The sequence below is a fragment of the Lepisma saccharinum genome, chromosome 6 (genome assembly GCF_977018435.1).
Source record: "Lepisma saccharinum chromosome 6, izLepSacc3.1, whole genome shotgun sequence".
Lineage (NCBI taxonomy): Eukaryota > Metazoa > Arthropoda > Insecta > Zygentoma > Lepismatidae > Lepisma > Lepisma saccharinum.
The window spans coordinates 64,183,951-64,328,129 of NC_139234.1; the positions used below are offsets into that span (position 1 = coordinate 64,183,951).

Genomic DNA, 144,179 nt, shown 5'->3' on the forward strand with positions numbered 1-144,179 from the left:
CTATCTCTTAGTTCAGGACAATAGTACAGAGCTTCTGAATACAATCTCTTTTGGATGTCCATAGAATGGGTTTCCAAATCTTTGATTGTTGCGAATGTCCTATTGTACAAGTGTGTTCTGAATTTAGGATGGGAAAATTTCAAAACATGCTGGATAATCTCGTCTTCTGTCCCCCGTTTCTCCCTCATTGCAAAAAGCTTCCTGGTGTGTCGAATAAATGCAAGAAGAGACTGGTCTGGTGACTGGTAATTGTTCTGAATGATCCTTGCTATTTCCGAATCATAATCGACACTAAAGAATTCCTCAAGAAAAGCCTTCTCGAATTCCCTAAAAGTGCCGAAAGGTCTCGAAAATCTGAACCAATCTGCAGCGATTTCCTTCAACGAAAGCGGCAAGATTCTATCTAAGAGAAAAGTATCCCCAATTTCCATGATTTCCTGATAACTGCGTAATTCATACAAATAATCGTCTGGACTTACATCGCCGACGTTTCCCTTAAAGATCGGAATGTTTATGTTGCTTTTTTCCAAGATTTTGCTCATTTTTTCCTCGCCGGTCCTTATCGAAGTTCCTTGTGTAACATTTAGAGAATGTCTCTCAAGTTCCCCCACAATATCTTCCTTAGGCCTTCCTTCCAAGTTCGCATTGCCTAGCAACTTGCTAATGAGCTCCCTGTCTATTTGAATTGCCATTTTGTCTTCTATTATTTTCTTTCCACTTCACAATAACTAATTCCTTCAGTACTTTTCACAAAAAAATATCCCGACTCTGAGCCCCCAGTATGTAACGGTATATTTTGTGCTTTTAAGCTGATTGTCAGCAACATACACAATATACACAACCATACATTTTTTGAATCCTTGTCCCGAGGTTCAAAACTTGCAGTACCTGAAGTTCTGTGGATGCTAGTTTAGGCAATAGACACGTACCTCTTCAAATTACAACTTAACGCCCATTTCCTTTTAGATATATATAGGTTTATTCATATTATATTTACAGAAGTTAATTCTTGGCCGTTATTCGCACAATTACATTTCGGTGTACCCTGTCGCCCCCTCCCGAAGAGAGTGTGTAGACTCGCGTAGCCACTGGCTCCACGAGTAAAAAAAAATATAGATAACCCTCAGTACCAAAAAAGGTGGCTGAAGGTATGTATGTTGTGTACCCGGTTTCCCACATGAAATAAACTATTGTAATAATGTGAAAAGAGCAAGTGTGTGTATTAAAAGAAAGAAAGTTAACATCCCCGCCGTCGGTTCACATAATAAGGAAAGAAAGCTCGCCCAGCCGCTCCCCTCAGAGAAAAAGATACCTCTTACATTGCTGTACTCCGCCAATCATCTGAGACCCACTGCTCCGCTGCCCTTCCTATTTATCGGCCTCGCTAATGACCTAAACCGTTACTGGAAACTTACCGCTCCCCAACGGCCAAGAACCCAAACGTACAGAAATACATAGACATACACAATTTATAACATAAAAAGGATCCAGTAATGATCGCATCATTACACCACCCATGCGCCACCGCGAGTATAAAGCCAGCGCAGCGAGGCCCAAAGCTCGACCATCACACACAGCATCCGCACACAGTGGAGTCCCTGGTGTGGTGGATACCAAGCCACGCCAGGGGGTTACAGAAGACGTCGCCTAGTTGTGGAACCTGTGCCTAGATGTCGGGCAAGCAGAAGATTTCATTAGACGACCGCATTCCTTCCGGTGTGTTGTTCATCTCTTCAGCCATGGTACCGAAGGAGGACGCGACTGGTCAGACGAGGTCGAGATGGAAGAGAACCTATCTACAGAGACTGCCAACCAGGATGGCATGCAAGCAGCCCAGGTGACTCCACATTTCCAAGATCTGAAATCCAGAAATATCGGTGCCATCCCTCGGCATCATCCCTACCCAAAAGGTGGTTTTCGTGGTGGCCTGAACTCCAGGCCGGTGAGTAGGCTAGATTTTAAAGAATCTCGCAAGAGAGAACGTCAACAGTTGATTTCCAGTGCACACCAAGATATCAACTCCGATGGTTTTAAGTTAGTGAATCCAAGGAAGGCTACGAAGCCTAGTCAATCTGTGCCGCTTGCTGCCTCAGTGCCAGAGTCCAACGCACTTCAGCTTCTTCAGACTTATACCAAGGACCAGTGGCGTAGCGTGATTCTATGAAAGGTGTAAGGCTTCCTTAGATAAACCTGACCTGAATATTGGATAAAGAAAACCCAAAAACATTTTAACTAAATAGAATCTATTTGAATCTAAGTCATGTATGGGCATACTCAATTTGAAACACAAAATGCACACACTCTATGTTAACAATAATAGCATATGTATTACTTAATGAAAATTCTGAACACCTCAATCACGTCGTCGTAGAATCTGGAGTTTCTGGTCAATGTCTTTGGCAGCTCCTTTTCAATGGATATCAGTCCCAAGTCAGATTTCCTTGCCTGAGTCTGTGTGCTGCGTTGAATGTATGAATCCCCTTCAGTGCAGAAAACGACTTTTCCACCGACGAGCTTGAGGCAGGATCAGTGAGGAACAATTCTGTTAGTTTGTACACTTGTTCAACAGCTTCATTGAAATGGGTAGTACGCAAGTACTCCTGAAGTTCAAACATACTGTTTACTCGATATTCGGCTTCAGAACAAATTACCTGTAGCTGAACTTTCAACTGGTAGCAATTGAAAAATTTTGCATACAGTTTAGTTAAGGACACAAACTCTTCTTCTGGAAAGGTCATGTCATATTTTTGTTCTTATTATTCTTTTTCTTTAACAAAAAAAGGCATTCGTGGGACATATTACGCGCATGCTTTAACATTACGGGCAACTGGGATGCACGCGCCAAACTTTGCGGGCGCTGCCGGATCTAGGATTGCCAGACATTCCTCTTTTATCGTTAACTTCGCTGCTTCTAATGGAGGTAATATCCAACATTAAACCATCTCGTTTGTGAACTTAATAGTTAGTTTACACATTAAAAATGACACCCGTTCTGTTACACCTCCCGTCAAGCATTGTTGAAACAACACGGGAGTAGAATTTCTTTCTGCTCTTCCGACCGTGGCAAGCTTATGAGTCATACGCAGCGGCAACCATGCCAGCGTAAGCTTCGCCTCCTTGGGGACAGAAATTCTCGCCAGTTTAGCACCCACTGGTATTGCGCCTTACATCTGGCTCAGAATCGGGGTGCCTGTCATTGGTTGAGAAGATACTACGTAAGCAAACACAGCCGCCATGGGCGAGTCCAAATCATTTCTTCCATTCACCTACACGTAAGTCCTCTGAAGAAGCCTTACAGAGAAACAACTCGAATCAAAACAAGTCCTCAATTGTTTCGTTAAAAGTTCTACTTGCAGTCTGATATTTCTGTGTGCGTTCAAGCGATAAATACGGGAATGAAAAAAGTTTTCTTCAATAATTTCAACTTGTAAGGTAGACTTACAAGCCTTACGTGGGCACTACGCCGCTGCCAAGAACTCTGATTCCATGGCAGGAACATCTGCCACCAACGGACATCAAGATGGAATTAAATTCGCGGGTGAAACAACTTCGTCCAATCGCAAGATATTTCCGATATTTATTTACAATGTATCGTCCCCGCACACATTTGTGGCTGCGCTGCACAATATTCTGAAATCCGAACCGCGAATTCGATATTCAGCTAGCAGTATCAGAGTTCACTGTCAAACAATTGCTGACTTCGAATTTCTCGAACGCAACCTCACCACCAAGAAGATTGAATTTGCAAGTGCACGGTTCGACAAGATCGTCCTCTGAAGGTCGTAATCAGGCAACTGCCTATCGACGTGCCCTATGATACTTTGTTTGCGGAGTTTGCAAAGAAAGGTTACGATGTGCAAAATGTACAACGCATTACGCAGAGGGACCGAAAAACTCACTTCTGGAAACAAATGCCTCTGTATCTGGTCACACTTCGCAGGAACGAAAAGTCTGCTGACATCTGTACAGAAGAGTTTCTTTCCTATTATCGGAACAAGATTCTGGCATATCAACCACCCAGTATCCTACAATGCCACCGATGTCAGCGCCTGGGCCACACCCAAAGTACCTGTGTAGATCGACCACGTTGTGTGAAATGTGGAAATGACCACCTTACCGCAGATTGTCCAAAGAAGGACAGAGAAACACCTGCAGTCTGCTGTAATTGTAAGGAAAATCACCCGGCCAATTACCGTGGTTGCCGATACTTCACCGCCATGGCGAAACGGCAAACAGTACAACCGACACAGTCTACACCTGCGTCTAATGCGAACATAGAGTCCTTGACCACTCCAGTCGTAACCTCCTCCCAGGATGCCACCAGCTATGCAAATACCATGAGTAGTGTTGCAGATAACAGACGACGACAACGTCCTAAGGCTAATAAAGAAAACGAAGAAGATGTGGGTTCCATACTCAAATCTCTACTGGATATGATTAATAAAATGCACTTCGAGAAGATATTGAAGCACATTAATAGAGGACTCCAGCGAATGTCACGCGCTACAACCAGCATGAACTATGTCACGATTGTTCTGCAAACACTCATTGAAATGCAAAGTGATGGTTGCTTTTAATCGCACCGGACTTCTACGTCAGATAAATCTGCTTGTCTTTAATGCAAATGGCATCGAAAAACAGACCTTATTGCTTCAACATTATTTATACTCACGGAATATAGATGTCGCTCTTATCACTGAGTCTCATCTTAAACCTCATATCACATGGACAGTTCCCAACTAGAAAATATTCCGAGAAGATCCAATTGGTCGTCGTAAGGGAGGTATGTTAATACTTGTTAAACGTGGCCTCACTTCTATCCAGATACCAGTTCCATCTTTAGCTTCGTTGGAAGCCTTGGCGGTGAAGCTCCATGCACCAAATGAAGACCTAGTTGTCATTTCAGCATATAAGCCTCCACAAGAAGTTCTGGCCACCAACGATTTCCTTGTACTAGAAACACTTGGCGATAGATTTGTACTGGGGGGCGATTTGAACACCAAACTCGGTGACTGGCATTCTATCACCTCCAACACAGTCGGAAACGCTTTGGCTGGTATAATGAATCAGCTGGCTTTTTCCATCTCTGCTCCTCACGAACCGACGCATTATCCACGCAATGGTAGTCGCTCCGATGTGCTAGATGTCATCCTGACCAAAGATGTCGGCCTCAGCACTATGCCATTTGTAACTTGGGACCTCGATTCCGATCATCTCCCTGTCTCTGCTTCCATCGGATACGGTTTATATCAACATCAGTTCCGCACATTACGAGAAGCTATTACTGATTGGACTCTCTTTACCGCTCGTCTCCACAATTCCGTTGACCTAACCACTCCGTTGTCATCATCTGCAGACATCGACAGGGGTGTTACTATCTTCACCAACGTCATCGCAGATTCCTGGCGCCAATCCACGACATTCACCAGAGATCTACTCTCTACTCAGGCTACTCCAGTTTTGTACATTCTAACACGACTTGTGCGTTGGGCTCGGCGACGATGGCATCGCTCCAGATCGTCCATTCACCGGGAAGACTGGATGCTCCTTCAGCGTCACCTTCATCAATACTTACACCGTGAACGAATCCACCAATGGGATCGCAAACTTGGCCAACTGACAGAGCTCGATCCTACATTTTGGAAGATTGCTCGTAACTTAAATCAACGACAACAGCCTATTATGACGGCCATTAATAGCCCTGCAGGCCCAATTATGGATCCCCAGAGACAGGCTGAGCTTCTTGCCGATCATTTTACGATCAGTTTCAACCAAACAATGATCTCCATGACGCTGTTACAGAACAGATCGTCGATTCTCCTTTCCAACGTTTTCAACGCTAGCCTTCGTCGTTGGATGTTCCACCTGTCTCGCCTCGCGAGGTGGCAAATGCAACACGGGAACTGAAAAACAACTCTGCTGCCGGCTTAGACGGGATACCGCCAGCTGCACTGAAGCTTCTGTCCCTTAAGGGTTACGTCTTTTTGGCGAAGTTATTTACAAACATCCTGAAGCTTGGTTACTCCCACTTCAGTGGAAATTGGCGAAACTCATCGTACTACCAAAGCCTGGCAAGGATCCACAAAATGCCAACAATTACCGTCTCATCAGTTTGCTTTCTCATCTTAGCAAGCTTTTTGAACGAGTTATGCAACGACGACTTCATGAGATCATAGAAGCTAACCATCTGCTTCCAGATCACCAATTTTGTTTTCGCCGTTCCCAAGGGACGAACGAACAATTTGTTCGCGTCGTTGACTATGTAGCGATTCGCCTTGATTGGAAGCGCCGAGCATTAGGATTATTTATCGATGTACAAAAGGCGTTCGATCGAGTTTGGCATGCTCGACTCCTGTATAAACTGCGACGAATGAGGCTTCCACTCAGCTATAGAAAGGTCATAGCCAGCTTTCTGTCTAACCGAAGTTTCATTACGTCAAAAAATGGGCAGAAATCGACGCCAAGACTGGTGCGTGCTGGGGTACCTCAAGGATCGGTGATTTCTCCGATACTTAATCTTTGTATACTGCAGATGTACCAACCCCAGATAAAGGGATAATTGCCACATACGCAGACGATACTGCACTATTCGCTACCGACAAATGTGTACTTCAGTGTCAGAAACAGATGCAAACCTTCCTGCCGATCTTTGAACATTGGGCTCAACGGTGGAATATCAAGATAAATCCAGAAAACAGTACTTCAGTCGTTTTAGTCTATCCAATGCTAAAGAAGGGGCCAGCTTGCAACAATTTCAGCGAGATGTACCCAGCGCTGAACAAGTTAAATACTACTTTTGAGGGTATTGATTGATAAACGCCTTACCTTCGGACCACACATCAATGCCCAGACTAAGAAGGCCAAACAGAGTATAGGATACATATACGCAATGTTCCGGTCCATGGCACTCGCACTCGAGCCACGCCTGCATTTATATAAAATGATGGTGCGGCCGACATTACTACACGCCAGTCCCGCCTGGCAACATGCAGCGAAGTCTCATTTAATTAAACTGCAAAGAGTCCAAAATCGAGCTGCCAGAGCAATTGCAAGGTATCCTCCTCTTACTCGCATAATCCAGATACATGAAGATCTGAATTTAGAGCTTCTTGATGTAGCACTACAAGAAGCCAAAGTCTCCTTTTGGAATAAAATAAGAGGACACACAAATTCATTAATTAGCTTGCTGGGGACGGAGAGGCCTCGTCATTTCCGCATTAAACTCCCGAGATTGGAGTAAATTTTTGATTGTTGTGTTATGTATGTGGTGATTGTAATTGTTTCGGTCACTTTGGGAACACAATATTTTAAACTTCGAGCGACAGTTGCCGAAGCTTGATATTGTTATTATGTATATAAAGTTAATTGTTAAAGATGTCTACAGAATATAACAGATTGGAGTCAAATATAAGTATGACACTCCATATCGATTATGATATATTACCGCACCGCACCCGGAGCTCAGTTGGCTCCCTGAGGAAGAAGAAAGAAGAAGAAGAGCCTAGCAGCAACCTACCTACCTGGTCCGATCGCTTCGGCTGATAGGTGCTCTTGTCTGGGAGCACCCGGACCTTCCTTTCTAACCTGTCGTCCCTGCATAGGAGACACCGGTTGGCTCGCCAATTCCCCGCTAACGCAGGGGGGTGTCGCGGCATCCTCTAATCCTTTTACCCAGCGCCCGCTATTCGGGGCACCGATTCGTTTCGGCCAATTCCCGGCTGTGGTTGGGGGTACTACTCTCTTTTACAGGGGAACCCGTGACGTCAGCGGCGACCAAGGCCCTAAATAAAATTAGGTCCCCATACTCCCCCTGGCGCCTCACAGCGAGGAATGAATTGAATGATCCCTGCCCCCCTTTATCTCTTAGAGACCAAAAGTGGTGCACGTAAATACAGGTGCGTGGTACCGGTAAATGCACGTAAGGGTAAGAGGTGAAGACACGTGTGTAAGTGTGCTAACGGACATCCTTGTGTTACGATTGTAATAAACATTATATATATATATAAACACCTGGTTTAACCTTTACACCCAGCAAGCCCTGAGATAATTCTGAGTCCTTGTTCTACGGCTGATATGGGTAAACTTTGCCACCCACCTAATTGCAGGGTTTAGTGTGTTGTTAGTTGTTCTTACAGTGCCTGTACTCCTGTGCTGTGTTGTTGTGGGCGTGGGTGAACTTTGAAATCTTATAACTTAAATATTTATATCAGTAGTTTTTTCATCTAAAGAAAGACGATGAATTATAAAATTAGTCTTCCAATACTGAAATAGGCCACTAGAGACAACGCAATTTACGAATAAAAAAGAATTAATGCCTTTATTAAAATGAATCATATTGAGATAAACTCGTAATCTAGAAATACATTTAGGCAGTAAACGTCCACTCTAAATAAAGGATAAACACAAAACACCATGTAGTGTTTTCGGGCGTTTTAATATGACTGCCCCCAACAATATTTTGTTGCCCCCCCCCCCCCCCCAGTCACATTTCCCTGGCGCCGTCACCGCTTGGAAGTAAATTTATTAGGACGAGGAAAGTAGCATTAGTTGTTGACAGTGTTACACCAAAGGACGTCATATGTCCTACTGTTTGTATAAATGATAGGAAATTTAAACATAAATTTATAATTGTTGAGACTTCAGAGTTGTTTCCGCCATTTGATCGTAGGAAGAGGTTTTTTGAGACAGAGTGGGATTATTTTACACATACACGAGAAAGGGTGGTTGTTTAAAAATAGAGACGTATTTTGCACATTTTTTAAAAGTTCAGATAAAACGAGAATTTAGCCTTACTTATATGAAATGAAATAACGCTGTACAGGGAAAGAATAACTCTTCGCATTTCTCGCACCTGGTCGGATGCAACACACATGCACAAGAGTATTGCAGGAAGTCTATGAACGAGGATGTAGAGGGATATGTGGAATTTGACTTACCTGCGGGTGAATTAGTGGATTCTAATATTCTTAAGGTTGATATATATTTTTTAAGTCCACTTGATTCACAAATAGGCTAAATCGCGAACCGGCCTATAGTTTAAAGTGCGATCCGATCCACTTTGTGCCTCCATTGGGTATCGAAAGCGAGGATCCTTAATTACAACACTTCGACGTTATTACTACGCCATCGCGGAGGCACCGAATTTACACAAATATGTTGATTTCAATAACACGTTATATGCAAAATCTGATAATGATGCACTTTTGGTGCATCTAAACATATTTTCTTCAACTATAGCATGTCTAAAGGAATCATTGAAGTTGAGATTTTTATAACTTTAGGAGGCACGGCTCTGTAAATGTGCGATATAAAATAAATGCAGGTTTGCCTTCCATACGTGGTGGTTTTGTCACGTTTCTTCGCTTCGCGAAACATACACTTTTGCAGGAATGGCTTCTTGTATCCGCCTGGGGCCTGCCTAAACAAAAAATATATTTGTTTAGTATAATCGAGGGTTACTTATTCCCGCCGAACTTACTAGAAAACAAGGATTCTATTGGGATCATACCGCTATGAATGACAGTATCAATGAAGATTTATGTACACTACTACTTATAACAATGAGTATAAAATATTAATCAGGAACTTTATTTTTCGTCAACTGAATTTAACATCCTTTTTCTTTTGTTATTCAGCAAATATTCAATTCATCACCATTTTCGACATTAATTTCCTTGCCAGGACAGCTGTTTTAAGCAAATTTTGGCGATATTAAGTACACGTAAGCTAGATATTAGCTAATATTCCTGCTGTTATATTACAAATACTATTCTTGTACCGTCTTTGTAATATTTCATGATGTAATAATAATAGAATTAATTAATTTACATATTCAAGTGAATAGACCTATGAATTATATTAATGTATTAATTTAAACATTTGCTTAATTGTTGTCGTTAATGTTATTATTATCATTTTTTCTGAAACACTTGGCTCGGACACCCTCCCCCGACATATATTTCTAGATGCGTGCCTGCCGAAGGATACATTTTATCAAGCTGTGGTGGGTGGTACCGGACTTAGAGTCTAAAGGGAAAACAAACAAGTATATGCGTCATAAGCTGAACATAAGAAAGAGCACAATATCACAAAGAAACACTTTATGAAACTTATGTCATAGAAGGAGATGTTTAACAATATTAAGAACAATAAATGCTTTCTATTATTAATATACTAAGTATTGCAATTGTGAATAGTCTTTTGTGTTCGTACTATACATTTTAAAACTTTTTTTGTTGTTCCTCAGCGCCAAGCTTAGAATTTGAAGGAAAAATGTCAATTTTCATAGTGCACGGAAGTTCGACATTCAGAAAAAAAGAAGGTTTAGGGGAAAACATTTCAAAACTTCCAAACGGTATAGCAGTAATGAAAAAGAACACTCACTTAAATGTACGATGGATAGACAGTTGTATGGAAGAGAGAAAAACACAAGGTAGATTTCATAAGATAGCTAGCAATCTGTAACCAACAAACTGCATTTTTAATATTAATGTCCTCATGATTAACGAACCTTATTTATTCTCACCACGCAATGGGTACAATATTTGGAGCTTTATCCCACTTTCCGGAAAAATATTTTGTGTTTCTGCTACTTTTGACTTTTGTTGGCATGATATCCCGGATCACTTTTACGAGACGGGACGGGACAGAACCTTTCGAGACGAGACACGAGACGAAACAGCATTTTCGCGAGACGGGACGAGACAGACCAAAGTAACACTACTTTCACTTCTCGACATTCATAACATTTTCAGCTGTTTCTTTATGGTAGTTAAGTGTTTGAGTGTGTGTAGAACCCAGTAGGCAAACAAAAGTATTTTCTTATGCCATGAAATTCTCGGACTGCATACACGAAATTTGGTCCGGGCACAACAACATCACTCAAAACTTTGATTTTCAGTTGATTGTGTAGTTTATTTCTTTTTTAATAAACCGATCCATACCCGGTACTGCTGAAATATTCACTTTAGAGAGAGAGACCTTCGATCTCTTCGGCCATTGACACTGAGACAACTCCGGAAGTTCCGCTGTCGTGAATGTCTTCAGCTTTGGACCCGAACTAGAACTAGTTGTACACTTCACGTCGAATCACTAGATCTTATAAAGCTACCAACCAATGGACACTGACTGATCAGTGAACATTAATCGGCTGTTTGAAGTGTCACACTTACCTTTGAAGTCTCATTAACTGATTCTGTTGTACAGATCGACCAGGAAATTGAAGCCGTGTATTTATATCCTCATTATATTCTAGAATGTTCCGCAGATAAAAGGATTCGTTAATATTGCCAGTAGTTCGACTCCTCCTATTCAAGAACGTTCCCTCTCGCGCTTTCCAGAGATTAAAAAATTGCAATGAATCGCCCTACGTGTGGCGCTACGTTTGCAGCTTCCAAATGCAGACAGGCCTTTACTTAGTGCTGCGACAACACCGAATGCGCAAGAAAAGTTTTCGTGCAGTATTATCAACAACAGGGTTATAGAACATATTCCGTCTTGCCTTGGTAAGTATTTCTCTTCTTAAATTATCACTATAAATTCAAGAAGACAAAAACCTAATTTTACGTAGTGTAAACTGAAATTTTTCATGGGGGGGGTGCCTCCAGCCCCTGATCCCCACCTTGGATACGTGCTATTAACAATAACAGGGATATAGATCAAGCCAGTCTCTCACGGCAGTTAGGAACGCCTCACTATGTTCGTTACCCTTATGATTTTATGAACAAAAGTAGTGCAGAAACATTGGGAACATCCTACGAAAGAATCTTTACAGTTAAAATGTCTAAAAACCAAGAGCTGGTGGGCCTGGCATCCAGTGATGTGTCGTAGACTATAAGTTTACGTCTACATGCGTTATCTGCGCGTAATCTACACGAAGATTACATTGGCTTATAGTTTACATAGTCTACTGTAGACAATGCAAACAACAGGGAAGAAAGACATCCCAATGCTCTTTGAAAGAGAAAGTATTTTTTCTTCAAACATGTCGATAATCTGGGTCTATAACCAACTTAAGATCATCTGACGTAATCAAAGTTATCGAAAAAGGGGGAAAAGGACTACAAATGACAAATGACGCCCAAATGGAGCTCGATGGGATGGCTATTAAAACCTTATTTTCAATGAAGGTAAGGATTCTCGTGTAAATCGATAATAAAAATGGGTTTAGCAAAGCTTTAAGATAATGTAGCCAGTCATAAGCTTCCGAAAATTACATTCTCCTGAACCTAAGAATTAATATATTAAAGCGCAACGGAATGGTTGCGAAAACGAGCTAAATATAGTACGTTTATGCACAAAGAACACTAAACCTGACGTCATTTGAGTCGTCTCTAGCTGCCATGGGTGTGGATAATACACAAATTTAGAGTTTTACACTTTGCATTTTTTCTGGTCTCGAGCATGTAATTCAGCGGCGGGTAGGAATCGAAGAAACTCCCAACATTATAAAGAAAAATGTATTAAGTGCGTAAATGCATGATATATATTATTATACAATATGACTAACATTATGCCCTATCCGACAATTTAATATTAACGTATGTTTTAATTGTATTAAGCAGATACTCTCCCCTCGTATTTTCGTCCTTCTTTTTCTTGGTAACAACAATTTTAAAATTATAATACCTGTAAATAAGATAGCCATAGAGGTTGCGAGACATGAAACAGAAGAAAATATATTTCATGTAATAACTATTCTTGACGATAAATGTGTGTATATAAAACAAAGGACCATATTTAGGGGAAAGTGGGGCAAAGCGAAATAAGGGGCAAAGTGAAATGATTGAATTGCCAAGCACACGCGCAGCGCCATCTTTTGGTTTGCCGATGTATTTGCAGTGGCGAAGCGTGCTGTCTCTGGAAGAGTAGGCACAGGACGGAGCAGGGTTTGGGGGGAGGGGAAGATGTGATTTTTTTAAACAGTAGTATGTTAAAATATAGCCCCTAGAAAATAAAAGATAACATATTGCCTGAATCTCGTCTACTTAAGTCGGGATAGTGATTGTAAAGGATAATGTAGTGATTAACGCTCTCGCCTTATAATCAAGAAGTAGAAGGTTCGATTCCTCCTGGAGGCATTGGTTCAGATTCTACTTTAATCTAGTCTCGATTAGATATCTGAGAATAAAGGCGCTTCTGTCTCGAAGGTCAGAAAACAGTGACAATGAGACTCGATGTTCTGACCACGCGTCACCCAATGAAAAAGCCGTTCTGTCAGGTCCTAGCTATCTTACATTTGTTAGATTAAAGCTGCTCGTAAAAATTATTTGCTACTTCAATAACAGTATTGTAAATGTTTCTCGCATTACAGAAATGGTTGGTTCATTTGATCGTCACTTAGCGTTTATTTCTTTTTAATGCTGACCTCCGTGGCAGATTGGTTATAACAGCGTGCTACGACAAGGGCCTCAGGTTCGAATCCCCACCTGGGAATAGGTGTTCTTTGTGAGTGTCCCTTCGTCAATGTCGACATATTATCGCTCATTCTCATCTTCCCAATTAGCCAAAAATGGCAGAAAGCCAAGTAAAATAAACTAAATCTATCAATCAATTATTTCTTTTTAACTTTTTTTTATGCATATAATTCTTCTTCAACAGGCGACTTTTTTTAAAAAAATTATAATATGATTTAGAAAATGATGAAATGCTAAATGAGAACACGGACTGTGTAACACACCGACCAGAAAATTTCAGTAACATGGATTTTCTCTATAGGCCTACGTTTGCATTGTACGTACTTTGCCCCATTTTAAAATTAGCGTGTTTTCAGTTATATCACTAATCATGAAAGGAAATTTCGTCTCAATATACCTTTCCTCAAAGAAATAAAATACTTTCCCTCTCTGAATCGAGATTGGTGTGGGGCACATCCAGCAGCTAACACTTCGCGAAAAGCAGTTCCTCAAAAGAGCTGAAAGCACCAAACTTAACACTGGTAACCAACTTGCATGCATTATTTGCAGTTAGAATTCTAATAATGCCTACTTTGATAGGTTAGGAGGCCAGGCTTAGAGGTGTTAGCAACACATTTTCGCTACATGTTAGCAGCTGGGTGTGCTCCACTCCCGGCACAGCTCTGAATCTTCCATGTACGTCCACTCCCTGCTTCGTCACGCGCTCGTACACGATCGGCACTCTTCGGAAGTCAGGGAGAGAGGGTGAGAGAGAGAAAAGAGGCCGGCCTCTCAGGTTACATTACAGGCGAACGCACCCCTGAAATTATGCTTTCCCGCACGAATCACATAGGTTGTTATGGGACCAGCTGAGGCACTCTCGGGCGGGCCTCGCTGAATGCTCAGATACGGTTCCAGGCAGGGTTGCAAACTTGCGGTAATTATCGGAAGACCAAGAATTTCAGTTTTCTTTTATTAAGCGTCGTTTAATGAAATTTATAAGTAATAAAATAATCCGTTATAGACAAATATATTAGGGTAGGCCCGGCCTCCGGGCCTCATAGGACGCTTCGCCACGGTGTATTTGTCACCATCACGTACAGGTGCATCTCCCTCATAGGTGGCACCACGCGACAGCTTTTCCTCCGGCTTCAGTAACAAAGAAAGTGTTTGGAGCACATGGTCTTGTAATATTGGTGCCCTGCTTCGTTGCACACTGAGAGGTATGTATTTTGTTAACATTATTCTTTTGATATTTTTATCATTACTTATAAAGTCATGCATCATGTGGCAATGGCAAAAAGTGTAAAGACGAAATAAATTAAATACAAATAATTTATAAACCTGTACTGTATGCCAGGGGCAAAGAGAAATGTTATTCCACTTTGCCCCGGGCTACAGTTTCTCGAAATATCTAAATAGTAATGGTTAGATTTTAATACAACTCCAATAAAATTGTATATTATTTATGTTACATCTTCTTGTTTCAGGCAAGATGGTACGTAATTACAAACGCACAACTAATCAGCAATCCTGGACAGAGGAGTCTATGGCTGTAGCTGTAACAGCTGTAAAGGATAATATTATGAGTTTCCAGAAGGCTGCTGACTCATTCGCCGTTCCTGTTGCCACGCTGTACCGTCGAGTAAAACGAGATGCTAAGAGTTTTGTAACGACCGCCATGTTAGGTATATTTCAGTTATATATTGGCATTTATCTTATTCGTATACTTTCAAGTTAAGAACTTGGATTAAATTATTTATACTTAATTGTTTTTATAATTTATGTATATATTTACGTTTTATCTTATGTTATAATATTATTCGCGTATTTTTGCAACATTTATTCAGAATTTATAGGCTAATAATTATCCCAAATAATATATGCAACGTTTTCATTGTTTTTCAAGCACAAGTTAATCTTTATTTAATCATTTTTATGTACAAGGGCAAATATGATTTATTTGATAAAATCAGTTTAGTTATTTCTATATAGTTTAACATTGTAATATTATAGCAAAGTATTTCTCCCTCGTTTTCAATAAAATATCGTTTTCCTATTGGCTGTTTATGTTAGGAGTGGGGGAACCACGCTTCGTGTTCTTGGCGATGTAAAAACTTCCACGTTGGCATTTTTAATTGTTGCCAACCTGAACTTTAGCTTCCTATCGCTAATTAACATTGATGTGTTATGTAAATTATCAGTTTTTCTTGTGTATTTTAAGTTAGAACAATCTGTTATGCTGCGCCTCGCGCTTGAGGTAGCAGTTGAGGTCTTGCTATTAACTGTGAAGGCGGTGCGCGGACTCTCGTGTTAAATAAATTGGTTATCACTGCCTGCGAGCGTGCATGACCCAACAAATTATAACTTTTAACTTGTGCGAAACAGTATGTACGCGCGCGATTCGTGAGTAAAGATTTTGGACATTTTAATTATAAAGTATTTGGAATTTTATTTACTGTCACGTGTCGCAATTCGGTGGTTTCCTTCTTGAAGGAAGGATGGATCGTCTTAATCCCGATCCCAGGATGAGAACTGGTGTTCCCAACTGACCAGCCGGAGCAAGGAGCGGTGTGTTGGCAATTCGGATCTCCATACCCTGGAGTTACGAGTGGTGGCACGTTGCAGTTTCAATTTGTATTATTTAATACATTTTATTTTTGTAGAACTGCAGCTTATGGATATAGCCTAGTGCATTTTAGTGTGTAGGCTAATTAGTTTCTCATTGTTTAATTTAAATCAAATCGTATTGTGAATGAGCAGAAGGCCTAAGTAGGCTTAAGCAATTATGAAGACATTTATTCTCACTGTGACACCAACTTGAAAACATTAAAGGCGTGACTTAATTTGAAACAGTATTGGATTAAAAAAGAAATAATTAATATATTAACTTTATTTTTATTACTTTATCTGCTATTAATTAACATTATTATACAAATTATTGATAAAAGGCCTACATCTGATGAGTAATGTAGCTAATAAAACTTATATTCCCCCCCCCCATTTTTGACATCAGAAACCCACGGTGTGGACCGCACCCAAGACCGTCGGATTTAGAGACTAGTTTCCTAACCACTGTGTCATGAAGCCTGCTGTGCAGCTCATAAATCCCAGCTGATTGGGCTGTTAGTTTTTGATTAAAAATTAGCTCTTAACATTGTATAAATTGATTCATGAATGGTCAGTAGGCTATAAACATTCCATCCGTATTTGAAAGGACCTAGACGTGTGGACCTACACTGTAACACAGGATAATGTTTGGAAACTTTTCAGTCTTGTTGTGAAAATTGAATTGTTATGAGTATAAAGAGAAATAAAGTAAACCAAAATAGACATATTTGAAGGTTCGAGTGACAAACGTAATTACCTACAATAGGCTGATACTAATTGTATTAACACTTTTTTCTTTATTGCAGTGGACGTTGACCAGTCATGTGAGAAACGACTAGGAAGATTCAGGACGATTTTCACAGAATCTCAGAAGGCAGAATTAGAGGAACATGTCATTCTTATGGAATCACGACTATTCGGACTCACGACGAAGGATCTTCGCTGCCTGGCGTTTCAGTATGCTGAGTGTAATAATATTACACATCCATTCTCTAAGCAGTCTGGAATGGCTGGTGTAGACTGGCTGTATGGATTTTTGAAACGTCATCCTGCTTTAACACTTCGAACTCCAGAGTCTACTTCTCAAGCTAGAGCCTCATCTTTCGACAAGGTAACTGTAGCTAAATTTTTCGATCTCCTTACAGCACTGATGGACACCCACAAGTTTTCTCCTTGTCGCATTTATAATGTCGACGAGACAGGTATGAGCACTGTTCCCAATAAAACTTCCAAGGTTATCAGTTTAAAGGGTACGAGACAAGTTGGACAAATTTCATCAGCAGAAAGAGGAAGAAGAACAACAACTGCTGTGATCTGCTTTAGTGCAGCAAGACACTACATTCCACCTCTTCTTATTTTTCCACGTGTTAGAAATAATCCAGCCTTTTCCCATGGAACACCTCCAGATACGATTGTTCATTGCCACCCTCAGGCTGGATACAGACAGATATTTTTACAAAGTGGTTTGATCATTTCATCCATTGTACCAAACCTTCCGTTCAAGATCCTGCACTCCTCATTCTCGATGGCCACGCGACCCACACAAAGAACCTTCAATTGATCCTAAAGGCATGCGACAACCACGTGCATATCCTGTGCATCCCTCCTCACACGAGTCATAAGCTCCAACCTCTAGATGTTGCCTTCATGGGCCCATTAAGCACATTTTATTCTCAGGAATGTGCAACGTGGTTACGTAATCACCCAGGAAAGGTAGTCTCTATAACTGAAGTTGGTGAACTGTTTGGGAAAGCGTACAAGAAGGCAGCCACCACAGTGACCGCAGTAAATGGATTCAGGTCAACTGGAATCTGTCCTTGTGACCCCAACATCTTTCCGGAAGAGGCTTTTGTAGCTGCAGAAACGACGAACAGACCACCCCCAGGTGAGGACGATGTAATTCCAAACCAATCGGCAGTTCCAGGAGAGGCATCAGCTGGTCCATCAGGAGTGCAAATAGTTCGCGATGAGCCAACAGTTCGTCCATTTGACGTCCTAACGGTACAGCCACAACCTAGCACTTCATCAAAAGTGGGTAAACAGGTGAGCCCTATGGACATCTTGCCTTTGCCTGCAATGATAAGAGACAACAGTATCCGAAAAACATCGAGAGAGACAGGAGTGACAGCAGTTTTTTTACTTCTAGTTCTTACTTTACAGAGCTGAAGGTTTATAACTCTTCAGCTACAGGAAACAGCAAAGATTCATCATGTAAGAACAGGACAGCGCGTAAACAATTGTTTGGGGGTCGAGCTCTAAGCAAGGGTAAGAACAAAAAAAAAAAAAAAAAAAAAAACTACCAGTAGGCCGAGATGATGAATCTTCCGATGAGAGTGACGAAGAAGTGTGCATGTTTTGTAGTGAGCCCTTTTCAAGATCGAAGCCAGGTGAGGGATGGATCACGTGCTCCAAGTGCAAGAAATGGGCTCATGAGGAATGCACAACATTTGATAATGAGATTGATGATGAAAACCATTACATTTGTGACAATTGTAACACATAATTAATTGTAATGTTTCACAATTGGTGTATTTCACTTTGCCCCATATATGGGGCAAAGTGAAATTTTTGCAGTGTTTAAAAATATTGTATGTCTTTCCTAAAGCCGCTCCGGCTAGAGTTTGGACTTGAGGAAACCCTGACTTTTCGTCTTCAGTTGTGCTAGTGTGAAGGGGGGGAAAAGCGGTGTTGCCAAACGTCTGAGACTCTGATTTTTTTGTCCAGTCGTGCAGGACATCTTTTCCTGTCAACATGCACCCTTCGCTCGCTCGCATTTCAGGCAGAGGCAGGGAGGCGGAGACCGACGTATCCGCTTGCTACACGGCCGCAACCGGCTTCGCCGTACTTGGCCTTTTTGGGGCTGCACTCTCTCGTGGAAAGTGGGGGGGGGGGGGGGAGAGCTGAAAACTCGAAATTATTGCGGAAGGTCAGAATTCTTTCTAGGGTATTGTGGATACTGTTCGTATGAATTATATCTCACTGCAATCAGTGGCGTAGCGTTATACGCCCGTACGCCCGGCGTTCCCAGATTTAAAATTTCAAAAATGCTTAAATGCTGTGATTATAAAGTAAAACGTGACTAATTTCATATATGTTTGACCTTCATGGCATTATAATGGCTATTTTTACGCGATCCGCTTGCAACGCTCCACTCTCAACACTCGTTCTAGCATCTCTTTTCAATGCCTTTCCCGACCGGACGCCGAGCAGGTTCGGCGTACAGGATCCCTATATTCCTTGCTGCCTTTATGGAGGGAAAGCTTCCATTTCTACAGCACGCGCGTAAATGGGCTCTCTTACGCCAGCGTACGAGAGGTCTACCGTGATTGGTTCATGTGACCCTTCCTGCCTTCTGAAGCAGACGACAGCGGCAGAATTCCTACCCGGTTCTTCGCTCTAAGCGCTCATGCAACTCGTGCTATGTGATGCTACAATACGCAATATTGACTGACGTAACTTTACCAATCTCAAATATACTGCTTCTTAATGGCCACTGCATTGTATAATTTATCGCACGAACAGCGATGTGTATTAGAAACTAAAAGATCAACACAGTTTTTGTCAAATAAGTTGGTGAAGTCCTCGTGATAGAAATTCAGCCTGTGGCTGCTCTACCACTTAACCCGCAAAACTATTATTTTTTTATTGTAATTTTTCGTTATTATCTAACTACTTAATATTGTGTGAATGGAAATGTTTAGCATTCATTTGAAAACTCTTAACATCGAATGGTCTCTGGACAAAATTATTTTAAAATGTTTATCAACATTCTCAAGACGTAATAAACAGTGGTCTGAATTACTAATTGGCACTGTTACGTTAGTAGAGTGTACGATATTTGGATCATCCACTCTGCTTTTCACAGTGCGCCAAGACGACAGAGGTCCCTGGTTCGAATCCCGGCGTGAGCACGGGTGTTCTTTGTCAGTGTCCCTTCATCAATATCATCACTCATATTCATATTCGCAATTAACCAAAAGTGGTAGAAAAGCGAAATAAAATAAACCAAATCAATCAGTAGTTGGATCGCCCACAACAACGACGTCTACTGTTGTGCAGAGGCGCTTGTGATTCAGGTAGGTTTTTAATGACTTGCGTCATGCAGAAAGATATAAAAAAAGGTATAGAACACCAGAGTTCAAAACATCTGTGACATAGTGAGGCATCTAATTTTCTAGCTAAAACATGCAATGATGATGTTTTATTGAAAACCCAGCTTACTTCAGGCAAATAATACCTGTGGCGACTAATACCATAAGTAAATTATTAAGCAAGAAAGGGCCGACTCTTCCTTCGGACTTGGCGTTCCCACCCGAAATGTCCATGCTACGCCACTGACTGCAATCAAGGTTTAGGGTCCAGTTACTTGTTGTGGCATATTTCGTTTCGCTCCCCAGTTAAAATTGCACGTCGAGTTCTGATTACTCAACATTATCCATCCTTTATAGTTTATATTAATTTCATTGTTGTCTACACAGCGATATCAAATAGTGAATTGTAAATTGATTGCACGTGAACGAACATTGTGTTTTACTGATATCCCCACAAGAGTAACTACAGCATGTTTAGAAACATCCTTAAATTTAGGTTGAATTCAGAATTTACGGAATATAGAATGGGTGGTCGGGTCGGGGTTCTCATGGGGCTGCAGTTCCCTCCCGAAATTTTGAGAAATTCAAAAGTTTCAACTAAAAGCATAAAAAATACGTTATAACACTCGAGATATTAAACGTTCTTCATAATCGAATATTTCATTTATGTAGTATTATTTAACAAAAGTAGTAAAGAATGTAAATTTTGCTCAAAATCCTTTTCCAAAGGAGAAGGCGTTAATAGCTTCATATTTCTTATAAATCGAACAAAAACACACAAATACAAATATGAAACGTACCTTATTTGTTCTCAAGGGGAAATACTCCACAGTCTTCCATCATTTCGACGAAATTGTATTGATCAGATTCCTCATATTCATCTTCGTCTCCGCCAAGACTTATTATAAGTTTGTCCACATTTTCCTCAAGAAGTCCTTCCTTTAACCACGCGTCATTTATTACTTTTCTGGTATGTTGGACGGCTTTCTTCCAGTCATCTGCGGACACATTGACAAGAGCTTCCTGTGTGAGAATTGTCACCTCATTGATTTTAAAAGTTTTGTTTTTTCTGGCCACATGTCCCTTCACTTGCGCCCAAATGAGTTCGATGGCATTAAAGTGGCAATGATAGGGTGGCAGTCTTAGCACTTGGTGACCACTTCTTTTCGCAAGTTCATCCACGTAATATTGCGGGAACCGTGGCTTGTTTATGTTAATAAGCTCGATCAGTTCCCCTTTCTTCAATTCGTGGGAAGCCGGGATGTCATGGCGCAAAAGCCACTGAATAATTTCATCTTTTTTTGTGGCCATTGTTGGTGGTTTATCTATTTGCACCGTATGGTACGGAGCATTATCCATCACGATGACACACGGCCTTGCTAAGTTAGGGATGAGCGATTCCTCAAACCACTTGAAAAACCGAGCGTGGTCCATGTCTTCGTGATAATCGCCCGATTTCTTAGATCTAAACAATAATGTAGAATTTGGAATGAACCCCTCGCAAGTGCCAGCATGACACAAAATCAGACTTTCACCTTTTCCTGTAGGAGCTGGTATCTTGCCTTTCGTGGTGTCGTCAGTCCACCCTCGCTGGGTCGAATGACCTGCGTTAACCCAGGTTTCATCCACCCACACAATGTCTTCGAAATTTATCTTTCGCACTGCCCTCAAGAAACGACATCGGGAGGCAACGATGTCTTCCCTCTCCAATAAAATAGTTCGTCCGGTGTACTTCCCCCAGCGAAACCCTAAGTTATCCATCTATAATCGAATTGTCTGATCGATTATTTTTTGTTTGCTCAGGAATTCGCGATTAAAATTACCACCTGAGCGCTAGTATCGCTTCCAATATGGCCGCTCTAAGTAGGATAAATCTTTGTTTACATTCATCAGTAGTACAAAGTATCAGCGTGTTGTCATGACTGGTATGGTAGAAAACGTTTAAATTACGCATTAATTGTATTTATTGCGAATGCGATGTGAATTCCAGGTACTCTAACAAACGTGAAGCTGTACTGAGAACGAAGCATTTAATTATGATAGGCAAAAATAACACGGAAAATGCAGACGAAACTATGTATACGCACTGGTTATCCAAAGCAGTGCTGTATCATCTGCACGTCATGTTGTAACTGGGGTTCTCGGAAATTATTTGAAAATAAAGGAATTGAAATTAGCCTGTACTTGAAAAGCTGGGACAGGAGAAAATTGCGAACATATCGTTGCAGTTCTTTCTCAAAAGAGAAAGACTGGTTTAATAATAATATTCACGATTTCATGACCAGGCTATACTCACTGAAAAAGGACATCGTACTGAATGAAATAGTAACATTAGCAGGTCCTCTTTTCTTTCTGGTTACATTTGACATTAATTCATTCTCAAACTATTTTCATCATCTCTCTTAATCGACTTGCACCTGTTCCAAATTTCGCACATACGTAATACCGGTAATACATGGACGCATTGGGTAAGACGCTTCATGATTTTTCGAAAAAAAAAAGCTTTATTTATAAAGTACAATTTAAAACTTTACTTTCATGGTAATATATATTTATCTCTCGAAAAATAAAGTAAGCAAACTCGTGCATTCTTCGTAATTTCCTTGCCGGATTACAGTGTTATATCCCCCATACCAATCTTCTGTCAATTACGTTTTCGCTGATTTATTAACAAATTTCATTTTCTTGATTCCACGGGGTGGAAACGCATGAAAACTTTTAATTTCTTCTGACCCATAAAACGATTTAGAGCAAAAAAACCTGAACAGTAGACCTTACTCTCTCGCATATTCCCCATGCTTTAAACGACTTCAACACAACGTATCCTACTTAGAGTACTTCCTGGAAATCCCACCAGATGGCATATCGGTTAATTTTAATCGCGAATAACCCCCATATTTAATTTACATTTGCATGTCAGTATTATGCAGTAAGCTCTCCTGTATTTAATTGGTGTAATCATTATAGATGGTTATTATGAATATTTTATAAATATTGTAATACCGAATTTCAGTAATTATTATTATTAATTATTTGTTCCCAAGCTTGTATTGAGGATGTGCTGAGAATATACATTCTAAATCAAAATTATAAAAATAAGTAAATTACTAATTAGGGTTAGTAGGGTAAACGGTGCGTTTTAGGCCACCCCCGAAATTTTGGTTTACTTTTATTGTGTACACCTATACAGTAATATACTCAAAATCGAACTTTGACTGTTACAAAAAGTGATACAATACAAGCGCAAAAAAAAAAGAAGTCAAAGCTCAAATTCCAATTTTCATAGTGCAAAATTGCTAATTTTCGAAAATCCCTCTATAACTTTTGCTAAAATTTTATTTTTCAATAATTAAAGTGAAGTGCTAAGTTAAAAATAAGTGCTAAGTTACTTCCGGTCCACTTCCGGTTTACTTCCGGTCTACTTCCGGTCCACTTCCGGTTTACTTCCTGTCTACTTCCGGTCCACTTCCGGTTTACTTCCGGTCTACTTCCGGTCCACTTCCGGTTTACTTCCGGTCCACTTCCGGTCTACTTCTGTTCTAGGCCAACCCCGAAATTTTGGTTTACTTTTATTGTGTACACCTATACAGTAATATACTCAAAATTATAGTGCAAAATTGCTAATTTTCGAAAATCCCTCTATAACTTTTGCTAAAATTTTATTTTTCAATAATTAAAGCGAAGTGCTAAGTTAAAAATATTATAAATTATTACAAATTTTAGTAAAATACCCCAGCATCTATTCGGTTCAGATCTGAACCGAAAATCCTGTATTTGTATATCTCTATATCACCATATGTGTACTAATTTTTATTTCTTATATTATTAGGAAGTTGAGAGAAGAGGTTTGTTAAAATAATTAATTATCTAAAATTTTATAGTTTTGAGAAGAATCCTAAACCTCAACATATTTCATGCAAATATATTAATAAAATAACCATATAAATATTTCTAATTATGCCAATGAATGTGTTTGGGTTTAAGGAACAACATATTCAACAAATAGAGAAAATTCCAGTCAACATGGATATTATAAAAAATATTCTTAGTAAACTGAGAAGTTTGGTCATCATTCATCTAAATAGTATCTGGTACCAAATTGATGAAGATACAGGGAAACAATTACATGTATTCAATAATAACAAACCATCATATAAAATTCCTGTCAGTGGGAAAATGCAAATAAGTATCTCTCCATCCAATGCAGCACTTGTACACATAGGTCGGAATTTGTATAGAATTAAGCATAATGCAATTAGTTCCGACACAACATACGAAGTGCAAGCAGGTGAATTCCTGTATGCTGAAACAATTGAGGAGTATAATAAATTAATTCCTCTCTTCATCGAAATAAGAATAATCTATGAATCTATGAATTTATGAAATATATAAAATACCGAAAACAAAATAATAATAAATAAATAAAATAACAAATATATTATGGACATATTTGGGAACAGGAGAAGACAGGAAATACCGGATAATTCCAATGATATTGCTAGATTAGATGAACGTCTAAAAAAACTTAAATCAGATTTATTAATTTTACAAAATTCATTAAATGTGAATATACAAGCAGAAATCACAAATCTTCAAACTCAACTGATTGACCCCATAGTAAAAATTGATGGAGAACTCAAATCTCTACTGGAAAAATATACCAATTTAGCCTCAATAGACAATCTTCAAAACTTGGAGGAAAGTGTAGCCAAATTAAAAAATGAACTCGATAAATTTCGACAAATGCAGATAACCAATACCGAACAATTGAAACAGCAATTAAACAAGCAAGCGAATAGTATTCGCACCGAACTGCAAACCATTGTTCAGGTTATCAAAACTCAAGAGGAATTTGAACAAGTAAATGCGAGTATTACCAAATTACGAGAACAGTTTCAATCTTTCGAGATTCCTACACTGGAAAATATTAAAATAGAACTGCAGACAGATGAACTGCATTCAGTCCATAACCGAAGTTCAAACCAAACTTCAAACATTGGAAGATTTTATTCATAGTTTGCCTTCATCTACTGAACTCAATGCCATTGCTCGTAGTGTAACAAACATTAAATTGCAGCTGGAAACTTTTGAGGATTTTGGTAAGATACAAGCAACCATAGCTCACATCGAAGATACTCTTAAAACTATGAAAAATGAATTAATTACTGTACAGGAAACTCTGGAATCAAAATTGCCAGGTATCACCGAAACTTTAGCTCTAGTACAACAACAAGTTGCTAAATTAGAAAATCTCAATACCGAATCTGAATTATCTCATTTCCACCATCTCATAGATGACATACAGAATAAGTTAGAAACACTGCAGCAATCTACGCCTACTCAAGATGACATAACCCAACTGCAAGAAATTTTGAAAACTGTTGCAGATGCAACCGAACTGGATGCTGTAAAATTAACTCTGACCACACTTCAGAATACTGTAGCAGGGTTGCCTACTTCACAGGAAATAAGAGCCATGAAGAGAGCGGTAAATCGAATACTCAAATCTGAAGATATTAAAAATATTCAGGGGGAAATTGCACAAATCGAAGAAACTGTTGCTAATCTTCCCACCAACCAAATAATCAATGAACTAAACTTATTATTTATGGACATCAGAAATCAAGTACACGATCTCGCTAGCCAGAGTTCGAAATTGAAACTAGTAGAAAGTTTACAGCAGATTATCTCGAACATTAAGGTGCAAATTAGCACCATTGAAGCAGCACAAGAATCGAACTTATCGAATTTCGCCAATCAATTGCATGATTTGAAAGAACAATTCAAACAGGTATATGTGGATGTGAAAATTAAACCGGGTTACGATGAGTTGGTTCGTACTATCAGCGAACACCTGGAACCTGTATTAAGCAGATTAGACGATGCAGATTCTCGTCAGTTTTATTCTATGGAAATTGTTAGGTTACAAAGTATTCCAAACACTCGAGGGTACTGGACATATGTTAATGCAGGTAATGTTTACAAATTATACCCGTACGCACAGGCACACGAATTTTTTGTTGATAGCCAACTTAGATTTTTGAAGTTTAGATTTCTAAAAAATATAAAACATATCGAAGTTCCCAAACTTACTATAATAAGAAAAGATGGTATACACAAAGCAGTTCAAATACCTATAGCATACTGGGATGAATCTGCCAACAAATATAAAATACTTGAGGATGAACAATTATCGCTTTTTCATATTGAAACTGGTGATAAATTAATTTTTGACATAAAACAATTATACCCTGAGGAAAATCCATTTTATGTAATATTTTCTCTTCGCACTAGATGTCTAGACAAGGTATAGTTAATGAATTACACAGACCAGCCCGTCGTAATTACAAACGATTATCTGTGGTAACAAAAAGCACAGATGATCTGTGGGAGGGTGATCTGATAGAAATGTCTACGGGGGTTTTAAAAAATTTACATAAGATAAATCATGGTTACAAATATTTACTTACCGTGATAGATACATTTGGCAAATTTGCATGGGCAATTCCTATAAAATCTAAAACAGCAACTTGTGTCGCTGAAGCTTTTAAATTTATTTTCGAGCAAGGTAGGATACCGAATTATTTGCACACAGATAGAGGAAAGAATTTTACAATTCCACATTTACCAAATTAATTAATCAACATAATATTAAACATTATTCTACATACAGTGATCTTAAAGCAAGTATAGTAGAATGATTCAACAGAACATTAAAAAATCTCATGTGGAAACAATTTACTCTACAGGGTAACTATAAATGGGTAGAAATTTTACCTGACCTAGTACATAATTACAATAATTCCATGCATAGAACCATACATATGAAACCTGCCGAGGTAACTAAATCTGATGAACAACGATTGATTTCTACTGTTTACTGTCATAAGTATAAATACACAACAGAGAAACCCAGATTTAAAATAGGAGATAAGGTGCGAGTTAGTAAATTTAAGCATTTATTTGAGAAAAGTTACACAAAAAATTGGAGCACCGAATTGTTTACAGTGGTTCGAGTTTTACCAGGCAACAGGTATACTTATATATTAAAAGATAATTATAATAAAATACTGAAAGGAAGATTTTATGAAAAGGAACTCAGTAAAACAAAATATCCAGATACATATCTTATTGAAAAAATATTAAAGAAAAAGAATAACAAATTGTATGTAAAATGGCTAGGATTGCCAGAAAAAAGTTGGATAGAGGCAAACCAGGTGATTCTATGATACCAACTTGGAACGTTGTGCACCGTTTGCCAGAGTTAGCAGAAACTAGTAAAAAAAAATGGTGAGTTGTTACCAGACAATATTAGGTGTCTTATTGTAGGCCCATCCGGTTGTGGTAAAACTACACTGCTGGTAGATAATTTCTTGCTTGCGCCTAATTGGTTAGACTGGAAAAATAGGCACCTGTATGTATTCTCAAAAAGTTTAGAACAACCAAAATACCAGCAACTCATGAAATTGTATAAGGGACTGGGTATAGCCACATTTGGATCAGAAATTAAACCTCTCGACCACTGTTTAGAAAATTCTGTTGTGGTATTCGATGATGTGATTCTGGAAAATCAAAATTTAATTCGAAATTTCTTCACTCAAGGTCGACACAGAGGAATAGATTGTTTTTATTTGGCTCAAACATATTCTAAGATTCCCAAACAGTTACTGAGGGATAATTCAAATTTAATATGTTTGTTTCGTCAAGATCACACTAACCTTAAACATGTTCATGATGATTATGTGGGGGGAGATTTAAATTACGACCAATTTTCCAAATTTTGTTCATCCTGTTGGAACGATTATGATTTTGGATTTGTTACAATCGACATGACTAGAAAACCTAACAATGGAAAATATAGAAACAAAATCAACGATTTCATGAACGTTAAATCGATATAAAAAAAGTTAAAACGTTATAAAAATAACCTCTAATGAAAAAAATGACAAAACACAAAATAGAAGACAATTCTAAATTACGTGAGTACCTCACCAAACGATTGAAAGGTTGGAAATCAGAAAATCGAGGATTCTATGAACAACACAAACGTCAAGATCAACCAATTATAGATGCAATCAGTGGTCTTGGTAAAGAAATTAAAGGTGTCACAGAACAAAATAAAAATCTCATAAATGAATTGGTACCTCTTACTGCTAAAAATTATACAGATTTTCCTCCTACACCATTATCTAGTATCCATACTCCCCTAACACTCCAACAGCCGCCTATTAAAACTATAGGTGAACCTGAGAAAATTGAGTTGGGTCCTCTGGCAAGAGATTACCTAAGTACTGGAAAATTTGAAAAAGATGAAGTGTTTGGATTGTATCCGACCATGGAACCAAATGAAGGTGTAGTATGGAAAATTGGGAAATCTAGAGTAACATTTCAAGGCGATGATGTGAAAATAAATTTGGGTGAAAGAAATAGTTGGTCGAGATACCCGGGAACTATAGGGTTCTGGGAACTGATTACCAAGAAACACCCTAAAGATTACGCAGATGAAGATTACCAGAGTTACTCCGAAATTTTGATATTGTCCGATGCTCTATACCAAAATAATGATGCCAGTCGGAATAGAGTTAAATCGAGCAGTGGCGACAAATACAAAAATCTAATTAAACCGATCTGGAACCAACTTAAAACCGGTAGTGGTATCAAACAATATAATACTCTACCTAAAGAGTTTGTCTGGGTGGATGATGTGAGAAAACTCATAGATAGATTGCTGGTTATAGCCGGAGAAGAAAATGCTGGGAACAATAATTTCTATAATGAAAAAATAGGTATTGTAAACATGATCAGTGATAAATTAGCCAATTTTATTGTAAATGATCCAAAAGGTATAGGATACTTAATTAAAATTATCAATACTCTACCTCCTAAATTCTGGAATGTATCAGAAGGTCGAGGTTTGGTTAATAATATTATAAATAAACTCCCATTCGAATTACATGTACCTGGTTACCAGTACTGTGGTCCGGGCACCAAACTTGATAAACGATTAAAAAGTGGAGATAGGGGAATTAATCAACTTGGTGCCGCTTGTAAAGATCATGATATTGCATACAATACACACACAGACCTCGACAATCTTCATGCAGCCGATCAAAAATTGGAGCATGCAGCATTTGGAAGATTAACCAGTAGAGATGCTTCTTTGGGTGAGAAAATAGCAGCATTGGGTACAACAATTGCTATGAACACAAAACAAAAATTAGGGTGGGGTTTGTAGAGAATTAGTTAATTTTAGTTAGTAATTTAGTTTGTTAATATATAAATAAATACCCTTAAAAAATAATTTAAGAAAATATGAAACCGAAAGGAGTAGTATATCAAATTCCATATCGGGATCTCAAAAATTTAAAAATTGTAAATTCAATTTTAACTAAAAAAACAACAGGAGAAAAAAAACAATGTATATCCAAAGGAAATGGGATGAAGTTATTACTTAGTACACCACAATTAAAACGATTGCAAAATATAAGAAAAAAAGCACATAGTGGTGGATTCATATTCAGCATTCCTGCTATCCTAGCTGCATTGGGTGCCGTGGGAAGTTTAGCTGGTGGCAGTGCTGCTATTGCAAAAACTGTACTCGATTCAAAAAAAAATAAAGCCGAATTAGAGGAACAAAAACGCCATAATCTGGCTATGGAGAAAAAATTAGGCAGTGGTGTGAAATCCAGAGTACTCAGAAAATTAAAAAAAAGAAAAGCCCCTCACGAACCAAGACATTGAATCTTTAGTTAAAATATTTATAATTCAACATTTCAGAGGAGTTTTCATGTCGGATTCTCTCCCTAAAAATAGTCACTCTCGAGAATGTGGTGTGGTCAATTTGGATAAGTCCGAAAATATTGGTACCCACTGGATCTGTTATTATAAACAAAGCAACAATATTTTTATTTTTGATTCTTTTGGAGGGAGACCACCTAGAGAATTAGTTAATTATTTAAAATATTGTAATATTTATTACAACGACCAGCGCAAGATTTTGATCAAATTATATGTGGTCATATTTGTATTACGATGCTCAGAATATTAAATAAAATACCACACATAAAATTACAAGATTTTCAGAAAGCAGTATTATACATAAAATATGGGAATTTTTCATCTTTCTAGTGAAACTTCGATCTTGGAACTGCATCTCCACGATGATATTATATATCCAAAATCTATTGCTCTGAGAGCATTCTACAGCATGTATCTGATTCCGAATATAACTTCATACAACAACAGTATATTTGTAGGTAACGAGAAAATTATTATTCCTCCTGGACAATATAATTTATCTACTCTACAATCAGAATTTCCTAATACTGTACTACTCTCTCAAAATTCTGTAACACACAGAGTAGAGATTGTATCCACCAATGAAACAGTAGATCTATCTAACATGGGTGAACTTCTAGGATTTGAGAACAATTCAAAATTAGAACCTGGTACTAGACACATAGGTAAATTTATACCGAAATTCTTAGCTATCGAGACGTTGAATGTTCACTGTAATATTGCTAAAGGAATGATTATCAAAGCCGAAAAAAATTCAATTGGTACTCACAAGGAAACAGGTATTATTGCTACATTTAAACCGAATTCTGAATTTATGGAACCTATTTTCTATTCCCCAATCTCACCAATCTATTTTCCTGTTTACTATGATAAAGTTAATTACATAGATATAAGAATTACAAATGAAAAAAACGAGATAGTCGATTTTGCCGGTGCTAATACCACTGCAATAATAGAAATTAATATATAAAAAATTATATATATAAATACCAATGGAAAATATCGAAAGTTATGAGTTACAGTCATTCCCTCCAAACATTTGCTAATCTTAATCAACCGAATGAGGAAGTATAATTTGATATTTCTGTCGGGGACGGATTTATTCATCCTCATAGATCCGATCTGTATATAAAATTTGATATTGTAAAAGAAAGTAATAGTGAAGCATTTCCAGCTGCTGCTAATGTAAAACTTATAGACAATTTTGTTCCATTCTTGTTCTCACAAATTGAAGTCAGGAAACATGGTACAGTTATTGACAGAATTGATTATCCTGGAATTACATCCACTACTGTGGCAACATTAAAATTATCAAAATCAGAAAGTGTATATTATAAAATAGGTGGATTCGAAGCTGGAACAAAAATTATGACAAAAAGTCACACAGTACTGTTCCCCATGAGATTGCTATTTGGTTTTTTCTCCGATTATAAAGAAATTATGTGGAAAGGTGGTTTAAGCATCATATTTCGCAGATCACCCAATGATTATAATGCTATAATGAGATATAAAACTTTAAATGCAGATGGAACAGCCAACAACGCTAGTTTACCCGAAGTTGCAAAATGTGTGATCCAGTCTATGGAGTTACGCATGCCTATAGTTGAATATGAATCGAATTATGCTCTGAAGTACAAATCCAACATTTTGAAAAATCCTCAAATTCCAATACAATTTTATACATATCAATGCATACAGAAACCTGTACAGGGTAAATTTTTCGAGTACGACATTACTAATCAGTTCCAATCTCTACAATATGACATGCCAGAATTTGTAGCCGTATTGTTTCAGACAGGGAGAGATGACAATCAGGAAAAAGATAGCAGCAAATTTGATAACTGTAAAATTAAAAATATATATCTTAAGAATGGTAGGAATGAGGTATTCCCACGTGAAAATTACAATTTAAATATTACAGAACAAGATTATTTAAAATTATATGAAGCATATTCTGCATTTAAAAGAGTAACTGAAGGAAATATCGATATGTATTATAACCCAGACGAGTTCATAGTTCACAGACCTATGTTTTTAATAAATGCATCAAAAAGAAAATTGGTGGTTATCAATGATCGAACTAATATTAAGTTAATATGTGAATTTCATGAACCATTACCTGAAAGTACCATATGTAGTGCAATTTTAATTGTGGAGAAATCATACATATATGATGTAAAAAATGAAAGAGTGATAGAACAATTTTAACAGAATAGAATAAAATAGAACAAAATATAATAGAACAGTGTTAGGTTGCTGTATTATTTTTAAAAAAATTTAAAAAATTTAAAAAATTTAAAAAAATTAAAGGAATATTAATTATATAAAATACATTATGTAATATTTGCATTAATTTTTTTGAATTTATAGAATAATTTTAATAAAAATATAATAGAATAAAATAATTTTAAATTGTTGTAATATTTATGTTAATTTTTGAATTTATAACATTTAGAACAAATTTTTAATGTATTATAGTGTCAATATTCTCTAGTATGGATATTGCAATTTAATACTTGCAATTTATTATCATTCCCATCAAGAGCTATTTTATTTTCTATTGTAGTATAAACACCATCTAATTTACTAGTAAGATGGTAGGCAGGCATGTATATTTTTTTATTTTTATTTTTTAAACATTATTTGAAATCATCTATTGCAAGTTTTCTTGTACATGCCTGTTTTACACCCTTAGCTTTTTTAATTTCTTTTTCTTCCCCATCCATTTTCATGCAATACATTTTCGATCTGAGTCCGGCAAATTCTGATATTATGGACCCTGCTGCCTCATCTTTCATTTCCCCAGGGATCATCTGGTTTTCAATATTGTATAATGGATGATTTTCTGGATAATTGCTAAAATCAAAATATTTATTTATAGAGAACAAGTCATTGTATAAATTATTTGTTTCTATCTCATATACAAAACTATCAGTATCCATATAAGCTACTTTAATTCTATTTTTGTATTTAGGTTTCATAACATCATAATGAAATTTATACATTTCCAATTTTGATAATTCTAAAACTGTAACACCGACAGCTATCGGTGAATCACACATTATATTGGTGTTGGATCTTTCAATAAGAGTTAGATTATTAGTAATTTTTGTAAAACTTTTATATGTGGGATCGGCAATAAGTTTCAGAAGTTTTTTTCGGTCTGACACCAAATTACACCTCACTCGATTTCTTTTATTCTCTAAACATTTTCCATATATGGAATTACTCATTAATTTATAAAGATTTTTTTCAACTTTAGAATTTGTTTGTATTCGATTATTTGTATTTTTCTCAATATATTGAGCTAACCATCTTTCTTGATCAAATTTTAACCCTTTATGGATTTTTGTTAATTTCATACCATGTTTCAAATAATACTGTAACAGTCGATAATGAAGTACATAATTATTTTTATTTTCAAATGATAATATCAATTTTGTTTCCTCTGTACCTGGTACTTTTTGAGAAACTGGTGCCATAGCAAAACCATGGTGTCGGTCATGTAGATGTGATGGATATTCCAAATCAACTTCCAGTAGACAACCTTTTGCATGATCTTTAGACCAGTTTAAGAAATCTTTGTCTTCAAGTTCTGTATCTGTCATCCATTCGTAATTGCCAATTGGTAGTGATTGATTCATGACATAACCATATAAATTGTTCATGTCAATATATAAAATATATTTAAATTTTTTATTAGCATTATAATTTCTAGATAAATATTTATTATTTGCTTTTGCATATCTTAAAGAACACTGGACTATACCACCACGCTTACCAGATTCAACAAACATGAACTGTTCGATATCGGTAACAAGACCAATTTCAACCTCTGTATTTAAAAGCATAGCTTGCCAGGATAAACCAGGTGTTGTATACATAAAAACAGGATCCAAATTGTATTTCTTGAAACAACGATTTCGAAAAATCTCGAACACATCAGCTAACAAAAGACCATCCAGTTTTAAATAGATATCATGATAATCTCCCATTGTTTTACAATTTAATATATTCCAAATTGTTTGTGCATATTGATAATCTATTTCACTACATTCTTCATCCTGAAGATGGTTATAAAATTTATTTTTCGGTGGTAACTGTGTCTCATTAAATTTATCAAAACTATCCATGTATTGATAGGGGTAAACTCCTTTTCTTTTTAGCAATTCCATATTAACATTATTAAAATATTTTCTTGTGTGAATAAATTCATCATCGGATAATTGTTTCACCAGATTTGCCAAACTACTAGATAGAAACTGATATGAATCTAGAAACCTAAGTTTAATTATTTGTCCATTTTCTAATCTGATAGTTTTTTTATGGTGATATATTTATCTTTACTGCGTGGTATAATATTAATATTTTCTGTATCATATCCTAATTCTTTGATAAATAAATGTGCATCAAAATTTTGTAAATTATGAATAAATACTGGAATAAAATTTGGTTTCTTTATTTCAAGTTACATGAATTGCAAATTGTTTCAATATATTCTCCATTAAAATGGTTATGGTGTTTAACTTTTGGATTAAATAAATTAAAATTATTTTTACAATATTTGCATTGTTTGGTATCATAATGTTTCTGATGTTGTTCTGGTGTAAGTTTATTCATCAATTTTGTATTATATAAAATTGGAGCAAAATCTTTTACCCACTCTCTAAGTTTTTCAATAAATATTCGAGATGCATTTTTACCTCTATAAATAAATAATTGTTGTGGATTATTTTCTTCATAAGTTTTTACTAATTTTAGTACAAAACCACAAGATTCATGGTTAGCTATATTTGTTGTATATGATTCATTTGGATCGGGAAGACATGTTTGCATCGGTATCTGTATTGTTTCAAAATCAGCATAGATTACAAATGGATGTTGTACCAGCGATTCATAATTAGAAAATTTTATACTTTTGGATGGAAATTTGTAAGTTACATGAGGATAATAATAACATTTTTCAATATGTTCCTCTAATTGCTGTTCACATGATTTGTCACCTCTTCCATAAAATTTTGACAAGCATCTATCACATATAGCAATTTTAAGATGATTTAATGTTATTTGATTATGCACCAATTTTGTTAGATTTTGTATGAGACAATAGTGTTTCTTATTTCTCTCTGTAACATATAATAATCTTATGATATGTGCACCAGCAGATAATGGATGGTGTCTGAGTGGATAAATATTATTATTTATATCATAACCATAAACATGAACATTTATTGATTTTTTATTGTATTGTTGATATTGCTGTTCAAATTTCTCAATATCTGAGATTTGTACTGGATATTTTATTCCTGACATGGATTTTTTAAATTCTGTTTCAAATTTTTCATAATGGGAGACACGATATTTGTGATTATTATAATTTTTAACTGGATGAAAATATGCTATGATGCACCAGAGGAAACATTTATTATCATTATTTTGAATATTTAATACAGCTAATTTGTTTCTGATCTCTTTAGGTAATTTAATATAACCAGATCCTCCAAGAGGGGCATTTTTTGCTATTTTCAATTCAAGTTCATGGTTTGTATCACAAAGAGACCACCCTGAATCTTGTTTTTCGAACTGTTGTTGTTGTAACTTAAGTTCTTCACAAATTCTATCATAAATATCATCTAAATTGTTAGTATCATTATAGTATAATTTTAACACATGAGTCTGATGATAAAATTTTTCTATTTCATTACCAGGATTTATATAATTTGATGATAAAATACAATATAATTTGAGAGAATATTGTCTAAGTTTATCACAAATTAAATTTTTAAATTTAGGTTTAAGTTTAGCTAGAAAATTTGGAATATCTAATTCTTCATTATCTACATGTGTTGTATTATATACAACATGATATAAAATATCTTGGTTTGGATTTTTAATTTGATTATTCATTTTGTTATAATTGGGTTTTATATCTATATTTTATAATTGGGTTTTATATCTATATTTTTATAATTTGGGTTTTATATATATAAAATATTTTTTTAGGATTCTTCTTAAAACAATAAAATTTTAGGTAAATTAATTATTTAATAAATCTCTTCTCTCAACTTCTAATTCTCAAATAATAATTGAAAATAGCAAAATATTTGTATTTATAATCAGTAAACTCTCCATTTTATATTTAATCGGGAAAAATTTTGATATATATCTATATTTTTATAATTTAGGTTTTATATATACAAAAATTTTTTTTAGGATTCTTCTCAAAACAATAAAATTTTAGGTAATTAATTATTTTATATATATTTTTTTTTCTTTTTTTTAATTTTTAATTTTTTTTAATTTTTAATTTTTATTTTTTTTTTAATTTTTATTTTTTTTCGATTTCGGGGGTAGCCTAGAACGGAAGTAGACCGGAAGTAGACAGGAAGTAAACCGGAAGTGGACCGGAAGTAACTTAGCACTTATTTTTAACTTAGCACTTCGCTTTAATTATTGAAAAATAAAATTTTAGCAAAAGTTATAGAGGGATTTTCGAAAATTAGCAATTTTGCACTATGAAAATTGGAATTTGAGCTTTGACTTTTTTTTGCGCTTGTATTGTATCACTTTTTGTAACAGTCAAAGTTCGATTTTGAGTATATTACTTTATAGGTGTACACAATAAAAGTAAACCAAAATTTCGCGGGTGGCCTAAAACGCACAGTTTACCCTACTAGGGTTATCACGGTAATGGAAATATATATTATTGATTGAGAAAATTAATAAGCATGCTTTACTTATCCCAGATTCGGACCCAGTACCCTTGTTTTCAACTGTACGCGTTAATCCCTGTAGACCACGGAGCAAGGCGCAAGAGAGGACACCCCCTCACCGACAAATTTTCATGTTTACTAAAATGTGCAATAGTAGAAGAAATTTTTAAAACCCTTTTGGAACCTAATGTTGATGTTCTGTCCTCCCCCCTTCCCAAAGTTAGGCCCAAGTTACACTGGAGAAGGAACCTAGAGGGGGAATTATGTTGATTTCATGAAATGCATGAAGGATAAATTAATTCCCCTCGAAATATATTTCTAGATACGTGATTGCAAGCTTCGTCGTTGTGTGAACAGACTCATTCAGCAAGTTCGTATGGCTGTGTACAATTCTCATTGCAAAAAAACAGAATCTATAATTTCTTTTCTTCTTAAAAAGGGCGATATCTAAAATAACATTGAAACAAGCGACTCTGTGTTTTGTAAGGATAGAAGCGAGGTCTTGCGGCGAGAAATTGACCGAATGCAATGGATGGGCGAAGCCAAGAAAACGCAACGAGAAATGGGTGACCTTGATTTTCCAACTGCAAGTGTGCAACTGTTGGACTCCAGCTTTTGGCAAATCGCAGCGTCTCGCCAACGGCAAGGGAGCATTCAAAGTGGGAGCATTTCCCTCTCGTTTTCTTTGTAAATGGATGGCCCGCTTTAGAGTAGATTTTTCCACGTATGAAATTTCCACGTGTGAAATGGTGGAAATATAAGCAAAACAAATCTTGTCATTGTACTACGGACATCGCATTTATTTATGTATGTCGCGACAAATTTATTTTGCAGTTCAATTAATACGTAGTGAATTGGTTGAACGTAAATAAATACTTAAAGCACTTATTTCTGGACAGTGGAATACTTCACGCTCTCTATGTCCACCTGCTGATGCTGGTTGCTGCTTCTAGAGTCGTTTTCACGTTCAGAAGACACAACGGCGCTTATGGAGAAACCGCACAGTGTTGCCAATACAGCGCTAGCTCATGTCGCCGGGAAATGATGACCTTCCTTCACAATGAAGGTGTTACATATTTTGATTGATTGATTGATTTAGTTTATTTTACTTCACGGTTTGTGCCTCTTGGCTAATTTGCGAAGATGGGGATGAGTGATGAAAATTGATGAATGGACATTCACAAACAACCAAGCCCGACCGGGATTCGAACCCGGGACCCTTAGCGTCGCAGCGCGATGTGCTAACCACTCGGCCACAGGGTCGGGCGTTACATATTTTGTATATATAATGATAATTATATGTAGTGAACGTTACAGTTACCTTTTTTACTATGATCCATTGCGATCACTACAAACGCGAGTGTAATGCACGAATATGACACTTCAGAAATCACTTAAAAAAGTAAAAATCACTGAGAGCTCACACAACTGAAAACACTTTTTCGGGAGAGGGAAAAAGTCTAAACAGACCAAAGCAGATCTCTCACTCAAGTAAGCGAAACCTGGCGCATGGGTTAAATTCAAGTTGCAACCCAAACAAACAAATGGGTTATGGCCCACGTGAAGTGATAAGACGTGAATGACTCAAGCAAGGCATGTCATATTTCTATCTTGAAGCCCCATATTTTGTCACGTGTTGGAAAGCCTTTCAAAGGTTAATATGGTGTCTATGAATTTATGTGTACGTTGGAAACTGAAAGGTGATCTTCATTTCAGTATTAATGTCGACAGTAATGTAAACGAAAACAACGTGTATTTGCGACAGCACTAATGTTGCTCACAACAGCAGCATTGGAAATAATTGTCAATTATTAAATTTAAGTAATTTCAATTCTATTATAACAAACTGCATGAAGTTCATATTTTTAATGAATGGAAATAAAATAACAACTGGAAAACTTGGTGGTGATTAGCCGGAATGCTGCGGTGAGTCAGCTCAAGATGGCCAGACAACGTCTCCTTACTTCGCGCGCGGTTCGGGTTAAAAAGAAACTCCAAATGCATGGAAGTAATATTTCTGGGAACCTTTGAGTTGTTATAAAAAATAATTTCATTATTTTCTCCACAACTTTGTCGCTGGAAGTTTTTACTTGGAATTACAGAACAAAAAATGGCCAGCGACGACATTTTCTACTGCACGAATATAAAAAATCTCCACATACTTTATTTGAATATTTTTTAATGCAAATATGCTTTAAAGTATTGATAAATTCTGAGTACCACCGTCACCTATGACAATTAAAAAACAGTGTCAATTTTTTTCATAATGAAAGCTTCAATTTTACGGCATGTTTCAACGTTAGGAATGAAAACAATGTAAAAATTGTGTTTTCACAGAAAATTTGCGTTTTTAATTTATCTAAAATTATGTAAGCAAGTTACCAGTTTTTTGTGTTCACCATCGTATTCTCTACAAAATTTCTTGCAAAACTGCAGGTACCGATTTTACTTAAGCTAAATTTGTAAATCCAGAAATTTGACAACAGCGCGCTCGTATTTCCCATAAGAAAAGCATTGCCCATAAGAGCCCATTGTGTCTTCTGAACGTGAAAACGACTCTAGAAAGATGCGCGTGCCTTGCACGGAGAACGCCGAGCGCCATGTTGTCTACGTCGATTATATACTTTACATAGTCTACATTGTCTACACGTAGAATGTAGACAATCGTTGTTTACGTGTAGACGCACATCACTGCTGGCATCCTCCTAACCCCCTTCGCCCTCAGGTAAGCTAGGGTTAAAAGTTGTTCAAATACAAAAATTGTAATCGGGGGAGGGGGTCATTTTAAGAGGAGTTTGCATTTACCACTTAGGCTTTACCCGGGTTCTATACTGCCTCTCATTTGAAAATTTTAACTTTCTCAAATTTTCAGGAGTCTCTATAGCCCCATCTGCTCCCCCTTGCGTTCTTCACGTGTTTCTATGGGTTCAAATGTCTGAAGACAGTTAGTGGAAACTACTACATGCTTGACGAGTTTTTAAAGTTTGATATGGCAATAGTGGAGCGGAGTATATGAAATGTCAGACAGTGGATCGAATTTTTGCAGGGAAAGGAAGTGACCCAACGCGAAATGGCTCTGAAAACATTAGGAGTAGATTTTGAGAAAAATGTATATTTACGCTTAAATGATGTGTTTTTTTTAAACATTAAATCATCAGATTTACAGCAAGAAACCAAGACTGATATTTATCGGTTACTATTTTCGTTATATGACTCTTCGTGGGTAAAGAACAATGACGGAAGTGAAGCCACACTGAAGAATTTTAACAGGTATATAGTCTATTGTTTTAAAACATGGTTGGAACAATATTTCAACATTCGAAATGTTGAAATATTGTAAGCATTTAAAGTGTATATAGTACATGTATTCAAAAGAGATTTTGGATTTAGTTCGTAAGTAGACTGATGTGATTTGAGAGCGAGTCGAGTACACAACAGTCCCTTAACGAATATCTTAATGATGTAGTTGTTTTTATCATTAAAAATTAGCGTTTTAGAAGATTATAACCGAAGTTGTTAGATGACGGAAAACTTGAAGCGCTTTGATCTTAGTGTACTACATAAATAAATTGGAAAAATAGATACCTCATTATCGAAAGTAGTTAACAGCGAATTGCTTGAATGTATCTGATAGTAATAGTGAGTAAATTTTAAGTATGGTAGAATACCCGTGGTATGATTGGTATAACATTAAACACAGATATTTTTCTCATATAAGCAATAATGTTTTAATTTGTGATAAAACAAAATGTTCATGTATTTACGCAGTATATCCACACTCCCTAACTCTCGCACCTCCCATGTTTCTTTTCTCCGAAAGTCTTAATTTAAATATTGAAGGCCTGATTATTTTTGTTTGTCAATTTCCCAGTGTTGTACCCAAATATTTGGAGAAGTACAGGGGAAAAAATTCTAATTGATATAGGAGCAAAACCTTACCATTATTCAGAGTAGTTGGATCTAATTCAGATGTAATGTACTTCCAGTGCTCGTATATGATATGAAGGTAACAAACATTACGGAAGTTTTAAAATTTATAGTAAATATCATAAAGATTATTATTTTTATATTGCACTTTTTAAACCAGTTAGTTATACAGTTATATTCATGATTGCCCTTAATAGGTGAAGTAATATAAAGAAACAAATATACTAATTGCATGCTAAGCTGGATATCTTTTGTTGGTATCTATTCGATCTCGGCAGAACAACTCTCACTCGTTTATTTCGTTATTTTTTACATTCGAACTTACCTATTCTGCATTGCGAAAGATTCTTTAAGGTGTAATTTTGCATTTTCATGAAAATAACTTCAATTTTTCACATTAAGAGTAATTATTGTTCTTCCTTTTTTCGCGTGCGTAACGTACAATATGGCGGGCGCAGCTTGAGTAGCGAGGTGGATCATGTGGGTATGCAGTGTTTCCAACCTTCGTAACCGGAAAATACCTGAGTAGCCCCACAAACCATCGACGGATAGCCCCACGAACCATTTCCAGCAAGGTTAGGTTAGGCAAGCATAGTTAAAATTTTGGGTAACAGTTCGTTATATCGGAGACACATTTCTTCATTTTTACAGAAGAAACTACTTACGGAAATGAGTTTCTCCACGCTTTCCAACGTTCGTGGAGGTATTTTCTTTCATCGTGGAATCTAACTTATTTGACCGGCAAATCATATATTTTTCAAGAGAAATATCCCACAGACGCACAATTGCCATGCTTCCCATATGTGAACTGTGTGCTCCGCACGTTCGATGATGTAACCCACTGTCAGTGTTTCAAATTCCCTTTTTTTTTTTTTTACTATGTTTGCCTAACCCAACCAAAACTAACCTAACCTTATGGAAATGGTTCGTGAGGCTATCCGCCAGCTAGTGCATAATGGTGGAGCCGGTGACGAACACGATAGTAGGTATTTTTCGGCGAAGGTTGAAACACTGCATACCTACAACGTGAGTCAAGATGTGCCCGCCATATTGTGTGTTCCGGAAGCAAAGAAAGGAATAAAAAAAATCACTCTGTATGTGAAAAATTGTTTGTTTTCGTGTAAAAAGCATAATGGCACCTTGAACTATGTTCCGCAATACACAATTGGTAAGTACGAACCATGCGAAACACAAAATATCCGAATTAAATGTGTGTCCGATATAACGAACTGTTACCAAATTTTGTTCGTAAAACAATGTGATAAAGTTTTGATAAAGTTTTAAGAAAACACCTTCACTTCTTGCAAAACAACGGCGTGGTTGGAAACACTGACGTGGGGGTTGAGTTATGAAACGTACAGAACATCCGGCTCAGATACAAGCAACGTTAATTGTGCGTCGGAGAGATATCTTCTTCAAAAATACATGAATTCCCGGTCGAATAGATTACACGATGGAAGAAAATACGTCCACGAACTTTCAGAATGCTGCAGAAACTCATTTCCGTAGTTTCTTCTGTAAAAATGTAGAAATCCGTTCTGCCGAGATCGTATTGTTACCCCAATTGTTTTACATCACAGGTTTTTTTTTTTTTTTAATTACCTATATTATTTCAGGAACAATTTTACAATACCGGGCACTTCCCCAATTTCGTTCATATTTCGCATACTAATAATTTAGGACTCCTAATCATGAATCTGCAGTTAAAATTTGGGTACTTGTTTACTATCCTTCGGACACATTTATTTATTTTTACAGAAGAAACTACTTACCATAATAAGTTCCTGTAGCATTGTCGAACATCGGGAAGGTGTTTGTGTGATGTGGGAATGTTTCATAGCTGAAATTCATGTTGTTTGTTGAAAATTAATTCTCCGACGGAGAATAGCTCCCCACGAACCATTGGCGCGTGGATAGATTAGTTCTGTTAGGTTAGGAAACATAGTTAAAATTTGGTGTCGTGTTAGTATCAGGATCTAGAAATTGGAAATAATTGCGAACCATTGGCACGTGGTTAGGTTAGTTATGTTAGGTTAGGAAACAGTTAAAATTTGGCGTCGTGTTAGTATCAGGATCTAGAAATTGGAAATAATTGCGAACCATTGGCACGTGGTTAGGTTAGTTCGTCTCAGGCAAGCGAAAAGGCCTATCAGAAAGACGTACTGGTAATGTGAAAAATTGCAATTAATTTCATCAAAACAACGTTGATACATCTTCAGGAATGTTCCGCGAAGCAGATACGTAAGTACGAATGTCAAAAAATTGACGAAACAATAAAATTAGAGGTGTCCGAAGGATAGTAAATTTTTACCAAAATTTGGCGCTCACGTGTGGAACTTGCAAATATAAGGTGGTCCGTGATCGCAACCGATAATGTACGATTGCTCATTATTTATCGCAAGATTTTGCGTTTTGAATACTTAAAGAACAAAATATATATTCCTGACATTATTACGACCACAAATTTTAACTGTTCGCCTAACCTTACCGTGCATGGTTTGTGGGGCTATCCGTGAATGGTTTGTGGGGCTACGCGTGCATGGTTCGTGGGGCTACCCGTGCATTGTTCGAGGGGTTTAAGGTTAATTGCGACCAGGTACCGTAAAAAAAATGTCAGTTTCGTAACACTTAAGCGACAAATTTAAACCACAGAATCGTGATCAAGTGTCCTAAATTATTGAGTATGCGAAATATGAACGAATGCCCCGTATTATTAATATTTACCCAACTGAAACTGACTAAAAAAAAGGCTTTTTTCAAAGCAAGGCTTACGAAAAATGAACATTACTTCCTCCCTTCAAAGATGCCATCTTTCTCACATAAACAACTAAACACTCCCTACACCGACAACGTAAACGTTACTTGTTCATATGAGAAAACATGGTTTCCAATAGTTGTTTATGTCTCGAGAATCATCGTGGTAATTCACAACATTATTTTACAACTTCTACACGTTAATTTACAATTTGTGCACGTAACCACTAAATCTTAACTGCAGGTACGTCACCAGGACTTCTTAATTAGTGAGTATTAGAATTATTAACAAAATTATGCCTTTTTTTGTATTCTAAAATCACAACCTTCTACACGTTATTTTGCATGTTCCACACGTGGGCGCCAAATTTTAACTGCAGATCCATGATTAGGAGCCCTAAATTATGGAGTATCCGAAATATGAACAAAATTGGGGAAGTGTCCGGTATTGTAAAATCATACCTTATTTCATTCATTTGTGATGATTAAGAATGTAATTCAGTGATTGCCTGATGAAGCATAAAGTATAACAAAACTTCATTACAAAATAGTTCACGTCGCTTATTGTGGACACACTTGTGGAATATTCGGATTCACATGCCTGTGTAAATATTGTACCATAATGAACACTTCTGGGTTGTAATGATCTCATTAAAAGTCCAGTGTCCATCATTGTACCATACATGTTTAGTGTGCTCTGAAATCCGAGACCTGTGACTGAGTGTAAGATTTATCCACATATTGCCATTTCTTTAAACTTCATTCCAGCATTTTAGTGATATAATTTGCTACATTTGAGACACTTCTTGTTATGAACCCAGGGTGGCGACAGACCTGGAAAACCTGGAAAACCGGGAAAAGTCAGGGAATTTGAGGTGTCAAAAAAAGTCAGGGAAATGTCAGGGAATTTCGTCTTCATTGACTTCGAACAGTCTTTTGACGAAAATTGTTATAACTCTTGCACTATGGGAGCAATCTACTTCGGATAACTTTTGTTTTTCAGCTAAAACATCAGCGCATGCAACGGTGTACAATTTACAACACCGGACCGAGGAAGGGGGCTTGGGGGGCACGTCCCCCGAATTTCAATGGAAAAAACAAAAATCTAGAGTTTGCCCACTCTTCTCCCGCTATTTTGGGGAGAAGGCGCAAACTTTAGTATTCTTTTCAAAGAATGGACATTTCTCAACAGAATGAAACATGTTTTATGTTCTTGGGTGCCATACAAGTTGAATAATAAGCCAAAATGTGATTTTTTTTTTACGAAATATATATAAATTTGCATTTTTGGAGGAAAATTGTTATAACTCGGGCACTAAGGTAGCAATCTACTTCGGATAAGTTTTGTTTTTCAGCTAAAACATCAGAGCATGCAGCGGTGTACAATTCAGAACGCCGAACCGAGTAAAGGGGGTTTGGGGGGAGCGAATACCGAATTTCAATGAAAAAAACAACAACAGAAATCTGGAGTTTACCCACTATTCTCCCGTTATTTGGAAAGAAGGCACGCAACTTTAGTATTCTTTTCAAAGAATGGACATTTCCCAAGAGAATGAAACATGTTTCATGTTCTTTGGTGCCATACAAGTTGAATAATATGCCAAAATGTGATTTTTCTTTTTTTGCGAAAAATAGGTAATTTGCATGTTTGGAGGAAAATTGTTATAACTCGGGTACTATGGGGGCAATCTACTTCGGATAAGTTTTGGTTTGCAGCTAAAACATCATAGCATGCAACCGTGTACAATTCAGAACACCGAACCGAAGAAGGGGGGTTTGGGGGCGCGACTACCGAATTTCAATGAAAAAAACAACATAAAAATCTGGAGTTTACCCCCTCTTCTCCCACTATTTGGGAAGACTGTGCGAACTTTAGTATTCTTTTCAAAGAATTGACATTTCTCAAGAGAATGAAACATGTTTCATGTTCTTTGGTGCCATACAAGTTGAATAATGAGCCAAAATGTGAAAGAAACTCTGTTCGGAAATGTGGCATGGATATGTTGCGGAAGGGGGGGGGGGGGGGAGCTTGGTCATCAATATGAATTTCCCATGCTTGCTCCAGACCTGTGTCAGAGTTTCCACCCAAACATAAGAGTATGAAGGTCCAAAACGCACATTCATTTCGTAATCATAACCATGATACCATATGGTATCATCGGGCCAGTACGACCTTACCCTGATGATACCTTAATGGTTGGTATCATTGGAGGAGTAAAGGTTAAGCCTCTAAATATTATGTGGTGAAAAATGCATTGAATTATCATTTTTTCTTGTCCGTATGGGAGTAGTAAGGGAACTTGTCAACAGATGGAGGGGATAAGAGCTGGTGGTGCCGTCCGGTAGTTGTCGGACGTCGTAGTAAGGCATTTTGTTGGGCAAACTGAAGGAACATTGAAACAAATATGTTCCATTGATACATACGATTTTTGTCGAATATCACCACCCGACAAAGTATCTCACTACAACATGCGACAGAAATTGCATTGACTGAAACATCCAACAAAAATCGCATGCATAAACAAGAAGAGCTTTAGACTGCAAATATGCTGCTGGAATTTTATTACTCTTCTGGCTCACTTCACCTTATTTAATGTAGCAGTGCTTACGAAGGTTTTCTTTCATCATCCTGACGCATTACTGGTTTCACACAAGTTAACATACGTTTACAATGCCATTGCACTATTCTTACATATCAAGAAGAATCCAACCAAATGGGATATATATTGAATACTATCACGAAAAAGTGAAACATAAATCTGCATTGGTGAACGTTATAAAAATTGGCAAGTGCATGCTCTCAACCTCAAATTTACTGCAACACTAGTATTGCAATGAAATTAATGCCACTCTCTGTTCTGTCTGTTTAATCTCGTGAGAGATGGTCTTAATGTCCAATATTATGAAATAAAATCCTAATAATAAATACGAAAATATTTTAATATATTTACTCGAATCATTCAATCATAACAGCAAATCACTTCCTTCAAGAATTGACATTTCTCTGCCAGCCCTGCTAAATTTTCACTTTCCATCTACTGATTTATACGAGGGGTGGCCAGAAAGTAATTTCCAATTAGTAGGTACATTGATTTTTTGCAAACTCCAAAACCGTTAAAAATGTTAATTGCTGCGAAATTCGAAATATTGAAATAATGCGAATTTGGCAAAAAATGCGAATTGTAAACATTTTTAAAGAAATGTCCTAAATTCCATGAAATCCAACATCCTTGTCTTTTCTAGGCCATGTTTGTGTACAAAGAACATGCAAGTTTTCCAACATTTTACTCAAGAGTAAACTATAGAGTTATACGTACGTGAAATGATTCCGACAGCCACATTAAATCATTTATTTCCCACGATTTTTTCAACTTCTATCAAACCATTTGCATCACAGAGCAAAGTGGCAGGGTTCTAACAGGAGATCGAGTGCTTATCTACCGTCACACGGGAGCCACATCTTCGTATTTGTCGCACGAGATATGTTTTGAATTACCAAGCTAAGTGCGTACTATCGGCATTTGTCGAGTGAGTAATAATGGAGCTCAGTCGTTAGGGCATCTGACTACTATGCGAGAGACCCAGGGTCGATCCCCGGCGGGGGAGAACCGGGATATTTTCCACCTATTCAAACTGCTCCGGCGCCCACCCAGCATCATACGAAGCTGGTACCTTGAGGAAACTTTGAAGGATAAAGGCAGCCAGGAGTGTGGTGCTGATCACATCATCCCCACCTTCAGCCGTGATCAAGAAAGTGTGGGGCCCTAACTCCACACCAAAATTTCATTATCTAAAATCCTTACCTTAAAATTAATAAAGGGGTATTGAAAATAACTTTCCCAAACTAACTTTCAAGATATCAAACTCTCGCGAAGAGGCATAAGCCATGTGACTTACAATTTGAAACAGTAGTTTAAAAACACCATGAAGGTATAATTTCAGATATTTGCCAGAAAATGCGCTAAAATGAAAATGTTAATTTTGGGATTTTTTTTTGGCATAATCACCACCGTTGTTCTGGCATGTGTCGCAGCATGGCACTAAATTGTGTATGCCCATGGTATATGTGTGTGACACCAAAGACTGGAACAATCTCTACCGCAATGTAGCTGTCAAATCCTTGCCTTGCCAGAAACCTCTTCAGTTAAACAAAGAGATGAAAGTACGTACATTCAAGGCCAGGGCTGTACAGTCTGAGAAAAAAATACCTGGGCCACGGGACGTAGAATTTCGTAACGTCTTAAAGCCTGTTGTTTATGCAACCCAAATAACAAAATATTCGCTTAAGTTTGCCTGGTGATTCTGACTTCTCGGGAAGGATTGAGCTTTGATAGCATGAGTCACATGACTCGTGCCCCAGCCACAACAAACAGCTGGGTGCTACGATGCCTCCAGAAGAAAATTTCAGGAACTGGTTTCTTGACAAGAGCTACTCGTAAGGAAATACTATTCTATCAAGTGATATTAGAGTCATTGTCAAGAAGGTTCGCTGAAATGATGGTTCTCATCACAGACCACATGCCACACGTTAATTGTTTAAGTCTAGTTCATGCACTGGACCTACAGATTAAAATGGGATTCGAACCAAAGCCTCTCTACTTGGTATTGAATTCGGAAGCCTTTCATTACATGGCGAAGACGTTACTACTACGACATCAGAGAGGCAATGGAACCCCTTGAGAAAGAGATAAGCGAAAATTGCTACCTGACAAACCATATTTGCCCGTAAATTTTAAATATAAGACAATATTTTGTACTGACAGTTTCGAACCGTGGGAGAGGCATATATTTTTTTGTACCATCGTCCATTTCACGAGTTTATAATTCTTCCTCACCGACACGAGTAACGCGAGTGGTAGAAGAAAAGCGAAGTAAAATAACTGAAACAGAAATAAAAGGAAAAAGCGAAATAAATTTTATTCATAATATTCTGCAGTCACTTGAGTTGTATTCACGGGATGCTATCTTTAAAGAAAGCCATGGTCTCTTCCTTGTCTCTTTCGCTTTCTTTGTGCTCTTGCTTCCCCCGTCACGATTGGTCTAAAACTAATTAATGCGACGTTAATTAAACAATCCAAACAACGAAACAATGCACAATCAACTGCACAAGACAACATTCCAAATGTTTTCGAATCGGAAAACAATTGAGATGCTGTAAAATGACTTAAGATGCAATAATAAAGTGGGAATTCGGTACCGTATAGAATTAAATCGGTAGAGATGTTCGATTTGATTGGATGTTTGTTATTTAGATTTGCTATTCTTTCACTTTTGGCAAATAGCGACGATGAAGATGAGTGATGCTATGATGAAATTGATGAAGGGACACTTACCAAGGACACCCACGCCCAAGTCGAGATTCTAACCAGGGACCCATGGCATCGTAGCGCGCTGTGCTAACCACTCCTCCATGGAGTGGACATTATAGCATATTTTGTGTGCTCAATTGGGATCAATCAATGGAATGAATAGGCATATTATATGATTAATAAATTCATATCATAATACCACGTCATATTATTCGGCACGAAGTAACATCAGAGACATTCAATCTTGCATTTTTGCCTTTCAACTAATTCTTTGAATTCAGGTTAATCACAACAATAAGATAAATTATGAAGAAAATGATAGTGAATGTGGGATATTGACAGTTATTACGAATTTCCTGAGAGAAACAACATTAAGCAGGCTCGGTGGTCAAGCTCATTAAGTGATTGACATTCGATATCGTCGCCAAAGTTCCCGGTTTTGAGTACCGTCCTTGTCGGGGGTGTTTGACTATTTCGTCATCAATTTCGTGTAATGGTCACTCGTCCTTATCGTCGCGATCATCGAACAGGGAATAAAAATTATAAAAATAAATACGATGGAAGAGTACTTATTTCATCTCTCACGAAATCTCCTACAAAACCGGAATATATAAAATACATGTATATTCATTCACATACATTTTCGATTTCTATATTTAACTAGTCGAGACCGAGAACGGGACAGCAATTTTCAATTCGACAAACCGAGAGGCGGAGAAACTGTCAAGTCTCGTTTCTTCTTGGCACCTCCGTAATCGAGTTGTTCTGTTTGTCATTGGCTTTGTATTGGCAATTATTGTCATTATTCTTCCCCTGCAGGTAAACCATAACGATGAATTATGATGAAATGAAGCAGATAAAAGGGCAAGAACAAGAAAGTCATGCCTGTTCGGGACTCCAACCCAGAACCTTATGTAACGAGATTTGAAATTCTGGAGAAGGCGTCCGTGTTTCGCTTGGTTTTCTCCTCTACTTCTCTTATATTATCATACATGTATAATAAAAATGGATCTCATACGATATGTTGCGATTCATAATTGTGCTGGTTAGATGCTACAGATGTGAACTCCAACCTGCAATATATTATTCCCTTTTGTTTCGTATCTGGTTGAACATGAAATTTTCTTACACTGTGACAATTTCTTTCTTAGTTTTGGTTTGGTGCACAGATATGCTAATCTGGACTCGACCTTCAGTTTAAAGTGGGATACTAACCACTATGTGCATCCATCGTGTATCAAACCCGGGATCCACTGATTACAAGGCGACGACGTTATCACTACTCCATCGAGGAGGCCCCATGACAAAATGTTATTCACTCGATCTCTACCATAATTTATTTCAGCATTTACATTTTCGTTTTCTTCTTCTTTTTTCCTTTTGTTAACTACTCTTATACAACTCTTTTTGCGTCTTCGAATTTCTTCTTGTTTCAGGAAAAAATAATACATGCAGGCTCTATAAAAATCCCCCGTTCAAATAGATAAAACGTTCACTCTCGAGAACTAATTTACATGTTTATCACTAACGTAACCATTAGGAAACTATTGAAATGTTAACTGATATAACTGCAGATGAAACAATACTTACAGCCACTAACGAAATATCTATTCTTGTGTAGCCTCACAGACAACAAGTATCTGGTGAGTCATTCACTCTTGCTGACTACGGGCGAAGGTCACTGAACTAAAGGGTGGTGGCAAGCAAGCAGGCTTGTGCTCTACCAAAGACGAGGTCACGTGTTCCAGTTATCAATGGCGTACGAAATAAGGAGGAACACAGCTATCTGACGTATGTTTTGGTCCCGTCATTGCACGTAGACAGTGGCGTATGCTGGTTCTAACGAGTGGGTAATCTCCGACCTTTTGATCCTCAAACTCCAAAAGTTTCCGTGCAATTTATGTCACGCTCCATATTGGATTTAGGAATATTGTGTCGGAATGTTTGTCTTATTGCTACGATCACAATCAATTAATTCTCGTTATTGCAGTTTACTATACGCGTAGAATTTCAAATAATAAAACAAGACAGTATTATAAAGCTATAAAAAAACAGCCTGTGAAATATAAAAATGAAAGACGTGCACTAGTGAAATAAAAACCCGCAATATTAATTTAAGTGCAAAATTCAACTTACTCCAGGACCCGATTACTTGTGCTGTACTACATCCAAAGCACGCTGTTTGTCCAGTTGCACGTCAATACGTGTCTGGGCGAAAGATTGCAGTTGAACAAAGGAAGTTATGTGACTTTTGGATTTTTCATGTTTGGCACAAGTGTTGCAAAGATTACAGTCACGCGTCCATACATTCTTTTCAGCCCCGAAAAGTAAGCACGGCGAACAAAAATGCAAAGCTTATTAACACTTATACTTCCTGTCAACCATGGTGTTTTGTCATAATTTGCTTGCGAAAATGCCTCACATATTCCCGATTTTGTCTTTGTGTGTAGAAATAAGTTCAAGCGATGACACTGGCCTACCTGTATTAACAATTTGCAACTTCTCCTGAAAAGATCTTGTTCCAAAAGGTTTCACCAGCAAATCTTGTATCACATCCATTACCCTTTAACACAGCACTATCACGACAAACACTAACACCTAAATAAATAATAAACACGAAGCACAGCACGAAGCCAACGACTACACGCATTCAGTTTCACGCGCCAAACTTCTGTTGTTGTGTTCCTGGCTCAGAATGAAATTCCCTATGAATAATAAAAAAAATCCCTTTCCGAGCTCGAATTGACAGGTTTTTAAAAGTTCGAATCATTGCAGGTCAGAGTCAGAATTTTAATTCGGGATGAGGATCATCCCTTATTATCAGCCGCCACATAAATTTGAAACAGTGGGGTTAGAAGTCCTGAAGATGAATCTCAGATTATTAGAACGTATTAAGCAAAGTGTTTAATCCTGCTAATGAAGTAAAATGAATTACCACTATACACTTTTTAAATTAGATATTTGTAGGATTTCGGGGAGGGGGGTTTCCCTTTAAAAAAATATTCAGTTCCGTGAGATAAGTATTCTCGCTGCTTTTGAAGATTAGAGAGGAGAAACAATCACTATTTTTGTAAATACAAGGATGGGGGGAGTCAGCAAATAGGTGCTTTAATTGCTTAAGCCTTGAATTTTAATTCAGTTTGCTTCATCTTCAATATTTAAGCTTTTCCCTTTTGATAAATTTATGTTCAAGTAACAGAAATCAGCAAGACAGAAGCAAATGTAAAGTGAAAATTAGCGTAGAATTGGTTTGCCCATGTTATTCAGTTTTCCTGTTCTTCGCACTCTACCGGGTATGTTTTCCCTAGTTGAGCGGAGGGAACGGAAAAGGCTCTCAAGGTTGAGAGTGCGACCGGTGGACTCTCACAAGAAGGAGCTTACCCTGGGCACGGAATCACCGCGCCTGAAAAGCAGTGTTTCCTCCCCCTCTTTCCTTTCTCCTCCCTCCTCGCCAAGGGTTGTAAGGAAAGCGGGAGGAATGACGTCAGGGTGAGATTCCCTGAAGTCATTCCACCGGCTGGAGAAAGGTTCCCGGACATTCGGTGGCAAACGATTGGAAGTATTCGCGCGCTGGAAGCAAGGAAATGTATGCATCGAAATTGGTTTGGAAGAATATTGCGAGGAAATGTGTGTGTATATATATATATATATATATATATATATATATATATTAAAAAAAAGAAATACAGCCGGGTCATCTGCGATTACCTAGATGACCCAGAGTATACGCCGCTGCACGTAGAACACTTTATCGTAGTGGCCTTGAAGTTCCCTCAGGGCACTCCTACGTAAAGGCTTCTCAGCTAGAAGGATATCTTCCCCATTGAGTGGAGGAAAAGTGGGTGCGTATAGAGGTCCCTCAACTTTCGTATTCTGTTTCATTTCAGAACCTGTGCTGTATCGTCGACTTAATCCAATCTATCCGATGTAGGTTTTAGGTTCTGTTTCTGTTCGGTTATTTCATGTTGTCTTCCTGCTTATGTTATTCGCGACGAAGGCTCTGGATTCGATAATCTGGACAATAACGGGATTGTGTTGGTTGCTTGATTTGGTGTCTTAAGTTCACTTTATGTCCTGTTAGGCTAATCATGAATGGACCTACAGTTTAAAGGGGGATCCGAACCACTATGTTCCTCCACCGAGTATCGAACCCGGGATCCCTTAATTACAAGGCGCCCACGATCCCACTCCGCCATCGGGGATTGTGTTCGCAACGAATGAATCAAATTTGAGTGATATGATATGCAACCATTGGAAGACTATTGAAAGAAAAGCTACGGGAACCTGCCAGTTTTTCTACTGCAGACAGGAAACCATAAACATGCAAGAGAAGCTTATATTCTATGAAACCTGACGCTATGTGCTCGAATACTGGCTATATATAATCCATAGAGGCATAGCAACGTTAAACAACCTCTTATATGATACATATAGGTTTAAAAAGGTCGAAATACAAAGATTGTGTGCGCCTCACTGATCGCGTAGTGGTAAGGCCTTGTAATCAAGGGGTCTCGGGTACGATACCAGGTGATCGCACATAGTGGTTCGGATCCCACTTTAAACTGTATGCATTTCAGATTAGTCTATCTGTGCCGGTGACTCAGTCGGTAACGCGTCTGACTACCATGCTATAGGCCCCGGGTTCGATCCCCGGCCGGTTCAAGCCCGGGAACTTTTCTAACGTTGGAAGCGGCCCCGGCGCCCACCCAGCGTCGAATGACATGGATACCTGGGGGAAACCCTGGGGGTAAAGGCGGTCAGGGGCGTGATGCTGATCACATCACCCCCCACTCACGAACGAATCAAGAAAGTATGGGGCGGCGTGATGCTGATCACATCACCCCCACTCACGAACGAATCAAGAAAGTGTGGGGCGTTACCCCCACACCCCCTATACACCTTCATGGCGTAGCGCTAAGCACAGGTGAGAACTTTACCTTTTTTTTTTTTTGCATAAAGTGGACTTACAACAAAATTTAAAATTGCGATAAAGATTATGATAAGGTATTAAAGAATTGGGTCTAACACATTTTTTTATTGTTTACCAATGACCTTGTTAACGGTGGAAGCGGTCCCGGCGTCTACCCAGCGTCGAATAACATGGGTACCTGGGGGAAACCCTGGGGGGTAAAGGCGGCAGGGGCGTGATGCTGATCACATCACCCCCACTCACGACCGGATCAAGAAAGTGTGGGGCGTTACCCCCACACCCCCTATACGCCTTCATGGCGTGGTGCTATGCACAGGGGAACACTTTACCTTTTTACCTTGTTAACTAATATTCTTAATTTCAGTTTCAAGATGAAATCGGCTACGAAATAAAAGGAGTGGGTTCATATTTCTGTTACGAAATTCCACTTTTGTAGTAGACCTGTGCCACACTAAGATGTGACATAATAAACAAATCTGAGACACTTTCAAAGTATTAAATTGCTATCTACGTATTTGGGAACAATCTTTCAATATAATACTTTTTTTGGACGCGTCAAATCATAGTATTTAATTCCTGTTTTAGCAGCTTTAAGAAACCTGATTTTTTGGGGGGGTTACAAATGCCCTTTCTGCTCCCGTCAAGTTACGCCTATGAAAAAACAGGAATTCAAAGTAAAAGACTGTCCCGACTAAATCGGGAGACACGTCTGATAGATTTACAATTGGGAAAATCATAATTAAGCGTGTAGTTGAAAACAACCTATTTTCATATATTGCATGCAGCTCTACTTTTTCTGCAATGTGGATCAAGAACTGGGGACGTGGAGAAGCACAACACTCCACGTAACCAATAGTCACGTGACCCTCTTTGCTTTCCTGTCATGTTGACCTTCGCGTGGAACACATTTCTCGGTGTTAAGACAGGCAAAATCACCCGATCATCGAAGGGTGCAATATGTGTTGCCTACCCTCCTGCATTACTTGCTCCTATTAAAGCCTTATGGGGAAGAACTTTTTTCCATGACTGTACAGGGAGTGGTCCAAGATATCCCACCTGAAGTGATGCAAAGGGCCCGTGTGTACTCAGCTCTATGGGGTTGTGCACATTCGATTGGCCTTCCGTGAATTGTCTGCACCATCGTCTGACCATCCTATCACTCACGACGTCCAGTCTGCAAAACTCACACGATTGCTCTGTGCCAAATTCTGAACGTGCAATGTAGGCTACATTGCAGTCGGTGGGAGACTTTATGAGAGCTGCAATCTTTAACCTAGAACTGTCCTAAACCGGCTACATTGCAACTGTACCAGATTACAGCTACATGCCACTTCTTCCTGCCTGTATGTGTGTGTGTCGCTCTCCGACCACTAGTGCTGCGTATAGGCACCATTGGAGCTTTTCCAGGATGCCCCTCGTATATGAACTTTCAGAAGCTTTTATTATTAGTGTGTTCCTGTTTTAATGTGTTGGTTAGCTAAATCAGGTACCTATACAATGCAATTCTATAAATTCCTTGCGTTAAATTTCTAATACTTACATACCCTTTTCGTCAGCATTAATGGTATAACTGCATGTTGTCAGTTTCACAGCACTTCACTTGGATATGCTGTACTGAAGCAGAAATCCCATCGATAATGTAAGGAAATATGACACTTTCTTTTGTTCAATTCAGTTGTTTCACTTATATGCAAGAGTTAAGTTGTTTGTTTTACAGAGAAGACAGAAGTAGCTTTATGCATTGAAAAGTGAGTCCGCACTCATGGTTCTAGCAAGCAGAGGGTTCCAAACTTCAGTGGAAATATCAACATATAATACTGAGAATGTATAAGGAGACTGATAAATTACAAATTGTATTTCTTAATCAATCACTCTTATCTCATTTAGTCGTAACTTTACAAATAAGCAAGTATTTTATTTTAAACTTACTGCGTATGACAAAATTCCATAATCCTTCCTTAGCTTGTGAATTGTAATAATTTTCCAAATTCACTATTTTGCAGTTTGAATTCAAGTCATAGAGAACAAAGAAATTAAGTCAATTTAATAGAAGATAATATTGGTACTTAGCAAAACCATATGTGGATCTGTATGAGTTTATTATTTCCATTTGCAAAAACATCGATTTAGTTTAGTTTGTAATTGTCAGGGAAAAATGTAAATTTTGTCCTGGAAAACCTGGAAAAGTCAGGGAATTTCATTTCTGCTTGTTTGTAGCCACCCTGGAACCACTAAACAGGGTCTACCAGACTGGAAATCCTGGAAAAGTCAGGGAATTTACTTTTTCTGGAAGTCGTGGAAGTCTGTTATTTTTAATGTGATGTTTTGTCCGGGTTTCCCAGAACTTTTTCAAGCTTACACCAAGATAAACACACACACAACCTCACATGGCTAGTCACTCTACATTCTACATGCAGTCATTTCTGTTCTACTTCCCTTCCCATTATTACTTTTAACATGTGAAGTGAGTGTTCTGAAAATCTTTGTTAAGCAAGATTCTAAGTGTGGTGTTTAGCTAAAATATAGTTACTTTCTTATGCACATATTTAACTACATGAATTCCACTTGGTCAGGAAAATTTTGTTCCTTATTCTGGAAAAGTCAGGGAATTGTGTTTTTCCAAGATTTTAGACACCCTGACTAACTGTAACTCATGAAAATAAATTTATGAATAGATTCTCTTGGGCTATCGACCAGGTGAGTTGTGGAAAATATTCCAAGCTTTCATCACCAGGGAAGCTTCAAGTTTTACTTCAATAAATGTATGGTTCCTGGTTGAGAAAAAATGTTACACTTGGATAGTTGGATAATTTTATTTCGCGAATGAAATCTGAAGCATGTGTCAAGAAGAAAGGCAACATTACTGGTGTAATGTACTTGGTGATGAGCACTACAAGATATAGTGTGCAGCAAACTTCCCAGTCAAAGACTAAAAACGGCACCATTACCCACCAACTCATGATGCTCGTAATAGTTCCATGTAATAAACTGGGAATATAATGTACTACATGTACCTTGCTTTGTATTAAATTTCCTAGTCTGCAAATAATGACATACAAAACATTTGATAAACAACAGTCCAAATAACAATTCATAACCCTTTGTACCTGATACGGTCCAGGTATTAAGCGTATGGCTACAAGGTATGGTCTTCACGGCCAGAAGAAGAGGAATCATAAGCAGATGTATTCTGTGTATATTCTGGCTGTATCATGGTTCAATGTACTTGAATGTTTCGGACATGACGTCCAGTTTCTATTAAATATGTTAATTGTTCACCGTCTGGTTTTTATCTTGTGCAACGTATATTAATCCACATTACCATATCCTTACTTTGAACCTATCAGTACCCCTGCTAGAAAGTTGAAAAAATTTGCATGGTTTATGGAGATTATGTTTGTGAATGTTTTCTGTTTTTAGCTTGCCGAGATGTGTTATACTGAAATAATGTGTGTTTCATGTGATAGTATTGGGATTAAATATAGGTTATTGTGGTTTCTGCACCCCAAAACAAATTTTATGTACCAGTGTCAATAATTTTATGTTGTGAGGTTAGGAGTGTTGGGATAGTAAAATTGCTATCAGTATCATGGGCTGATTTTGTTAGGTGACTTTAGCATTTGGCATTTATTTCCCTTTTAGAGTGTGTATACAACTGGTCAGTGGCGAAGCGTAGATTTCCTAGCAGGGTAGGCACAAAAGTGCGATAATTTCCATTAGTTGCTTAAATATGTAAAAAGAAAGGGAGGGGGGCTATGTCATGGAGAGTGGTTCAATGTCTCTCCAGACCGCTTCTTTACTTGCCTGTGGCGCGACGTTTTCAAAAGTGTTGTTACCGGTCATCAATACGATAATTATGTCTTAAGACGTTCTCCTCCCGCCCACCAGATGTCATCGATAGATTTTGTTCATTTCGTTTTTTTTATTTGTTTGTAGTTTTTCAACCCCTGATTTATACACACAACTCCAGAAAGAACTACCAATCATGGGACATCGCGAAAATCCAACGAATAGTGCTCGAGCCCTGTTGTCAATTCTTCATCACTTTTTTTCTAAATTTATTTTGCAATTGAGGTGAAAAGGGGTGGAACCCCCCCCCCCCCCATAATTTTCGGGTCAGTCTGACGTTTGTGCCGTGAGCACACGACAGAATTCCGCACTTTCAGCGACTGTCAGTTTGGTATGTTCTACTGCTGCCAACTTAGTTTTTTTAGCAAGACTTCCTCGCACCGAGGAACACACCATTGTTATATGTTGTCTAACTAAAGGAATAGTTGTAGTTAATTCCCATCTTGGCTTTCTAGATAAATGAATTTCTGACACCTGTATGTGCAAGTAAACATAATTTAAATTTTGAATATTTTCGTCTCATTTGTTCTACTCTATGTTAATCGTGACGATGAGAATGTATGGAGAATGAATTAAAGATGATCAGGAAACATTGGCATGACCACAATTAGGTCACCTGGCTTCGTAACGTGTTAGGATGACCACCACGGGGCTTTAAAGAAAAACATAAGTAAAGGTGACCTCTCTCATTCAGTGTGTATACTTCGCATCCTAGTTTGTTCTACCCTTTGTGTTAGTAGACACCTTTACGTGATAATAGAACATAGGATCCTTGTTTGGGACCCGGCAACACGACAGGTTACTATGTAACATATAAACAGGTTATAATAAATGTAGTTGCTTGAGAGAATAGAATCCCAATTTTTAGGCGCAATTCAGCTCTTTTCTGCCAATCCAATGTGACAACACTGGCTGGCCTGTTCTGCCAGACCTGAAACAGACATGGCCCGTGCAATAACCCCATAACACAACACCCTTTGTCCTAAACCCAAAAAAAGTCTTCCCTTGCATTGTACTCTCATTGAACGCCCTCTTCTCTTGTTATCCCTTCAGGGTAAACGAAACTGCCTACCTCTTCGCTTGTGTCGGCTGCATAAAAAAAAATGTCTGCTTGTAATATTTATTCAACGACAGTGTTAACGCATTAAATAACGTTTCAACAACTTTGAATTTTTTAAAATCTTTTGTTGTCACTTGCCACTGCTACTTGCAAAGGAAAATATAGTTGAAAACATTTTAGAAATGATTGTTATAAGAAGGAAACATGAAATGCCAAAAGTGGGTCCTACCTTACCGATGATTACATCTTCACTTTAGAACTCGATTGTTCATGCATTTCAGTCCGGCACTTCTTGCATAAATCTGATCGCTGCACAAGACACGAATCACAAACAAAGCTCTACCATCACGAAACTCGCGCTCAGAGCCACGCTCCGTTGTAGCGTCCTGAGCAGGAGGCAAGTTTTCACAGAGAGGGAACGAGCGGGGAAATCCCCGTTCATGATAAAAGTAAATTATTCTATTTCCAGTGAAAGTAAAACTACTTTGTAAATATAAGGCGTAACTGGCATATTAATTTACATAATTTGGTATGAAGACTTACTTTATACATATAAGTTCTTTAGACTTTCTGTTTACGCTACGGTGTTGGGTGAATCGACAAGACCATCAGCACTCTGACCAGAAAACGAAGTCAGAACTACACCTACTCCGTAATTTTTAATTTCACTTACACTTGTCGATGAAAGGAAGGAAAACCTAAGTTTCGTACAAAATATGGAGAATGTACAATGAAATAGAAATATCTCTGCACGAACACATGCTAATGTTTACAAAAATGCCGGTACACCACAAATTTCCAACCCTGGCGGAAATGCAGTGTTGCTGATATTCTGTTCGTTCTAGTAGGTAACACCGCGAGGCCGGCCTCAAGAGCACGTTATAAGCATACGTACAGTACTCGTAAGATTAGGCTTCCCGCATATACGACCATACGACAGAATGTCAAGAGAAGAGGCCCCAGCAAATGTGCCTCACTCCGTGGAAAGTTCGTATACTGGACAGGGTTAGAATTTTTTTTGTAATTATCATAAATGAAAATTCCAAACTTTTCCATTGCATCACATGTGTTTTGATGAAGTAAGTAAATACACCTTTAAAAGAGTGATGGCGTGGGTAGGCCCGGCCTCCTGGCCTCATAGGACGCTTCGCCACTGCAACTGGTAAGCATTTGCCATTTATTTCCCTTTTAGAATGTGTATACAACTGGTTTTTATGAATAAAAAGACGAAGTGGACTGATATGGGAGGTTTTATACTTATGCATTCAATACTCGGGGAGTTGGTCAAGGGTCCCACATTATACTCCCCTTGCAGCTTGCACCACACTGAGTTGGAAACAATGTCATGAAAGCAGTGGCGTATGCTGGGTTTAAAACCTGGGCTATTTCTTTTTATCATAATGTTCAAATGGGAGGCTCTTTTTCGTTCAATTTCTTGGATTTTAAGGTGATGTGACATTGCGATTAAAATACATACATTACAATTTACTAATAATTATAAAAATATCACTGTTTCATTAATATAAAAACAATAAGGAAAACATTTCAAATATTTCATGGTTATTTATAAAACACAGAGGCCCATATTGTAAAATATTTATGTAGGCCTACGTGCGAGAATAAAATATATGCGTATAATAAACTTCTTACCTTGAATATTTAATTTGGACAGGAACTCCATTCTTCTCTTGGCAACCTCTGTGGTAAAATGGTTATTAGCACAGCGCACTATGACGCCAGTGGTCCCGAGCTCATATCCAGGCATGGACATGGGTATTCTTTGTGAATGACCCTTCATGAATTTCATCGTATCGTCACTCATTCTCATCGTCGTGATTAGCTAAAGTGGCAGAAGAGCAACGCAAAATAACAAATCAAATCCATTCTTGTCTTCTTTGCGATGCCCGAGGCTTGCATATCTTCACGATTTGAAGTTTATCCTCATATAAAAGCAGATTAAATTGTTTTGGCAATAGTTCGTTAATTATGTCATTCATTTTCGTTCACTACACGACTCAGCACAGATCATTCAAAACATATATACGTAATTCACTCACTAAATACACTTAAGAAAATCCACACAGTAAGAAACCTAATTTTCTTAAACTTCCTTCAACACAATTTCCACTCGAAAAATGCCCTTTGTCATCTCCGGCCAGTCAGTCTACCCCAGCCAGTCATAAACAAAGCAGCAAAGGGGTGAAAACATCGTAAAGTGTGGTTTGTTGAAGTTCAGCGGCCTGTGAGTTCTGCATGTGTTCGATGGGACAGTGTTGTTTTGGCCTAGAGGACAAATTCCCTATCAAATGCCAGCCACTCTTTTCCCGTTCCTGCAATAGTAGTTTAGTTTCAAAATTTCCCTTACCTGGGAAAATCCCATGCTGGTTAGTGCATTGGCATCGCTGTAAGGTTTTACCGCCGTTGTAAAACGAAGAGTTCCCGGTCTAAGAAGCCACTACAAATACGTCACCGACCGCCTCCAGGTGCTGGTCGGGGAAGAATTTAACCGCTGAAGTCTGGTGGTAGTTTTAAAGGAAAGGAGTCCATCCCCATGTATAGAGCGAGCACAAGAAAAACAAACCTTGGACGAAAAGTCCCCGTGCAGGTTTCCCTTCTTCCGTTCAGCTCGGGCCATAAGTAAGCATGGTCCACTCTCCCCCTCCACTCCTCGCGGGAGTACGGTGCACAGGAGTCACGGGTTTTATACTATTATTTATTTCCCCGCGGTCGTTGTTTGAGAGTGAAGCATCAGTCACATTTGATAGTCAATTATTTTCTGTATTTAATCTGGGCTTCGGCGATAGCCTAGGTAGCCTAGAATATACACGCCTGCATGAAAGACAATATCACATAAAATGGCTTGTTATTTCACTATGTCATTTTTCTGAGAGCAGAAAGTAACAGAAAACTTTGATTCATGGAAAGACTCACAAACCATGCAAAACCTTTAACATTGCCTTTAAAATGCTACTCTTCACTACAGGGAAAACTGATATATCTGATACACATGTGCAGGGCTCGAAAAATCCCGGTTGCCAAGGCGACTAAAAATTTCAGCTTTTGCTGTAATATTTCCGTTTTTTAAGTTTCAGTGTACGAAACTTTGAAGATTCTAAGTTCAAATTGCAGTACAGCGTAAGTTAGTAAATGATTTTTTTATCAACGTTGTGAACATTCTATAGAATCAGTAACAATCCCTTACTCTTTGTCCCCCAACCTCCTATTTCCCGCTTTCTCACATAATTTAGAGATGTTTTGAATACGGTCATGCTCAGGTTATAGACTGATTGATTTGCTTTATTTTACTTCGCTTTTTGTGCCACTTTTGGCTAATTTGCAAAGATGGTGATGATATGATGAAATTGATGAATGGACACTCACAAACATCCAAGCCCAGTCCGGGATTCGAATCCAGGACCCCTGGCATCATAGCGATATGTGCTAACCACTCCGCCACAGGGGCTGGCTCAGCTTCTTATAGTATCCACAATTATTAGTAGGTGGTTTCCTGGCGCTTGATTTTTAGAGCTGGCATCTAGCTCTGAAGAAGATTTTTCGAGCACTGCACATGTGCACATTGTGTTTGAGTAAATGCAACATGTGAATGTATACATCTGACTCCCCAATCTCCATAACTTCCATTACTCAAAAAATTAGTTTCTGGTAACTAGCAATTTAAAGTCGTTGCTTTTTGGTAATGTAGAAATTGGTAGAGAAAGTCGCTTACTTGATGTGTATTGTATGTTTTTTAAAAGCAAAAAATACAATACATAACATTTCAAGAGTGAAATTGAACGATTTCAAAAATAATAAATGATCATAAATAGTGTTTTCTATTTTGTAATAAATGTTGTATTTCTTTCTCTTTGCCTAGATGGCTTCAGCTTTTGGATCTCTCTCATTTCTACCATAAGCCCAAGGATATGCTGGAATATGAAAGATTTTTGAAGATTATTGATTGTCTAATGACCAAAATTGAACAAAAATATGGTCGTTCAAAAGTCATGGTCCTGGCAAGAAATAAAGTAAGTGTTTCTCCTGCTTTATAGAGGGTTCTTAACTTGGCTGCTCTACATGAATGACTACCAAAAGGCCGAATCCATCTCCAGACAGGCAGAGGGGTGGGAATCATTGTCTCTGATTTTCCTGAAATTTTTATATGTGAAACTGTAAGAGAATCTGAGAAATGTTTTTTTTTGTTTTACTCGAGATATAACTGTTCAAAGTTGACAGTGCAGAAGCCACTTTGGATCTGTCAAATTTTTAAAATTGCAATATCTTCTCAACAAATAGAGATAAATGGATAAATATTTTTTTGTTTGGAAGTGTTTGTTTTTCTACATCAAATATCATATCCAAAACCAACATTGAAACAGCAATTAAAGAATAAACATTTTTTTAAAAAAAATGTTTTATCTCAAAAATTCTAAAAATATTACAGGAGTTGTATATCTAAGGGTATTACATACATGAAAAGGGGAGCATGCCATTTTGCTTCTTTAATTTCTAATGATTTATTTTTAAAAAAAATCCACTTTAGGACAAATTTGGGACCGTGGAAATGTTACATTAATACACTTATAAATTATTTTATCCATGCTATAAGACAGTTTTTGCTGAAGCAATTAAAAAAAACAGTTCTAATATAACAAAGACAGTGCACCTATTATCCTAGTCCATTATAAACACAACAGTTGCTGAATAGATTTAGTGTCAGCATCTAGTATGGAATGAACTCTTGCTGATGCACCAACATGGACAGGAGGATCAATTGTCTTTAGGATATCATGCAACTGGATAGAACATGTGTGATAATCTTGCTGTTTCTTGTCAGGAAAGCAGTACCCACTGGATGGGGTAGCATGAAGTTAACAGTAACTTCCTGTAACTCATTGCTGACCTGTGTAAGTTCTGCCATCCACCATTCACCTGCATGCACACAGGCCACAAACATTCCTATCTTTAAACTTCGGAGATCATGCAGTTTAACAGCTGTACTATCCTCACTGTTGCCAAATGAAACATATTCCATGATGCTTCCCGCTGTTCTTGAAATGGAGAGCTTCTTTCCATCATAAGCCCACACATGAGATTTTTGGATTCCTTTCACTGGTCCAATTGTTTTCCAATCTTCCAGTTTTCTAGCTCGAAAATTTTCCACATCATCTTTGCGTAAAAGTATCAACCTGATTGCAGTAGTGCACTGTGTAACTGTTTGGACAAAGTCTGTTGCACTCTGAATGGCCTGTATTACAGGCTTAGATAGCTTGTGTTTAGTGGTATGATGTTTCACTAGACCTCCGACCCCATCAGATGTCCCTTTTTCATGTCCAGTTGAGGGAGTTGATGACTTCGATAGTTCATAAAGTTGAAATCGGTCTCATCTGAGGTTATGCTAGTTCTGGTTGGTTTAACACCAAGGCTTTCTTTGATTTTCTGAAGTACTAATAAAGCATGAGAAGAACTGTGTCCTGTGTCATCACTAATAATTGCAAAACTTGTTGTCTTGTTGTTGAAATAGGTCATTGCTGTAAAAATCGATCTTACGTAATTCTGCCAGTGGTAGCCCTGTACTTCTCCTGGTAGAACAACAGACCAATTCTCTGCAAAATCACAATGAATGACTAAATGTTGGGCAGATGTTTTTGATTCATCTTTAGTACGGGAGATGTAATTTCTTTGCACATTTTTCATATAAATATGGGTTACGGCCTTCAGTCTTATTTGAAAAATTCTTGAAGAAAATAATCTATTGCCACTGTCTATTTTACAAGTTGACAGCCTTCTCATGTTGCATAGCTTACTTCATCATTCTCTTCTGCTGCTTCTTCCAAGTCGTAAGGTTTGTAGAATTACTCCACCCTGACCTGGACATTTTTGTGACATTCTTGTAATAAGCATGATTCATGCCATAGAACACACAACTAATGATAACACCGTACTCACAAGACTGTCTGAACAATCATTTTCTTGCAGCAGGTTTTTCAGGGTAACTACACAGAGATTGAAGTTTGAACAGTACACACACCAACAAACATCTCTTGTTGGATGTGGTATTACCCACTTAGGATGCAAAGAGAAAAATTTTGTTCTACCTATCTTTATTTCTGGATACTCTGTTGTATGTTTCACTAATACTCCTTGTCATATAACATTTTATTTTGGGAATTCTTTGACCATTTTCTAGCCCAGTAACAGTATCCTTTTTATTAGCACTCTGCCTTGATACTGCTGTCTGCAAGTCCTTGTTCATAATGAGATGTCCACTGTAGGGGTCTGGTATAGAGTTGGAAGTGGTCGGAGTTTTTTTCCACAGCGTTTTTGGTTGGGCTTCTTTCGGCTTTTGTCACAAAAGTGTCTCAAATCAATGAAAATACAGGAGTTGGCAGTATTTTTCCTGTTCCATGGTTTTCGTTTATCTCCCTACTGTAAAATAGACACTAATTTCTAAGTATAAAATACAATTTACAATATGAAATTCGTAGCTAGACAAAAACAGTGTTTTCAAGAAAGCTGGCTTTTTTGAATGTGAGGTTCTTTCAGAGTGTTATTTTCATACAAACACGAACACATACCGTGCGTCCATTTCGATCTGCAGCCGAGAGATCGGGAGAAGCGTGGCGGGCGGCGCTGGCGGAGATGCCGACATTTGCGGCCTGTAATGCTCGCTTATTTTTACGTACATATCCAGACATTTATATAAATATTGCAAAACGAGCACTAACCTGGGTTATAATTCATCATCTGTAATTCATCCAAGTTCTGCAATTATATACACAAAAAAATACGCTTTAGAAGTGACGATAAGAATCACAGGTAATAAAACATTTTAATCATAGTTTTGACCAGCAACGTCCTGCTTAAGTTTATATCCTTGAAAGAGTTTTGTGTCGATGGGGATCGTTTGGAGGTTTCGAATGTGCAACACTGTATCAAGATTACGCTGCCGACGAAACCATTAAAAGTCGATGGTTTTCGTGAGCTTCCTCGATGAACTCGATGAAATTGAGGCAGCGTTAGAAAGTTATCCAAACAAACCTCTACGCCGTGTTTCACAGGAGATGGGAGTGTCAAAATCATCAGCACATACAGCCACTAAGCTACTAAAATTAAAACCATACTCTTATAACACAGGTTAGTGCTCGTTTTGCAATATTTATATAAATGTCTGCATATGTCCATAAAAATAAGCGGGCATTTCAGGCCGCAAATGTCGGCATCTCCGCCAGCGCCGCCCGCCACGCTTCTCCCGATCTCTCGGCTGCAGATCGAAATGGACGCACGGTACATGAAGCAAAAAAGAAACTACTGCTCTACCTTTTGAAAATCTATTATTAAATTTTGTGTTCAGTAGTTAATATATATTTGTATTCTGGCTTTCCAGTACATCATGTATAATTTGGTTAAATGGCCGCTAAACCTGGTCACGGAGCAACTAGTGATGTATTTTGGCTGCTTGTTGCAGTGGTTCTTGACCTTTGTGAGACCACAGCTCAGTAAATATATTTCTTACAAGTCGATGCCCTGATCCCAACAATTTCACTCATAAATACATTTCTGAACTTACTTATGAAAATTAATATGCAACCTTAATTAATATTAATACATCAAGTATGGCATAATCAGAGTTCAAATATGTATAGACTTGCTGTTAAATATAAAATTAATTTTAAATTTGTCGTCAACCCCTGGGTGCAACATAACTTTGCGGCCCGGCGGTTGAAAAACACTGGCAGTAAAACTGAAGGAGAAGGAAATAAGACTGGCCACAAATGGAAAAAAATATATATATATAAAATAAATCTGGGGTGAACCTACAGTTTGAAATTACAACCTTGGTGACAATGAAGTTCGACCAGAAAGGAATACGTGATTAAATGCACAGAGGCATAGGCGGTGGAATGGGTGACCCGCAGAAGTGACGCATGTGTGTAAGAGGAGGCGTGTGAGCAGGCAAGAATCGTGATCCCAGCATGTTGCACCCAAGGTCACGTAAAGAACGAAAATGGGGAACTATACGCGTGACATTGAACTTCAACAGACCCATACGGAAAATTACAGATAGTGGCGCATTCGACGGAAGCATGATGTCACGGGCACGATAAGGGAGTCCGCCGTATATAAGCGCGTGCTGTGCACTGAGGAACCGCAGGGCATCATCACCATGGCCAGGGGCAAACCTATTGACAACACCGTGAGGAGAAGAGTGGTGGAGTTGCAACGGGATGGACTCAGTGAACGGGAAATAGGGCGCCAACTGAACTTACCCAAGTCAACCGTCCACTGCATCATCAAACACCACCAAAATACGGGTACTACAGAGCCAGGTAAGGCCCCCGGTCGAAAACGCCTGCTGAGCGTGCATGACCTACAGATATTTAGGCGCTATATCCAGACCAACAATCATGTTTCTGTGGCCGAATTACGACTGTGGACTCGAGAACGCTTTCACATTGAAGTGTCAACCAGAACCATTCGCCGTTACCTACAGCGATGCGGTTACCGAGTGTACAAGGCGAAACGTAAACCCTTCCTTTCCATGTTGAACAAAGGCAATCGACTACAGTGGGCACGAATGTACCGGGGATGGACATTTCGGCAGTGGAACAGGGTTTTGTGGACGGAAGAATCCATTTTCAATGTTGTGTACGGGAAAATACGGAAAACAGTAATTTGTTGGAAGGAGGAACAGAATGAAGCAAAATGTTATGCACGTCGGGTACAGAAACCTGCGTCAGTGATGGTATGGGGATGCATGACGGCATCTGGGGTTGGCCCACTACACGTCTGTGAGGGCATTGTGAATGCACATGCCTATACACGCATACTGGAGCGGCATCTTCCCACAGTGCGAAGGCACCTGTTCCACAGGCGGCGTCTCATCTTTCAACACGACAATGCCAGGCCTCATACAGCGCCGCTGACAAGAGAATGGTTGACTTGCCATCACGTGCGAACTCTGCCATGGCCACCATCGAGTCCCGACCTCTCGCCCATTGAGAATGTGTGGCGTGTTCTTAAGGGACGTGTGCAACAGAGGGGACCCACGACAGTGGCTGCTCTTATCGCCTGCCTGCAGGAGGAATGGCACCACATCGATGTGGAATACCTTGAACGACTCGTCCGCAGCATGCCCCGATGCATTGCCACAGTTATTCGCCGACGGGGCGGCGTCACACCATGGTAAACAGGATCCCCTCTAACAGTGGTCGAACTTCAATGTCACGTGTAGATGGACGAAAATGTTTTTTTTTGTGTGGACACCATAAATTGCGGAAATTTATGTTTTCCTTTGTTCCATGTAGCCTGCTGAATAAAATATGTTCAGCATATGCATGTGTTCTTCTTTCACAACGCACTCCTATATTTGTAACTGGTCGAACTTCATTGTCACTAAGGTTGTAGATCCGAAGCACTCCTTCTCCACTGAGGATTGAACCTCAGACCCCTTCTTATTACAAGGCAACAGCATTACTTTATTCCACTCCAGAGACCCATTCATGATTATAAATGGAACATTCTATCAAAAAGCAGACCTTTTCCATCAATAGTACTTGCAATTTTTCTCTGTGATTTACGGGCTAAATGAAATCTTAATCTCTGATGAAGTAGCTAACAATCTTGTTAAGTATAGAGAATATTCAGACCGAAGCAACACATGACAGTGCGGGGGAAGGGGGTCACATTGAAGTGACATGGGCACCTTCAGTCTGTAGGCAAGCATCCACCATGCATGCACAAACAAGACCGAGGCAACATGATGCGTGCCATTGAAGGAGCTTTCAGACTGAAGTCACAGATGACAAGCGACACAGACTTCTTCAGTATAAAGAAAAACATTCAACGTGCATGTAAGAAAAACAGACCGATGAAACTGTGCACGATGCATGCCATTGAAAAAACAGTATAGTGTGGCTCACAGGCCACACTTTGTTTTATCACTAAATTTCAAGAAACCATTTTATAATTAAATCACTGCTTCCTTTGTTGATTATATATATATATCATTACAAAAATTACTATCATTAATAAAATATAATAATGAATTATTTCATGAGCGTCACATATATTTTATCATTCACTAAAACTCAGAAAATCCATAATAATTTTTAGTAATGCTTTTTAGTTTGCAGAAGTGCAGTTGTTTATTAAATATGATAATTACAATCATTACCATCATAACCAACCAATTGTACACTGTCACTGGCATGAGTGTGTCAAATGAGACACATTCAAAGATGGCGCCTGATATGCCCATCAAGTGCATTTTGCCTCCTAATTACATTAAGTACATTTGTTTTTATAAACAAAAGTAATAAAGAAATATTGGGAACATACTAGGGAATGAATGTAATTTATTTTCAGTTGTAAAATAAATAATAGAGGTTTTGTGCCTGCAAGGCCCTCCCCGGTAAGATAGGGTTAAAATTGTATCTGAACCACTATGCAATGTGTTCACTGGGATTGGCCAATATCTGCCTCTTTACTGCTACATCATGTAAATTTATTTTAGCTAGTTGTAAAATATGTCACTACAAACCTGTAAACTTATAACTAGGGAAAGGAACTTTAGGTAAATGAATGTTTTTTCTGCGATAAGATAGAGACCCTAATTTTTGCCAAAATTCTGATCATAGCCTTATATGTCAACACAGCAAATTTTATTTTACATAAAAACACATATTTTCCAGTTTTCCGTATGTAAATACATATTTTGCAAATTTCATTTTAAATACATAAAATCGCTCATTGACTTCATCTACCTCAAAATCCTCAAAGGAAAAATGTTTATTCTCCGCACCTCTTTCATATCGAGAGTGCTAGGTTTGTTTTGTCTTTGAACACCCTCGCTGGCAGACTTCTGGCACGTCGCCTACAATCCTATTGGGAGAAAATAGCTGTAAGTAGCTGGGGCTGGCTACACGTAACGATAGCCAGGTTTTTAATGAAGCAATGCAGCTATTGTGGCCAGAAGGCATAAAATTTGACAATGTTCTTCTCTTGACAGATGCTGCAGCTTACATGCAGTGGTCTTGCCGTTAGCTACCCCAAAATGGTGCATGTTACATGTGTGGCACATGCATTGCATAGAATATGTGAAAAGATAAGAGCTCTTTATCCCGATGTCGATAAACTGGTTTCAAATGGGAAGAAAGTTTTTATCAAGTCGCCTAGAAGAATAGACATTTTTAAACAAAAATGTCCTGAGGTTTCACTTCCCCCTACACCTGTAGTTACGCGATGCAGATGTTATGCCCAGAACTTTGAAAAAAATTGTATCTGTTGTAAATGATCTCGACAAAGAAGAATTCTGCAAGAACTGTTAATGGAGCCCTCCTTAAAAGTCGAATTGGCATACACTTCAACAAACCTGTCCATTCTCTCTAATTCCATATGAAAGCTTGAATCGTCCGCGAACACTTTTGGCAGCTTCCATTGGTGAAGTCCGTATAGTAGAAACGAAACTGAAAGAACTCACTGGATCTAAATGTCTAAATGTACAGAATTTTTGGGAAAAAACCAAGGTTTTCAAACATTGTGCCAAATTTGGAAGGAGGTGAAGTAGAGGAAGAGGAAGCTTTGGAAAACTTCGGCGTTAGTGACATTTCATGCTTCAAATATGCAAGAATTGTTTCTTGTGACGTGGAGCGATCTTTCTCACAATATAAGATGCTTTTTAGAGATAATCGTCACAGATTTGCAATGATCCACTGCAACTCTTCCAAAAAATAGCTCGCTAAGAGGTAATCATTTAGAAACTAATTTCAGATGTTTAATGTTATGGTTTGTTTTTGTTACCAAATGTTTTTATTTTTGTCACATATTTTCTTGTTTTTATCACATATTTTCAACATTTATGACACATAAAAAATAAATATTTGTGAGTTTTTTAGCACATAAAGTTCCGTTCCCTACTTATAACAGTAACTCCAAGTGAAATAGGTTAGCTGTAATTGGTAAAAAGCCAAAATTTCAGTTTTTCCCCCCGAAAAAGCCAGCTTTTTATGGAAAAAAACTGTCCCTTCCAAAAAGCAGTGTTTTTTGCAACTCTAGTCTGGTATGCCAAAAATTCCTTTCTCCACCACCAGTCTTCGTGATTTGTCGATCATGTGTTTGGTAGAATTTGGGATGTGTTCTAATATCTGCTGTTTAGTAACAGATCTGGGAACAGTAGAAATAACTTGAACCTGTTGGTTGTAAGTTGTGCATGACTCAACATTATTTTTAAACCATAATTCACAACACCCACATTGTGGAATAACATTATGTTCTGCCAAAGGTGAGGTCGATTCAGCTTGAAAAATTCTGGACAGACTCCTTCCAGTTGACACATCTACTGCTGTTACAAGCTCTTTTAGTTTTCTTCTTCCATATGATTGTGGATTGCCTTTCAGGTAAACAGGCTTTCTAACAGGTGACACTCCAACTGCTGATGCTGTTGTATTTAGCTGCTGCAACTCTTCATTTTCAGAGTCAAAGGGTGTGTCACTTCCATCTTCAGTTGCAACAGTAGTAGGTGGCTCATATTGTTCATCATTAAAATCTATTGTAACATTTGGAGCACAAGTGATGGTTTGAATTCACTCCATCATTAGGAAACCCCTCAGAAAACACATGACTTAGATGGCCAACCATAATGAAGTCTGGTCTTTTGCTTGTTTTGTAACACACTTTCTTGTGCACATGACCGTAATCTGCACATTTAATTCTGTTCTGTCCCCATTGTGAAGCCATTTTTTCCTCTGCAGACTGGTTACAAAAACTTATGAATTGGGATCCTATGTAATCTCCTACAATGAGTAATGCACAAAAGCTTTTAAGTACTGCTGGACCACAAATTTGGTGAACTGCTCTCTCTTTGCCTGTTGACAACTGAACTGTGAATTCCATGTGTCCTCCCTTTTATATGCTAGGCCAAACATCCAGAATTATCTGAAAAATTCAAGAAGGTTCTGTTACATTCTGGAAGGTTCCAGATTGTTCTAGAACATTTCCATGGTTCCAAATTTGTCTGAAAATTAATTTTTTTTAAATAAAAAAAATTAAAAATTCGAGAAGCAAAATGGTGTGCTCCCCTTTTCAGGATATGTAGTACTCTTAGATATACAACTCCTGTAATATTTTTAGAATTTTTGAGATAAACAATTTAAAAAAAAATATTTTTAATTGCTGTTCCAATGTTGGTTTTGGATATATTGTTTGTTTATAATATGTAGAAACACAAATACTTCAAAACAAAGAAAGATTTATCCATTTATCTCTATTTGTTGCAAAGATATTGCAATTTTAAAAAATTGACTGATACGAAGTGGCTTCCGCATGGTCAACTTTGAACGGCTAGATCTAGAGTGAATATTAAAATAAAAATATAGGTAATTCTCAGATTCTCTCACAGTTTCACATACTAAAATTTCAGGAAAATCAGAGACTACTATTTACCCATTTTCACTTTCACTGCCTGTCTGGAGATGGATTCGGCCAAAATGCAAAATATTTTTCTGTAGGGAGAATTATTATTAAGTTAAGTGTTTTGGGAATCCATACAATAAATAGGTAGCCTATGGTTTGCCATGGGCACTGCCAGAAATTTTTGTGTGTGGGGGAGGGAGGGTCAGGCAGTTGATAAAACTTGATTAGTAGAGATAATGACAACAATACATTATTGCAATAATAACTTTTATAAGCTAATAAAAACAAATAATTTTACTATTACTAGGATGCAGATTTTTGCCTATTTACCTTTTTTATTCCTTTGTAGTAAAATGTAGGCTTTAATGTTTAAAGTTCGTTTCATGGTGTTTCTAGTCTAAAAAGGCATTTTTATAGTGTCTATAAATGCCTATTTTGAGGGTTAGTATATATTTTGCGTGATCGTGCCTAAAATGCCTATTCTACCATTTTTGCTTACTTCAACTTTTTCAATGCACCTTTGGCTTGTCCTACATCAAGAAAGTAAGCCTTTCTTTATGTTGAACTGACTGAAATCTGGTATTCGCGAGCTTTGAGGGCCTCAAGGGGTGTCAGATCTTTGGAAATATCAAATGCCGTTGAATTAGGGTAAGCTAACTGGACAACTGGTGGTTGGCGACTCATAATTGGACAAAACTACTCACCCCCATCCCCATTCTTTTCCCACCTGAAAGCTTCTAGGAGCCAATTAGTACTCATTTACTTTATTGTGTGTGTGAAAGGAAGTTATCTTTGGAGATATGTTTGAAAATACCAAAGCATAAGGTGGCCAGGAGTGCCTAAATTAAAAAAATGGATTGCTGCAGAAGCTTGTTTTACCACTGACGGGAAATTTGATTCTTGTTATTTAGCATCGCTTTTCTCTACATTTGGTTAATCGAAACAATGAGGATGAGTGATGATGAAATTGATGAAGGTGCACTCAAAAAGAACAACCATTCCTAGGCCGGAAATCAAACCTGGGATTCCCAGGCATCAGTGATGGCAATTAGGGGGTATGGAGGGCAGTTGTACCCATTTTTTGCCATTTGTCTACCAAGAAACTCAAACTGTCTTATAACTTACAGTGCAACAACGCAGTGGAGGATATTCCAAAACAGTGACAATTTGATTTTTGTTATCTAACGTCACTTTTATGCTACTTTTGGCTAATCCAGGCGATGAGGATAAGTGATATGATGAAATTAATGAAGGAGCACACACAGACCACCATGCACATGGTAGGATTCGAACCCAGGATTTCTGGTCGGGTCTGGCATTGTAGCATGCTGTGATAACCTCTCAGTTCACGGTCGACCTATGCACCGATGAAACAATTCTGGAAGGAGTCAATGGCTGAACACGTGAACAGCCTTCTTCATTGTCAGCATATAGGATCTGACCAGCAAGAAATTATTGTTACATGAACATCCCCTCCATCTGTTGTTTCATGAACAATGGTTAGATATGACTGATTCCACATTAAATCACAAAGAAAAATTTCAAAATTCAACCCACTGATTCAGATTTTCATGAAACTTGGTGTATTTGTTAATACTACCAAGGTATGAAAACATGCATTTTATTTCTTCTGTTGATCTCATGGTTACTGAGAAACAGGTGGCTAAAGTTTCAGAATTTTGCATGGATCGGTCATTGCAGAGGCCATGATGGTAGGTAGCCTGCAGTGCTTAACAGAAAAAGTTATGTCTCAGAGTCAAATTGACATATCACTTTGATTTTTTTTCTATAGTTCTTAGATATATGTATATTCCTTTTAAAAAGTTGTCACCAAGATTCCTTGCACTGAGAGTCAGAAAAAAATATTGTTTTGCAAATAATTTTGATATTTTTGGGTCAACATCTGACATTACTAAAATTGCATTATCACTAAAAGGCACTGCAGCTATCATGCCAATCTTTTCTTCAAATTGAAGCTTGGAGTATGTTCTAAAAGGCTATAAAATAAAATTAGTGGCTTTTTCACTTCTTCTATTAATAAATCTTCATTAAAACAAATTTTATGTACATTCATATGGGTTATTCAATGCCAAATCATCACAAAAAAATGAACTTTACAACCAGACCATTTCAGATTTTCATGAAATGTGGTTGGATGGTAGAAGACATGAAGTAACTTACATATGTAAAATTTTAGCCCTCAGTAAAACATGGTATTCGTGCATCAGGTTTGCCAACCTTATAACAAATGTAAAATTTATGTATTTACAAGGTCAAATGAAACAATTCATAACTTTGCTTAGAATTATGGTATGACTTTCATCTTTGGCTTGTTTTCAAGCTAAGGGAGCATAGTTTTCATAAAAAAAATATTTATATGAAAATATGGAAATTTTCATTTCAAGGTCACATGATGTCACCTAAGGCCTTGCATATATAAACACTTGTAAGTTCAATTCTGTGGAAAATAAAGTATGCTATAGTGTTAAATGCAATCTCTGTTTGGTGTAAGTTTCATTTTGGGATGACTTTGGAGACAGAAATAAAAAAAATAATCTTAACCAAAATAATATTATGCGTCATTCAATGAAACACCTCATATACCAGTCAATGAAGGGGAAAAAACATCGAATGACCAGAATACTTCCGTAACAGCTGACTTTTGGTCAAATAACAGTATGCAACATTTCACAATTTTACGTCACCATTACCATGATCCGTCGTCTACTACACACATGCGATGTTCATTGTTTTACCCATTATTGCTGCTCACTTCTGCCGGGAGGATGAGAACTCTCTTTACACTCATGGCTAGCTGGGTTGAAAATTATGGGAAACTTGATTATGAAACTTTGCATAAACATTTATTTGAATAAATGGCCCTTTGAAACATGCTTTAGCCGAACCTAAATTACAATTCTTATGATTTACAATGTTCTTTTTACAACAAATATTTCTTCACATAAACTACACTTCTTTCCTTTACAATGGCAAGAATGAGAAATAATATAATGTTGCATGGACAATAATTAATAAAATTTGCCCCTCGTTAATTCAAATTTTCTCCTACCTTGGCACTACTAACATGTATTCTTAAAAGTGCAATTTATGTCAGTGAGTGGACTAACATTCATTCTAACATTCATTTATCTCCATTACTACAATGCCCCTTATTAAACACCTTACCTCTATCAGAGGGGAGGGGTATGTGAACTAAATGTGAAAAGTACGGGCATTTTTACACTCAGTGTACATACTGGGTACGAACACACATTCAAGTGCATTCCCACGGTATGCAGGTGACAGTACCGGGGATCAAACCAGTCAGTATGGCTGGGTACCTCCTCACGGCACAAAGCCGGGATCGAATCTGGTTTGGATACCTTCCGTGCAGTTAAGGACTGGGGTCAAACATTTAGTGCTCGGGTACCTTTCTCTCAGCACAGGTCTGGGTTCGGATACCTCTCCGCAGTGTTAGCTGGGTTCATACCAGGCTGTTAGGGCTGGAGGTGGATCTCTCAGCCTAAGCTGAGGAGCTAGTCCTTGATGTGTTCTAGTCTGTGCCCACCCACCAACTGCCTACATGGCCTCACTCGGGCTTCTTTTATAGCATCCTGACCCCCGATCGCAACATAAACAGGTGGAGATTCTAGGAACTACTTATACTTACTAGTGTTGCGCTGGCCAGCTGTGCACAGTAATAACTTCTACCGAGGTGCCTCTAGCGGCATACTTAAGAACTCTGTGCTTAAGGTATATCTGAGTACAGCCAATGTTACTAACTTAGGGCATTAATTACCACACAGATAACAAATTCCACCATATTACAGAGAAGTGCCATTACAAAATCAACTAATGAAAATACAACCTTGATAACTTATAAAGTTACAGACCAGGCTGAACACCTGGTACGTTACAAGCAAAACCACTGACATTATATAATTAAAACAGAACCTTTTTTATAGTCCATCGAATGAGAATCATGACCAAAAAAATGTATATTTATGATCATTAGTTACAGGGTTATACGAAGAAACTAAGGCTGAGCCGATACCATTACTGATGTATTAGTATCGGTTGATATTTTTGCATCGATACCATTGTTTTTGGGTCGCCTGAGGTACAGCCAAAACCAATTATATTTTTCCATTTCAAAGTTTCGTTCACCTTTTTCATCTTACCTTTGGTTTTGAAAACAAAATGAAAAATAGTTGTGCGTTTGTTAAATGAACCTTGTACTCAAGTTTCTGGGAACAGCAAGTGCATGCCACAAAGATCTGCTCTTCGAAGTCTACCAGGCTTTGTTCGTACAGGTTATTGTGTAACAATAACCCCAATGAGGTCCCAACAATGGAACTGTTGTTTATCCTTCCACTTTCTTTGGTGTTTGCGGATATCCATCTCTTTAGTGACCTCCCGCAGTCAAAAATGTCATTGCCCATGAAAGTGGTGGATGTGTCTCAGACATAGTACATAGCATTTTCCTGGAAATTCAAATACCTGGGCTAATCCCCCTTTTCCTTTCCAACTTAGACTTTTCTTTATCCCGACTGGATTTCAGCAGGCATGTTTCGGCACAAGGAAAGCGGCAGGGGAATAATTTTCTTTGAACGGCAGATGACTGCAGTTACTTTCTGGAAACCCAGACTTCCATCTGGTGGCTTTATTCGAAGGTACATTCCATACACTTTTAAACGTACATCTTAGATTTTTCGTGTTGTCCCCTGTTTGCGAGAAAAAATAGTTTGCCATGACTTATGACTTAACCCTTGTGTGTGTGTGTGTGTATGTATATATATATATATATATATATATATATATATATAAACACCAACCTTTGTTATTTTAAATTTGGAATTATACAAGTATCGGTGAGAGTATCGACATTGGTTCAAAGTGGTATCGGCTCAGCCCTAGAAGAAACCTCAGTTCGTAGGTCAGGAACTGAGGTTTCAGGACGGGGGAGTATCTGGGAGAGGGACGGGGACATCTAGATATTGATATTGCACTTCTCATAGTGTTCTAACAACAGACCAAAATTCAGCTTTTACGAAATTAATCCTGACATTCGATATCCCCCCCCCCCCCCCCATTGTCTGGTATATTTGTCTCATTGTCTGTTTCATTGAACGAGGCATACTATCATTTTAGTTCAGATTATTTTTTTATTTCTGTCTCCAAAGTCATCCCAGAATGAAACTTACACCAAACAGAGATTGCATTTAACACTGTAGCATACTTTATTTTCCACAAAATTGAACTTACAAGTGTTTATATATGCAAGGTCACAGGTGACATCATATTGCATATTGAACTGTTTTAATTTAGTAAATGCTACTTTTGAGGCTTTTAACAAAACTAATACTACTACTTCGTAATTAATTACACAAATTAGTTTAACCAATTCACTGTATATCTCAGAAAAACATTTAGTGATTCCATAGTAGCTATTTGTACAAAACAAGATAGAAAAAGGTTCTTATAGATTTTCATGCAATTTCTTATGATGCCACTATTGTAAATAAGTTCTGCATTTTTTAATGATGCCAATATTGTAAATGAATTACAACTATTTTATGTTTTATGTGCATGATTAGTGCTAATATCACTATTAAGCAAAACTTGAAAAACATTAACAGTAATTTTATTTGTGAATCATTGTAACTTTGAGAAGAAATTATATATAGTTTTTTTAGAAAGTTATCTTTTTGTTTTGCTTGTAATTGAAACATCTTTTACTCACGTTGAGTCTTCTGTGGGTGGGTCACCGAAATTGACAGGTGAACATTTTTTCTTCTTCAGAAATTAGATTGAATTGTACATTTTTTGTAAGAAACTAATTTTAAACATGTTTTGTGCTATTAATTTAACTGTTCAGTATTTAAAAGTTTATCTACATCCTATTTTCTTTCTGCTGCTATTGTTTTATATTGCTTTCTTTACCACTTGGTTAATTGCAACAATGAAACATTGAAACATGTTTTAAAAAAAGGTAAAGTTCCCCGTGATTCTAGCACTGTGCCATGAAGGCACATTTAGGGGATGTGGGGCTAGGGCTCCACAGATTCTCCATCTCTGCCATTTTGGAGGTAATGTGATCAGAACCCACCACCTTTACCCCCAGGTACCCTTTCATTTGAGGCTGGGCGAGCCCCAGTACCGCTTTATGCAGGGACAAGGCCAGAAAAATTCCAACCTTAGATGATCCACCCCGGGAGTATAGTGTTAGGTTTTCGAAATGGTGAACAAAAGTTTTTGCCTTACAAAATATGTTTCTGTGCAAAATGGAAGGAATATTTTTTAATATGTTTATCGTGCACAGCAGCACTTGCAGTGGAAAACGGAGAGAGATGTTTGGTTGAGCCTTGGGGTTAGCTGGGGTAATGCCTTGCATAACTTTTACTACCTGGGGGAGAATACCATCCTCCTGCATCTCCTCACTTCGAGCTTATTTTGTAAAATTAATGTTATGCGTTACTTGCCAAATAGTGTCAAAATACCTGACATTTGATATTTGAACCCTGGTAAAGTATGTTTCAGTTCAACCCTAACCACAATATGTTTTCACATGAGGTGTAGAGAGTGACACTAGACTTAGATGTTTGATGTGTTACTATTAAGAAAGTAAATCAACTTCTTTTTTTTCTTTCCAGAGGAAATTGTTCATGCATAAAAGAGACAGAAGGATTAGCGACAAGGAAAATGAATGTGCAAGATTCCGAACTCAGAGCCAAGGAGGTGCAAAAAGGTTGCAGTTGAATTCAGATAGCTTAAAGAGTGCCGAAAACAACCAAAACATACCTTCATCAGCTAACATGAGTACATCATTAACATCTACCAATCTTTCAAGTATGTCGGCTAAAAAATCCATCAAGGATGATAAGCCAGTCCCATGCACGAAGAAAGAAAAGCGAAGAAGTCGTAGTCTTGATGTGATCTTAAACAAGACATACACCATCGAAACATGTCAGACTGACGAAACCTTCAGCCAGGATGGTTCCATGGTTACCGGCAATGATGACAGAGAGAGTCCTCTTGTGAACCAAGCCGATGAACGTAATATTGAATGTGATGCATCCAGCGTTTCACAAGATTTACATGAGAAGAGCAGTGAAGATCAGAGAATTCCACAAGATCCAAAATATTCCAATATTATTCCAACAGGAAATCAGTTACCACGAACACCACCAGATGTTGCTGCAGTCAAAAGGGAGGCTGAGAGGCATGAGGTGCACTCATTTGAAGTGCTTTCATCACTTATGAGTGATGTACAGCTCACTGACAACGATCACGACATGGAAGCTGGTGATTCTTCATCTCAGAGGGAATGTGAAACAGATATGCTTTCTGAAGATCGAGAAACTTCAACAATTCCTACTACCGATGAAGTAGAGAGTATGGACTCTAGCTCCGAAATTAAAGATGGTGAACTTGAAAATCCATTTTCTGATAATGAAGATACTGTCAGAACTACAACTCCTATTGATCTAGAAAGTGCCAGATCCATTTCTGAAGACTTCAAGATGACAAGCTTTGTAGTTGTACCAGATTCATGCACAGCCTTACCTTTGCATTCTCCTACAAGCCACATCCAGTCTTTTGCAGGTAACGAAACTCACACGGTGGCATATGCTTCAAATTTTGCCATCCTTGATAATGAAGCAAGTGTGGGGAACTATTTACATGAGCAAGAATATCCATTTCCAAGTGAAATGTTGGTTAAACCTGTTAATTTGGTAACCTCAGATGACTGTATGACATTCCGATCCAATAACCATAACTCAGGAGAACCCCCATCAATAGTTGGAGAGAACAGTGAAAGACTGATTATGTTGAACAGCCCTTCAGGGGACATTCTTGAAGAATCTGCTGAGGCAATCTTAAAATCTCTTGTTGTTGAAGAAAGCTGCTCTAAAGTGACGAGAAAAACACGATTATCAAAAGTTCCAGTACCACAGAGGTCTGTAAGAAAAGGAGAATATTGCAATATGAATTTGCAGGCTTCAGATACTGCTATTGAAGAAATCGTGCAAGAAACTGTGACTAAGCATGTAGCAGTAGATGAAGAACCAAGGGAAGTTTTACCAAAAACAAGAAAAGGGAAGACAAAAGTTGAAAAAGAAACTGAGCGTACGCCACGAAGACGCAGGAACCTCCGAAACAATGAAGCTACAAGGAAGAAAATTGCAGAGACAGTTTGTGATGATGGAAGCTTTGACAATCCAATAACTAGAGGCAAGACTAAAGATGACCCTCGAAAAGATCAAGCTGGACGAAACGGAGAGGTAACATCAAAGAAGAATAAGAAAAGCCTTTTCAACCCTAAGCAAGAATTTTCAGCATATGAAGGCAGAGAATTGAGATTGGGAAACCGTTCCATCTCAGAAGATTCGGAATCTGATATCCCATTGAGTGTGTTGAAGGATGCTTTGTCTACCCCCATAAATCAAGGTACCAGGAAGGGAATTTTGAAACTAAGCAGTTTGGATGAAGATTCAATTCTTCCTGTTGAACCACGTCCATGTGGTGTATCTTCTATTCCGCAACCCAAATGCACGACTAGAAAACTGAAGGGCAAGCAGGCAGGACAACCAAGAAGTGAAACACTGAGTAACACGGGCAAGGATGAAAGTGAAAATGCTAAGAAAAGTGAGAAGAAAACCAGGAAGAACTGTAAGACAAAAGATAAAGCCAAGAGTGTTGTGCAAAATGAGTTTGACTGTGCCACTGTAGAGACTGAAAGTACAAGGATGTATGGATTCCGAAGAAGAAAAGTTGTTAATTATTCAGAACTAAATGAGTCGTTTATTCCGAAAGGACCTGTGACTGAACGACATGTTACATTTGATTTACATAGTGAAGGGAGCCCAAGAGAGAGTGTACTTTCAAACGGAAGTAATGAAAATTGTACTACTAAAGAGACTGCCTTTAGAGTAATTGATGTTCAAAATCCTAACGTTACTGTACAGAAGACTAGGAAAAGTCGTAAAACTAAGAGATAGTCCTCTTAATTGTACTTGCCTGATTCAGCTCCAAAAGTTAACAATGATTGCCTTCCTTGTAATACTAGAGCCTGTTAGTTAGAAGTCATGTACACTACCATTGACAGCGTCACAGTATTTGTATACTAATTATACCTTATATGGAAATGGGTATGAAGCTGTTATTATTTTTTAATATGATCTCGGAGGCATCAAGAGCTTGGCAAAACAACTTTTTATTATCCCAGGCTGCTTTGAACATTTGGTTCAATACAGGCAGAAAGTAGCCGTCAGCTTTGTGAGAGATCCCTCACTGCATTATGTTGCATGCCACCAAGTATTGAATCATCAACTCGGATGCAAATGTTTCATGTTAAAATTACAACAAATTCGTTAATTCTGGACTGTCAAAAATAGAATTCTGTAATGGGGTAACCTTGCACAAATCTTACAGATGCAAACAAAAATAACTTTTTAAGGATACATGGATATTTCCAACCCCTTTGCACGTTTTACTCTACACTGTATATAAGCAAATTTCTGTATTGATCATTAATTATAAGAAGTCAGACTAGATAACAGAATAAGCAGCATGTTTCATAATTTAGTGAGTTTTCACATGTTTTAAAGATTTTACATTTACAACCATGTGTCATCAAATTTCACAAATTATTTTGTACTAATTAATTATATTTTATTCTCATCATAGAACAAGCATAACATATGCCTCCACAATCCACTGATTATTAATTACAATTTAATTTGTTTTATTTGTGTAAACTCAATAACAAACATAGAATGTTCATGAACAAGATGTGTTGGGTAAGATGGATCTTTCACATCTGGTATCAGACCAGCGTTCTAGATTTTTAATAGAATATTGCATATTGGTAAAAAGAAAGTTTTTTTTTTTTACCTCAATAATGAACATTCTATGTTGTTGAGTTTACACAAGGAAAACAAATCAAGTGTAATTTGTAGTTAATAATCAGTGGATTGTGGAGCCATACATTATGCTTGTTCTATGATGATAAAATATTGCATATTGAACTGTTTTAATTTAGTACATGCTACTTTTGAGGCTTTTAACAAAACTAATACTACTACTTCGTAATTAGTTTAACCAATTCACTGTATATCTCAGAAAAACATTTAGTGATTCCATAGTAGCTATTTGTACAAAACTAGATAGAAAAAGGTTCTTATAGATTTTCATGCAATTTTTTATGATGCCACTATTGTAAATAAGTTCTGCATTTTTTAATGATGCCAATATTGTAAATGAATTACAACTATTTTGTGTTTTATGTGCATGATTAGTGCTAATATCATTATGATGCAAAACTTGAATAAAAAAGATTAACAGTAATTTTATTTGTGAATCATTGTAACTTTGAAAAGAAATTATAATATTTTCTTTTAGAAAGTTATCTTATTGTTTTGCTTGTATTTGAAACACCTTTTACTCACATTGAGTCTTCTGTGGGTGTCACCGAAATTGACAGGTGAACAATTTTTTTTCTTCTTCGGAAATTAGATTGAATTGTACATTTTTTGTAAGAAACTAATTTTAAACGTGTGTTGTGCTATTAATTTGACTGTGCATTATTTAAAAGTTTATCTATCTTATTTTCTTTCTGCTGCTATTGTTTTATATATATTTTTTTTAACCACTTGTGTTAATTGCAACAATGAGGATGAACGGACAAACCCAATGATGCATCCAACCAAGGTTTGAACCTTGGACTTCTGGCATTGGGAAGATTACTGGCCTCACTAGATGTGGAAACAAAACTTTTTGATTTTGGTCAACTTTGTGCTCAGATAGGCTAAGATTGGTTTATTTTCCTTCACTCTTTGCCACTTGTGCGGCTAGCCGTGAAGATGGGGATGAAAGGATAATCACACACACACCTGGACAGGATACAGTGGATTAATCTGGCACAGTGTCTGGATGCCAGAGCGTCCTTAGTCTATAAAATGCATAGAGCATAGTTTCTCAACCTATGGGGTGCGACCCTTCTGGGTCCTGAGGGGGCATTTGGTGGGTCACAAAGTCTGGAAATTTTATTTACTGTGTCTTAAAAACCTATTATATTGAAATATCTAAGATATATTGTTTTAACAATTTAACCCATTAATGCCCAAATTATTTTTTTCTTTAATTTTTCCTATTTTGTTTTATTAACTTGAAAAACACTTACATAAACATATTACAATGAACAAATATTTTTTGCATTCACAGTTTTCTCATAATGTGCTGTCCTCAGAGGTGGACATAAAATTGAGAGATAAGTGAGATAAAATTGTCATTTAGCAGATTTTTCTAAAAATATGAGTTATAAGTAAATAATTATTGTAATTGAACTTTGCAAAAACATTGTAGTGTTTACATAAATTTTGTTTCACATCCTTAAGGTATTATGTTCCTTTTTCCTCAGACTTTAGTTTATTTTGAATGGTACGGTACCAAACACTTGATGCACAGAGTAATATTGCACTTCTTACAATATGCACGTGGTTTGGCATTACAACCCTCTTCTGCACATTTTCTTTGCTTGCTGCGACGAGCGATTAAATGTTGCATTCAGTCTAGCTTGAATCACAGCTCGTACGGTGGATGAAGTTAAGGGACGTCCAGGTTGTGCTCTTGAGGAATATCCTAACTTTAGGTAAGGTACCTTTACAGCTCATCTGAATTCCAAAAGGTCCATAGATTCTCTTCAATGACCTGTCTTATATAAAATCCAGGCATTGACTAAAGCCATATCATGCAGTCGAGTAAAAAGGCACCAGTACCATTTCTTTCCTCTTATACTTATTGCATACTTTCCCATCAGCCAATCGTGATGGTCTACTTCACCCATGTGTGCATTGTATGATTTCAAAACCTTTGGTTGTGTTATACCAATTTTCTGTCTCGTGGCTCTGTTCCACCTTGAAGCAGCACTACAGGTTCAATTGTGTCACACATTTGTCGTACTTTCATTGCACAAATAAAATTTCACCACACGTATCGAATCTGTAATCGTAAGTTCCTCTTGTTGCTTTAGAGAGTTGTTTACTTGGGTGTTAGAGGACAGTCACCACATCTATTATCCCTAACTGTTCCTGTTTCTCGGTACCCTAGATTTCTCAGATGCAGAAGTAAATCACGGCTTGTAAAGAAGTTGTCAAAAATACTGTGGCTGTTACTCCTCCAGTTACCACTTTCTTCACAAAATTTCCTCTTTTACTCTGAGCTGCCTTCTTGTGACTCAGTGTAGCAACAGCCGAAGATTGAGTTTCTTATCCATTCTGCAATGTTGATTGTGAATCTCTTCTGCATATTCACCCCTCGAAGTCGATGACGCATATTGACTTTCTAATGATCCTGGAACATCATTTACTTCAACTTCAGTCAAGCATTCATCTGGGCCTTCTTCCTCATCAGTCAAACTGTGTACGTCAGGTGGACACAAAACTACATCAATATTATCACAAACAGTTTCTTGAAACCCAGGATCCTCTAATATATCTGCTATTTTCTTGAGCGTTAGAGCACGAACCTTCTTGCACAACATGTTGGCACAATATGACTTCACAAAGAAACAAACTCAAGTACTGGTAACAGTGTATTACACAAAGTCATTGTTATTTTCACTTCAATCTTTATGACAATTGAAGTAGTGTCTTTGTAGTGCCGCAAAACAATACAAAGACAGAAAAGAACGATAACAATGGAAGGACGGAACAATTTTTTTTGGTATATTTCTATACCCTTTCCGCCCAGCATCCTCATTTGAGGACACTTATTTTTAGCATCATAGAAATATATAAATATTTTGCAAGGTTTTGAAAACATAGTTAAGGCAAATTTTGGGCTATTCTATGTTAATTCTGTTCATTTTTCAATTAACAGGATTTACATAACAGAGTAAAGAAATATGTAATAGGTTGCAACTTGATGGGTTGCCACATTCTGTTTAAAGTTTTATAAAATATAATAATATTTAGAAATAGAGGAAAAATAAATATGTACATTATACTAAGAGAGGAATTTACATTAAAAGGTAGAAATTTATGGAAAAAATAGCATAGAAACTTGTCAAGAAATTTTTGACGTAAGTGTCCTCATATGAGGATGGTGGGCATTAATGGGTTAAATTCAACCCTTGATGAGAATTATAAGGGGAAATCAACTGAAACCCATTCAGTGGTCATAATTCGTGAAATAAATTTTATTTCGAGCTGAAACTGGTACACTGTCTAGAGGCGTCTATGGTTAGCGCTCAGTAAAAATATTGTTCAGAAGAAGTCACCATGAGGGTTGAGACACTTGTCCCACTGTGTTACTAACTTACAAATGCCGTCCATGTAAAATTGCGAAGGCTGAATCTCAAACCAATCATGCACAGCGTCCTGAACTTCAGCGTCAGACTGAAATCTCTGACATTTCAAAGCCTTCTTTAGAGGTCCAAAGATGTGAAAGTCACAAGGTGAAAGGTCAGGGCTGTAGGCGGGTGTCGCAACATTTCCCACTTGAATCGTTGAAACAAATCCTGCACTTGGTTTGCAACGTGTGGACGCGCGTTGTCATGCAACACAATGACTCCAGCGGTCAATAAACCAGGCCTTTTGTTTATGATGGCTCTCCGTAACTGTGTCAAGGTCTCACAGTAGCGTGCGGCGTTGATGGACTGTCCTGGTTCCTTGAAGCTGAGCAATAATGGTCCATGGCAATCAAAGAACACAGACGCCATAACATTCCCCCGCAGACGGTTGCGTCTTGAACTTTTTGGGACGTGGAGATGAGGGGTGTTTCCACTGCATAGTGGAAGACTTTGAATTCGGTTCAAAATGATGGCACCAAGTTTCATCCTCAGCAATAATGCGCAGCAAGAAGTCGTTACCTTCCAAATGGTAACGTGACAAATGTTCAATGGAGCATCCCATACGCTCCAACTTTTGGTCCTCCGTCAATACCCTGGGTATCCACTGCGCGCACATTTTATGATAACCCAGAGCTTTCACAATTTTGTGAGCAGTACCATAACCCATGTTTAACTCGTTCGCTATGGATCGAATACTCATGCGTCTATCTGCAGATATTGCCGCATTCACCTTTTCACGCATGTCTTCTGTGGCAACAACATGGCTTGACCAGGACGGGGATAATCAGTGGTTTGTTCATGCCCATTCCGAAACATTCTTGCCCAGTCCACCACTGTTGTTTTGGACATGCATGCATCACCATGCACGTCTTTCATACGCCGGTACACTTCAGCTGGTTGACAACCTTCGGCACTCAGAAACTGGATGACGGCACGCTGGTCCTGTTTGGACGGATTGGGGCTGTTGAACGCCATCTTTCACTCGTTATACCTGCAAAACGGAAACACGTATAAACAACATTCCTACACCCAACACACAGGGACATTAACCATTACACACTATTGGACAAACAATATCCTCCTACACACTATACCAATAATACATGGAACGAACGGGTTTCAGTTGATCACCCCTTGTATTTGGCCACATTAGCTTATGTGGCAGACATATTTACCAAACCGAATGAACTCATTCTATCCCTTCAAGGTAGAGCGATCACTGTGTTCCAAGCCTATGACAAAGTCAAGGCATTTCAGAAAAAAATCAGTTTGTGCTCTGGTACCCCTTTCTACACCCTCGATATCAGGCACATTTAAAATATTTAGTTCCTCATAACAAACAGTGTTTGCAAATAGCGCTGAAGTTAATTTTTTAGATCTACGTGCTACGAAACTTACGTTTCTTTATGAAATTAAAATTCCTTGCATAACGTCAAAAAGGTTTATCAGAACTTATATGATGGCAAATGATTGATTCATGTCACAGGCGCACGTCTGATTTTTCTTTTTCTTCTTATGATTGACTTGTGCAATGGGAACATTTGCGATTGCGATATGTTATTTGTGTGATATATTGGCGGATTGGACATTTCAGACATCGGCTTTCATTTATGCGACTTCAGAGATTGGAAATAATTATTTCTTTTTGGAAACTGCAGGTCGTAAAGGGGAGGGTTGTTTTTTCTAAATGGCTTATGGGATGGGATAATTTGCGACTTCTAATTTTTATGATGGGAAGGGAGTGGAGGTTGGTATTCTGTGGAAAAGGACAACAAGGACTTCAATGGAGTAGTTACTTCATTTTTGGACTTACAAATTGAACTTCGACCCACAATTCAATACCTGGCCTTGGTAAAAAGAGGTAGGTTTCCTTCTTAGGTTTAATTTTAGCCTTCATTTTTGGTATCTTCATGTGTCAATGAGGAAAACGGTGAGAAATAGTGTTGGGGGCAGGTAACTCCGGCCAATTTCTAACATGCCTTTAAAAGGGACTCTATAGATAGAGGCGGTAGCGGGCGGTAAGTCAATTACCCCAGGGGCGGAGCCCGGAATCGGTTGGAAATTTGGACTCAACAATTTCAAACGACAAAATCTCAACTTTAAACAGCTGTACAGTTATAAATACTTCTTTCCCCGCTCCAATTGTTTTTTATTCACAATTAGGATCACATAATCTTCATAATGAAAGAAAAAAAAATGAAAATTTGAGGGTGAAGAATAGGGTACCCAACCCCTAATTTCAAATATACTCCTATCTATATCTAACCTTATAAATATACATTACCATGTTATATCATTTTGTCCAAAAAAGTGGAAGTAAAATGTATTCAATTCGCATGCAAGAAAGAAGCCAAATTTATGGGAAATGATTACTGGTGCAAAGAGGTAACCATAAAGGTGAAGCAATAAGTACAAAAGAAAGAGCATTGGGTTTAAAGTGAGACGTCATTTGCGGTAGCATATCCCATACTACAAATTAGCCGTTGTTTTACCTTATGTAATGAATCCTGTAACAATGCTGGATTTTCGTGTGGATTATTTTACTTCTATGAGTTTGTAATGCTTTCTGCATGCACGTGGTTTTGTTTACAGATGGTCTCAGGGTTGGTGATTTGAACTTTAGACACATTCTCATATTGTTCTCAAAATGTTGCCAGTAAAACTGAGAACAACTGTATGATATCAACTGTGATTCCGGCATTAAAATTAAATTTTTAGATTCAGGGGGAATACTGGGCCAAGGGGAGGGAGAGTTGTAACCTCTCCTTGGGCATGTCACGGTTAAGAGGCATCTCCAAGCGACAACTGGTGGGAGTTTCAAGAAAATTGTAGCGGTGGTTCTTCAAGACTATATGTATTTGTCATAATATATACATATTTTGTTATTCATCACAAAATGTAAAGCTATCCGCTGTGCATTGCACCATGGCATGAACACTTCTAGAGGATGTGTAGGAAGTCACCCACAAATTCTTATTCTTGACCAGTAGCGTAGTGTTATAGTACGCCCGTACGCCCGGCGTTCCCAGATTTAATATGCTGTAAATATAAAGTAAATCTTGACTAATTTCATATATGTCTGACCTTCATGGCATTATAATAGTTATTTCTCGCGATCCGCTTGCAACGCTCCACTAACAACACTCATTCTAGCATTTTTTTTTTCAATGCCTTTCCTGGCCGGACGCCGAGCAGGTTCGGCGTACAGGACCCTATATTCCTTGCTGTCTATCTGAAGAGAAAGCTTGGATCTCTACAGCATGCACCCAAATGCTCTCTCTTACGCCAGCATATGGAGCAGAGAGTTACGTGATGGTTCACGTGACCCTACCTTCTGAAGCAGACGACAGCGATAGAATTACTACCCGGTTTTTCGCGCTCGTGCCACTCGTGCTATGTGTTGCTACAATACGCAATATTGACTGACGTAACTTTACCAAACTGAAATATAGCACTTCTTAATGGCCACTGCATTGTATAATTTATCACACGAACGGCGATGTGCATTAAAAACTAAAAGATCAACACAGTTTTTGTCTAATAAGTTTCTGAAGTCCTCGTGGTAGAAGTTCAGCCTGTGGCTGCTCTACCACTTAATAAAAAAAAATAATAGTTTTGCGGGTTATTATTTTTTCGTTATTATGTAACTGCTTAATATTGTGTCAATGGAAATGTTTAGCATTCATTTGAAAACTCTTAACATCGAATGGTCTCTGGACAAAATTATTTTAAAATGTTTATCAACATTCTCAAGACGTAATAAACAGTGGTCTGAATTACTAATTGGCACTGTTACGTTAGTAGAGTGTACGATAGTTGGATCATCCGCCCACCTCCGTATCAGTGTGTTTTGCACAGCGTGCCAAGACGACAGAGGCCCCTGATTTGAATCCCGGGGTGAGCACGGGTGTTCTTTGTGAGTGTCCCTTCATCAATATCATCATCGCTCATATTCATATTCGCGATTAACCAAAAGTGGTAGAAAAGTGAAGTAAAATAAACCAAATCAATCATTAGTTGGATCATTCACAACAATGACGTCTACTGTTGTCCAGAGGCTTGTGATTCAGGTAGGTTTTATTATGATTTGTGTCATGCCGAAAGGTACAAAACACCAGAGTTCAAAACATTTGTTGCATAGTGAGACATCTAATTTTCTAGCTAAAAACTGCATGGATGATGATGCTTTATTGCAAACCCAGCTGACTTCAGGCAAATAAACAACACTTGTGGCGACTAATTCCATAAGTAAATTATTAACCAAAAAAAATGCCAACCTTTCCTTCGGACTTGGCGTTGCCACCCGAAATGCCCATGCTACACCACTGTTCTTGACTATAGTGAAGGTGATGTGATCAGCACTGTGCTCCAGCCACCTATATAACCCCCTTCACCCCCAAATGCAATTAGTCATTCATTAGGTGGGTGTAGCTTGTATACTTTATCAAACATAACAGTTGATTGAACCTATGATGATGCTTTGAATTTTTGCATGTAGGACAGGACAAGTGAATTAATACGGATGGCTATGAAAAACTTAAGTTCCTTCTTCTTTTTTAAAAAAAAAAGTTTTTGACACTGCATACATTCCCACTAAAATTCAAAATGTTTAATTCTATGAGAGAGAAAGTAAAATAATCTAATTTTGCTTACCTTGTGCATGCTACTTCTTGAAACGGTCTTTCAACTTTCGTTCTGCATATGAGAAGTTCAAGATGAAACTAAACTTCTAGGATAATTATTTCAGTCTTCGTACAATAGTGAACCAAATCTGAACTACAAAATGTTGATTAAGACCATATTGGAAGTAAACCAAATACTGGCATTTTTTAAAAAAAACATTCTTCTGAAATAATAGACCTAATTATGGCGAGAATTTGTTGCAAATACTTTTTTTTATATATTTTCATTATTAGTGTTCTACTAATTATAATGAAACTGAATTAGAATCAAAACATTATATTTTTTGTATCCTGAAAGGGGTTAAACCTGCTTATATTTTTCCATGGGGTATTCATATTAATACCATCTAATACATAGAGAAACATGTATCACTATCATTTAGATTGTTTAAAGCCATATTTTTTTCCTTGGAAGTGGATTCATGAATGTGCAAAGTCTATTGTATGAAATTTACAATGGAGGAACTGTAGCTTGGAGACATAAGAGGACTATTTTTTTTTTTTTTCAACCTTCGATGGTGCCACCAGGTGGCCTGTGAAGCACTAGGAACCGGGCATCACGCAGCGTGATTGGTGTCTCCCCTTCCACTGCCAAGGCCAATGCTTCAGTTGAAGCTGAAGGACAGGCACGTAGAGATGTCTGCTACAATACTCTCCCACCAAGTGCAAGGTGTGTTACTAGTTGACTTTATGGAGCTGGCGACTGCAATCAATACGGCTGTGTACTGTGAGACATTGCGCAGACTATGCAGAGCCATCCAGAACAAACTGAGAGGCATTTTGTCTTGCTTCATGACTGCCCGACAACCCAAGACCTTCTTCAATGATTCCACTGGGAAGGGTTTGTTCACCCTCCCTACACCCCAGACCTGGCACTGAGTGACTTCCACACCAATGAGCTGCTTTGGGACACGGTGCAGCCTTGGCTCAACAGACAGGTGGCACTTTTTTTGCAGATGGTATTGGAAAGCTGGTGCATTGGTACAATAAATCTCTGAATCTTCTTGGTGATTACTTGAAAAGTAGATATACGTGTACGTAACATTTGTCAATAAACACATTTTGCTATTCACTGTGGTTTTGATTTCATGCCCTATCGGAGGTTGAAAATAAAATAGCTCTCGTATTTTGTAAGATTTGTGAGGACGACCAGAAAAAACTGCTAATTTAAAATTTGAAAAAAGGCCATATTTGAAAACAATGATGTATTTTAATCTTAGCATTGGTTGGGCAGATTTTCCACATGATGAACATTTTAACTTTTTTTTTCTTCATTCACATTCGCTTCCTCATGGTCTCCATAGCCTCTATACCAAGTTTCATTGCAATCAGATGCTTTGAACAGGCCCCAGAGGGCTCAGAGTAGGGGAACTTTTATTGTAACTACCTTGTACACCCAACAGCAAAATAAATAGGCTAATTGTTAATCACCATTTTCAGTCTTTTTTTTTTCCATAATGTGATAATTACTTGAAATAATGTCAATAAGCAGTGTGTAACATTTGCTTCTCTACAACACAATTCCATATTTTAAAACGGAACAGGATGCAGAATAAAAAAGAACTAAAATAATGGACAATTTGGCCAATATTATCTTTGCCATTGGCTGTACAAGAGTAATTAAATGACATGTACAGTAAATTACCAAAAAATAATTCCCCTAAAGAATATCAGTGGCTAATTTGAAATAAATTACTGACAGTATGCTGACCTGTCTTTTGATAACAATACTTTTTCCTTCTATTTCTTAATAATACATACATTCCCATTCTCTCTCTTTTTGGACCACAAAGTGCGCTCTTTTTATTTGTGCCATGCTGAATTGTAATAACTAATAACACTGGTCTACAAATTTTTATGAACTTTCTGCTTATGTATATTTTTCAGTCTTATTTTCATAATTTGGACCTGCTGTACACGAATATGACTTTGGTTTCGCTGTAATGTCAGTTTTTCGGGTAATATGGGTCGTTTATTATTTTTATTCAAAGAGCAACATTTAGCCTATATGTCATATGTATTATGTAGAAAAACATAAAATTACAAACACAGTACAGTCAGTACCCAGTAAATTACATATATAATGAACAGTATAATAATGAAAAATAGCTAAAGCAATACAATGAAATGAACAGAATACATTAATATTACACATCAGTCCCTTAATTTAGTTCATCTTATGTGACAACATGCTCAAGAGTGAATATTTGTTGCTAGTTGTCTTTTTTGGGAAACACACTCTTCCCCTTCGTCATGAACTAATCCCCAAACGTAATCACCCATCATGGCACAGTCCCATCTTCCCTGGTATCTGCCTTCCATGAATTGAATGTTCTTATGAAAGCATTCACCATGTTCTTTGCTTATCTCTCCCAAATTCTGCCAAAAGAAATCAAGATGCGAATGAAGCATGTGTAATTTTACAGACACTCTACAGCCCAGTGCCCTATATCTATCAATTTGTGTCTTAACTTGATCGTCAAGAGCTTCACTTCTGTTGTGGACAAGAAATCCCTTCACCAAGTTGTGGAAGGCCTTCCAAGCATTTCTTTCCAGCTCGGTCATATTTTGTTTAAGTTCATTACTATTTAGCTTGAAAGAAATTTGTGGTCCTGTAAAAATGCCACCCACAATTTTTGCCTCGGACAGATTAGGAAATTTTTTATGTACTGTAGAGCAGCTGACTCACTATCCAATGCTGTCACAAATTGTTTTGCCAACCTCCGTTTAATGTCCAGCATTGATAGGAGAATCTTCTCTCTGGGAACTAAAGCTGCGCTTATCACATTGTGTTTTCCTGGAATTAGCTGTTCTTTCAGGACACACAGTTTGCTCGTAGTGTCCCAGAGACAGAGAAAACAAGAATACTTTGTATACCCAATTTGTAAGCCAAGAAGAAAACCAATTATTTTGAAATCACCACATAGGCTATGTCCCACTGGTGTTAATCATATTGGATTTTCTCCATCAACTTGATACTTGAGTAAATTTCCTTCAAGTGGATGGAGTACGCAACTGGAATTGAAGGATACTGGTTGCCGTTGTGTAAAAGAACTACCTTCAGACTACTTTTGGAACTGTCCATGAATAAATGGCATTGTTTTGGTTTGTTGAAAGCCAATTGCACTAAAGAGACCACTTATATCAGAACAGTAAAATCAACAGCAACTGTGCTTCCATCTAGCAACTGTTACACCCATATTGCTGTGGCTAAGCCATCAGTGCGAGAGAACAAAACATGCTAATATCTTTCAAAATGTTGATATTTCGACAAAATCGTTGCCGGATTCGTGTTTAGTGGGTCGAAATCTATAAGAATTCATCACAAAACAATGATAAGCAAAATCTTGTTGACCAGTGTAATGTATTAGACATTAAACCACTCGCTACTGCATTAGTTCCTAAGACCACAAAAATCAGTCTCAAAATGAACATGCATTATCACTGATTTATCCTGCCTGCCAACTGATACATTAATTGATTGATTTGGTGTTTTAAGTCCACTTTATGCACAGTAAGGTTAATCAGGACTGGACCTACAGTTTAACCATTATGCGCCTCCACCGGTATCAAACTCCTTGATTACAAGGCAACAAAGCTAGGACTGTGCCATCGGGGAGGCACCTTTTAGCATATTCTCAGCACTATTTTTGCATTTCTCATGACCAGGGAATGCATATGTATGTAGTATAAATGTGCTAAATATATATTCACTTATTTTCACCAAAATATGGAGTTAAATACGGACTTAAAATTGTAAAAAATTACCTTTTTAATAATATAAGACACTACACGAGCTATATACAATACAGTCTCGGCATTGTAACTATTACCATGACTGTCTTGAAGAGAAAAAACATATTGTTTGGATGACTGATAACTTGTAATTATCACAATTGGAGGGTATAAAAAAAAGGTTGTAAACTTGCGTTTAACTGACTTGTCAGTAATTTACAAGAAATTCACCCAACTCTTTCGGTCACACAGAGAGATGTAGTTGTGCGAATGTGGAGTATATGTTGAGAGATGTTCTGAAATATGGAAATAATATGCAAAAATAACTAAAATATGGGTCAAAACTAACATATGTACAAATATGGAAAATAAAAACTGACTTTTCGAGTCTACATGCCATGATGCACAAAGATGATAAATATATAATTGATTTCAGCTTAATGCATAAATATGTATTTACATATAAATCCATTCTCTGCTATGATGCCAGGGGTCCCGGGTTCATAACGTTAGCTAAAAAGGGAGATTTTATCAAAAATATAGATATTGCCAAAAAAAGTTGGTATTGTCGGACTTCTGTTTTTGTTTTACTTGCATGCTTGCTTGCATTGGCATTTTATTTCTATTATGTCTAATTAATATGAATTATTGTGGTAGAACAGGTCAAATTTTCAGAATATGCCACTGATGTTTATATTGGACTCGTGTGCCCTTGTTTTATGAAGTCATTAATAAATGACTGAAATGTGTTGTACTGGGAAGAGAGAAACCCTGGTGTAGTAGTAGAGTTTGAAATCTTTGCGAGCAGCAGGAGTGCTTCGGTGCTTTATTACCAACTTGAAAGGGAAAACTGTACACAGCATACATAGAAAAGTAAGAGATTTTACATTCTTTATTTTTATGATAAAGCAAGGAAGGGAAGTTAGTAATACAAACTACAAAGCATGTAATGAATGCAAAAATTTGAAACTTTTATCTAGAAATCGGAAAAAAAAGAAGGCTGGTTACAAGCTCTAGGTGCGATGAAAAAAAAATCGGGGGAGGGGGCTAATTCCTTATCAGCACGGGCATCACCAGAAATATTTGTATAGGGGGCAGGCCACTGATTAAACTTCATTAGTAGAAATACTAATGACAATAACAATTATTACCAAGGTTATAATTGTCATTTTACAATAATAACTATTATAAGTTATTAAAAATAAACCAATTTTAATCAAAATGTATTATTGTAACAAGATGGCAGGACGTAGCCGAAGCATGCTTTTTCTATCCGCAAAAGGTGTCATTATTCTATGGTTTTTTTCTTGTATTTGTGTGCTTCAACGCTGAATATGTGGAGAAGAGTTTCCTAGTGGGTCAGTGTTGAGTTTTGATGCTCCATTTGATGGATGGAATCTGGGAAATAGGAGCTATTTATTTCCTGCCGTTGCATTGTTCCTTAACTACTTGCAGCGATGATGCAGCCACCGACCCAAGGGGACCAACCACGAGGTAAGCAAACCATCACCCGGCACTTTCACCCACTCTGCCTCGTGCTCATGTGTGGCGACATTCACTTCAACCCGGGTCCATCAAAACAAAATGAAACTACTTTCTCTGTTTATCATCAGAACATACAGAGTGAATGACTCTTTAGATGACACTGAATTTCCATTAGCCAAACCTTTCAACATTTTTAGAAATGATCGACCAAATAAACGTGGCGGAGGTGTTATGATCTGCGTAAATATGAAATGGAACAGTAAACACCGTAGTGATCAGAGTCGGGCTTGCGAAATTATTTGGGTGGAGGTCAATATTCATAAAGGAGAAACTTCTTCTTGGTTCATATTATCGCCTGCACAAAAATTCTCCCCTCCATATCCTCGAAGCTTGCAGGGATTCAATGTTGGCAGCTATGAAATGTGGAAATGTCGCCGAGGTCAAAAACCTCCACCCCCCCAGAACGGTCCTCGCCACCTGTGGCGAAAAAACCCCTGGAACGACATCTGGAGAGAACTCGATGCCTATCCCTGGTTTCTGCTGGAAGAGGAAGAGGTCAACGACGCTATGGAGATGTTCCTGGAAGCCCTGCATGCTGTTATAAAGGACTTTGTGCCTACCAAGAAAGCATGTTCTGCTAAATATCCGATTTGGTTCGACAACGAGCTTATCCTTACTTTGAAAAACAAAAAGCTGGCCTGGAACTTGTGGAAGCAGTACCCAAACAAACATACCCACAAAACTTTTTGTGATATTCGGAGACATTCAACAAACTTACTTAAAACAAGGTATACTGAATATGTAAATAACATAACAGCCGAGTGTGTTACTGAACCGAAGAAGTTCTGCTCATTATTAAATTCGAGAAAGCAAAACCCTTGTGTGCCTATGGAAATTACAAATAATTCTGACAACGCTGTGGGAGACGTGAGAGCACAACTTTTTAACAATTCTTTTCATGAAAATTTCTCAGAGTTTTCGAACCTCTTCCTCATGTAGTGTCCGTTAGTTCCCACACACTCTCTTTGATTAAAACCTCCCCTCAAGAAGTCAAATCTCTCCTCAGCTCTTTGCCATTCCGCCGTTCCTTTGGCCCGGATGAAATTCAGACAATTTTCCTTCGCAAAACTGGTGACTCACTGGCTCATCCTCTGTGTCTCTTACTAAACAAGTGCTTTTATGTAGATGTGTTTTCTGAACTGTTGAAGCATGCCAATGTTGTACCGATCTATAAATCTGGAGACAAACATTCGGTAAAATCTTATTGACCTATCTCTTTTGCCACCTCTCTCTATCATCTGTGAGAAAATAATCAAAGACAGGTTGCTGAAGTTCACATCTCCCCTTATAAATACTGCTCAGCATGGTTTTCTTCCAGGCAGCTCTTGCTTGACCAATCGATCGGTATTACTTTCTCATGCTACAATTCCCAGCTTGACGGTATATATTTGGACATTTCAAAAGCCTTCGATAAAATCAATCAATCTCAATCTTCATAAATTACAATCCAGATTTCACATCCATAGCAAACTTCTATCATTGCTAAAAGACTATCTGTATGTACAATAGCAGCATGTTATCCTCTCTGGCTTCTCTTCCAGCTTTCTACCCATCCTGTCTGGTTAGGGTTACCAGATCTCTATAAGAGAAATGTAGGACATCCTGTCCCAAAACGTAGGACACAAAACATTCTCAATAAATAATACGTATTTCTATAGAACACGTTATAAAGTAATTTGAAAATGACACTTTTCAGTTTAAAAGAATGAATTCTCAATGCATTTTTACATGCAAAATATAAAAAATTGCATTCATACTAAACAATGCACCTCTTGATTGATTGATTGATTGATTTAAAATTCCTGGGTGCATCGGCACTTAAGGCCATTTCGCACCCTTCTATGTATAAGGGGAAATATCCCCTATCTAAAATTCTGACAAAACTTAAAAAGGGGGGGGGGGGTGTAAATAGCCCTTGGGAAAAAAAACTAAAAGTGCAAGGTTGTAAAAAGACCTGCACAAGACACACACAACACATTAAAAAGTCAGAAGAAACAAACTAAAAACCTCCTTACAGACAGTGGAAGAGTCCAGCTCTTCGCAAAAAACTAAAAACATTTGATAAAATACTGCTGTCATCACCCAAGAGGGATGACAAACAGCCGGAAAGGTTAAAAGTCTGCCGGAGGTAAGCAAGATCGATACATTCAATGAGAATGTGTTGAATGCTTAAAACAAGATTACAAACACGACACAACGGAGGGTCCAGCTCTTGCAGCAAGTGACCATGCGTTAGACGGCTGTGTCCTAGACGCATGCGGGTAAGAATAACTTCTTCTCGCCGAGGGGGGCAGGACGAGGAACGCCAAGCACCTATGGTGGGCTTAATAGCGTGAAGCTTGTTCCCCGTTTCAGTATCCCACTCGGACTGCCAAGTGTCAAGAACGCAACAACGGAACACATTCTGCAGGTCGCTAGCTGGCAAAAGGTGGACGAGAACGTCGCCATCTGCATCAGCGGACTTGGCGGCAGCATCAGCTGCTTTGTTCCCTTGGATGCCCACGTGGCTAGGGACCCAACAGAAGTGTACATCCGCGTTGCCAGATAAGGACACAAGCCGTCTGAATATGCATTGCGCTACCGGATGCCGGGAATACGGCGAATCCAGAGACTGCACATGCTGGTCGAATCACAGCACACAAGGACTTTCTTCAGACCATTGACGTCTGCAAAGTCCAGTGCCTTTAGAATGGCGTACAACTCTGCCATATAGATGGAACAGGCAGGATGTAGCGAGTAACTGGAACTTTGAGAGTCTAGGATGAAGGCGCAACCAACTGATTCGACTGTCTTGGACCCATCCGTGTAAAACACATTAAAATTGGGGTGCTTCGCATGAAGTTCTAAAAACCGTTGCTGGTATACAACCATTGGTGTTTCTGCCTTTGGAAGGGCACTCGGAGAGAAATTGATAGAAGGTGCAGGAAACTCCCAGGTTGGGAGAGGCAGAATGAGTGGAGACACGCCAGGAAGATCACTGTCAACACAAAAAGCTGACAGGATGTCATCAGCATGAACACCCAATGGGCTAGTGACACTAGGGTGGAGATGGGCAGGCAGAAGAATACACAACACATCCATAATTGAGCTTCGACCCGATAAGCGCACGGTACAGGCGAAGCAGTACCGTCCTATCAGCACCCCAAGAAGTATGAGATAAAACACGTAAAAGGTTGAGAACTAGAAGACAAGAGAACTTTAACTGGCGAGGGTGAGGTAGTCATGTTAATTTCTTGTCGAAAATGAGGCCTAGGAAGCGGACCTCATTCACGAAGCGCAGGGGAGATTTCGACATGTACAGGTCAGGATCAAAATGACATGTACGGAGACGACAAAAGTGGACACACACGGATTTCTCAGATGAGATACTGAAACCTGTTTGGGAGGACCACTCAACCAAACGGTTTATCGTCAGTTGGAGTTGACGAGAAGCTGACGCGAGATTCCGTGAGCGACAAAAGATCGTGAGGTCGTCTACATAGAGGAGACCATGTACAGGGGCAACAATGTTTGCCATAACACTGTTCACTGCTATGGCAAACAGAGTCACACTAAGTACGATGCCCTGCGGGACACCGTTCTCTTGTTCATGAAGATCCAAAAAGGAGTTCCCAACACGTACGCGGAAAGAGCGATCTGATAAAAAGTTATGAATAAAGTACGCCACATGGCCATGGACGCCCCAAGAGTGAAGCTGGTTGATGATGCCGAACCGCCACATTGTGTCATAGGCCTTTTGGAGGTCAAAGAAAACTGCTAGTAAATGTTCCTTGTTGAGGAATGCATCCTGAATATGTGATTCCAGTTGAACCAGATGGTCCAGTGTGGAACGGTTGGAGCAAAAACCACATTGAAAATTACTTATCGAGGAGTTTTCCTCCAAAAACCAGGTGAGACGTTTGTTGACCATGCGTTCCATCAACTTGCACACACAGCTAGTTATGGCAATAGGCCTGTAACTCGATGCTGTGGTGCGTTCTTTGCCTGGTTTCAGGATGGGAACAATAATAGCCTCCTTCCAGAATACGGGTAATAGGTCCTCCAACCAAAACCTGTTGAACACTGTGAGAAGAAAATTTTTGCTCTACTGGGCAGATGACGTAGCATCTCGTAGCGAATCCTGTCCACTCCAGGAGCTGTGTTCTTCGAATTCCGAAGTGAATGGAGAGATGTATGACTCGGTGTTATGACTTTGAAAAACTAGAGGATGTTGTTCCTGACGGTCCTTCTCACGACTGAAACGTGGCTGGTAATTTTCCAAACTGGAAGCTTCAGAAAACTGCGTGGCCAGGATATTTGATATGTCTCCAGTATCTGTATACAAAGTCCCGTCATGCTCCAGAGCACTCAGAGGAGTCTATACAACCCCCTGGATGCGACGTACTTTGGTCCAAACGGATTGCAACGATGCCTGCTTCGTCAGGGAAGACAAGATATTGGACCTAGCATGCCGTCTCACTGGCTCGAATGAGTCGACGGGCACGCTTGATGCGGAACTGCTCGAGGTTTGCGGGAGTGTGGTTCCTATTGAACCGATCTAGGGCACGATTGCGGTCCTTTATGGCTGCACTTATCTCTGCAGTCCACCAGGGGACTGGGCATCGCCTCGCAGGTCCACTGGGATGTGGAATGGAGGCGCGTGCAGAATCGAGGATGCGTGACACGAAGATATCAAGGGTGTCGATTGCTGGCAGGCTCGACGCAAATCGGTATTAAGATCCACTGCACGCTCAAAGGCACCCCAGTCAGCTCGACTGAGATGCCAGTGAAGGAGTTGTTCAGGAGAGCGCTGGAGATGTTCGAAGTTGAGTAAAAGAGGGAAATGATCGCTCCCACAGAGATAAGTGTGTACACTCCAAGAGGTGGTAGGAGCAAGGCTGGGACTGCAGAAGGACAAGTCCAAAGCAGAGTATGTGCCTGATGAAATATGTGGGAGTTCCATTATTCAGCAACGCTAAACCTAATGCTTCACGGAATTATCGACAATTTGACCCCGGGGCTCTGTACGCACGGAGCCCCATAAACGTTAAGAATTAAAATTGCCCAAAATAACCATACGAGATGGGAGTTGCTGGAATACAGAGAGGATGTCCTCAAAAGAGAATCGCTCCTCCCTTGTGATATATACTCTGTGGTAGAGAAACCCGCACAGCAACAACTTGGAGGGTGGTGGTGGGAAACATTGGTGTTGAGTGGATGGAATCTCGAACACCGATTGCAACACCACCGTGAGCGTGATGACCCTCGGGAAGCTTGTCGGTGCGGTAAATGTTTGATTTTTGATTTTGATTTTAAAATTGTGGGAGCGTCAGCACTTAGGCTATTTTGCTCCTGTCACATTATACGGGGGCCAGCCCCTTATCATTACAAAGAACAACTCTAACGTTGCATAATTAAAAAAAATATTAAAATGTTCTGACTTCTGTTAAAAGCTGAGGCTGTAAACGGGCACTCAGCACACATAAGGACAACAGGACATTACAAACGAAATTATACTGGCCATGGGGCCAGTCGCCAGAGCCTCGTTAGTCTACAAAATGCAGTCCAGGGTGTACTAACATGGAAGTGAGGTTGACATTTGGGTGTACTATGTGGAAGGTCACCCCTTACACCCCAGTGCGGTAAATGTGTATCCATTTAGAATCACTGATTATTTGGGTGAAAATGTGTCTCTTGGAGACATATGATGGCAGGGTCAAATTCGGATATTAAAATTTGCAGTACCTCGAGATGCGTACGGAAACCGTTAAGGTTCCATTGGAGACAGGAGGCCATGATGTAAGATTTAGCGTGGCCTTCTAAGGCGTACTCTATTCGATATCCTTGTCACCTTCGTATATTCCTCACCCGCAGCATCGTCCTCTATCATGTCCTCGGGTAAGGACAGAGGGGGCAAAGGGGAAGGGGAGTGGTGGCAGGTGTTTTCAGCACCCGCCGGGCAGCTTTTAGCTGCACCTTAAGTTTCAGGGTGGTTGCTGCGACCCTGACTGGAGAGCTAGTAGACTTTAGGAAGTATTCTTTATTATAAGCCTGCTTGAATTTCTTCTCTATAGAGCGAGTAGTGGTTGCTGGTTTCATATGAGCGGGGCGAGCTACTCTGGGAAGCGTTGTTGTCTGGGTGGACACGCTGGTTTGGATGCCAAAACTGCGACGGACAAGAGCATTAGAAGCAGCTGTAGAGAATGGCACAGGTAAAGTAGTGCGTACACTTTCGCAGAGACGTCGTTTCGCTTCGCCGGCAGATATTTTCTCTGTCACGACCAACTCTCGGATCTTCTTTTCCTCTTGGAAAGAGGGGCAGTCATGATGCCAGACTGGGTGCTTGCCTTTGCAGTTGACGCATGAGGGACCAGATGAGCATGGCTCTGTCCCATGGTCATCGGGCTCTCTACATTTGCCACAAATGGCAGTAGTGGCCTTGCAAGAAGGCTGAGTGTGCCCAAACACCGCATCGGGTTCGGGATGTACGGCCGGACATGAAGGTTATAATAACCAGCCCGTACCTCATCCGGGAGAGCGGTCGTTTTAAAGGTGAGAATGAGGGAAGCTGTCGGTAAAAGTTCTCCGGATTTTTTGGTCTTTATTTGCTGCACTGCTGTCACATGTTGATCGGAGAGCTCTTAAAGGATTTCTTCTTCTGTGCAGTTCAAAAGATCTCAGTGGCTTATAACACCTTTACAACTGTTCAGTTGACTGTGAGGTTCCACCTGAACAGGAAAAGTTGCCCAAGGTCGTAAGCTTAAGGAGGAGGTTAGTCTGGCGATCTGTACTTGTCTGGATGAGAAGGCTTCCGCTGCACAGTTTTTTGATGTCAGGGACATCACTTCCAGTGGCGTAGTCCACTTGCTTCTTTATAAGGAACGGTGACAGGTCCTTTAATGATTTAGCTCCATTTCTCTTCGTGTTGGTACATTCATCGGTACTCTCTCTCTTTTCTGCAATGCTTATTACAAGGTACAGTGGCACTGACATGACGTTCCCTGTCTTTTCCAATAAACTCGTTGGGCTCAAAGGCCTCCGACGCTTTGAGGGTTTCCCTCCGTTAAAAGGTGATTTAGTTCTCATAAACTGTAAGATTTTAAGTGGAGGGTCCATAAATTGTCACCTCGACATGCCCTCTATGCCGAGGAAGGCCTACCCCCAAAAATGAAGGCTACACAAGGACCAAGCCTAAATAACTGCAGCCATGTTCGCGACTGAAACTACCCCTGCAGCCAACACTGTCCCATCCGCACGTGCAACTCACACCTTGAGATAGGTTTTTTATAGAGGTTGTCTCCTCTAACAGGACCCTTAGTTATAGAGAGGTCAAAGATATGGAGATGAATGACGTGATGGAATAGTGAAAACGTGAGATGTGGATGTGAAGAATGAGTGAAATGATTAGATGAAAATGGCCTCCCTACTAAGCCCCCTCGCCCCATCAAGGCAGTCCTACATGGAGGGGGCAATGCACCTCTTACTAGATGATTTAAGTGGTACTTCTCAGATGATGATTTAAGTGGTACTTCTCAGGAGCTAATTTATCTCAAAATTTCAAGTTTATTCAAATTATATTTATGTTAGAGTGGGCAGTCAAACTCTTTGAAATTACAGACATTATGAAAAGAATAATTTCTCTCACGAGTCTGTTGTGCTGATGGTAACAAAAGTACTCTCTCAAAATTTGCATTATGACCTGCAATGGCAAACAAATATTCAGCAATTACCATAATTTGAAGTGGTTCCAGAGTTTAATCTTGAGTAGTTTTTAGTTCAATTAGAGGGTTTCTACCAAAATAACAAATCCAGAATTTTTGTATTTTTCTTGACCTTTTTTTAAACGTTTATTTAATCAACCCCAACTTAGGTAAAGTTGGAAATTTGCAATAAAGAAAATAAATATTTATTTAATGAAAAATCCCTACCAAAGGGCCAGTTAAGATGTAAACTGAAGTTGTATTTCAGAAGAGAATTAAACCTGCTTTATCTATTAATGCATCCTGGACTGCATTTGGCTGACTAGCAAGGCTCTGGTGTCTGGACTCGGCCAGTATAATCTTATGTGGGGCTTTGTGTCGGTTGTCCCTATATGTTTGCGACTGTCCTTTCATCCATCTTATCTTACCACCACTCATCCACATCTTTGCGATTAGCCAAAGGGGCAGAAAAGTGAAATAAAATAAACTAAATCAACCGATCAATGATTGTGGTAACAAAAATTCTTGACCACAAGAATAATTTATTGCCTTTTTATTTACTTCTTGATTTCTTTGCTTTTTCTTGACTTCCATGACTTTCTTGACTTGCAAACACCCTGAATAACTTTGTTCTCTATATCCCTGCTTTACAATCAAAATATTGAATCAGTATAAACCCTAAGGCAAAAGAATCCACTCAGGCATTGAACAGTGACATCAGAAGTAAGTTCATTAATTGCTTCCATTTTCCAGTTTGTTTTCTCGCGGGACAAACATTTATTTTCTTTTTGGGCAACGACTGAATATCTAAGTTCTTCTTAAAGGTTCACATAACCACTTTTTGTAGATGCAAAATAATCTACACATTTATTTTTAGTGGTTTTTATTTTATTTTATCTGCGAACTTTATCCCAGAACTTTTTCAAGCTACACCAAGTTATACATACAACAACTGATGAATGACAATCAAAATAAATTTCACTATTGAGTTTGGAAGCACAGTAATTGACTTGTAACTTGCATGATTTTTTTCTTTTTACATATTTTCATAACTAATATTATGTGATGCTAAAAATGTAGGACATTTATTATAATTTTCAAATTCCTCCCGGATGCCGGACATAAGACTAAAATGTAGGACATGTCTGGGAAAAACCGAACGTCTGGTGTCTGGTGGGGAGTGTCTTAGGCCCACTTTTGTTCCTTCTTTACATACATGGATGATTTGCCGGACAGACTGTCTTCTCTTCCCATAAATATACTTCTCTTTGCCGATGACTGTAAACTCTTCAAAGAAATTTCATCTGAACGCAATTCACTAATCCTACAACAAGCTGTAACAACTACTTTTGTGGTGTCGCCAGTGGAAACTTGAACTGAAACCTCAGAAATGCTCCTGCCTCGCCATTTCCTTAAAAAGGAACAAAGTGCTCTCTTTTTATACTCTTGAAAACACTCCCATCACAAAGGTTTCCTCTCAAAAATGATATTGGTGTTATCATCGACGAAAAGCTAAACTTCAATGACCACATTACATATACTAGTAAACGAGCCATGCGTCTCCTTGGTATTCTGTATAGGTTACCTGAAATGAAAAACCAATCAGCCATTAGCATATTTTTCAAATTCCTTCTCTCCCCCATTCTTGAATACTGCTCTCCCATCTGGACTATTGATTCTAAAACTAATCTTTCCAAGATTGATTCTGTCAGAGTTTTTCCTCGCCATAGAATACCTTTTCTCAAACACCTCCATAAAACAGATATTATGACTATTTTGAACATCCAGTCACCACACACTTGTCACGAACTAGCAGACATGAAATTTTTGCATAAAATCATTAATGGCAAAAAATTAAACCCGAATTCCTTGTCAACCAATTTCATCTACAACCTGCAACGTAAGGCTCTTTCACATTCCTGCTACAAGGCTCTCTCTCCTACAGTGGCCTCTTTACTATAGGCTCCCCAATTATATAATAACCTGCCTGTAAATGTTGATATTTTCTTGTCAGAACACAGCTTCCAACAATCACTAACAATGTATATAGAACATTTTTTTTTCATCTGCCATCTTGTATTGTCCTGTTTTGTTATTTTAATTTTTTTTCTTGTTGCTACAGTTTCAGTATAAAATGGACTTTCAGTACTGTATCTGAAACTTAAATACAATATTATTATTATTACATAAATGGAGAAACTTTACAACTCGATCCACTGTACGAGTGAATATCCAACAACTGTTGTCTATTATTTTTCTTACATTTTGTACACTTAGTGTACTGAAATTCATAGTTATTGTATTGTGTTATTAACTTTAACACATTTCATTAAAAAAAGGCTTTAAAATATAATATAGGCATACACACATCCCCATTTACAATAATGTACATAATGGTGACGTATCGGGCTTGAGTGTGTGATGTGCATACATACCATAAAATAAAATCTTCGCTGCACGGTTTTTAAAGAAGGAAAACAGCCTCTCGATATAACTTTTAAATTTCAACCATGAAGAAAATTATGATTTACCTGATATTTGAGGGCAACTGTAAATTAAATTACATTCTTTTTTAACCCTGAAAATAATAAACATCCTATTAGCATAAAGTTTCGATCTTAAATAAACGGACTGGTTTCGGTTTCTTACTTGGCTAGAATTATGAATCATGACTTGTCTTCAGTTGGATGCAAGCACAGATGTGATTCTGGGAACGTTCATGTCTTTGCACTGCATTATAAAAATTGCTCAAGTCCTTCACCGTAGCCTGTATAGTTCCATTAGTGGCGTGCTCAGGATTTTCGAAAGGGAGGGGTTATGTATACTTTTTCTTGGTAGTCGGCCCTCATTTTGTCATATTTTCCTACCTTTGACGTTCTTTTTTAGGAATACTGGGCGAAAGGGGGGTTATAACCCACATCAACCCCCATTCCCCCTTGGGCATGCCACTGAGTTCCATGGTCCTAAATTTGTATTGAATAAAACGCATGGCCATCAAAATAATTTATTAAGATTATTGCTGCCTCATAACCATATACCATATTGTTGTACTGAGATGTTTTAAACTGCCTAATGAAAACTTTCCCATCTTTCTTAGTTGGTTTGGTTATGAACAATTCAGGACACGGTCGCTCATGGTTCACAAGCTCCAACCTTTCACCTTATGTTCTCGAACTGAATGGTTTTGAGAGAAGGTCCCTAATAATCAAGTCCTTACCTGCAACACTGCAAATCGATGGCTCATCTGGTATGTCAACCATGGCGGAACTTTTCAATGTAGAATCATACTTTTACATCAGGTAAAAAAACACTACACAAAGAACAGAAAAACACAGCACAATATCACAGTAAAAAACAACACACATCCGCAGCACCCACACTTCTTCCGTTTCACCCTACCTGCAGTGTTGCATACCTTCCATATTTCCGAGTAACTGACTACATGACTGATATGTTCAAGTACCGGCTGTGATTTTATTTCTTATAAATAGCACACGACTGGTGATCACTGGCAAACTTCATAATGTAATTTGTTAATTACTATAGAGTTTCAAACATGAAAATCGTACCGCGTGAGGTGGTGCTACGGACGCACAGAAAATTCTGGAAGTTAGCAACCTTGTGGCCAGTGTGGACAAATTCTTTCCAACACCCTTGCCAAAGACAGATGCGGGCTTGGTGTCGCTTGCACTCGGTCTTTTTTCTTCGTGAACGGGGATCGACAGTGACTATGCAAGAACTTCATATGTCACTCGAAAAGCGGGGAGAAAGGCGAGTAGTCCTCTTGTTCTAACGTGGTCAGTCGTGCCGCATCGCCCAGCGTCGTCAAGGGTGCAGCCACTTTATGTTTCAAGCCAATAGAACAGGAATTAGGTATAAAAAAAAAAAAAAGGTAAAGTGCTCCCCTGTGCATAGCACCACGCCATGAAGGCATATAGGGGGTGTTAGGGTAACGCCCCACACTTTCTTGATCCGGTCGTGAGTGGGGGTGATGTGATCAGCATCACGCCCCTGACTGCCTTTACCCCCCAGGGTTTCCCCCAGGTACCCATGTTATTCGACGCTGGGTGGGCGCCGGGGCCGCTTTCACCGTTAGAAAAGTTCCCGGATTTGAACCGGCCGGGGATCGAACCCGGGATCTTTAGCATGGTAGTCAGACGCGTTACCGACTAAGCCACCACGGAAATAGGGGAAATGAAAATTCTGTAATGTAAATATCTTATAGTAAATAAATTCCATTCTAAGGTGTATAAAGGCATTGAAAAACGCGAACATATCAAAAGTGTTTTAAAAAACAACGCAAGCGGCGCTTGCCCCGCCTTTCTTTACCGCACGCTTCTGCGTTGTAGAATATAAAAATATAACCTGTTCCTCTATTATACACTAAACTTTTCTCTATCTAATGTTTAATCCTGTTAAGGAAGTAAAATTAATTACCCCTATACACTATTTAAATATTTTTGGAGAGGTTCAACCCCCTTTAGCCCTCCCCCTGGGCTACGTGCCTGAATCTCTATGCAGATAACCATGAGGTGTCAACAATAAAAACAATATTCAGCTGACTGTCAGAGCAAGTCAAAATGAAGCTGCTCACTTCTGTACCGAAGTAAAAAGCATGTTTTTTCCAACTACATGCAAAATACAATCTCCTGTTCCTCACCACATTCAAGTGCAATGAAAGTGGCACTACAGGTGCAAGAAAAGAGAAAAATTAAAATGACTGCCCACTTCTGTTCATAAGTTTGCTGCTGTCTTTCTGACCTGTCATCTGTGTTTAATCTTCTTAATGCAGCCAGTTTAGATCGGAACCACCCAAACTAAGGCATTCTGAACAGTGGGTTTTAATCTAAACCACTTTCGGGTGGCAGCAATTAGCACATCATTTATTGGGAACTACAGATGATAATTCAGTTCTGTTTTTCTTGTTCATTTGTATACATATGAAAGTATGACATACTGGAATGACAAACTTGTTACTATTATTAACAAACACAATTAGAAAACATAGATTTTTCCCTTACCACATTTTGGGATTGATCTGTGTGTTATTTACTTATTAACAAACAATTTTTATTTTTACATGTAATAATGAAAACGAAAGAACATGTTCACAACATGTACACTGTAAAATTCTTCCCCCCCCCCAAACAAAATGGGGGATGTGCATTGTATGTCCTCAAAGACTGGTCTTTAAGTGTAATGCAAATTTCGTCCATCCAGCACCAGCGGCGTGCATTCGGGATACGCAAGGTACGCTCTGCGTACCCACAACGAAGTAAGAAAAAATGAACATTTTTTCGTCTTCCCCGAACATGAAAATTCAACAGTAATCGCTCCGAAAGCAGTTCCACTGCAAGAAAGTCCGATTTCCGCACGAACACGCTGCTGCCTTCCTGAAGGCAGTCCCGAATGATCCCGATTGTGACTTCGGCACCCACCCGATCCACGTTGCCGATTTCCGCAGAAAGACGCTGTTTCTTCTGCTTGGTACCCTAGAAATTCGGAAGGTAGCCCCATTGGCTCATATCAGCCCCGACCACGTGTTTGGGTCTGCCCGCACTTACCCTCTCTCCCACTTTTTTCCCGAGGGTACCCAAGATTTTGACAGCGTATGCAGTGTTGACAGTAGTCAACATATATTTTTTTTCTGGAATGCTTAGCTTACTAGCATTTAGCAGCCACGCGTAGATAGATCACTGTGTTGGGTTGCAATAAAAATACATTATAAAAAGTGATACAGGAATCAGAGAGGAGGGCAAGAATATGTAGTGGTGGAAGATCATATTTAATATACGCGTAAACTATAACATATAAAATATTTATGTGAGGGTAAAGTTACACTAGCAAGGTTTTTTTTTCGTATAGGGAGGTGAGGACCAGACTGGACTGTCACTGTGTCGAGGGGAAAATATGTGAACAATTTTCAAGTTTCGCACAATTCTCAGTGTATGAAAGTATCTGTTTATCTCCTTTCGGGATCAACATTTCCTTTGAGTTCCATAGCATGGGTGTTGATTGGTGACCCGACGATATGAATGAATGATAAAAGAAAAACATAATAAAACACAACACTTACAATGGGATTTGAATGAGCCCCCCCCCCCCCCTTCCCTCCCGCCAGACATTGCAAAGTGATGTACGGTAGTTTAGCTTTTGAAGTGTTCTGGGATCTATGCTGACGTATTTTCTACTTGTCCTTAATTATCTCCCTTCTACAAAATACTTTGTCGACTGGCAACTCCGATTCATTCGTCCACAAGAACGCATGGTTTTCGGGCATAGCGGGACCGGACACAACATACCGTGGGAGGTTGACTTTTGCTTTCTTCTGTCGTGTGTCGTATTTGCAGCGAGTGTTTCGTTCATATTATTTACATTACAGGATCTCTATTGTTTGTCGGTGCTTTGAAGTGATAAAATAGGGGGACCGGGAGTTATTGATGACGTTCTGGAGAAGGGATTTTCGGAATTTACGAAAAAAGTGTAAACAATCCAAAATGGAAGGTCTGTTCCTGAGTTGGAAGAATTGTTTCAGGCAGGAGTTGTGAAGGATGGTAAGTAGTATATTAGGCATTTTGATTTTTGAGAAGAAGAAAAAAATATCTCTACAGAGTGATTGACAGTAGAAAAACAGTGAAACTTTATTGTTGGCCTTATTCGTTGGTTTCCTCTGCGAAAGGTGTGAAATAGTAGACGATACTGAGATTTATCAAATTTATTACATGAAATTTGAAAGGACGGAAAATGATTGTGCCATTTCTTTCCGTTCAATGTTCATCGCACTGCATGCAGGAAATAATCGAAGTTGAATTGTTGGACTCTACGTAGCTGCTATCAGAATATATTTGCGAATATAAAATATCATACATATATTTTACCTCGTTACATTTGGATATTGATACAAGGACGAGAAATTTTCCATTATAAAATTGTAGAAAGAAGTTATTTTCTGAATAACATGATGGCCAGGGAGGGGGGGGGGGGTTCTGGCCTCCATAATCCATTTTGGATGGCCCATGTTGCGTACCCTAGTTTAAATGTCACCGCACGCCACTGTCCAGCACCCATAAGGGCAACACTAGAAGCAATTTTCTGGATTTTTTCCATAAGGTGGATGCTGAATACAAATTTTTGTGTAAAATTTCAATTTTCTTCATTTGTCTTAAACTTTCATTATTGGGAGGTAGAATGCAGATATTTTACCTCCTAAAAGCACTGTCCTTCTGAAGAAAATAAAAATAATATTTCTCTACAACAATTAGTTCTCTTCCTATGATTTTCCTTGTACATCATGGCAAGTTTAAAAAGAGTGCACATGAAAAGTTCCCGTTCTGTGAGGCTCCCATTTGGTAAAGGTTAAATAAAAATATGTTCAGTCTTCACGTTGAATTTTTAAATAAGTTTTATTGCTGTGCTTTCTATTTTTTTTTAACCTTGTCTTTGACAATAAAACACACTGAATTAAATTCACAACTGCTGAGTATTACATATTCTTTGAATTACATTTACAAGGGGTTAGAGATATTGACTTTTACATATGTTCTTTAAAAAACAAAAATCAAATATTGAAAAAATCCCACTGAAAACAACTAGTTCCCATTGCAAGTATAATTAAATTTCATGCCTTCATTTACCTGGAAAATTGCCTTGGAAACTACAATTCTAAAGGCCTCTTGTATAGAAGTGCTCCAATTGTTTTCACCAATTATCATTCTGAATTTATTAAATACAGTGCTTACTTTTACTCTTCAACCAACCAACCATGATTTAAGTAAGTTGCAAATACACACACACACACTATGTAAACTGACTTTTGCCTCACTCTGTGTTACAGAGTGGTTTCCCTCCTGATCATTTCAGTATCAACTAAAAAAAAAAAGTTCCACTCTCTTTCTGAAGTCTTCAAACTGGCAAGCTTTGTCAACAGTTGTTGGATAGAAGGGGTCCCAGGTTAGATACCCGGTGGAGGCCTATAATAGTTCAGATCCCACTTTAGACTGTAGGTCCAGTCCCGATTAGCCTCTCTCTGCATAAAGTGGACTTAATACACCAAATCAAATCAAACCAAGTTGTGCATTGATGAGCATGGTCAAGGCATGTACACCTGAAGAGTAACATTCTGTTGTGCATATTTTGTGGGTAAAGAAATTTCCTGCAAAATAATTGCTTCCTGTGAAGTGTTTGTGACGTACAGCATTCCTCTAAAAAATTCACTTTGGTAGCAAACTTTTTTGCAAACGGTAAAGAGATTGATTGTAAGGTATGAATTTGGCTTTAACAGCATGCCCAAGAATATCTGCTGTTCCCGCAACCCAGAAGCATCACTAGAAAACTCACGACTAAGCATGCAGGAAAAGCAATTAGTGAAATACTGGAAGAAAGGTGTGAAGAAAATAACTAAACTCCATACCAGCTAACTGTAGACCAGGCGAACGAGAACAAGTCTCTGCGCAAGTAGTGATGCGAGACGGCTCCACCAATGAAGTGAGAGAAACAGGATTGTGTAATGGGTGATGGGAGTTACCCGATTCCCTCCTCCTCTCTGTAAGCATTGCAAACTTTTGAAAAGGATAATACCGAATGCACATGGCAAACTGACCATATTTTTGTCTCCAGGTCCATACAATTGGTTTAAGAATTTCTTAGGGAAATATTAGGGATAAAACTGCAAGAGCAAATTTTGACAAGACATGCATTTAACGTACGAACTAAGGTCTGGACCGTACGTCCGTACATGACATGAAATTTCCGTACATGTACGGTCAGGACCGTACAATTGGCAATGCTGCACTTTCACTACTCGATTTTCCTTCTCCTCATCTGTCAATATGTGTGGCCCTGCTCTACAGTTAGCTGGGACAGGGTATAGGAAGAACCCAGGGGTGAGAGTGATAATGTTAACAAGAAAAGTGTTAAAGAGGTTTTCGAGGGATTTTTGGATAGGCTTCCAAGCTTTAGAGAGCTAATGTCATTTTCATCTTCAGGGATTGAAGTTGTCTTTATCATTCGCTGCCAGGAAAGCTTCAACAATTATTACAAGAAAAGTGTTGTTGAAGTTGTACTCTATACTGAATTGTTAATCACACATCAGAACAACGCATCATTGTACACTTCTGTTCACAAAAAGTGGCACACTCTGAGTTGAAGTCCAGCTTCGTGGCCGGAACTACAGCGAAAGTAAGTGTTCGGAAAGCAGCAGTGTTGCTTACTATCAATCAATTTAACCATATGCAGGGAATTTTGTCTCTCTCAGACTCAAAGAAAAGGCCTAACGGAAAGATTGCAGCGTATATATTAATTAACTGGACTTTCCACGTTTACAATCAAAGTAATGTAAATGTGAAATATTCCTGAAATTTATTTTAAAAAGAAACGTGTTTTTTATGTTCGTGACGAAGTAGTTATCACAATTCGTTAGAATGCGAGGGCCCCGGGTTCGAATTTGGCCTGAGCTTGGGTGTTCTTCATAGTCGTGAGTAGCCGAAAATGGAAGAAAAGCAACATATAACGAAAAGGAAAAAAACGCAATAAGAATAAGCGAGACAGAAATAGTGCTGTTGCAATTCCTGAAAATTAATGCAAAAAAAAAAAAAAAAAAAAAAAATCTGAAATAGTGTTATCATAGTCCAGGAGAAAGCTTGAAGAATAAATAAAATCGTTCCCCATACACTTTGGCAAACAGAATTGCAAAGTTGACACTGAATATGCAATGGGAAAAATAATAGAAATCCTAAAGGAACAATAGTTTATGTCACAGCCAGGGGGGCACATGAGAGGAGGTACCCCCCCCCCCACATCAGTCATCCAGGCTATTAAAAATAAGTCAATGGTTGTCCTGTCATTTAATTTTAACAGTAAATGAAATTTTTGTAAAATAAAAATTGTCGGGGTTTACTTGTTTTACACGTGCACGTTGGTTTCATAATGGAGCACAAAAATAGAATTGAGACTCTCGTAAAATTCTTACCGAATGAATGAATGTCTCCGTAGATTCCAGAATAATGTGCTGTTGGTTAATGAGATTCGTCGTCACATAGCAGAATCCGCTATATTGACGGAAACTAGAGAACGGTTATCATTTAGGGTTGCAAACACTAACCTTCCACAAAAGCACGATTTCCCAAAGTCTTCATTAATTTTCATGCACAAGCTTCACTTGTATTTTGTCAGCATTGTGTACAGCATATGAACCCTATCTGATGAAGCGTATGGCTTTCAAATTAATGTAATTAGCGAGAAGCAACATCAAAATTTCTAGCTGGACAGGAAAAGATGCAATCTTATGGATAAATTACTCAAATAGCTTGGTTTCTTCACCGTGGCTTGTGGCCATGTCAGTTAAAGGCCAGCTTTGTAAGCTGAAATCCTAGGTTCGAGTCCCCCTAGTTTTATACACAGATAGATATTTACAAGTGACCCACTCGATGAATGCTCGCACCTTAAGAGTAATTTTCAGATGGGAAAGAAAGCCTGGTCCAAATTGTAAAGTCAAGACGTGCGCAGATTGTAGATGTTATTATCAGAAACAAACAGAATTAATCAGTAACTAGAATTATTTACTTAAACATCACTCATATGGCACTTACAATAAAGCTGTAAAATATGCCTTTTGGATGATTAGCTGTTTGAGTTATTTCATAGTGCACGAGTAAGTGTTTGGGTCAACCCTCTTTTCTAAATCTGTAATTTTGAAAACGTCAAGGAATATCATTTGATCTGGTATCAGGCGTTATTACTAAGAACTAAAAAAAAAAAAACTACATTTAACTGAAATTATCGACCAAAATTGCTTGCTAGTAGTGTTTGTTTAAAAAGAAAGCATTATTTTCGGCGACTATATAATTCAGAAACATGATGGAAAGTTTGCCTGTCTCTTTTTTATCTAGAAATGTGGATTTGATTTTTATGTTGTTGGAAAATTATTAATTTAATTTATTTTTGCTTGGAGAGTTAATTTTATAGTTCTCCAGCATAATCGTGAGCTAAATTAGAAATTGATAAATTTCGTGACATAAGAGAGAGACTACTTCGTCACGAACGTCAAAAATGAGTTTCTTTTTAAAATAATTTCAGGAATATTTCACATTTACATTACTTTGATTGTAGACATGGAAATTCCAGTTAATTAATATATACGCTGCAATCTTTTCTTTGAGTCTGAGAGAGACAAAATTCCCTGCACATGGTTAAATTGATTGATAGTAAGCAACACTGCTGCTTTCCGAACACTTACTCAAAAGAGTGTGCCACTTTTTGTGAACAGAAGTGTACAGAGAAAATAGTGAAAGAAAAATTGTGTTCAATATTGCTAGAAATGATAAGGAATCTTTGGAAATAATCTCAAGAACTCTTTCCCTTGAAGAAAACTACCTCAAAATGACCAGATGAACACAACACTAAAAATTCCCATACCAGGTACATCTACTGTGAATAAAGTAGAATCTTCAGAGGAATTGGTGGAGAAAGCTGTTGGTCAACATGAATTGTCAAATAAGCAATATTGAGAAAAATTGCCACAGACAAGAAATGATAGGAAAGATAGACAATTATTGCAAGCCTCCTGCGAAACCAAGACTCCACATAAGTATCGATCAATCTTGGTGACCAAATCCGAACAACAATAACAATACTACTGTTATGAACAATATTCATGCATCTGTATGTCAGGCTGAGTTTCACCTTTATATTCTTCTGGTTTATGCTGTGGAGCATTGTAAAAGTTTAAATACCAAGATGTAATTCTCATATTTTTACATTATGCAGGTATGGCTGCATGCTCATTTCAGTACTGTTGCTAATAAGAGCTCCCGAATGACTTAGAAGTTCAAAAATTTTATTTTGGGACTTCTCGTTGAAAGTACAAATATATTGCTAAAATTTTGGCAAAATTAACAATCTAAAAATGTATCTTTACTTAACAAATACACATAAGTGAATTACTAACTTTTCCCACGAGAAGCACCACTAGAAAACTGTCGAGCAAGCATGCAGGAAAAGAAACAAATGAAAAAGTTAGTAATTCACCTATGTGTATTTTCATTCCTCAAACATGAATATCTTTACTTGTCAGTGCAGTTGCAACTGCTTTCTTAAACACACAAACAGTTCAATTTTCATTTACAAGCTTTGATAATAAACATTAATTACAATACACCTACCAATTTCATTAACATGTTCATTTTAGAGAGGGTAGCAGTGATGCAGGGCCTTATAGGCTACATTGTACCTCCTGAGTGAAAATAGTTATAGTTAGTAGAAATAGGTTTCAGTAATATATAATTTTTTTTTGCCAATATTACCTCTAAAATTGCACATCTCATTATGAAATATTATTAAAATTCTAAAAAAATCTGGCATATTTTGAATGTGGTAATTTGTGTAAAAGATTCCAAGACATGGAAAAGTCGCATGAACTGAGTATTTTTCAAATTTTCCAAAGCATTTAGGTAGTGGAAGCATACATATTTTGCAAATTTCATAAAAATCCAAAGAGGGAGGGTTTACTCAGGCTGTCATGTACTGGTTCTCCATTCTCACTCCCTCAGTGTCTGGAGACACTAGACAACTTAGTAATTTGTAAATATTTCTAGTAATGTCTGCCACTTGCGTAAGTACAGCAGCTATACTGGTGGAATGTTACGTTACACAAAGTTTGTTACATTTCAGATTTGTTTGACATATTTAACCGGAACCAATGTCAATTTGTGTTACTTATTCTCTCAAACATTGAAGCATGATGTACTGATAGGTTTCCGAAATGCTGACTGAAGGTTTTCACCTTATAAGCTATGTTTCTTTGCAAAATTAAAGGAATGTTTTAAATAGGTTTATCATGCACAATAGTTTTGGCATCTGTCAGATACGTATTGGATTGCATTTTGGCAACTAAATGTTATTCATTAGTAGCCAAATAGTGCCAAAATATCTGTACGGTGAGTTATCTGAACTCTCGTAAAGTATCAGCAAGTTTCAGTTGAACACTAACCACAACGTTTTTACATGAGATGTAGAGATTTACACTACACTTATATGTTTGATTGAGAAAGTAAATTAACTTTTTCTTTTAATTCTTTTCACAGAAAAATGTTCATGCATGGACACAGGATTAGTGACAAAGAAGATCAATGTGCAAGAATGATCCTGAAGTCATAGTCAAGGAGGTGCCAAGAAATTGCAGTTAAATTCAGAAGGTTCAAAGAATGCTGAAAACATGCAAAACCTATCTTCATCAGGTAACATGTGTAGATCGTTAACATCCAACAATATTTCAAGTATGTTGGATAAGAAATCAATCATGCAAGTTAAGCCAAAACCATGCAAGAAGAAGGAAATAAGAAGTAGTCGTAGCCTTGATGTGGTCTTAAACGAGAAATACACAATTGAAACATATCGCACTGAAGAATCTGTCACTCAGGATTTCCATTGTCACCAGCAATGACATCGAGGGTTCTCATGTAAAAGCTGATGAATGTAATATTGAATATGATGTGTCCAGTATTTCACAGGTTTTACACGAGAACAGTGAAGATCAGAGCAGTTCATATCATCCCATACTCCAATGGGGAATCAGTTGCCATGGACACCACCAGATGTTGCTGAACCACCTGCACGAATCAAGGTACCAGGAAGGAAATTTTGAAAAGAAGCAGTTTGGATAAAGATGCAACTCTTCCTGTGGAACCACATCCATGTGGTGTATCTGCTATCCCAGATGCAGATGCACTACTAGAAAACTGATGGGCAAGCAGCAAGCAGGCAGAACTTCTAAGAAGTGCAACACTGAATAATACATGAGTGATATACAAAGTACCATCAACCTTACTTTCACTTTCTCATACCCAATCTTTTGCAAGAAATGAAATGCACATGCTTCAAAATTTGCCCATCCTTGATAATGAAGAAAGCAAGGGGAACTACGTACACAAGGAAAATATCAATTTCCAAGTGAAAAGTTGGTTAAAACTGTTTCTTCATAAATTTCAGATGACTGTATTACATAACCATTCTTCAGAACAACCTCTGTCATTAGTTGGAGAGAATAATGAACTTTGTACTCCTCAGATAAAAAACATTTCTGTGCCACTGGTGAGAAGTGTACATTAAATGTGTCAAACAAATCTGAAATTTAACAGACTTTGTGCAACATAACATTCCAACAGTACACCTGCAGTACTTTTTTCTTACCAATACTAGAAAGATTAATAAGTCTCCTAGTGGAAGTTTTCATCAACTACCCGCATCATTCCCCTTTTGAAGAGATTCAAGGCGGGATCTTATAATGATTGACAAATTGCGAACTATGTTCCTTTGCACACGAGGAGATAAACTATGTACGGAACTCCTTTGAACTTCCGACAGTCTCTGCAAAACCGAATTAGGCACAGCAGAAAGCGTAATCTGACCTTCACTCCCGGATGGTTGTGGCATTTCTATGGTGCGAGAAGGCCCTGGAACTGCCGGTTGACTTCCGACAAGACCGTTACTAGGAGCAACTCTGCTGTCAGTCACATATTGTCTATTTTGATTACCTATGATGGTGCTTCTTTGTACTGGCGCAGAGTAAATTGGTACCAATCCCCTTGGCTGCGATGGTGCTAGAACACTGCCCGAACCACCTGGCAGAACATAGGATGTACTCGGCACAGCATTCACGTCGTTAACCACCGGAATGTTTGCACTCCTGTAATCGTGTGATGACTGTTGCACAATTAGATTTCTGAAATTTATTGGCCGTGCCGTTGCAAAATCATCCCTCAAATCATTATCCACTCTCCTTGTGTCAGTGTTACTGCCATCTTGTGCATTATCCACACCTACTGCGAGATCGCCTTGCTCTGTTACTGCAGGATCCCCAAGCTGTGATGCACTAGAATAAATAGGTGCATTGCTTGCAGGTAACGCTATATTCACATTTGCTGCTACGGCGATTCTGTCTGTTGGAGCTGGCTCGCTTGCTCTTGCAACTGGATACTGAGGCATGGCATTGTATGGAATTTGCTGGTTTCTCATTGAAGAACCACGAGGTGCAGATGGGGGCTTTGTTGAAGGTGGAGCGGTTGGTGGAATCAAATTCTGGTACCTGAACGCCATCAATTCTGCTTCACTAACTGGTCTTGCATCTTGAGGTATTCGCTGCACTGGAATCTGTCCGGGAAGTCTTCTCTTTTGAGCCTGGGCTTTCTTCACATGATTCACCTCTTCTGCTTCCTCCTGAACAAAAATTTTAATCATTATTAAAAAAAAACTAAAAAAAATGCCAATGCCATCATGACAAGAATTCATGCACTCTAAAACTAGGAATATTAGTTCATGTTGTGGGACTTTAAACGTGGTAAGACATTAATATACACATGAAACATACTTATGTATCCATAAACCTGTTTATTTAATTTGATTAATTTCTGGAGTTAGTGGACTTGTACAAGTTCCGATGTGAATGGTGACAGTGGTCGGCCACCAAAATTAATCAAATTACGGTACATAAACAAGTACCTGGATATGTAAGCAAGTTTCAAGAGTATATTAATGGAAATATTAAAATGAGTCCAACAACGTGCAAAATTGTGACTGGAAAGTATGTCAACCAACTGCCAGTTGGCTTGCATAATTTAGAGGATGGTAATAACATAGGTTTAGCAGTGAAATTGCCAAATATTACCAATTCAATATTTCTACAGTGCGTTGCAAAAGCTGCATAACACTAACTTTAATCCCTTATAACATTAAAACTGTAAGATAATCACACTAGTTTTTATGCATTACGAAGACTCGTGCACTCAAAGAGTATTTCTTAAATACTTTTTATTGACAATGTTGTAGTTTGTTAGTGTTGTAAACTAATGTTATATGCAATTAAAAGATCACGTTGTTACTTTGCCCCATTATGTTTCAACCTTCTAGCAAGGTCTTCTTCAGACTCTGTACCAAATACAAATGAAGATGGCAAGAAGAAAGAAGATAAAAATAATAAAGGAGGACCTGACAAGAATAAAATAAATCTATTGAAGATGGTGTCACCATTTTTACGAGAGAATATACATTTCATGAAATGAAAAGCTGGCAGGAGAAGTTTAGAGAAAATAAAAATAAAGTTGAAGTAGCAAGGAGAGGGACTAGAATGGAAAGAAGAGGAGGACACCAGAAGAAGTGTTGTGGTAATAGGGAATGTAGATCTATCAAAAGAAGAGGAAGCTTTTTTAAAACTAGGAAGAGGTTTTAAAGTTAACGAAAGAAATGTGGACTATGAAAAAGTTATATATACATTGAGGAAGCAGTGCTCCATATAAAAGAAGAACCAGAAAAAGACAAGAGTAGAAGGAGAACAGCAGCCATATTGAAGAAAGAAATGGAAAAGCAGGGAAAAGTAGATAATTCAAGTCAAAAGGAAAGGGAGGAGCCATTGTGGTGATGGAAAAAGAATGGTACGAGAGGAATTATGAAGACCTAAAAGGGAACGGATGTGAGGAGCCTTGTGGAACAGAAGAACAAACTATAAGAGAAAAGGTCATACAAGACTGTAGGAGGAGAGGATTCAAGAAGTGCATAAAGGAGACCGGAAGACTGCCCAGTTTGAAATGCTTTCCAAAGATACACAAAGGAGACCAGTAATGGACTGCAGAAACAATATTTTGGAACCCTTGGAAAAGAAATTAAAGAAAGTGATTGAAGTGTTAGTAAGACAGCAAGAAAGCAGAGCAGTGAGGAACAGTGAACAGGTGGTGGAACTCATAAAAACACTTACGTTGAATGGGAAAAAGACGACAATGTTTAGCTTAGACGTGAAAAGTATGTTCCCAAGCATCAAGAGGGGGACACGTTTTGGACATTGTTAGAAAGAAAATGGGACAAGAAATTATAAGAGAATGGGACAGTGAAAGGGTAGTGAAGGTGCTGGAAACCATTTGGAATAATGGTTACAGTAAAATGGGGGATAAAATAATGTTAATGAGTGAAGGACTGAATATAGGTTCTAGCCTAAGCCCAGCACTGGCTGAATTGGTAATGAATGAATGGGAAAAGAAAGTAGTCGAAAAAGGAGATGACAAAATAATTCTGTTTTGCAGATAAGTGGACCATTGTTTTGGCATATGGAAGGGAACAAAGAGGGAGCTTGACATATTTGCAAAAGAAATACAAGATAAGCTACCTAGATATATTGATGAAAAGGAAGAGAGGACAAGAAATTGAAACCCCTTGCAATCAGAAGAACTGTGCAGCGGGGGTATTCTGTCACAAAAGAAGTGATGTAAGTGAGGTGACAAAAATAAATTTTATAAAGAATATCGAGGACAGAATCAAGAAACTATGCACGAAATAAAGTGAAAAAGAAGGCAAAATAAATAGCCTATGGAAACAGCTGTAAAAGAATGGTTACGAGAAGGATGATAGACTGGACATAAACAGAAGAAAAAGGAAAAGAGAGGTGGTTTGGCATAAGTAGTATGGAGAAGACCACAGAAAAGATATGCAAAGTGCTTAGGAAAGCAGGCATTAAAACATACGAACAAGAAAAAGGAAAGCCGAGAAGAGGAAGGGATTATCTATGAAGTGAAGTGTAAAGAATGTCAGAGTGTGTACATAGGAGAAACAAAAAAAAAGAGGCTGAAAGACAGGTTGAAACAACTTAGGGATGATGTAAGACTTAAGAGAGAGAGAAATGCAATATTTAAGCACACGAGAGAAACAGGACATGACAGAGTGGGATGAGGCTAAGCAGATAGGAAGGGAGAAGAGAGAACTAGTGAAAAATGGAAGGAGACCATGGAAATAGAGAAGAAAGGGGAAGAAGACACAATGAACTGGAATGGGGGACTGGAGATAAACATAGAATGGAAGAAGGTGTTAGAAAGAGTGAAAAGGACAACAGCGAAGAAGAAGAAAAGAAGGAAGAAAGAAAGACTAAGGAAGAATAGCGTGAGATAAGGAGTCCAACCTCCTTCCAGATGAAAGGAAGTGTTTATCTAAATTGCCTGTCAGGTGAAACAACAGTTGACAGGAGGCCACCTGCTGGAACACCTGGAAAGAAATGTTCCAGATAAACAACTTTCTAATATTCTTGTGTCTGGAGGGGAGTGATTTTTGTGTATATATATCTTCCTGTTTTGTACCTTGTTTCATTTGTATTTAGCACAGAGTCTGAAGAAGACCTTGCTAGCAGGTTGAAACGTAACGTTTAGTTTATGTTTTATAATAAAATAAACTCTGCCTTGGTCAGCATATTGGATTTTTGGTTAACATGGAAACAAGGCTTAATGGTGTTAATATAAGTTGTACGAGATAAAAACGAGACGGTGAACAAACAACATTTTTAATTCAAAACTGGACGTGTGTCGAAAACATTCATGTACAATAAAGCACGATACAGAAAGGCTATACCCAGAATATATCTACCTGCTTATGATTTCTCTTCTTCTGGCCGTGAAGGCCATACCTTATAGTCATGCATTAATACCTGAACCGTATTTATATCTCATATATATAGAATTAGAACAGTATAAATAATGTTTAGTTTACGTTTTGCCTTGGTCAGCATATTGGATTTGTGGTTATCATGGAAACAAGGCTTAATGGTGTTATTATTATATTTGAAAAAATTGCTATGAATAGTTCTTTTAAAGAAAGAGGCAACAGGTGGGTTGTGGCAATGATCACTGATTAACAGAACTATAATTGCTCTGATGAATAGTAAACACAGTCAAAAAAGTTTTGCATCACCCGAGAAGTGATGAAAATAGCATCCGCAACATGCCCAAGAACCGATGAAGCAGACTCATTGTGCGAAGTAACGCGGTCAACGTGAAATACAGATCACCACAGATGACTACTGGAGTCGGCAAGTGCATGCGTGTGTTCGAGCGTAGCACCACGGTAGTTGGCGAAGGTTAGTTAGGTGTTCCTTGTATCCAGTTAGCGAAGGTGAGCGAGTGCAGCTGTGTTCAAGGCATGCCTAGGTGTACAATAGTGAGTTTGATCCGGCCAGGATCATCACACTACTGCAGACTGGCATGTCACAATGGGCTGTTGGAGTGGCGCAAAGTGATGTCTGTAGGACCTGGAGGCGGTATACAGGAACAGTAGCACATCGTCAACGGACAGGTTGTCCATGGGTCACACCACCAGCACAAGACCACTATGTAAGACTCTCAGCTCGGAGACAGAATACCATGACAGCAAGGAACATCACTCATACCCTCCGGGCAGCCTCTGCTGTGCGTGTGTCAAACCAAACTGTCTGTAACACACTCCGAGGAAGTGGTTTACGTTCCAGAAGACCTCTCCGGCACCAGTACCTATTGCCACGACATCGGCGCAACCGTGTGCATTGGGCCCATGCACATCGAAATTGGGGACCCGATTATTGGGCTCATGTGCTCTTCACCGATGAATGTAGGCTCTGTCTAAGGCCAGATTCATGAAGAGGATGTGTGTGGCGAGGCCCTGAACTGCAAGTGGGGCTTCGTGGTGTCCAGGGGGTCCATCCATACCAAGGAGGAGGAATCATGGTGTGGGCAGGGATCTAATTCCAATTAGAGGGACACAAACAGCTGTTCGTTATGTCAGGGACATTCTCCAGAAGACTGTGGAACTATTTCATCAGGAAATTGGTGACGAATTTGTCTTGGTGGATGACAATGCCCGTCTACACCGCACACATATGGTTCACGATTATCTGCAGGCGGCGAATATTCGTCGCATGCTCTGGCCAGCGCAAAGTCCTGACATGAATTGCATCGAACATGCATGGGCAATGCAAAAAATGTTATTGCAAACCGTCCTGTGGCTCCCACCAATCTTCGTGAAGATCTTCTAGCAGCACAGGACGAATGGGATTGCTTACCACAAGATCACCTTGATCGTCTCATCCTCAGTATGCCACAGAATGTTCAAGACCTTCTTGCAGTCAGGGTAGGACACACCAGGTGGTAGGCAATGTTTCTAATGGATCCTATAGGATGAACAGTCTTCTTGTGACAGTTCTTTGTTTTTTCGCCTCCATCATGAATTGTGCCATTTTAGTTTTAAAAAACATTTCTGAGAAAATTGTACGTTTTTTGTTCCCTTTTCATTCAACGTCTTGTTCTTCATCTTTTCTTTTGTATTCCCACTGTCATTGCCAAAAAACTTTGTGCTTCATATATATTTTGTCATTTTCCGTCCTGATGCAAAACTTTTTTGACTGTGTTTATAAGTACATATTTTGAGTATTAACAACACACGGTTAAGGGATATTGGTACAATACAATAAACGACGATGTCACAAAAAAGTGGAACTTAATTGGCACTCCGTGATATGCCTAGGAATTACTTTTAACTAATTGGTGCTTTATGTTCCCAACATTTTCGTAAAGAATGTCGAAGGCTAGTGGGAAGGTGAAACATTTTGCTAACTCACATTCCATAATGGTAAATTTTCTCAAAAATTCGTAAAATGTAGGTAATAATGGGATTGCCTACTCACAAGCAAATTTGTAGATGCTCTCCCTTTCAGTTTCTCTTCCATTTGTTTTTCTACAGATATACTCTCATTTGTTAATGGTTTCCATTATATACTTACATTGGTGCCTTCTAAAAGAACACCAACTTTGTAAGAATACAGACATTATATTAATTTAGAAGTGTATTATGGTCAAAATTTGTTGCTATTAAACTGTACTTTAATTACAAACATATTTAATCTGTTCCATCTCTTATAATCAATAATATATAATAATTATTCATAAACCATGCAACTCCCTAAATAAATTATATAAGTTGATTATATAAAGTGGAAACTTGATTTAACATTTTTCAGGGGACCAAGCTGAAAAAACTTAAAATACAGGACAATTTATTAACATTTTACTATGTTCGGACCATCAAGACTGAATGTATAATGAAGGAAAATATAACATCAAGGAACATAAAATCGGGGTTCCACTGTACACATAATAAAGCAAGGGAATTTTTCTGAAGGAAAGGGAAATATTTGTCTTGCGTGGGGGAAATTTTATCAAAAATGGTTTCTTAGGAAAATATTTGGAACTAAAAGGGATGAGGAGACATGTAAGTGAAGAAGGTTACATAATTTTGAACTACATAATTTGTATTCATGTCCAGATATTATTAATAATAATAATAATAATCCGTTGCGCAACAGCCCATGAAGGGCCTAGGCATACCTACCGACTGCCGATCTCCCTCCCACGCTTTCCTTCATCACCTCTAAGCATGGAGATCTTCAACCAGTATTGGAATAGTCGGGGGTCAGCCCGACGTATCCCCAGCCGTTATAGTAGGTCTTCTCGATCGGATTATGCTCACTCACTCGGAGCTCCCCAATTTCCTCACGATGGTGGGTTGTCACCCGCCCTATACGTAGGCTGAATAAATTCCGACCAGAGCCGGATTCGAACCTATGCCATCCCGCAGCGAACGATCTCAAGACGAGTGAACGCCTTAACCCGCTCGACTACGGAGGAGGACCCAGATATTATTAGAATAATTAAATCAAGAAGACTTAGGTGGGCAGGCCATGTGGCACGAATGGGAGAGGAAAGAGGAGTTTACAGGATTCTTGTTGGGAAACCTGATGGTAAGAGACCTGTAGGAAGGCCAAGACGAAGATGGAGGGACAACGTTGAGATGGACCTAAAGGAAATCGGTAGGGATGGAAAAGAGTATATACATCTTGCTCAGGATAGGGACAGATGGAAGGCCTGTGTTGCTGCAGCCATGAACCTTCGGGTTTAAGAATGCTAGAGAGTTAGTTAGTTAGTTAGTCTGCATTACAGTGGTGAGCTTCTGAGTTATTTATGTTTTAATTTCAGAACCTATTAGCAAATAAGCCAAAGTAAATTTATCCTTACCTGTAAAGTCACCTGATATGAAAAGCTGTCAGTTTCCATATCTTCTTTATAATCGGAAGATGACTTTTTATCAGTTTTGGACTGACTATTTTCATCATCATCATCTCCATTATTATCAATATCAGGAACAATCTGGAGAAATAGAAAATTACAATGTAAGGTAAGATTCAATTTCACACATTTGATTTAAGCAATAAGTTAGGAATGAGATTATTATTATTATGGTGGCCACGGTGGCTCAGTCGGTAACGCGTCTGACTACCATGCTCAAGGTCCCGGGTTCGATCCCCGGCCGGTTCAAATCCGGGAACTTTTCTAACGGTGGAAGCGGCCCCGGCGCCTACCCAGCGTCGAATAACATGGGTACCTGGGGGAAACCCTGGGGGGTAAAGGCGGTCAGGGGCGTGATGCTGATCACATCACCCCCACTCACGACCGGATCAAGAAAGTGTGGGGCGTTACCCCCACACCCCCTATACGCCTTCATGGCGTGGTGCTATGCACAGGGGAACACTTTACCTTTTATGAGATTAATTGCTCAGTACTCTTTTATCAGTTTTCACATATTTCTATATTGGTAAAATCCCCAATAATGTTACCAATCCAAAATTTTTATAAAGAGCCACTTGTTATTTTTATGAACATAAAGTTGATTTGTTTCATTTTATGTTGCTTTTCTGCCACTTTAGGCTAATCATGAAGATCAAATGGCTGAAGGGACAATCTCAAACACTCATGGACAAAACATTAACAAAAGCACCACAGAGGTCTCTGCTGGCTGTGATTCCAGGATTGTTAAAGGTCCAGGAACTTATACAATCTAATGGGATCCACCGGGTTCCGTAACAGTACCGGAACCTTTTATCTCGCACAATTTAAATTCGGTCCAAGTTGCATATTGTTTCATTTCACCACTGAACTTTGACCCTACATTGATCCGGAAAAAAGTTTCTGGACTGTATTTAAATTGATCCAAAAAAAAAAAGGTCTGTGAACCGTATTTAAAGTCAACTGGAAAAAAGGTTCATGGACCATATTTAAATCTAAAAAAAGATTTCTGGACCAAATTGAAATATTTTACAGATAGAAAAGTTCTTTACTGTCCACAACATATTTACACATGCTGATTTTCTCTCCTGGACCAGAATTGAATTTATTTAAAAGTCCTGTACCTTCAACAACCTTGCTCAGAACCTCGACAGAACACTGAAACTTTAAGTGTATGTCTTGAAAACATAAAATAGAATGTAAATATTCTAGAAGTCTCCGCATTCTAATTATTATGCAATTAAATATAAATTGATACAATTAAACCCCTAAAACAATCCAAGGTGTACTACATAGAAGAGAGGTTGACATTTTGGTGCTTAGGGCAGGGGTTCCCAAACTTTTTCGCTTCACAGCACCTTTAGTGCTTCGAAATTTTTCCACGGCACCCAAGTCAGAATATAGGCCTATCTAATGCTTGCAACGCTCAGTTAGTGTGCTTAGGTTGCACGTATTTCAAATTTAGAAACATTTTACACGTAAAAAGTACCAAATAAGCACATATTTGAAATAAGTGTCATTATAGTAAAAATATTGGAACATTATGCGGTGCACACTTTGGGAAACACTGGCTTAGGTGAAGTCACCTCGTATGAATATCAAGGTGTAAATCATATATCCTGCTTGAACTTCCTGAACAAATAACATTGCACATAAAAAAAAAATACTACAGATGGGAACATAATTGATAGTAAATCAAGCTGACAATAGTATGTTGGTCAAGCTATTAATAGTTTTATCAATCCAAATTTTAAAACAAAATTACTGATTTGGATTTATGGTAGTGGACCATATCAGTACAGTACAGTACAGTACAGTACTGAACATAGTTACAACAGAAAATTGGTACTTCAGCACTTGTCAGGATGAAATAAAGAAAACTATTCGAAATCTAAACTTCCTGATGTAACTTAGTGTAACGAAGTTAACACACAAAGATGGAAGTAATGTTCTATTTTGTCAGAATGATGAAAGCAAAGTAATTACCTTCTAAATAAAATATTGACAGAAACATGGAATTACTTCCACTTTTGTATCCAGTAACTGTTAACTCTCTCAATAAAGAAAAATTATATGCAAAATAACAAACCTGAAGAGGTTCCGATGAAGTAGGAGGAGCTTTCATGTTTGCTATGATGACACTCAGTGAATCTAGTACTTCTGAAGCTGTCATCCTCTGTTCAGGCTCCAACACAAGTAGTTTCCAAATTAAAGCAATGGTACTATCTGATACCCTGCCATCACTGAAAATAAAACGAAATTTTTTTGAGAAAAGAAAAAAGTTAATTAATTCAGCAGCAGAACATCAAAAATCAAGATATAATTGTAGTTATTTAAACCCTTTTGCTCTTCCTTCAACCCATTGAGTAGTACAGACATAAATTAACGTTTTGAACTTTGTGCCGAAGCAGTTCTTATTTGATGTTCAGTTTCAGCTTTACTTCTCTTAAGTCTTCTGACATCTGTTGGCTACATGTTGAAACTTTGTTCTCCCTTTCATTTTGCTTTGAACATATGCTATTCTTCCTTTTATCTGAGCTCATTCTGCCAGTGACAATGCTCTGTGTGTACACCCCTGTTTTGAGAGTACCACACCCAGAGGACTTTCTAAAAACACATTCACTGAGAAATAATTAAAAATAGTGTTGAAGACTAATGTATGCTACTGTATATTATTTTATTTGTTTCTTCTATTTTATTTTATTGTGCAATACATATTGATAAAAAATTCTATAAAATAATTGTACAACCCTTAAAATTAACGGGATAATCACAAAATATAGTAGTTAGTACCATTTTTATTATTGATAATAATTATAATATTTGCACAAAAATAAAATGTTTGTAATCAAATTATTTCATTGTGTAACACACATAGTAAAAAAAATAATTTAAATAATTGTAAATTCAAATCCTTTCACCTCATCTCATGTTGATTGAAATACCTTAATGGCCTAAAGTTTCCACTGTGCAACGTTAGGTTGTCATCCATACAATTAATGTGCATATCTCTAACACATTCAACTTACCTTGGTATTGTGTACTCTGCTGCTTTGATTTTGTTGAATAACTGTGTTGGACTAGAATCATAGAAGGGGAATTGCCCGTACAGCATTGTAAAGAGTACTACACCTAATGCCCACATATCGGAAGGTTTTCCTGCAAATGAATGTAACATTAAATATAATATTTTTATTTGAGTAATTTCAATGCTTTTTTCCCATCTACAGTTCTTAATGTGTGGCTGAACTTTTATCGAAGAGCCTCCTCCTACTGTTGCAGAGAAGAGGATCTACGAGAGGAGATAGCCACCATCACTGAAATAACCCTGACACATGGCTACACAGAAGCACAACTTTCCACTTTGTGCAGTAAAGCGGAAACACAGGCTAGACACCCTAACCAACCACAATCAACCCATTCGCAAGCAATCCAGCCACAATCAACCTACAGCGGCCAATATAAATGGTTTGCCTTCCCCTACCATCCCATCACTTCCAACTACATATCTAAAGCCCTTCTCCCATATGGCATCAAAGTAGCGCATATGACCATCATTGCATTTTAGGTCATATGGAGATCTCATTTTTGTTTCATTTCAAAAAAATTGTTATGTTTGGTAATGATCTTCAGGTCTAGTAACATTTTAAACACGTAAAATTTCACTAAATCAAATCTAGTATATATTATTCATACAAGAGAATTATTTCCGTACAAGTATGCAGACAATGCTACTTACCAAAGACGTGATCTCTCTGCCGTTCAATGTAGTTTTATCAATGTATTTTAGTGAATATCCTTTCTACCGTGGTTTTCATTATTATACATGGTATTAAAGCCATCCTAATTGATAATAGTAAGTTTACATAGCCGTAACATCGCATTTCATAACATCTGCACAGCTTGCCATTTGTTTATGCACGTAGTCAAGTCACAGTTTATAACCCGTAGAAATTGAGTCACGCAAAGGTAATTAGTAGAGGCACATATTTTTGGTAAATAAAAAAGCAAACTTTCGGTATAAAAACTGAGTCAATTTCGGGTTCAAAAGCGGTAAATAAAATAAAATATCGGTGTTATAGCGGTGAAAAATTGGATCAAAAGTGGTATATAAAAAGACATTTTGGTTTTAAAATTGTGAATATAATCCTAAATTTGATTTAAAAACTACACTTATTCCACAGAATTAACATTTCACTTCTAATAGCCCATTGATGTAGTTATTCGAGTATTAAGTTTATTTCTGTGTAAAGGAGTCAATTTTTGTTTCTCCAATATTAACAGCAGAATTAATAAATTTTCCGGGAATTGCATAACTCTCAGGATAATTCAGACCTCAGAAGGTGCCGCGTCGGTGAATAAACCCTAAATTTCGTGTTTAAGAGTTAATTTCGCTTTTTGCAGTTCATTTCGCATTATTTCGTGACAAAACATGGTCACAAAATGCATCTCACACCTTTCAAAAACATGAAAAATTAACACTACAATGCGTTTTTTCAAATTTCGTTTTTTCGTCAAAAACGAAATATGCATGCCCCTAGTAATTAGCAATCCTACATACGTGATATCATTGTAAGTTGTAATTTTTCTTATATTTATGGCACGAGATTATGTTTTGTAATGTTTCTGTTGCAATCGAGTTACTTTCGCGTTTTTGGACATAATTCTTTTGGTTACAACCGTTTTGAAGCTTACAATAGAAGAAAAGTTGGGATCCAAGATGGCGTCGGAAGATAGTGGAAATCATACGTGGGAGAATAGAAGAAGTGATCCGGTAAATAAAGTATGGTGGTCTAGATAGACGCTTCGGTTTAAGAATTATGAAAAAAGACAAATAACTGGGAATCGGGTGATTCTGCAGTTAAGATATGCCGACAATGGTGTAGTTCGTATATTTGAGCTATTTTGACGAAATTATGGCAGCTGAACACAGTCGGATGTGTTGATGATTGTGAGATATAGAGCCCAGGACAATGACATCAATCTTGCGAAAGGACTAGGCAACTATAACAGATTGATGGTTTGGTATCCTTTATAAAAATCCAGAGCTCTGGTAATAAATTAGAAGATGTACTAGGATTTAAGTGTTTGCGCATGCGATACTCCGTAAGGCCTTTTAACAAACATTAATAAATTAAGCAATTGAAGAATTTCAGTCCAAGCACATGTAAATTTTTATCCAACTACTGTATCTAAAGGTAAAGGTAAAGTGCTCCCCTCTGCATAGCACCACGCCATGAAGGCATATAGGGGGTGTGGGGGTAATGCCCTACACTTTCTTGATCCGGTCGTGAGTGGGGGTGATGTGATCAGCATCATGCCCCTGACTGCCTTTACCCCCCAGGGTTTCCCCCAGCTAGTACACAGAAATTAACGTAATAAGTCTTATGTAACTGTATGTTACAAATTAAATATATTCTTTTTTACTGTACAAGATTTGGCATTATTCAAAGTGCAGTAGTTGCTTACATTTTGATTGCGAGTATAACGTTTCAATGGTTGCATTATTAATTTAAAGTACAAGTTCTTACAGCATGAATCAAACAGAGTTCTCTTAAAGGAGGCACTGCTCCTTTAGTAAATATTAGGGATGGGTCGATATGAAATTTTGGCCGATACCGATAAAGTACCGATATAAAATTTACCGATACCGATAACCGATATAAAATTAGAAATGGTCCTTGAAGAACCTGAAAGGTTCACTGACCTCTTTAATAAATGTGTGTTTCAAGGTGACTGCAGTGCAAGATAAATTGCATATTTAGACATTTACTTTTTTAGAAAATTACAACAAAATGGCAGAATTTTGCACTAAATTATCAGATAATAATCAATATATCGGATCGGTAAAAAATCTGTAATTTTACCGATAAACCGATACACTGATATGCCTATATCGGCCGATACCGATAGAGTACCGATTAATCGGTCCCATCCCTAGTAAATATGTAATTCTCGTCCTGAGTCACATCACATCAGACATCTACTTTTATACCTAGCTAGCTGTGCTACCGGCCACGTTGGCTCGAAAGATCTCAACCTAACTTGGCATACACATTGGTACTAAGGTGAGGCCGATAGCGGGAAGCACATTACACGCACAAACCCAATTCCAAAATAGCTGATAAACTGAACAAACACAAACACTACTTCCTCTCCCCCCTTGATAACCCAGGTGTATACGATACAGAGTGTGAATGCAAGGCACATTACATCGGCAGGTCCATCAGATCTGTCGATGAAAGAATCCAACAGCACCTAACAGAAAGCTAAAAAAACCCCAACCCACTACTGGTCTTGCTAAACATATCAAATACAATAGCCATAAAATTCAAAAGGTTCAAGTCAAACACACTGCCCACACGCTCGTAGACACTAAAATCAAGGAAATGCATGCCATAATGCACTTCCCGCACGAGCTAAACATCGATAGAGGACAAGCACACCACACGTGGATTCCCCTACTACAACAGTTGTTGCCCGGAAATAGCAGACGACATGGACCCCAGATGCACGGTTAACAACAGCGCACCTAGCGGAAGCCAGAGAACTACAAACAAAAGACTCATGCCAAGCAACAGTACAAGTTCCAACGAGGATGGTGGCAGCGATATACTGAAATTAATCGAACAAAGAAGAAAAAACAGTTTCACGGATAAAGTTAGTACTAATTTCTCTGTATTTTTATACAGTTCTTAATATAGTTTACATCTTACAATTTTTTTCCCTGCACTGACAAGTATAGATTGCACGGAATTGAGATAACTTCCTATGGGAGAATCTACATCTTACACAAAATGATAAACTCATTTAAAACCTCAAGAAGAGTATGTTTATAAATAACTTGGGACCATTAATAGAAAATCTGGGAAGAAGCATCTATCTTGAATACGAGGGCTGCTGGAAAAGTTTCTGCAATCAATATGAAAAAAGACACGTGAAATTCTGGGAATGGTTTTAATGTTTTTCAAAGTATTCACCCTTAAGATCGATACACTTTTGACTACGCTCAAACCAATTTTGAAAGCGTTTTTTCCACCCTGAAGTTGATACCTCAGAATGCGTCAACAGCTGCTTCAGGCGACACAAATCAGTCACCACGCATCTTTTTTTTCATGTGTGGGAACAAAAAAAAGTCATTAGGTGATAAATCCGGTGGGTACGGACAATGAGTCATTAATTTGACATTTTTACTGGACAAAAATCAACCTTTTGGTGTGCTGTGGGAATTGGCGTTGTCGTGAAGAATAATGCGACGATTTGTGTTTGTTTTATGCAATTCATTGATGAGCTCTGGCAAACAAGTTGTTGTTTCGACTCAGCATTTACAGTCCTTCGATCTTCTAAAGCTATTGTTGCCACATGTCCAGTATAACCAAAGAAACAATCATTTCTTAGCAGCACTCCTTGAAAGAACAACTTTTGTTGGTTTCGGCTCCTTTGAAACACCAAAACAGTGGATTGCTGTTTAGTTTCAGGTTCGTATGAATAGATCCAAGTTTCGGCCCCTGTAACGATGTAGTACACCTAGGTTCAATTTTTTGAGCATTTCTTTACACCAATTTACACGAGCCTGTTTTTGAGCTTCGGTCAAGTTGTGTGGGATCCAACAGGTTGAAAGTTTCCGTACCTTTAGATCACCAGGCAAAATCTTATATATTGCTTCCATGTCAATCTTTAAGGATGCCAGAATCTCACGGTATGTCACATGCCGATCTCTCTCAATTATTTCATGCACAGCATCAACATTACTGGCAACAACAGACGTGGATGGACAACCTTCGTGAAATTCATCACTGAGAAATGTGCGACCACGCTGGAATTCGGAAAACCAATTGTACACAGTCCTATTGCATGGTCCTTCATCCCCAAAAGTCAAATGAAGTTGCTCGATGTATTGTTTCAGTGTTAAACTACATTTGAAATCATAAAAAAATCATTGCCCGAAAGTGTTCACGAGAAATTTCTATTTCTCACTTCAAACTGCTGTGAAAAATAAATGAATAGGCTCAAACAAAGAATCAAAGATAATTTAAACACGAAAAAGGTCTATTCTTCAGATTTTTATAATAGCGGAACACTAGCGCCACTGTTGGTGATAGTTTGCAGAAACTTTTCCAGCAACCCTCGTACACACAAGTTGGTTGTACCTTACTAATGCTGCATAAATACACACACCGGTTGTTTCAAGGAGGAGAAGATAATAGATGTAGTGATAGTTTTAAGGAATATTACTGTCACTGTCCTAAAACAATCAAATGATGACCAAGGCAAAATTTATTTTAGAAAAAATTATACACTAAAACTGAACTTTCCACTCTCTAACAGGGTCTTCTTCAGACAAAGATTCACAATAGTTTCTTGTATGTTACCATTACTGTCCTGTGTCAGTGAAAATTAAATTAAAAATTAAATGTACAATAAGAATTGTTAGTCGTATCTCAATTTTAGTTATCATAATGTTGCAATGAAAAATAATACAGTGGTCCCTCTATAATCCGGAACTTCGCCAATCCGGCACCTCCAGTAGTCTGGCATTGAACGAGTGGGGAGCGTGAAAGGGAAAACAAGTTATTGCATGTCAGTGTCAGAGACCTTGGTATGAGGTAAACACTAAGCTCAGTATAGCGATCTGTATGCAACCCCACGTGCACTGTTTTTTGTCTCAGTGGTAATTACGTGTATTGTTGTGAGTGAAAATGTCCCTACAGAGCAAACAAAAACATGATCCCGGGGGGGGGACTTTATCTCTAGTAGAGAAACTAGCAATTTTAAAAAAGGTTAGCAGCTGTTAAAGCAATACCCCAGAACGCTGCCATGGATTCCTTCACTATGTCCAATACATGGGCAGAAGAAATGGTGTCTGCAAGTGATATCTTGTTGTTAAAACGACTTCAAGAAAAAGTGTTAAAAGTGTCATTTCGAGCAAAGAAACAAAAGAAAATTGATACTTTTTTTAGACCTGTTCCCTCAAAGGAATAATACAAATACACTGTACTACAGTGTAGAAATGTAAGTTTTTATTTTATTTTTGTCATAACATAAACCTAACGCAGGCCTAGTTAAGGTTATGTAAACTACAGGAAAATGTATGTTTCTTGTTTCGTATTTTTTTTACAACACTAATTTCCATTTTAATATATATACTAGGGATGGGCCGATATGAAATTTTGGCCGATACCAATAAAGTAACGATATAAAATTTACCGATACCGATATTCTACCGATCCGATATAAAATTAGAAATGGTCCTTGAAGAACCTGAAAGGTTCATTGACCTCCTTAATAAATGTGTGTTTCAAGGTGACTGCAGTGAAAAAGAAATTGCATATTTAGACATTTACTTTTTTAGAAATAAGGACATGAAGATTATCCACAAAAATTACAACAAAATGGCAGAATTTTGCACTAAATTATCAGATATTTATCGATATATCGGATCGGTAAAATAATCGGTAATTTTACCGATAAACCGATATGCCTATTGGCCGATACCATTAGAGTACAGATTAATCGGTCCCATCCCTAATATATACATACATACATATTTGTAATTTTTTGTGCAATGAACATAGGTTTTGCTACTAAAATGTGTTTTTTTTTTAATGAACCTCCACTAATCCAGCATTTTCGTTAATCTGGCAGTACTCTGGTCTGATATCTGCCGGATTACTGTATTGAAAAAGAAATTTGTGTGCAAAGTTTAGTACATAAGAAATTCTTGGAAGTTTTTCATTATGCAGTCCAATTGCCTGCATATTTAGTTGCATTGAATATTTTGTGACTTTTTATTATTTTTTTCTGAAAATAAAGAAACAACACCGTCTCAGTCTCCCATTTACCCCACATGCTGAAAAACTTCAACCATCACTACTACGACACTGTCGAAGGAAATACATCTCAACAAAAATAGATTATCATGATATCTACCATGCCACACATAGCACTCAAATCAAAAGCCTGAGAAGACCAGACGGGTGTATACTTTTGAATATATTTCTTCTTACAGAGTCTAGGCAAGTTACAGAATGAAAAATTCAGCTATTAATTTTCTAACATTCATTTTGAATAACCCTGGATTGTAATAGATACCTAGGTATGGTTTTCCACAGAGGACGTCTGGAGATATGTATGCTGGAGAGCCACGTTGATCTTTCAGTAAGTCATTTTCACTTCCTAAATGTTTTCCTAGGCAAAAATTGGTGATGGTTACTTTCCAGGTGCTTCTGTTCAAAACTAAATTACCCAGCTTAAGATCACGGTGGACAATGTTTTTCTGGAAAACATAATGGGGAAAAAAAATTATCTTTATGTCTGATATCGTTAGTCATATAGCATTGTATAGTCGGAAGTAAATTACTGTTAGGGATTAATTGGAAAGCAAAGCTGAAATTCTTACAATTTACTTCCTATCATACAAAGCAACTTTGCATTGAGTATTGCCTATTGTTACTATGCATCTAAGAAAGGAACTACAGGAATTTTTGGGTAGATTTTAATAACCAAATAAGGCAATTTTCTTCAGACTGTACAAAATGAAGGTGAATAGTTATCATACAATGCCAAATTTTCTTCTCAAAAATGGCCACTAAATATAAACATTTATGATGGATGCGGTAAACGTGGTTTAAGTATTACCTACGTGAAGTTTCGTGTTTCCGGAAATAAACGATCCAATTGTGATATTTATTGAGCCATTCTTGAAATCCTTACAGCATAATTCTAGGGACTTTTCAGACCAAAGCGACAAGCAACATGTGCCTCTTGGAAACCAAACTTCAGAAATAAATGCAAGTTTTCGAAGCAAAGTAACATGATAAGCTGCACGTTTGTCACTTGCGTGTCGCTTGGACTGGGCCATTTTCTCGATACCATGCAACGTGTTGCTTCATTCTGTTATTTGCACATGCGTGGTGAAGGTTTTGCTTTGGACTGAAGGGGCACATGGCACTTGCTGCTTCAGTCTGTAAGCTCTCTTAGTGCTACGAAATATTTCAATACTATGCAAATACATCTTCCTCAAGATAACTATTTAGGCACTTCACCTAACAAAATGTCTGTACAGAACATTAGGAACACCTATAATAATAATTGGGATACAATTCTGGCATTTTCTCATGGTATTTACGAATAGCAAAACCAAAATTGTAAAATAAATTTGCAAATCAGTATGCTTTTCTTCTACACCAAAAAGTCATCAAATACCTTAGTTATCATTCACATTCTTCACTAAATGGTCCACATATTATGCAAACACAAAAATTTCACATTGTTATATCCACAATAATATTAATAATGCAACTACTTTACAGTAAGTTTTTGTTAAGTTCATACAGCAGATGAAATCCCAAAGCAGATACGAAATTATAACCGAGAACGAATCTACAGTTTAAAGTGGGATCCCAACAACCATGTACCTCCACTGGGTATCAAACCTGGGACCTCTTGATTACAAGGTGACAAGATTACCACTGTACTATTTGGAAGGCATTTTTGCCTTATGAGAAGAAAGGGAAAACACATGATAATGTGTAATTGAAGAATGTACCATGGAGGAGAAAATCCAGTAATGATAAATATTCACATTAGCTTGAAATTAGCCCCGATATTTTTGGTATGTAGAAATTTACTTTACAAAGACCAGGCAATTATACCATTTCATCCATTAAGGCTCGGCTGGACTTTGTCTCAACAGATGAAAACTGCTTCTATTTTCTTTGAAAAAATCTCCTAACATAAACATTCAATTTTTGTGATACTCTGGAAGGTCATTCCATGGCAAATCACCGAAATGGAAGTCGCCACTACATTTCCAATTTTAATAAAATTTTGCACAAGTTTATGTCTGAGGGTATTATGGAAAACTGTAAAATTATTAATGTCTACGGTCATTAGTTTGGGCTACAGGACTGATTAAAGTTACAGTCTCAGTGTGTAGTGACGTGGTAACGTACAGCGCGAAGGTACGAGATAAATGCTTGTAGCGTAACAAAAAGAAATGACATATGATTTCTAGTTGTTATATTATGTAAAGGAAATATATACAATGAAAAAGTTAAGTTTGGTGACAACTATATCAATTTGTGGCTCTCCTTTTCATAACTGAAAAAACAACTTCCCTCACATATATGTGGAAATCTATGTCATATTTTAAAGTGGAAGGAAATAAAGTGCAATCTTCATAGTTCTCACACGAACAGTTCATAAAGTGTGGGGTCTCCACACTAAAAAGGAAGACTGCAATATATTTCCTTCTTGCTTAAAAAGTGTGTCATGTATGTTAAAAATATGAAGAAGCTAAAAAAGCTCTCTTTTTGGGTGCAAAGTTACATATGAGGAAAAGATATCAAGGAGAAAAGAGTGATAGTAAAATATTGTACTATTCCAACATGTTCCTCAGGAGAAATTTCATGATTGCACTCTGAACAATTTTCATAGAATACTGAATTATGTGTACTGCCGTTTTGCTAATATCTGCTTTCACATATAATGCGTAATTGAGTTTTCCTATCACATATTTCACGTTGCTGTACCTCAACCCATGCACTCACACCCGTAAAAGAGTATATTCCAAAACAAAAAAGTTAATGCAAATTGTGAAACATTTGTGCATTTTGCAACTCATTTGTTTCATGTGAATTTCAGGACACTTTTGTTTTCCCGCCATGATATGATGATATGAGGCTGGCTTCTGGTGGTGTACAGTAATATTTTGGTGAGAGTAGTGGTGTTTTTCAATTATTTAATGTGAATTACAGTAAGACTTGTTAACAAACTGTACTTAGAGACAGGAAGACATTCATTCTGTGTGTGAAAACTCGAAGTGAAATAAACACAGACATGGCATGGCCTCAGGGCTGTGTGCCACATGAACCCTCAGTGCAGTGCAGTGTAGGCTTGAAGACAGACAGTGCTTGTCACCTACATCACTACACACCAAAAACAGGAACTGTATTGGTAAGCATCCTGCCAGGTTTAGATCAAGAACTGTTGAAATTTAGAGTAGGTAGTGTGGATAACATTTGTTTCCATCATGCAAAGGTTTACTTGCGAAAATATTCTCACATATTTGGTTCTCATTGCTGCGACCCATTTTCCTATCACAAGGGTTCTTGTAAGAAGTCACTAAGGACAATTACTGTAGAAACAGCAAGGATATACAGTGGTAAACTGATTCCTGGGCAAAAATTGTGTGGAAAATGTGAGAAATACTTGAAAGAAACACCGTGCCAGCCTGAAGATTTGGGTAATGTTGATGAGGTAAATGACAGTGATTGTGTCCCAGACAGCAGTGCTAGAGACTGAATTCAAGTCTGCATGAAATACAAGTATCTCCCATGAAGAGACTTACTCATGTGAACAATGAGAAGAGGAAAAGGTATGGAAAAGCAAAAATTAAACAAATTCAATCTTCTATTACAAAATGGAGTCGGAAGAATCTGCTGAGGCTACAAAAACTTTTTTGAACATTGGTTTTGATATCTAGAAACATGTACAAAGGTATGTACTAAAAATGATTTTTTTCTAAAACGGTCATGCAACAATTTTTTTTAAAAATTGGTTGATTTGGCATGGAATGACCCTGTATTATTTTAATGAGCTTTTTCTTTGTTTCCTCATATCAAAGTTTGTAGGTTGTAAACAAGAGCCGCCGCAGAGGGGGCCATGGGGTATTTGTTCTTCTAGAACATTTCATACAATCTGAGTAGTGAAATTGTAGGTTGAAAACATGGATGAGTTGTGTCACGAAAGACAGCAGATTAAGTGGTCTCTTGATATTTGAGCTTTTGTTTTAAGTCCATTTTATGCACAGATAGGCTAATCGAGATTAGGCCTACAAATTAAAGTGGGATACGAAACACTATGTAACTTCACCGGGTTTCCCCGAGAGCCGTTAATTACAAGGCCACGACATTACCACTGCGCTATCCGTGAGGTTCTGGTCTCTGATATGTGTTTCGTACAAAAATACAACTGTTCAACAAATTGATAGATGTTTATGGAAAGGAAGCAAGTCGAATCCAGTTTCTACTTAAATAGTGGACTTAAGTCTGAACTTAACAACAACGCTATGGTATTTTCATTCAATTTAAATTTCTTGATCTACATAACAATAATAATAATAAAAGGTAAACATGAATTGTTATGACTGAAGGGCAAGGTATGAAATCTTACTCGCTTACCTTATGTAAACTTTCAACAACCCTCACTGTATCGTAGAATATAATAACAGCCTCCTTTTCACTTAGCTTCTTCTCACGTATAACATAATGCTGGAGATTAATGAGATCTGCATTTTGCGTACTGAAGTCGTGAGCACACAGACAGTCCAGCACCAAACATAATCTGTGCTTCACTCGTCCTGTATAAACCAAACTGCCATCAATTGCTTCTCTTTCCTCCAGTGCACAGTCCTACAGAAAACATACAAATGAAACATTACAAAGTGATCCACATTATTATTGGTAATTCCTGGCATGTAATCGTTACAAATTTAAAAACTAAAATTTATCCAAGTTGGAGTCCACTTTGTGCATGTTGAGGTCAATTAGGATTCGACTTGGAATCACTCGATATGTTATGCAATATTTTGAAATCAAAACAGCACCTATTTTGAACCCATTACTAGAGAATCCAATGCCATTTCTACTGGCAGTTGACGTTGGGAGATATTTCTGTCTGACAATCATCTTTGAGGGTGTGGATGCTGGAGCAGGTGGCAATCTCATTGTTCTAGGAAGAAGATAGGCCCTGCTGTAGCTCTGAACAATTTATCCAAGGCCATTCGAGTGCTATTTTCCCCCATGCTTATGAGTGTTTTCACTTGTAACAGGGCCCTTTAGCAAACCTAGCATCTATTATTGTATTAACTTTGTTTCAAATTTTCAATTTCTTGCTTTCAAAACTTTCAACACATAAATGCAGAACAGAAGAGTCCAAATAATTTAAGGTGAATGGAACTGAGACCATATCGGGCAAAAAACTAAGGCTATGTGGAATAATTTAGGGCAAATTAAAAGAGGCGTAAGAAAAAAACATTTGTTCAGTGTAGTAGTAATGATGTTAGGAAAAAATAGTTAAACAGCACTGAACTTATGGATTCACCTCATTGCTCGAATAACATCATCAGTACATGTTGCGTCTGACTGTGATCCTACACAGTGCATTTCCACCTCCAATGGAGCAAAGGTTTTTTTTCCTTCCTTGGGTTATTGACACCTTAATGTATATTCTTTTACTGCAACAAAAACCTAACAAACAGTCTTCTCAAGCTTGGTTTTCAAAGTTTAAGACAAAAACCATCCACTTTATGCTCAAACAGGCTAACCAGGAGTGGACCTACAGTTCAGAGTGGGAAATGAACCACTGAGGATTGAACCCAGGATCCCTTGATTCTAAGGTGATAGTGTTACTATTGTGACACTTTGGAGCCTGGCTTGGTTTCCAATCTTATTATTCCTTGTTATAAATGTATGGGAAAACTTTCTATGCCAGTGTAAAATATTTTAGTTCGTTTATAATACCCAAAACTATTTGTAAATCCAAGCTACTTCTGTTAAATAAACATGTATATCAAAATCTGTTAATTTCACGCTTCGGCGCGTCAATAAAAAATTACCTTGAAGAAGCCATGATGATGGATGACACCGTCTTGATTGTGAAGAAGGGACAGAAGAGAGTATTCTGTATGAAGCAACATCTTTCCCTGCCGATCATCTTGTGTCTCTTCATCACGATCCTTCATCGTCAATATCTGGCATAACAAGGAGATAAATAAGTATTACAATTATTTATAATTACGGAAAAACACAAAAAATTTACATTATTAGAGAACGGCATTAATGATTTACAATGATATATATTCTTTTTGGAGACAACTTAGCAATACTATATCAAAAGAAGCATGTAAAATGTAATTGTAAGTCACATTCACCTGTTTACCTTTCTGGGCAAATAAATGTTATGATGGTGTTCAGATACTAATAAAATAAAAATTATTTTTACAGAAAATATTCTTTCTTATTTATCATATTTTTACAAGCTACACAATTTTATTCTTATTGGCACACATTCAGTTCTACACAGATGGAAAAGCATATATACAATAGGAATGGAGTTTGAAACCATCATAGAACCATTGTTGACCTCAAAAAGCATTGATAATTGAGAGATACGTCCATGAAGTGAAATAGTCATGTTTCTGAAACTAGCTGTCTGTAAATAGGATAAGCGATGGTTAGATGAAATATATGAAGAAACACTCCCAAAGAACACCCATACAAAACGGTGAGACTCGAAGATTCAAAGCCAACTGTTTATGTGCTCAGCCACTAAGGCAAGCAAACCTACCTGGCCTAATTTATCTAGTTCATCATATAGTATACAATGAAGCTCAACTCTGAACAAAAGGACATACTAATGTGATTTCACAAGTAATTATGAAGAAAGGCATTAATGTAGAATGAATGAGGAATCAAAAGACACGCAAGTTCCTTTTATAAACATACCTTAATTGTATAAAAATCATCTGTGCCCTCCTTTCTTGCCAGGCATTGAACAATACTTTTCACTGGAGAAGTTCCAAGCGTTGGGCCTAATAAATAAGGTCCTGCTCTTTTTACTACATTAGTTTCCACTGGGGATCCTTTCTTTGGTACTGAAAACAAAATTGATTTTTTTCATAAACGTGTACTGTATTTCAAAATACAATTTGTTTAATTGTCACGCTCATTTAGCAAACAATATAACATGTATGCAACATCTTTTCTGTTTTAAATTTTCTCAGCTACACAAGTAAAGAGCTCTGATACATTAACCAAATAAATTTAGGGCTTTTGTGTCTCAGGCTATCTTCCTAATTCAGATGGCAGAGAATGAGCATGGATTGCCAAAGTCTAGGTTTGAAGTATTGGTCAAGCTCAATTTTCACTGAAAATATACCTAACACATGGAACATTGTGCTCAAATGCAGAAAGCAAATGAACGTGTCGGAGAGATATTTCTGCAGATAAACACATGATTTTGCATTAAAATGGATCAAAACTACATTCCCGAACTTCAACAATGCTAAAGAAAATGATTTGCGTAAGTACTTTCTTATGTAAAAAGTAAAAAATCCATTTCTGCTATACGAAAGTGTTACCCAACAATGATTTCCAGCGATCTAGATACATTCTCCAACAATGAAAAAATATGGTACTATTATAGTATGGGGGTGACACTAAATCATATATTTCACATTTTTTACATTGCTAACGTACTATTTTGGAATGCGGAACATTTCCTAAGGTGAAATAATGCATTTCTAACTAAGATAATGTCTATTTCTTACATTTACAACTACTTACTGTTACTCGTTACTTCGATTCTGTAACACACATTATGGCGACAGTGTTTTGTCAATTTATGCAGTGTTGCAACCTCGTTCACCGGAAAATAGCTACTTTCGTGACAGGATTTGAAATAATGCTAATACCTCGCAAACCATTGACGTTAGCCTCACAAACCATTGACATTAGCCCCAAAAACCATTCACGTTAGCCCCAAATACCATTTTCCCATAAGGTTAGGTTAGGTTAAGTTAGGCAAGCATAGTTAAAAAAAAATTTAAAAAATACTCGACATGTCATGTTCTAGTGAAAACGCTGCGAGTTTGAAACACTGACTACGGGATTACGTCCTCTAACACACTGAACATTGTGCTCTCGTGCAGAAAGCAAATGGCGGCAGCAGAAACAGCATGTCGGACAGAGATTTTCGAAGAAAACAACATGTATTTTCATTAAAATGGATCAAAACTACATTCACGAACTTCCACAACGCTACAGAAAACTATTTCCGTAAGTACTTTCTCCTGTAAATTTGAAGAAATCCATCACCCCTATACTATAATGTTACCCTAAATAACATCAAACATGTAACAAACAATATAACAACTGCTATAATTGTAGGGAATTGTATAAATCTGAGCAAACTTACTTTTGAATTCCTGAAATCTTTTCTCCTTCTTTTTAGTTTCAAGTGAACACTTGCTTTTCAGTCCTTGTTGAAATTTGTTCAATAACTGAAGAGACCCACCTTCCTTCTCTCTACATCCTTCACATATAGGCACTGCCTGTGCTTCTTCACCTTCATTCCTTCCACTAATCACTTGCAAACTGTCAGAACTGGATTGAGGTGAACTTAAACAATTCATCATGTTTCTGCAACTGCATGGATTCAAATTGGTATAACATGAGAAGTCATCACCACCACTATCTTCAGTTGCCCTGCTGTCTTGTGATGTTTCACATTCATAATCAATGTCATTTTCTGTAATACTGCTATTTGAAGCCGATGAAGATGAGGAGTTTTCTCCATCTCTCATAATTATTGCATGCATTGCTTCCAGAGGGAAAATAGTAGGTATATTCAATGATATTCAATGTTCAGATAAATGTTTGAAACTAAACTACACATTTCACTCTTCTGTGTGCATATATATAGGTATATGATGACACTATTTTGCCTTATCAGACTGCAATTGCTGAATAACAATTTCTGGAAAACAAAAGATTAAGAATGAATGCTAAAAATGTTTAACGAGAATGTAACTAACTTCTAGAGACAAGTGATGCAATATTTTAGTCAGGTGTTACATGTGATCAGTCTGTGTGGGAATCTGAATACATTACAGTCTTATTCACTATGTGAATTGCTCACTAATAGCTACTCGTGGCAAAAGAAAACTCAATTAATTTAGTCAGTGAAAGGTAGCATGAAAACATATGTTAGCTACATGACACCTTGCAATTCTTGCAAACTTGATTATTTTTTTCTCTAAACAGTTCTTGCATTTCTGAACTTCTTGAGCAAGTTATATTTATAGGAAACTTTTAATGTAGCTATATTTAGGTGTAAGGCAAATAATTATAAAATTGTCATATTAAGTAGAATTCTTTGATGGAATCCATGAAAATATAAACAAATTTAAATACTGAAGGGCAATCTTCAATTCCTGTTCAATATGGAACTTATGCAATTAAATAATGACCTTTGTATATATAACCAGTTATAATATTCAGTAAATAAAAATAACAGAAACCACGCAAGTTTCGTTAAGTTAATAATTAATGCTAGAAAAATAAGCCGTCTATACCCCTTTTAACAAGAATTGTCCTGCATTTTAATTGCAGCACCATTCAAGAAATTGGGAGCGAAAATTGTTCTAATTACTTGACGAGAAGAACCATTTCTGCCTCTATTCAATATAATACAAAAAAGTTATATTAAAATTGGGAGAAACCATCTCAATATCTAGACTGAACGAAAATAAAAAAAATATTTAACTTACTTTTATAAAATTATCACCTCTACAGAATAATAAATAAAGTTGAAGAACTGAAGTGCTCGCGTATGTTACTCATCTACATTTCGGTGGAATAGTGCAGTGCAAGTGAACGTAAC

General features: G+C 37.9%; 3 protein-coding genes across 3 annotated transcripts; 1 reads left to right on the plus strand and 2 right to left on the minus strand.

The window, feature by feature from the left end:
• Positions 1-20,896: 20,896 nt before the first annotated feature.
• Positions 20,897-21,856, minus strand: LOC145989092 (uncharacterized). Its single transcript, XM_083124387.1, has one exon. The coding sequence runs from the start codon at positions 21,854-21,856 to the stop codon at positions 20,897-20,899; it is 960 nt and encodes a 319-aa protein (XP_082980513.1).
• A 17,749-nt stretch (positions 21,857-39,605) lies between these two features.
• On the plus strand, positions 39,606-82,195 carry LOC145988825 (uncharacterized). Its single transcript, XM_083124036.1, has 3 exons — positions 39,606-39,876; positions 62,310-62,460; positions 78,499-82,195. The coding sequence occupies exons 1-3, from the start codon at positions 39,677-39,679 to the stop codon at positions 80,845-80,847; spliced, it is 2,700 nt and encodes an 899-aa protein (XP_082980162.1). The 5' UTR covers positions 39,606-39,676; the 3' UTR covers positions 80,848-82,195.
• A 30,259-nt stretch (positions 82,196-112,454) lies between these two features.
• LOC145988826 (uncharacterized) lies at positions 112,455-144,169 on the minus strand. Its single transcript, XM_083124037.1, has 10 exons — positions 144,067-144,169; positions 142,713-143,273; positions 141,242-141,390; positions 140,353-140,487; positions 138,917-139,147; positions 134,826-135,009; positions 127,763-127,892; positions 126,823-126,976; positions 124,686-124,817; positions 112,455-118,050 (listed from the first exon to the last, which is right to left on the minus strand). Exons 2-10 carry the CDS (start codon positions 143,113-143,115, stop codon positions 117,067-117,069), a joined length of 2,502 nt encoding a protein of 833 aa, XP_082980163.1. The 5' UTR covers positions 143,116-143,273; positions 144,067-144,169; the 3' UTR covers positions 112,455-117,066.
• Between the last annotated feature and the right edge of the window lie 10 nt (positions 144,170-144,179).

Excerpts from the sequence above, each read along its gene's own strand:
- LOC145989092 (XM_083124387.1), bottom strand. The coding sequence starts at position 21,856 with ATGGATAACTTAGGGTTTCGCTGGGGGAAGTACACCGGACGAACTATT.
- LOC145988825 (XM_083124036.1), top strand. The coding sequence starts at position 39,677 with ATGGCTCTGAAAACATTAGGAGTAGATTTTGAGAAAAATGTATATTTA. Across the intron at positions 39,877-62,309 it reads ACACTGAAGAATTTTAACAG|ATGGCTTCAGCTTTTGGATC; the intron begins GTATATAGTCTA and ends CTCTTTGCCTAG. Across the intron at positions 62,461-78,498 it reads TGGTCCTGGCAAGAAATAAA|AGGAAATTGTTCATGCATAA; the intron begins GTAAGTGTTTCT and ends TTTTCTTTCCAG.
- LOC145988826 (XM_083124037.1), bottom strand. The coding sequence starts at position 143,115 with ATGCATGCAATAATTATGAGAGATGGAGAAAACTCCTCATCTTCATCG. Across the intron at positions 141,391-142,712 it reads AAGATTTCAGGAATTCAAAA|TACCAAAGAAAGGATCCCCA; the intron begins GTAAGTTTGCTC and ends TTTTGTTTTCAG. Across the intron at positions 139,148-140,352 it reads ATCATCATGGCTTCTTCAAG|GACTGTGCACTGGAGGAAAG; the intron begins GTAATTTTTTAT and ends TGTTTTCTGTAG.